At 37.1% G+C, this 144179-nt stretch overlaps 2 protein-coding genes and 2 long non-coding RNA genes across 4 annotated transcripts; 2 read left to right on the forward strand and 2 right to left on the reverse strand.

Annotated features, from left to right (window-relative positions):
* Window positions 1–48898: 48898 nt before the first annotated feature.
* LOC148131459 (uncharacterized) lies at window positions 48899–91689 on the reverse strand. Its single transcript, XR_015748887.1, has 3 exons — window positions 91468–91689; window positions 54124–54254; window positions 48899–51402 (listed from the first exon to the last, which is right to left on the reverse strand). It is a non-coding gene; the product is annotated as an uncharacterized LOC148131459 (long non-coding RNA).
* LOC113413826 (desmoglein-1-alpha-like) lies at window positions 71130–105923 on the forward strand. The gene is made up of 17 exons (XM_026670375.2): window positions 71130–71362; window positions 82650–82688; window positions 83323–83451; window positions 85134–85289; window positions 85844–85991; window positions 87969–88132; window positions 89633–89767; window positions 91578–91763; window positions 92642–92913; window positions 93648–93790; window positions 94503–94724; window positions 96878–97477; window positions 98729–98880; window positions 99973–100036; window positions 101395–101627; window positions 102016–105734; window positions 105767–105923. The coding sequence occupies exons 1-16, from the start codon at window positions 71315–71317 to the stop codon at window positions 102952–102954; spliced, it is 3630 nt and encodes a 1209-aa protein (XP_026526160.2). The 5' UTR covers window positions 71130–71314; the 3' UTR covers window positions 102955–105734; window positions 105767–105923.
* A 32-nt stretch (window positions 105924–105955) lies between these two features.
* On the reverse strand, window positions 105956–109022 carry LOC113413828 (uncharacterized). Its single transcript, XR_003371100.2, has 3 exons — window positions 108329–109022; window positions 108157–108187; window positions 105956–105978 (listed from the first exon to the last, which is right to left on the reverse strand). It is a non-coding gene; the product is annotated as an uncharacterized LOC113413828 (long non-coding RNA).
* Window positions 109023–115337: 6315 nt separating this feature from the next.
* DSG2 (desmoglein 2) lies at window positions 115338–139470 on the forward strand. Its single transcript, XM_026670376.2, has 15 exons — window positions 115338–115585; window positions 123381–123416; window positions 124210–124338; window positions 125323–125484; window positions 125679–125823; window positions 126976–127142; window positions 128655–128789; window positions 128878–129063; window positions 129824–130086; window positions 130854–130996; window positions 132437–132664; window positions 133369–133596; window positions 134769–134908; window positions 135832–136167; window positions 137509–139470. The coding sequence occupies exons 1-15, from the start codon at window positions 115553–115555 to the stop codon at window positions 138472–138474; spliced, it is 3297 nt and encodes a 1098-aa protein (XP_026526161.1). The 5' UTR covers window positions 115338–115552; the 3' UTR covers window positions 138475–139470.
* Window positions 139471–144179: the final 4709 nt, after the last annotated feature.

Raw genomic sequence — 144179 nt, forward strand, 5'->3', positions numbered from 1 at the left:
TCGATGGTGTCGTGGAAAACGCTCCAACAGCTTATTCCAACGATTCACCGCCAAGACCTTAACCCTCAAAGGGTTATACTCAAAGACTATCAGGGCAACCGAATCCCCGTCGTCGGGTCCCGCAGATTCCAGGTCTCATTCAAGGACCGCACTACCACTGACTGTCGTGGATCGAGATAGGCCTAGTCTTCTAGGCCTTCAATGGTTCAGGCCGCTCGGAATCACTGTAGCCGGAGTCCACAAGGCCGAAAGCGTCGATTGGGAAGAAGCACTCGTGCAAGAATTCCAAGACGTTTTCGTGAACGGACTAGGCAAGTATAAGGGGACCCCAATCTCGTTTAACTTGAACCCTGAAATAGCACCCATCCGCCTTAAGCCGCGTCGGGTGCCGTTCGCCTTAAAACCTAAAATTGACGAACAACTCGATAAGCTGATAGCGCAGGGCGTACTGGAACCCACCGACCACGCCCGTTGGGAAACCCCGATAGTGACGCCTATCAAGCCTGATGGGTCCCTAAGAATTTGTGGAGACTACCGGGCCACATTAAACCACGCACTGCAGCAAAGTGCTTATCCAGTACCGGTAGTGCAACATTTACTCCATTCCCTGGGCGGCGGGAAAGTTTTCGCCAAACTAGATCTAGCCCAGGCATATCAACAATTGCCTGTAGACCCAACCACAGCTGAGGCGCAAACGATCGTAACACATAGGGCGCATTTAAATGCAACCGGCTCCAATTGAGTAAGCGTCGCCCTGGAATCTTCCAGAGCTTAATGGAAAGGTTGTTACAAGGGATAAAAGGCGTTGTCCCATATTTCGACGATGTACTCATCGCCGCACCTAACAAAGACATCCTAGAAAAACGACTCAGAGAGGTTTTACGAAGATTCCAAAATGCAGGCCTCAGAGTAAAAAAAGATAAATGCCACTTATGTACCGAAAAAGTAGAATTTTTGGGATACCTCCTGGACAGCCAAGGAATTCATCCCACCGAAGACAAATTACGAGCAATTAAAAAGGCACCCACTCCGAGGAACAAGGCAGACCTTGGACTTATCAATTTCTATAATGTGTTTTTACCCCACAAAGCAACAGTAGCTGAACCATTGCATAGACTATTAGACAAAAAAGCAACGTGGGTTTGGGGACAATGGGAACAACATGCTTTCCAACAAGTAAAGAAATTGCTAACTTCTGATTCAGTACTTATGCAGTACAACGAGACTCTGCCGCTCACTATCACGTGTGATGCATCACCTTTTGGGGTTGGGGCAATTCTGGCCCATGTGTTACCAAACGGAGCGGAGGCCCCCATCGCGTTTTTTTCGCAAACCTTAGCTAAAGCTGAACGAAATTATAGTCAGCTGGATAAAGAAGCTTTAGCTATTGTTGCTGCAGTTAAAAGATTTCACGAATATGTTTATGGCCGTGCGTTTACAATAATCACTGATCATAAACCGCTACTGGGGATCATTGCGGGTAATAAACCAACCCCGTATATATTATCCCCCAGAATGACCCGTTGGTCTGAATTCCTGGCGGCCTACAACTACACCTTGCAACACCGCCGGGAAATCGATTCTCCACGCCGATGCACTGAGCAGAACACCGCTCCCAGACGCTGTTGTGGATCCAGCCCCAACCCTCTCAACACTACAGATTGAAGCTCTACAGGCACCACCCTTGACGGCTAGAGACATTGCTTTTGAAACGAAACGTGACCCAGTTCTGCAACACATACTATGCTGGGTTGAACGGGGGTGGCCGACGGACCAAATTACACTGGAATGGGCGCCCTTCAAAGCCCGCCAAACCGAACTGTTTTCCCAAAAAGGCTGTATCTTGTGGGGCGATCGAGTCGTAATCCCTGGCAAATTGCAACAGACTGTGTTGGCGGTATTGCATGAGGGACATCCGGGCATTGTGCGGATGAAATCACTCGCACGCAGCTAAGCTTGGTGGCCGGGAATCGACAAAGAATCGAGGCCTGGGTCGCTACGTGCCACGTTGCCAGGACGTCAGCAACGCCCCACCTAAAGCAAGCCCAACCGAATGGGAAACGCCGAGGGGACCGTGGTCCCGTATTCATATTGACTTTGCGGGGCCTACCAAAGGTCACACTTTCCTGATTACTGTCGATGCCTATTCTAACTGGCTCGAGATTCATCGAATGCACACAACTACAACTGTTATTAATAAATTAAACAGACTATTTGCCACACACGGGTTTCCGGACGTGTTGGTCTCGGACAATGGCCCACAGTTCACTGCATTGCCCTTTGAACAATATCTTGCTGATCGGGGCATCCGCCATGCGCTAACCTCGCCCGCGCACCCTGCGGCGAATGGACGTGCAGAACGCATGGTACAATTTGTGAAAAAGACCCTGCACAAAATGGAATTTGGCAACATCGACGAGAAAATCAATCGAATCCTCTTATTGCAGCACATCACGCCCCACAGCGTGACCAACAAAACACCCGCTGAACTTCTTATGGGCCGGAAAATACGATCGCACCTTGACCGGCTCCACCCCGCTTTCGCACCGGAAAAACCTTTCGGCTCCAGCAGCAAATGCCGGGAATTTAAGGTAGGCGATTTAATCTTTGCCAAAAACTTTTTGCGGCGACCCGTTATGGATACCCGCAACCGTTACCCACCTCACCGGGCCTAGATCTTACCGCCTGCTAACAGACGATGGGAGGGTGTGGAAACGCCACATAAAACAGCTCCGATCGAGATTACCACCCAGCGGCCATGACTTCCCTGGTTCACCAACTCAAGGGGGAGGGAGTATCGAGGGAATTGACTTTGATACAACTAATAGCAGGTCAACGGGAGCCCTACAGCCCAGCGAAGCACCGGAACGTGAAGCGGGGAGGGAGTTGATGTCTTCAGGGAACTTTAATACGGGGGAAACCGAACTGCAAAACCCCGAAGAAACACGCAGTAGCAGAGACAACCACAGTGAATGCAGCACGGAATCGCCGTGCAGCGAAATAGAATTTAACAAAGGTCATCCAAACGCTCCACTGGAACCGGACATTAGACAAAACCCGGTGGAGCCTCGGAAATCATCCAGGCAGACCAAACGGCCTGCCTATCTTGAGGATTTTATCACAGCTCCCCTCAAACGGAACCCAAGGGGGAGGGGTGTTGTGAATCAATAAAAGTGAATAACCTAAATGCAAATCAAGGGTTGAAAACCTGCACACTTGATTGGTCCTTATACAACAACTTGGGATTGGGCCAGAACCAGTCCCTGATTGGCCACTTTTGGGACTGTCCTTATTGGTCAGTAGTTTGAACCTGTTGCACATTTTCATTGGTTAATAAGGCAGCAGCTAACCCTATAAAAGGGTTACTGCTGCCCATAGCATTGCTCTGTTATGTTCTATGACTTTATTAAAGAGTTGAAGTCACTGGTCAGATGTCTGGTCTCCGTTATTCTCCATACTTAACACTTGTGAAGTTCATGCAACCCATCGTGCAGAGTACACAGATGATGGTCTGAAAAGTCCAAATTGTCCTGCCAACATCATTTGTGTAGACATTGATTCTATGCATTGGAAAAGAGAAGCCCCTTTCCAGGCCTCTTCCATGAACTGAAAGGACACTGAAACAGTGAAAGATATGATCTGAAGAAAGAGCAACATTGCACAACTCCATTGTTGTGTCTCCTCAGGTATCTGAGTACAATATGTCCAAGCCTTTTACTGTGATCCTCATGCTAACACTTATGTAAAGGATGTACCATTATCCTCACTACCATAGTGACCCCCTGGTCACATGCAAAGAGGTAAAAAAGATCATTAACCAGTTTAAGTGGTTAAGAGCTGTGGTGGCGCAGTGGTTAGAATGCAGTACTGCAGGCTACTTCTGCTGACTGCTGACTGCCAGCAGTTTGGCAGTTCCAGTCTCACCGGCTCAAGGTTGACTCATCCTGCCATCCTTCTAGGTCAGTAAAATGAGGAATCAGATTGTTGGGGACAATATGCTGACTCTGTGAGATCTGTAAAGCAGTGTGAAGCGGTATATAAGTCTAATAGCTATTGCTATTACTATTACTAGGTGTGGTAAAGCCCCCAGTAGCGACAATATTCCCCCTGAGCTAATGAAATCCAATTCAATTGGAGGATCTCTGTATTCTCATACAAATTCCACACACCAAGATTTCACAGGACTGGAGGTGGGGGGAATCCGCAATAGTTTCCTTATATAAAAAACATGACTGGAAAGATCCAGTTAATTATAGGCCAATTAATCTTTTGAACATAATTGAATTGTGGCCCTGTCGAGGTCTACCTGTACACAATTATCAAACTTCAAACCTTGGGAATAGAGGAGGGAATAATTGACCCAGAGCAGTCTAAGTTCCAAGGAGCGTTTCAACTTTTGACATATAAATATACAAACCACTCTGATTTGAATTTATATGAAGTCTTTATTGATTTCAAGGCAGTTTTTAATAATATATTAAGGGTAAAATGTGGGGATAATCTGAGCTGATCCTTTATTTCAACTCTCTAATTAAAACTCTCCAGAGAGCTGGTATCCATGCTCCTAATTATAGTGAAGATATCTCCCAATTTTACTCTATTCAGATGATACCGTTTTTCTCTCCTTGTCTTCTGTAGGGATGAAGCGGACACTGAGAATCCTGCCATTCTACTATAATGAGAACAATTAATAATCTATTATGACAAACCTAAAGTTGTAGTTTTTTTCTAACAAAAGACAAAAGCACAAGTGGATAATTGATTCCCATGAACTGGAACAGATTAAACATTTTTTTAAAAATACATGGTCATAGTACTTCAGGCCTTCAGGAAATTAACAGTTCAGGTAAATTATGTCCAAAAGATCACATGAGCAATAATTAAATTTCATGAGCAACAGGTGACAAATTACATCCCAGTAACAGTTAAATCATTAATGGCTAAAACACTGCCAAACTATTATATGGGATACAAGTTGCTCCAGACACAAATCTATAGTTTATGAAGCCATTCAATCAAATTCTCATAGAACTTTGGTACCCCAAAATGCACCTCCAATGTAGTCTTGAAATTTGAAGCTACTGTACCAGATATAAGGGCTTAGGCCTGAATTAGAATTCTAATTTGAGGATTTAGAATCAAATTTGACCCTGAAGACCTGATGCCTTGGCTACTGTCAAATAATTATCAGACTCATTAACACTGCATCTGTACAGCAGAAATTGCAGTCTTGGCCTCTCTCCTGAATAATTAGGCCAATTAACCAAGAGAAAGCAAAATTAACCTTAGAGAAGGTAAAAGAGAGAATCAGGGACATTGATTGCCACAGTGTCCCTGAATTCTACTGCTAAATGCTAGAAAGTTGCAAGCCCTCTACTGTGGGGTATCTATACAATTTGACCCTAAACAAATATAGAGCCCATTTTGATGTGCTTCCATCAGCTCTGCTGACAGGAAGATTTCATGGGATTCTTTATCAGCAGAGGTTTTGCCCTTATGGATCCAGGGAGGTAGAAATTCTTTCTATGATGTCCCCACATGCTAGCATTCTGAAAGGCTCAGAACACTGGCATTTGCTAACACTGGCATTTGCTTAGCATTAGAGAATGCTAATGTTTCTACCGCTCTGGAGGAGAAAAAACTAGCAAGCTCTAGCATTCTGAGCAGTGGTGGGATTCATTTTTTTTTTACTACTGGTTCTGTGGGCATGGCTTGGGGGGCTTGGCAGGGGAAGGATACTGTAAAATCTCCAGTCAGAGGTGGTATTTGCCGGTTCTTCAAACTACTCAAAATTTCCTCTACCAATTCTCCAGAACTGGTCAGAACCTGCTGAATACCACCTCTGATTCTGAGCCTTCTGGTGTGATGGCATTCACTTACTTTGTGCCAAATTTGAGATCCATTCCTCCAGCACTCCAAGGGATTTCCCAAAAATTACATGGTGCATTGGAAGAACAGACCTCAATTTTGGCAAAAATGCAGTGGACCAGAGAGAAGGCACAGGCCTTTCTCTATGCTTGGGAGACCTAGACTCTTTCCACAGGACTCCATTTAACAATGTGCACGGTTGAGTAACAATCAACTGGAAGAGTTAGCATTGAGGTTATGCTTCCCAAGTATTTGAAGCTATTTACATTTGTCACTAGGGTGTTATCAAAAATGAGTTTGGGTTCTATAGGCTTGGTATTTGGCACAGTCTGGTAAATATTATTTCACTGCAGTTTAGGCTGATACATTGAAGAGCATAGCAGCGCCTGAGACTCTGTTCAGCATCATTTTATGCCAGAAGTACAAAATCATCAGCAAAGGGTGTTTCTTGAAGGCACTTCATCTAGTTGTTCAAGCAACAAAAGTCAAAGAGAGAACCATCCAATCAATATCTGATGTGTATACTCTCTCCTTCAGTCCTTGGACATATCACCATTGTAAAGGATCTGTCCTGCCTTTCTGTCATGGAGCAGCTGAATCAATTTCACAAATTTCCTCAGGTATCAATAACATCCTAGAATTCATGCATATATACAGAATATTTGAATATGTAATTTACAGAGAAGAAAATTATTATGCACAGTGAGTTAGTGTTAAGTACAATGTACCTCCTGAGTCTCCTGGCTCTGATAGTTATTTTGATATACTCTCAACTTTTCCTTATTGCAAATATTTTATGTGTTCACATATAATATGCTTTATTAAACTGGCATTCTTGATTTTTATAATTGCCAGTTAAATAGCAAAATGATTTATGAATCTGATTAAATCATAGTAAAAATGATTTTTTTTTCTTATTTTATGTAATTATTCCTTTGTATAACTTGGCATGCCATTCCCCCTATGTGATTCTGAACAGCTTACATCATCTTTTATGATTAATTCAGAATCATCCTTTATAGTTTAATGTTTTATGCAAACCAAGCCACCTAGCCTTGTTAAATAAAATGTACACTAATTTTATACAGAGTATTTGGTCATTTTGAAGAAACTCTTAGAATTGCAGTATTGAAAGGAGGCAGTTCATTGGATCCAACCTTCTGCTTAAACCAGGAATGCAAATCCAAATTAAAACATCCCACAGATGTTCTCTCTTGCCCCTAGTTCCATACGTACATGATAAGAAACCCATAACTACTATTGGTACTGGGTTCCATTATTGAACTGCTCTTATTTTTGAAAGGTTGTTCTAACATTTGAGTAAAATCTGTCTTCCTGTAACTTGAATTCATTATTCTAGATCTTATACTCTGGGATGAGGAAGAGTATGTGGAAAGTTAAGTCCCCAAAACCACAACAATGTTCTTTAAACATAATGGTTATTTTAGCCCAACAGTGTGTATTAGCAATAAGATTTTGTTTGGATTGTGATTTAGTGTTTTTTAAAATTATACAATTCATCCTGGATTGATTTGGAGGTTACTCTGTTTGACTCAGTGGTGAAAATCCAAAACACAGTATGTAAATCTAGACTTTCATGGTCATGCCCCTGTCGGAGTCTGAATCCGAGGAGGAAGACAAACAGTTAACTAGGGAGTGGGAGTGTGGCTCCATTGGCTGTGGAGGAAACAGGGAAGGGCAAAGTCCGGCTGGGCAGAACAGGGAAGAGGTAGAACAAGGGAGAGGGGGTTCAAAGGAAGACCCAGGCCTACCCCCTCTTCATCCTAGGGCATGCAGGAAGGAACGGAGAAGAGAGCAATGTGGGTTGCATGGCTTAAGGGAGAGGAAAGGGCCCTGATTTCCTTCATTAGCCGCACCTGGGAATGAGAGTTTAAAAGAGATGCAAGCTGAGTGCAGCGTCTGCTGGGAACAAATGTGAGTTTATCTTGTATTGACTTTGGTTATCTGTGTTCCTGGCATCCTTCCAACTGTGTTGAATTACTGCCGTTCCTTCATGTCTGAAATTCCTGCTCTTGCCCTGCTGGACTAATTACCTCATCTTACCTTGATTGGACTTATAGTTACAGTTTTTATTGACCACATTTTGGACTTGAGTCTCTGCAGCCAAAGGCTGTTCCTGGGAGTTTTTTTCTCCAGCCCAGAAGGTAACCAGGACATTGGGGGCAAAATTGGAGCTAATAAAGGGACTCCTACTGATTATCTGACTGTGTTGCCTTTGTGCCATGCCCCAGGTCATCACATTCATACTAATCATCATCATTAGTAACTATCAAATGGCTAAAGGTCTGGTTTTCATTCCACTAATTTGATTAAATTTATAGGCTTATTATAAAGTACGATTCCAAACCAATAGATGGAGACTAGACAATTTTGAATTTCAATATGTATTTGTTTCTTCTATTTTCAGTTGAATTTCCCAAACTTTCTGAATCAACATCATTCAATTCTGAATTCAGAAGTTGGTTTGTTCATTGCTAGTGTTTTCTTCCACTTCTTTCTTCCTAATGTCTCTGCAAAGCCACTCAAAGTGAACAGATATCAAGGATTGAATATAATATAGCCTAAGCACACGGTGATGATGTGATACAGTTTGGCAGGAACCAAGAAAACAGATATATCTCTTTAGTTTTCATTTATGAAAGGAGAGCCAGTTTGGTCTAGCAGTTAAGGCTTCAGGCTAGAAAGTGGGAGACCATGAGTTCAAGTCCTGCCTTGGCCATGAAAGCCATCTGGGTGACTTTCAACTAGTAATTCCCTCTCAGCCCAACCCACCTCATAGGGTTGTTGTGGAAAAATAAGAGGAAGGTATGTTGACTATGTTCACTGCCTTGAGTTATTTGTGTAATACAGACGGGCTAAAAAAATAAAGAGTTCTAGATTAAAATTAGGACTTATTAAACAGTAGGCTAATATGCTATAAAATGATAGTATTTATATTATCTTTCTCTTGCAAGTAGCAGTTAGCTCATAGGCTGCTTAAGAAAGGATCACTATTATAAAGCAAGCCAGAGTTCTTTGGAAGTGTAATTTAGTGAGAGCAAAATTCTTCTTCCAGAAAGATTTCTTCCAGGTTTTGAAGCTGTGCTTGGGCTTGTTCTAGTTCATGAATATGGTGTCATGTCATCCCTAAGAAGAGGAAGAGGAATATCAGATTAGTAAGAAACCCAACCAAAAAAGGAATATATTGCACCTTTAGCAAAGACTAGAAGGGCAGGTTAGGCCTGCTCAACATTATTGCTTTTTCTCCTAATCATGAGTTGTTTCTTATGTTGGGCATGTTTGGTATCTGAATGCTCAGCCCTTGAGTGTGGCTCATTTCATCCTGTAGAAACACCTCTAAGCTGAGCATCATCATTAGTAAGATCCAAAGGGGTTGCTGTTCATTTTCAGTTTCTTGCGACAAAGCTTAGAGGAAGAAAGCTTCATGAGTCAGTGTCTAACAAAAAGGACATTCACAATATTTTGGCTAGGTAACAAGGGAAAAATAAAGATTTCTTTGAGACTTGAATAACTTTTAACACACCCTGTGCTCTCTGGAGTCAAGTGGCGGCGGCTTCAGCTTAATATGATTATGGCTTTAATTGGATAGAAAATTGCTCATCAAGTGATTTGTGAAATAATATGTGTTTATGCATTTGGAACATATGTAGTCATGCAAAGTGCAGAAACCCTACATTAGATATCTATGAAGATTCTCAGTCATGGTTGTTCCAAAGATGCTTTTTCAAGAGGCAACTGGACTTTCTGGTTTTTCTTTGAAGACATTTTGCTTCTCATCCAATAAGCTTCTTCAGCTCTGACTGAATGGTGGAACAAAACACAACCATTGCAAGCAATTCACAACAACAATAGGCGAAGACAACTTAACTTAGTTTTGTTTTAATTTTTATCTTCATATTTAATCATTTTAATGTATGTACAAGATAAATGATCCCTCCTTTACATGAGGTCATATGGATCAGCTCCTTAAACTTGGATCATTGAGGCATTCAGACTTTTCAAAACCACACAAAGAAACAATCTATATACTTCATATCCCAAGATTCATCTCCTACAAATCTCAATTCCATAAGCATTTCCTTTCCCTGCCTTTCAACCAGTAGCATAAACAAAGGATGGATGATGGGAACATAAATAGATTATGAAGATAAAACACATCTATTGGATTTGGAATGGGAAGAGTGGAATAAACTGAAGAAGGACAAAGACTAGAACACAGAATTGGAACCCTCCTTTCTGCAACATTTTGTTACAAGTACCACCTGTTTAATATGAATCAATGCACCATGAAATATATCCTTATTGGTGAAAAAGGATCCCTTCCTGGGTGGGGGGGAGTAGTGATTTGTACAGAAACATTCCAAACTGTGAACCAAATCAGCTCCTTTCAAAGATCATACCAAAGAAACAACTTTCCTACCACTAGCTAAAAAAACATTGTTCTCTAATGAGCAATTGTAAAACATTTGTTTTAATTGTTAGGAAATCCAAATGAACTAACATACTAGTAAATGTGTCTGTCTGAAAGAAAGAGTTTTTTTTTAAACAAATTTTATTTTCAAGACAAACAATACATAAATACACATAAACACAAAAACATAATAACATAAAAAATCTCTTTTCTGAAAGTTGCTTAGTCCCGGGTTAAAACTCTTGGTACAGACACAAATTCAAATTCATATTCATTTTACATACCATTTCATATCTTATTAACATTTTCAATTTTCTATATGACTTCTCCTCTCTTTTAAATTTTCTCAATTTTATTTTATTTTATTTATCTCCTCTCAATTCATATCATAATATTTATTATTCTTTGTCTGTTCTATTCCAGCCAACCATTTATTTTTCTTCTTTAAAAAAAGAAGACTTCTCCTGTACACTATATGGAGTATGATGCCTTTATCTCTTTCCCCACTTAATATAAAACACATGACATACATTGGGATTCTGTCTGGTACATTCTAAAATTATATTATATTATCAAAAGTAATACAAATCTATTCATTAATATTGATATTCATTCATATCTTAAACGTTTAACTCATTGCTTTTCAATTAAATCACATACTTTTGTGGGAGCCCTATTTTCCATAATTATTCCCCCCCCCCATCACATATTATAGCTCGATATTTCATTAAAATGTTCCTCCCTTCTACTTCAAATCTCATTTCACAAAGAATTTCACTAATATACCATATTCTAATTATTAATATTAACAATCATTTATATCTTAAACATTTTATCCATTTCAATTAAATATCATGCCTTTGTGGGAACACTTATGCTTTCCAAAAATTATTACCTCCCCCCACATCACAATCTTGAATCATATTTCATTACAGTACTCCCTTTTTCTTAACCAAAAATTTCACTAATTTATATTAAATATTTTATCACATTTTAAGGTCTGAAAGAAAGAGTTTTGTGGGTGTCATGTAAAAGGGCATTACTTGTGATGGGTTCCATAAAGTTGAATTGTGACAACCGAATGTAAAACTAAATCTCAACCCAGTATTTTTTAATGTAAATGTTAAAATTTGCAGAACAAAATTTGTATACAAACATGCTCTAGCAATTTGTTCTTACCACCATCCCCAAAAGGATACCAGAATCAGCATAACTACATCTAACAGTATTTCTTTTACAGGTGTGGCCCAGAACTCTTATTTTCTCCTGTCCTAATTCTCCATAACAAGATTTAAAGGGATTCTACAGATACCTAACTTTTCCAACCTTTCTAAAAGTTCTGAATCTAATCTTCTGAAGATAATCTGAGAGAGCATAGGGACTGGAGAAAGAGAGAGACATTCTGAATTTGAGAGCAGTATGGAGGAAGACAGGGATGGCCAAAGACATACCTATGGATACTCAGCTTTGCAATAAAGATAAAATGCTTCCCTTTCTTTCCTGAAAACAGGAAGCTAGTCCCAGAGCTTCCTTAAGTTTCTTTGTTGTCTAAAATAATAAAAATACAAAAGTACAATTTTAGGTGTGTTTTGTATTTGAACAGGCTGTGTTAAAATATTTCTCTGATTAGTAGTGTGAATGTTGGCCTGAATACTTGAAGGAAATGTTTGCCAAACAAAAAGTAAATGGGGAAACTTATTTATTAATTACTACAGTTTTATTCTTGATATTTTTTTTAAAAAATGTGTTTCTGCATATAATCTATTCTTTGTCATTGTTGCATTTGGCTGTAGAACTGAAGAGTCTAAGAATCAAACACCACTGGAAATCTGTTGTTTTTGCAATGAAATAATGTTGATATTTTTTCACATAGATTGGCAGTATGGTGACCAGTCCTTGGTTAAACAATCACCAAGCTCAAAGCTAAAACCTATAAACAGAAGATGGGGAAAAGTCAATTTACAATTAAGCACATATAAAGTTTTAATATTGTTTATATTTTTATTGATTGATCTCCAACAAGACTGTTTCAGATGATAGCATATTAAAATTTTGGTTATTTCCATTTATCTGAATGCAGAGTACTTAAATTGAAAGAAGACAAAACAACACTTGATTTATTTTTCCAGGGCAAAATAGGACTGATCTACAGAAATGAGAAATTGTGAACATGGGTTACATCTTCTCATCTTTCAACAGGATGCACTTTATTAGCCAGATTTCTATTAGCACTTCTATTTCACCTGAGTGCTAAGTACTTAGGGAATATTTTGTTCTTCCTTCAAAACAGTTTTACCACTTACTAGTATTCTACAGGAAAAAAAACACACACTGGTATTGTTCACAGAAAATGTGAAATTGCAATGTCCTGAACCAAAATCTTTATGTGCATTTCCAGGGGGATGTCTTATTCAAGCAGTCAATATCAGACAAGAATCCTTTGTTTTATGTAAAAGTGTGTGTTTTCAGGAGAAGGAACAGTATCAGCAGCCAAGACACTTGTGGCTGAGGTGCCTTTTCCTAATCTCCTGCCTCTGTCTTTTCCTCACATCATGGCAAAAGTCCTGCTACCACCCAGCTGTGTCTAACAGTAGCAGCTATATTTTTGGCTAGCAGCATACTGGGAGACCATCTGCACTTTTTATTTTTTATGGCCTGGAACACAGCAAGACTCAAAATACATGCACAGACCAGCAATCGATGAAAAGATGTTCAAGAAATTATTCCAGTGGAACAGATGGTAAACCATTTTAATGTGGCTGAAAATACTATCTGATTTACCATAAACATAGATATAAAATGCCCTTTTTTCCTTAAAAAAAAGAGAGATGAAAGTCCAGTTCCCAGTAAGAGTACTGGAATGACAATGGAAGCAAGATTCCCCACCACCCTTTTAAGTTTTCTCTTTCACCATTTAAATATATGCCTTCAGCACAATAGCTGACTATTATCACAATAGCCTAACAATCTGTTCATGGACAAAACTGATTCACAAAATAGTTGTCATGGATGAAATTACTCCCTCCTCATACAAGTTCCTACGTGTGTTGTCTATCATGTCATGTCGCCCTTTTGTGGCAGATGGCACATCCAAACAAAGCACTAACTTTTTATTTCCTAAGGATGCTTGCAAAACCTATGCATGCTTAGATCATTCTTGATAATGAAGAAATTGTTAGAAGCTAGTGTTTTACTTTGCAACATGCCATACTCCCATTTATTTATTTTTAATTAATGTAACATTTTTAATAAAGTCATGGGTGCCAAGGGAGATATCTCTAGGATCATTGATGCCTACAGGTATCCTACTGCCTATACTTGTCTTACAAAGCATCCAAAGTATATCTAAAGCTCTGGCACCGGTCCATTTCCCTTTGAATATACCTTGTTAAAGTGCTAAATGCCAACAAACCCAATGCTTTTTTGTTCAGTGTTCACTACCAACATTTTCACTTTTCCAGTTTCGGTTTTAATGTAATTTTAATATTTAATTTAGATGTGTTTTCTATTGCTTCAAATGAAAGGCTTATAAAATATAGGTTATATTTTTAATAGCTTATCTTGAAAATTGGAATACCAATATTTAAATATATGACTCAAAAAATCTTCAACTTGTGAAGCAAGTATTCAATATGGGAATAAGTGAGTACAAGGGGTCCTTAACTTACAACTGGTCGCTTAGCAGTCGTTCAAAGTTACAATGGATGTTCATGGCAACTAGCCTGCATTTATGACCCTTTACAATGTCCCATGATTGTGTGACCATGATTTATGTTTTTTGCTGGAAACTGGCTTTTATTTCTGGTTTCCAGCAAAAAATACGCATTGTGGAAAATAGATTTGCTGAATTACCACTACGTTTACTTTATGACTACTCTGTTTGTTGAATGACCGGTACAAAAAGGATCATAAAATCAGGTGTGGTTATTTGGTACTCCACTTAATGACTGACATGACCTATGACCCTAATTCTTAGCTCAATTACAGTTGGAAGGCAAGGACTACCTGTAAGACAGACAAAGCTGAAGCCACCTTAAATCTGAAAGGAGTTTCCTGTCTCAGATCTAGTCCTAGCTCTCCTTAAAGATACTCAGCTTCATGTCTCCCTAAAGACTCCCACATTTTGCTGTTATTTATCAACATAGATACTTCTGAGAAATCTTTCATATAGTGAGATTTGTAAGAAGGAGCCCTGAAGTGCTGAGTCATTTGAGTCTGACTTGCTAAGGGAAAACTTTTATTTAGTTACTTTCAGTGAAGCTTTTCCAAGATTTATTATTCACTTTCTCAAAGCTTACACCAAACAGCTATATAAATAAAATAAGCATCAAAGAATTTTTCATTTCTTCCCCTTTCTCCATATGCCCCACCCACAAATATTTCTTTGTGACAGCCAGTATTTATGCAGGGAGCTCAGTCAGCATTTTCACACAGTCGCCCTGCCAATTAAAAAAGGGCTTGGTACTGAGTCTGCAAGTTAATATAAATACTCCTCCTTCAGGTAAAGAAATGCTTCTAGGGCGGGTGGGGCAGGTACTTATTTTGTACCAGGTGTCACACCTGTTTGGCTAAGATGCTGTGACTCATCCATTAGTTGGCCCTGGGACTGAAGTTTGGTTTCCATCTGTTCTATCCCAGGCTCATAATTAAACAATAAAGATACCAGATTTATGTTGGTTGAAAAGATGTCCTTGAAACAACATTGTCTATTAGTTTCTTCAATACCATTCATTCATTCATTCATTCATTCATTCATTCATTCATTCATTCATTCTATATTTGTTTTAAAAGCCTCATGTTTTCTGGATCTTTCTAAACCTATTCCTTTATTAAAAAAAATTGAATGAATGAGCAGGGCAAAGGATTGTGAGAATGCAGCCAAGAGATTTGGTACCTTAATTTTTAGCAATCATCTATGAGTTACCTCTATTGCAATATGAAAAGCAATAGAGTAGAGAAGTCATCTGAGAAACAGCTTATCTAGTTTTGTTATGTGAATTGTTGCTACTCCTTCTGATTATAGTGCACTAACAATAAGATTTAGTTCCAACAATTTAACAGTTGGGCTAATTCAACAAGTGAGTCAATTATTGGATTAATTAGAAGCTACTCAGTTCAACTTAGGGTGGAGTCAGAAGCAACTCACAAGATTCAGAAATCCAAAATGTTGTGCCTCTTTTTCACCAGTATTGAAAACCACAGATTACTGTAATTTTCAGAATTTTCTTTAACAATTTAATCACATGGAAAAATATTTGTACCTTAATTAAAAAGGTACATCCACGTGTTTGTGTTTGTTTGTGTTGTCTCCTTGACATGTCTATTTTTCTGGAAGAAATTATTATGGCTTAGTTACTCTCACACTATTAATCAGCCATATAATCTCCTTTATATATTTTTAAAAGGTAATTAACATATAAAGTATATTTGGCATTAACTTCCAGCTTTACTTTTTCCTATAATAGCACAAATAAAATCTTTTTGACAGAGTAGCATTGCTGTTATTTCAAATAATTACACTAGTTACGCTTGCTTGTTACTTATAATCTGATAGGGTTTAGAAAAGTATCTGTTCCACCCAAATGACACAAAGAAACAGCAAAGAAAAGCCACTGTATGTCAACACTTCCACTAACTTTTCAAAAGTCTCTGAATCTCTACATAGAAAGGAACATGGCTTCTTTGCTCTGCTGCTCTTTGTAATATCTATGATGTCGCACTGTTCCTCACAAAAATCCTCTAGAAGAAATTCTATCAAAATCTAATACATTTGGTTTATTTGGCTTGAATTTTCAGTTGCAAAATAAATAGTGTTATTTGACCACTTTTGGGGGAAAAATAATTTTCTCTACTTTTTGGAGACTTCTTTTGGCTGGTTTGCATTGTTTGCTATATTACAATAACAATTTGAGATGTGTCTGTGCCTTGGAAGAAATTCCAAATATTGTTCATTAAGATTTAATCAGAAATAATGATGTTAACTTAAATGAATGTTCTTACTCTTTTATCGTACTGCAGAATTTCTCCTTTGTTCTCTTCATAACTGTTATGTCAATAGTTCTGAACTACACCAGAATGACCTGGGATACATACAGAAAAATAAAAAACCAATAAAATTATTTGATATATATTTTACTACAGACTAAATCTCAGGGACAAATATGACAGGCCTGCCATATTTTTCCATGAATCAGCAGGAAGACAACATTTTACAGGACAAACATTATTTCTGCAGGTACTGTAGGTCTATCTTGTACACCTAGAACAGTTCTCTAAACATGTGAATATAGATCACATGGTTCATGCAGCCACAGCATGCCAGCAAGTAGGTCTGGACTTCCTTTCCATAGACAGCTCCACCAAGCCAGCAATCTGACCCAAGGATTCAGCAGATCTGATGGAAATAGCCACCTGCCATCTACCAAATGCTGTCTCCTTCAAGTGTTGCCAAGGGATAGAGAATAAATCAAATTCCTTCCATATGTCACCATTCTATGGTGCATCTGAAATACATGAAGGTGGCCATAGAAGTATCTAAAGTTCTGACTTGAATGAAAGGTAAATACAGAAAAGGAACACAATAAAATATCTGCACCCTCTTCAGCTATCCACTGGAAAAGATGCAAAAACTATTAATCACTGCCACACCCTGTAAATTACAGTAATCCCTTCAGTAAGAAATGGAAAAGTAACACATGCTTACATGCAGTTTATTTGGTTGATCATTTCCTCAAATTTACAAACCAATGATGCAGGGTGAAATCTGACTAGCCGTTAAAAACATTATTCTTCTTGCCACATATACATTCCAATTAAAAAACACGATGTTGGCATCAGTATTTTTTATGTTAAGCATGTTTCCTAACAATTGGAACAATATTTGCAGAACCTCAGGTAGGAAGAGCCTGCAAGATGAGGTAAAGCAAAAGATAAGTGTAAATTGCTTATGTAAGCAGAGAAATACAAAGCAACATTTTTAGAGGGATAGTGAGACTGACTTGAATGACTTAAGATGGAATCTCATATAAAGAGAGATTTACTACTGTGCATCACATGATAATTAGTGTGTGTACATCCCTTAAAAGTAGCACTAGGTATAAGCTTGCTCTATGTTTTAGGAAAGGGCTGAGATAGTACCGCTCTGGAATTTTTACAAGGGTAAAACACAATTTAGTAATCATTCTTCACCAAATTCATTCTCCTTCTGGATCTCTCGAACCCTGTTAGATAAATTGAGTTTCATGGTCAAATCATAAATATGTTTATAAATAGAATTCTGAAGAAAATAGATTGTCAGCGCTTCTGTACCTTTGGCAGCAATTATAGCCTTGAATCTTTTGGGTTATAATACAACAAGCTGTGGTGGCTCAGTGGTTAGGATGCAGTACTGCAGGCTACTTCTGCTGATTGCTAGCTACCAGCAGTTTGGCAGTTTGATTCTCTCTGGCTGAAGGTTGACTCAGCCTTCCATCCTTCTGAGGTGGGTAAAATGAGGATCCAGATTGCTGGGGGCAATATGCTGACTCCTTAAACTGCTTAGAGAGGGCTGTAAAACTCTGTGAAGCAGTATATAAGTCCAAGTGCTATTGCTATTGCACATCTGGATTGGGGGATTTTCTGCCATTCTTCTTTGCAAATCCTCTTAAGCTCAGTCAGGTTGGATGGCAATTGTCGCCAAATGAAAGCCTGTTCCACAGTGCTCAGGACCTCAGACTGGGCTGAAGGTTCACTTTCCAACATGACAACGATTCTAAGCACACAGCCAAGATAACATGAGAGTGGCTTAGGGGTAACTCTGTGAATGTCCTAGAGTGGCCCAGCCAGAGCCCTGATTTGAACCCTATTGAATGTCTCTGGAGGAAACTGAAAATGACAGTCCATCAATAGTCATCATCCAATCTGACTGAACTTGAAAGGGTTCTCAAGGAAGAATGACATAAAATCCCACAATCCAGGTGTGCAAGAGTTTGGGGTGTTATGCCCAAAAAGACTCAAGGCTGTAATTGCTGCCATGGGAAAAAAAAAAAAGATAAATTTTATAAAAAAATGGGGTAGTGAGTATAGATTTATAAAAAAATGAATTTCAACAACTGGCTGCAGCATAACAAAATTGACAAAAGTGAAGGGGTCAGAATACTTTCTGAATTCACTGTAGTTTTGCTGATGTCCTTTTCATTCTTTCATTCTTTATCTTGAATAAACACATTATTCACAAGACCCTCCCACACACTAAAGTATTTACATTATATTCAAAAGATGAATGAATGGTTAAAGGCAGGCTGATATCAGAGGCGTATCACATTCTGTTCCCTTTTTCTTTTATTTCTGCCTTGCACAAGTTCTCAAAAATAAATCAGGCCAATTAAGAAGTCTGGTTTCTACAGAGCCAGTCCCCTCCAACATGGTTCACTGCTGACTTGAATTTACCTTGCTACAAATTCATGGACAAGAAATGACCATCCCTGCCAATCTATGATTCAATAAAACAATGTTATATGTTCTGAAAATGCAAAACCAGGTTGCTTGCTTGCTTATTTATAAATAATTCAATGTGGTGAATATACCTAATACTCCTTCATTGCCCTATTTTCCCAACAACAACCCTATGATGTGGATTAGACTGAGAGAGTGCATTCAATGGGATTCTGGATTAGTTCTCCTTGAGTTTTATGTATATTGTCCTTAATCAGATCAACTACCCTCCACATTGGTCTTAAATGTGATATGTAGAAAGCATTTTGGTATAGTGGTAAAAATGTTGGCCTAGAAACCAAGAGACTATGATATCTAGGCTTCCCTTGGACATGAAAGCCAACTGGGTGACTTTGGGCCAGTCATACTCTGTCAGCCCAATCCACCATAAACTGCTCTAATTTGTAAATAGGAGCCAGGAGTATTAAATATGTTTTCTTCCTTGAATTATATATTAAAAGGGGATAAATTTCATTATCATCATCATTACTGCTACAATCCCATTTTAGTGATTTAAAAACAACAACTTGGCTATCAAACAGCAAAAATGCTAATAAAAATCTCACATTTGTTTTATTATCTAAAGCCTTATGGAAAATCAGAAATCAAAATCCAGTCATTGACAAACACTGAAAGACTGTTTAGCACATATATAGCAATGGAATTTTGTGTAGAGAAAAGTGATGTCTTAGCACAGTGGAGTGAAATCACAAACAGTGATGGAATTGAAATGCTGAATGATGCACCATCAGGTTGAAGCCTACAAGTATCTAGGAATTTTACAGTTGAATAACATCAAGCATGGAGAAATAAAAATGTGATTAGTAAAGAGTATATCAAAAAGTGAGAAAATCACTGAAGAAAAATTGAAAAAGAAACACCATCAAACTATCAATACCTGGATCATACTTAGGATATGTCATACTGTTGGAACTATTAACTGACACAAGCTGAACTGGACAGTTTGGACTGAAAAACAAGAAAATTAATTATTATTCAATCTACATTACATCCTCATAGTGATTTTGATAGATTATATCTGCCCCACACAAATGGGAGGCAGAAATTTACTTCAAGTCAAACAAAGAAGAAAAGCATTCATTGACTGATTATTTAACAGACAGCCAAGAACAAGCATTGATACAAGTTAAAAATTGGAACTTACTAAAAGTGCAGGAAACACGTGACTGTCAAAATAATGTAATAAAAATACAAAGAGAAATGCTGGCAAGGAAAAGCGTTAATGGTCAATTTCTACAAATTGAGGGGGAAATGAGGGGGAAACTATAAAGAGTTTATAACTGGCTTATAACTGGAACATTAAAAAAAAGTAAAAGTTGGTTTTGGTTCTGTGAGAACAGGTTATTTGAATGAATACAATCAAGGCAAATCACATGATTCAGAATGCAAAGAAAGCAGAAAAAACACTAGATCATATACTCAGCTCATGCATGAAGTTTGCATAAACTGATTATAAACAATGACATCACAATTGTCAAAATGATTCACTGGAATATCTGTAAAAATCACCATGTACCAGTAATAAAAAAAATGATGGAACATAAAGTTGAAAAGATAGCTGAAAATGAGCAAGTTAAAATACTGTGAGATTTCTGAATAGCTACTGATAAAATCTTGACTCATAACATACCAAATTTAAATGTGGTTGAAAAGAAGTGTGGATAACTGATGTGGCAATACCAGGGGGTAATAGACTAGAAGGTAAAGAATTGAAGTTCACACAGTATCAAATCCAGTCTAAACATTTGGATGATTGTGCAACCAATAGGGCTAATTATCATGTGTGTTGACAAATATATTGACAAATACCTGTTGAACTCAAGGTTTTTACTCTCTATACAGAGCATTTATATACTGTTGCATCAGAGCCATGCCAATCTTTGTAAGTTGTTTAACAAAGATACTGCTTGTCACATCAGTAATAGGTCACTGATTGATGATAATCAATGAGCATCCCTATTTTTCAGAGTTGAATGCATCTGTCTGTTCATCTTATATTTTTGAGATGGGATGAAAGACGTCTATATGGTTCTTTAACATAGGTATTTGGTTCATGCTTTTTCAGTAGAGCAATTCCTAATATTCCATGACTATACAAATGAGTCCATCTATTCCAATTAATTTGCATAAGTCAATAACACTATCAAGGACTTATGACTTACCTTTTCCTTCTGAGCATACAGTATCTGGAAAAAAGACCCTGTGCCAGTAAAAACTGGGCATTTTGCAAAAAGTAGCAAACAATGAGTTCTTCAGTTCAGGTGAACAGAATTTTGCCTTCTATTTACAGAAGCATAAACGTGGTGGGAAGTAGCTTTCCTACTCCTTCTCAGTAACAGTAACAATATACTGAATACCAATCTTTATGTAATTTTACCTAACATGAAATAAATATATAAAAATCCTGCCCTGAGATCTTATAGTTATAAATAACAAGAGTTCAGCTCAGATCTCTGTGGAGGACTATCTGTCCCTTACTTGCAGTCTCGAGATGGGGAAAAATAAGATCACTGGTTGGTTCATGAATCTGAAACGTTCAAGGAATTCCAGTGTCTTTTCCTGAATTGTCAGGAAAAAATCCAAAAGAAACCACTGGTGGGCCCCAAGAAAACTGCAGGGATATATCAATGAAATCACCAGGAAATGAGCTTATTTATCAATCAAAGCAGATCTTATTTCAGCTTTTTGTTCTGCAGATCAAACACAGTTAGCAAAACAAATAGCTCTTCCTACTGAGACACACAGAGAGGGCAGGGGGCAATCTTCCCCTAATGCTCTTTGATATGTTCAGCTTCAACCATAACAACACAAGAGCACACAATAGATACAAACTCAAAGTTAACCGCACCAAACTTGATTGCAGGAAATACGACTTCAGCAATAGAGTGGTCAATGTCTGGAATACTCTACCCGACTCTGTAGTTTCTTCCCCAAACCCCAAAAACTTTAACCTTAGACTGTCTAGGAGGAAACTGAAAATGACAGTACATCAATAGTCATCATCCAATCTGACTGAACTTGAAAGGATTCTCAAGGAAGAATGACATAAAATCCCACAATCCAGGTGTGCAAGAGTTTGGGGTGTCATGCCCAAACAGACTCAAGGCTGTAATTGCTGCCAAGGGTCCTTCAACAAAGTACTGAGTGAAGGGTCTGAATGCTTATGCCAATGTGATCGTTCAGTTTTTTTTCTTTTTAATAAATTTACAGACATTTCTAAAATTCTGTTTTCATTTTCTCATGATGGGGTATTGAGTATAGATTTATAAAAAATGAATTTCAACAACTGGCTGCAGCATAACAAAATTGACAAAAGTGAAGGGGTCAGAATACTTTCTGAATTCACTGTAGTTTTGCTGATGTCCTTTTTCATTCTTTCATTCTTTATCTTGAATAAACACATTATTCACAAGACCCCTCCCACACACTAAAGTATTTACATTATATTCAAAAGATGAATGAATGGTTAAAGGCAGGCTGATATCAGAGGCGTATCACATTCTGTTCCCTTTTTCTTTTATTTCTGCCTTGCACAAGTTCTCAAAAATAAATCAGGCCAATTAAGAAGTCTGGTTTCTACAGAGCCAGTCCCCTCCAACATGGTTCACTGCTGACTTGAATTTACCTTGCTACAAATTCATGGACAAGAAATGACCATCCCTGCCAATCTATGATTCAATAAAACAATGTTATATGTTCTGAAAATGCAAAACCAGGTTGCTTGCTTGCTTATTTATAAATAATTCAATGTGGTGAATATACCTAATACTCCTTCATTGCCCTATTTTCCCAACAACAACCCTATGATGTGGATTAGACTGAGAGAGAGTGCATTCAATGGGATTCTGGATTAGTTCTCCTTGAGTTTTATGTATATTGTCCTTAATCAGATCAACTACCCTCCACATTGGTCTTAAATGTGATATGTAGAAAGCATTTTGGTATAGTGGTAAAAATGTTGGCCTAGAAACCAAGAGACTATGATATCTAGGCTTCCCTTGGACATGAAAGCCAACTGGGTGACTTTGGGCCAGTCATACTCTGTCAGCCCAATCCACCATAAACTGCTCTAATTTGTAAATAGGAGCCAGGAGTATTAAATATGTTTTCTTCCTTGAATTATATATTAAAAGGGGATAAATTTCATTATCATCATCATTACTGCTACAATCCCATTTTAGTGATTTAAAAAACAACAACTTGGCTATCAAACAGCAAAAATGCTAATAAAAATCTCACATTTGTTTTATTATCTAAAGCCTTATGGAAAATCAGAAATCAAAATCCAGTCATTGACAAACACTGAAAGACTGTTTAGCACATATATAGCAATGGAATTTTGTGTAGAGAAAAGTGATGTCTTAGCACAGTGGAGTGAAATCACAAACAGTGATGGAATTGAAATGCTGAATGATGCACCATCAGGTTGAAGCCTACAAGTATCTAGGAATTTTACAGTTGAATAACATCAAGCATGGAGAAATAAAAAATGTGATTAGTAAAGAGTATATCAAAAAAGTGAGAAAATCACTGAAGAAAAAATTGAAAAAAGAAACACCATCAAACTATCAATACCTGGATCATACTTAGGATATGTCATACTGTTGGAACTATTAACTGACACAAGCTGAACTGGACAGTTTGGACTGAAAAACAAGAAAATTAATTATTATTCAATCTACATTACATCCTCATAGTGATTTTGATAGATTATATCTGCCCCACACAAATGGGAGGCAGAAATTTACTTCAAGTCAAACAAAGAAGAAAAGCATTCATTGACTGATTATTTAACAGACAGCCAAGAACAAGCATTGATACAAGTTAAAAATTGGAACTTACTAAAAGTGCAGGAAACACGTGACTGTCAAAATAATGTAATAAAAATACAAAGAGAAATGCTGGCAAGGAAAAGCGTTAATGGTCAATTTCTACAAATTGAGGGGGAAATGAGGGGGAAACTATAAAGAGTTTATAACTGGCTTATAACTGGAACATTAAAAAAAGTAAAAGTTGGTTTTGGTTCTGTGAGAACAGGTTATTTGAATGAATACAATCAAGGCAAATCACATGATTCAGAATGCAAAGAAAGCAGAAAAAACACTAGATCATATACTCAGCTCATGCATGAAGTTTGCATAAACTGATTATAAACAATGACATCACAATTGTCAAAATGATTCACTGGAATATCTGTAAAAATCACCATGTACCAGTAATAAAAAAAATGATGGAACATAAAGTTGAAAAGATAGCTGAAAATGAGCAAGTTAAAATACTGTGAGATTTCTGAATAGCTACTGATAAAATCTTGACTCATAACATACCAAATTTAAATGTGGTTGAAAAGAAGTGTGGATAACTGATGTGGCAATACCAGGGGGTAATAGACTAGAAGGTAAAGAATTGAAGTTCACACAGTATCAAATCCAGTCTAAACATTTGGATGATTGTGCAACCAATAGGGCTAATTATCATGTGTGTTGACAAATATATTGACAAATACCTGTTGAACTCAAGGTTTTTTACTCTCTATACAGAGCATTTATATACTGTTGCATCAGAGCCATGCCAATCTTTGTAAGTTGTTTAACAAAGATACTGCTTGTCACATCAGTAATAGGTCACTGATTGATGATAATCAATGAGCATCCCTATTTTTCAGAGTTGAATGCATCTGTCTGTTCATCTTATATTTTTTGAGATGGGATGAAAGACGTCTATATGGTTCTTTAACATAGGTATTTGGTTCATGCTTTTTCAGTAGAGCAATTCCTAATATTCCATGACTATACAAATGAGTCCATCTATTCCAATTAATTTGCATAAGTCAATAACACTATCAAGGACTTATGACTTACCTTTTCCTTCTGAGCATACAGTATCTGGAAAAAAGACCCTGTGCCAGTAAAAACTGGGCATTTTGCAAAAAGTAGCAAACAATGAGTTCTTCAGTTCAGGTGAACAGAATTTTGCCTTCTATTTACAGAAGCATAAACGTGGTGGGAAGTAGCTTTCCTACTCCTTCTCAGTAACAGTAACAATATACTGAATACCAATCTTTATGTAATTTTACCTAACATGAAATAAATATATAAAAATCCTGCCCTGAGATCTTATAGTTATAAATAACAAGAGTTCAGCTCAGATCTCTGTGGAGGACTATCTGTCCCTTACTTGCAGTCTCGAGATGGGGAAAAATAAGATCACTGGTTAGTTCATGAATCTGAAACGTTCAAGGAATTCCAGTGTCTTTTCCTGAATTGTCAGGAAAAAAATCCAAAAGAAACCACTGGTGGGCCCCAAGAAAACTGCAGGGATATATCAATGAAATCACCAGGAAATGAGCTTATTTATCAATCAAAGCAGATCTTATTTCAGCTTTTTGTTCTGCAGATCAAACACAGTTAGCAAAACAAATAGCTCTTCCTACTGAGACACACAGAGAGGGCAGGGGCAATCTTCCCCTAATGCTCTTTGATATGTTCAGCTTCAACCATAACAACACAAGAGCACACAATAGATACAAACTCAAAGTTAACCGCACCAAACTTGATTGCAGGAAATACGACTTCAGCAATAGAGTGGTCAATGTCTGGAATACTCTACCCGACTCTGTAGTTTCTTCCCCAAACCCCAAAAACTTTAACCTTAGACTGTCTACTATTGACCTCACCCCTTTCCTAAGAGGTCTGTAGGGGGCTTGCATAAGCGCACCAACGTGCCTACCGTCCCTGTCCTATTGTTTCTCTTATTCTTCTTTTATTTTTCTTATATGTACCCATTTCATGTATTTACAACTATGTATACACTTATACTTATTATCTTGTAAACAATTGGCAAATCAAATCAAATCAAATAAATAAATAAATAAATAAATAAATAAATATAATTACCAACTTATTTCTAGAAAACAGAGGAGCAAACTACTTATAGAGAAACCCAACATGTAAAACACCAGGTGAATCTGAAACCTAAACAAAGAGATCTGAAAAGAACAAAGACCTAGGAGGAAAAAGAAGCAGTGACATTCACTGAGGTTATTCTGGGGCATTTATTCGGGGAAGTAGCTCTTAGCCAAGATGAAAGGTCATACTTAAGTAGAATAGACAAACTAGTCTAATAATACCTCATTAGGCTTATTTAGGTTCAAGAGGAGTAAAACTGATAAGATTTGTATTTTCATTTGCTCTGTTCCTAAAGGAAGTCCAGAAGCCATACTTGTGTACACCCACACATTTGTTCACTGAAGAGATAAGCATCGTAAAAGAACCTGATGGTGATTTAGTTTTCCTAACCTAGTATTATAACCAGACTGAAAGAATAAACAGGGACTATTATAGCACTACACATATAAAAGCCAAGAGCCAAAGAACTATATCACCAGTTTCAGTCATCTCCAGGAGACTTTGAACTTGAATTTCCCACATAGCACACATGTCTGCTTTTAAAACTGCTTCGTTTTTGTACTGTTTTACCTCTAAGGCTTTAGAGCAAGTTGGAAGGCTGTGGTTTACTTTATTTTAGTTTATTTGTTTAGTACTTATTTTTCATGTGTTCCCCATCTCAAAGCAATAGAAAATCATACCCTGATTTTCAGTCATTGTTGGAACTGGAGGACAATGCAAAAGTCACACAAAGAAGCTCAGTTTGCTCACCCTTAATTGGAACAATCTAATCAAATTGCCAAAACTCTACAAAGAAACACACCACAGTTTTTCTTTTGCTGGCAAATTGAAGAGGCCCCTTTACAAAATTCATGCATCCTCTCAAGAAGTCATATGAACACCAATGTATTACTTCTCAACATATCACCAATTAAGTTCAATGGGGCTTAAAACTAGTAAACCAGCAGTGAAATTGCTCTATGAGAAAACAAATGGATTGAGAGTGAAATGGTAAGGTCTGCTACACCTCAGGCCTACTGGCTTACATTGGTCAGGGAAGAAGCTGAGAGGGAATTATTTACCGTGGGGCCCAGTCAGGAAATACTGGGGGCTTTACATCCCTATTATTATGCTTCTCAATTACGCCATTATAGAAAACTTCCAGGCTAACATAGAAAGGAGCTTCTCCCCCACTCCTATCCTCGCTTTGTCTATCAAGTTACTTCTGGATTTGCAATCTCGGAACTCAATGGGCAGCATTTATCTCAAAAAGTGCAGTGCTTCAAATGGCTTCACTCCAATGTGTATTTATCTCTGAATATCTTTGACATGCAGAAGGGGAAATCAGATGAAGAAAATAAAGCAATGAGCTATCTACACTGGATTTTTGTACCAAGAACACTCCCTCTTTTAGCCAACCCAAAGTAGATTTTAAGATTATTAATCAGAAGGTAGCTATTAAATACAAGTATCAGTTTTAACATGTTCAGTGCCTCAGGGATTCAACTGTTTGTATTTTGGAAATAAGAATGCCAATGTCATTTAGCCAAGGAAGTAATTATTTCTGTAGCTACTGATTTGTGTAATGACTACTTTAAAAGGGATGTACCTGCTACAGAAGCTCATGAATTCATTGAAGTGCTTGGCTTTCATTTTGTGCTCTTTGCCATAGTGACTTTTTGGTAGGTTGAATCCATATTCCAGTATGGATGTTACAACGAATGTTACCTTAAAAATGTTTACCATGTGAGGTATTTTTATTTATAAACTAGACACCATCAATGACATTTAACTTGTTGGGAGAACATGAACATGCAGACAGTAAGAACAATCTCCCATGAAGCAAATATTACAAAATATTTTCTCAGCCCTCCTGTCAACTCTGAAGCTGACCTAGGTGAAGCCAGGAACCCTGACACCTCCTTTTCTTATTTTATGTGATATTGCATGTTTTATAGTAGTATACCCTTTGTAATTTAGGAATGAAGTGCCTATTCATCTGAAAGGATGGAAGATTGCAGCTAATTTCCTGGATATGTTCCCAAACATTCCAAGCATAACCATATTATTATCCACATCAATGGCATTCCTAAGCCTCAAAGGGAGTAGTGTGTTGGGAATCTATATCAACATTTTGTGTTGTAGTTCAGTAGCGAAAGAACTACAATAGGAATATGGAAATAGCTTTGCACAACTCTTAAGAAGTGGGACATCAAAGAGTTCTTGTGACCTCTCCATGTGTAAGAATATGAAGCAAGATTCTTACTTGACATTGCTTCAATTCATTCTTTTGTACTGGATACAACAATCCAAAATTCTCTAAGTGGGATGTCATCAAATGCCACAATCATATTCCTTTGCATTACCTTAACAAAATTAGATATTTTGGAATAAATAATTAAAAATATTTCCAGAAAGAAAAACAGAGAGTTACCCTTCAGTCTACAAGATTCCTGCAAGATTTTGAGGGGAAAATTATGATAAAATGCTAAAATCAAATGCATTTTAAGTGTTGTGAAAATAAATTTACTGTATATTTAGTGAAAGAGATCCAGTTGGTTTAGTTGTTAAGGCTAGTAATTGGGAAACCATGAGTTTTAGGGCAATAGAATGTGGGAAGGACCTTGGGAGACTGGCAAAGAGATGCTGCCAAGGCAATAATCTGATAAAAGACAGCATAGCTCAGAGGGATAGTGGGTGGGACAGTAGCTCATTCAAGAGAAACCCTCCCTAGTTTCTCAGGTGATAAAGGAATATGGAAATATGGGGGAAGAGAATTGTACTTCCAGACTTGAAAGATTGATGTCAACCTTACACAGTAAACCAGATAGTATCTCAACCAGATGAGCTCATTCTACTTTTTCTAATGCTATATTCACAGAATCTGAAAGTACATTTCTCTATCTTCTTTACCACCTGAGAAACTAGGGAGTATCTCTCCTGGTCCTCTTGCCCTTTCCACTATCTCTCTGCAGGCTATGCTGTCTCTTATCTGACAGCTTCCTTGACAACATGTCTTTGCCCAGCTCTCCCCACCCCCAAGATTTCCCCCACATTCCATTACATTTAGTCCTGCCTCAGGCACAAAGCCAATTGGATGGCCTTGGGCCACTCACTCAGTCCAGGAAGCGAACAATAGCAAACCACTATCAATCTCTTGCCAAAAAAACTGCATGTGCTTGACCAGGCAGTCACTGACCCGAAGGGACACATACACAAACATATTTAGTGAGGAAGAGTGAAGCCTGAACTATATAAAAGTAAGTATCATGAAGTTGCCTTGTAGGGCAATGCAAAATACTAATCCTCTAACACAGGGGTGTCAAACTCACATCATCATGGCAATGTCACATGATGTATCAGGATCTTTTCCCCCTTCGCTACACCAGGCATGGGTGTGGCCAGCATATGACACATCCAGCCCAGGGGCTGGGAGTTTGACAACCCTGCTCTAAAGTCTCTCTAAAGCCCCTTTTTAAAGAAAAAGTAGATCCCCTTATAGGCACCTGCACAGAGATCCCCTTATAGGCACCTGCACAGAGCTATGATTTTTTTAAAAAAACCCAGAAAGGATTATATTCATGCAATAGCTTCAAAACAGATCGGAGGTGGAGAATGTAGAAAGAAAAGCTACATAATACATACATTGTGCTAAAAACTTTAGCTAAGTTTTTTCCTAATAAAAGGCATCTTGTTTTTATTTATTTTTATTTAGTTAATTTAGTTTGTCAAGCCCGTATGAGAAAACAAGTATAAGTATGAACATAACATATAAACATATAACTATAAACTTTTATCCCTGACATGAGAACTGTCCATCCTTCAAAAGGGTGAAGATGTTTTCCAGAGAGCAATCTGCTCTCAAAAACCATTTGGCTTGGTTAGCATGCTTTCAAAGCTGTTGGCAAAGTTAAACCAGCCATACAACTTTTCTCGGGTGGAGAATTTTGTTAATAATTAGCCTTCGGCTGTGAAACTATAGAGCCACACCCGATTTGAATCTGACTTCTCTTCTTGTATCTGGAATCAAGTGAAGACTAGGACAGCCCAGTTCTGATGATTCTCATGATAAAATCTTTGCCATTATTCATGTGCAATTTATTGCCCTACATTTCAGCTGCAAATTTTAAACATTCTTTGGTAGAAGTACTATATGCCTATGGTAGTAACAGTACTACCTTATGTTGAAAATGACACTTATCTTTGGCATGCTTTTTTCTTTCTTTCAAATACCTCTTCATTGTTTCCAGACCCATCTGAACAATTTAAACTTCTGTGGCACATACTTCTGTGATAATCAAGAATACTGATGTAGAAAATGTATTTATTTGAGAAGCACCCTTGTTCTAAAATGTTATAAATAATATAGAAATCTTGTAATGAGACATTATACAACTCATAGTACTACCATTGTATGTCTTTAAGGCATTAATCTGCTTGAAGAGGGAAACTGAAGGAACATTTATCTTTACCTATTCTAATTATGTTGCTAAATGTTCCCTGAGAAAAATGAGCAATATCGTGGTATCTATGTGGCATTCTTATTTTGTGACAATCTCTGAGCTCATCCAAGCTGCCCCACTCATGTGGGTAAAAGGTATGTCTCTGGTCCGGAGTCCATCTACAACACTATTTGATTGTTTGGATATTCCAAAAGTGCTTTGTAAAAGGCAATTGGACTTTCTTGCTTTTTTGCTTAAAAATATTTTCTTTCTCATCCAAGAACCTTCTTCAATTCTGAATTGAGAGAAGGGAAAAGTTTTCAAGGGAAAAATCCCAAGAAAATCCAGTTGCCCTTTGAAAAGTACCTTTGGGACAACCATGACTTGGATGACTGAGAATCTCTATTGACAGACTGTTAGGATAGAGCTTGGAAAGGCATCTGAAAGGGAAAGTTTCTTCTATTCATCTCCTAGGACATATTGTTTACCGGCTGCCATCATGTGGCTTTTAACCCCTCTCATACCACATTCCATCTTCATTTTTTCATCACTGTATGGAAGTTAATTGCCAATTAGTAAACCAATGTTCTCTTAGTGCATGACATTTACAGTAATAGAACTTTCCTGAATATTGTTTCCTGAATTGTATTGCAAGCTACATCTTCATAGTTGAAGGATAGGAAGTATTGAACCAAACCTATAAGGGACAGGAGCTTTAAGCCTTTTGCAGTCTAATTGCAGGCAACCTTACATGTCACACCCCCATGTTGCAAATGCTCATATTTTTTTGTAAGGTCAAAATTCCTGTCACTCCCAAACCTAAATCAACACACAAGCTAACTCACCAACAATTGGCCTATCCGGTGACCTGATCTGTACTTTGTGCCGAAGCAAAATCAGAAGTCAATTCTACATAAACATGATGTTCCAATCTAATTTTAAACTATGGTTCTGATTTTATTATAACTGAAAGAAAGTGGTTTGGTTCTCACCATATCCCTATCTATATAATCAGGAAAGTAGGAATAAAGACTTAGCACAAACATATTTCATCCCAAGACCTCATGGATGTTACAGTTTACCACAATCTTAGTTGGCTAATTTGGAGACCAATTTCTGAATTTCCTAACATTGCACTGTCACTAATCAAATATCCTGAATTCAGTTCAGCTAAATCCAGGGGTGGGATTCTACCGGTTCTGTCCGGCTCTACTGAACTGGTAGCTCTGAAGAGCAGCAGACACAGAACCGTTTCTATATCTGCTGCTGTTTTGGCCCGCCCGCCCCCCGCCCGCCCAGGCTCTTGCTTGACATTTATTTCCTGCGTTTTCAACCGCAGCTGCTTTGCACGGCACAGCTGCAGTTGAAAAAGCAGGGAAAAAAGGGCTTTTCCAACCACTGTGCACCCACATGCAGTGCTGCTCAGCTGTCCAGGCAGCTCAGCAGGTCGTAAATTGCACTTGTGTGACTCACGTGACTCGCGCATGCATGCGCAATGCAGAGCAACAGAAACGGTAGTTATACCGGTCAGATCCCATCCCTGGCTAAATCGTACAATAATGTGAAAAACATTAGCAGCAGCATGGCAATTTTGGATTAGTCAGTCCAGTGTATGTATGTATGTATGTATGTATGTATGTATGTATGTATGGTATTCAGTTTTGTTCGGGTATTTTCCCACATCATTATAGTTGTGCTTTTAAAGTTGTAGCAATGTTTCGGCAGAATCTCATCTGCCATCATCAGGCTTCTGTATTGTGTTCGTCTGTGGGTCAAACTTTCACAGACGTTTCAGTTTTAAATTTGGGGCTAGCCTGCTGCTGTGCCAGAATGGTTTTTTTTCTTCATCTTGATTGGTTGGGAGTCTTGGTCTATATTTATTGGTCTTGGAGTTTGCTGTGTTCTGCTTGATTGGTGTTTCTAATATTTTCTGTCTGTTTTGTGGCTTTTTTTGTCTTGATTGGCTGGCAACATTGTGTTCCTGTATTGGAGGCTTTTAGTGCGGCTTGGCTCTGAGTAAATGGATGGCTATCATTTATTAGGAAGCTAGGTTTCATCTGGGTGCCTGGTTGGGGTGTGTTTGAGCTGGAGGTATCAGGGGGGATCTGTTTGTGCCCAGGTGTTTGCCTGGCTTGTGGTGTGGAGATTTTTTTGTTTGTGAGTGCAGGCTTCCAAATAATTGAGTCTGGTGGAGTCATCTCTTCTATTCATGCTTTCAGGTCTTTTTTCAATCTCTATGGCTTCTCTGATAATTCTGTAGCTGGGGTTTTCTATAGTGGCTAGGGTTTTGGTGCCATTGAAGTCGATGCTATGACCTGTGGCTTTCATGTGTTGGACTAGTGAGGAAGTGTGTTCCAGCTTTTTTTACTGCATTTTTGTGTTCATCCAGGTGGGTACTTATTCTTCTATTGGTCTGTCTGATGTATGTGGCAGGGCATAATGCGCAGGGGACTTCATATATGCCTTGGTTTTCCAGGTCAATTTTATCTTTGGGGTTTCTTAGGATGGCTGCTATTTTTCTGTCTGTTTTGAAGGCAGTCTTGATGTGATGCCTGTGTAGTATTTTACTGATTTTGTCTGTAGTACCTCTTATGTAGGGCAGGACAGTTGTTCCATAGGTCTGTTCATGTTCTAGGTCTCCATTATGTCTCAGTGTGTTTTTGTGGATCAGGCCTGTGATTTTGCTTTTGTGGAAGCCATTGGCTTCACAAATACTTTTCAAATGAAAAATCGTAATGGAAACTTCCAGTAAACAAACAGTAGCTTCTTTTGATTTTATCCCATTTCCTCCTGTTTAAACTGGTGAGTGCTCTTTCTTCTTTTTCTTTCATTCCATTCTGTAGGCATAACATCATCAAAATAACTTAGAGAATAATACACTTTTTAAAAATCTTACTTTTGGGCAGATCATAAATAGCATCTCTCTTAGGGGTTATAAGCAGTTGTTGCTGTAGCTTCATCTTTAAATTCCAGATTTTTTTTGGGGGGGATTATTTTAAATGCACAGATTTGATTTGAAAGGGTAAAATGTGCACCTATATGGGGATGTAAGGATTTGTTTTCTTTGCACAGGAATATTTTATTGTTCAATGCTTTATTATTTATTTACATTTATCACATTTATACCTCAATGTTATTTACTATTTTGATATTTTCATTTTATTTACTTATGGTATAATTGTAAGATATTCAGAATTGTTTGGCAATTGGAATACCACTTTTTTTCCTTTTGATGACCCTCTAATCTCTTTTATTGGGGGTGGAGTCAAGGCAATTGAATGGAGCTGAGCTGGCCGGATGCTCTTTCTGACGCCTACATGGAGTTCGCAGCAGATATTTTCTCTTTGCTCTCTGATAGAGAAACACCTGTCACGTCCTAGAACTGAACTCTTAACCTCAGTGTCTTCACCTCTAGGCCACCACACTGGTTGGCAATTGGAATAATACATAAGCCTATAAGTATTTATATCAAATAATAAATACCATTCCTTATTTCCAAGATTGCACAAAATCCTCAGTGAGAGTGATAAACAGATTACAGATCTGTTATTTCATATGCAATTTTTGTAACAAATATGTGTGCCATTAAACCAGATTATTTACAGAATTATTTCTGGAAAATATTAAAAGAAACTTGAAAAAGTCAAAGAACTTGACCTTGTTCCAATCCACAAAAATAAAAATTTTCATTTCATTTTTTCATCATCATTTACAGGGTGTGTCAGGTTCCATTCTTTCTTTGATCCTACTCAACATCATGAAGCTCCTAGATTAGGTAATCTATCAACATAGGCTGAGGTATCATCAAAGTACAGATCATACCTAATTGTACATTTCTGTCTTGGTGATACTTGGTGATACAAGATTGCTTCCCAGAGTCTGAAAGCTGGAAGGTGCAAATGAATATGTTCATCTCAATGCTGGCAAAACCAAACATGTGTTAGTTTCAGTGCTCCCAAATACAGAGATTTCCCACCTTAAACTCTGAATGGAATAAACAGAGTTGGTGTGCAATTTGGGGGTCCTCTTGAACTTGTGGCTCCTTCTCAAAGAACAAGTTGCAGTCTTGGCTAAGAGGACCTTTACACAAACTCATCTTGTGCATCAATCACACCCATGCCTAGACTGGGAAGACCTACTCATGGTCCTTCGTCAGTCAATTCTTATATTTTGAAATAAAAATATGAAACTGAATTAAATCCCTGACATCACCACTGGGGGAAAAAACTTTCTCTCATGCTGAATGCCTGAAGGACACGAATAAAACATAGAAAGCATGGATTCTGAAATAGATTCATGAAGTCTAGACAGGTCTATAAGGAATCAGATAAGATTATAGTTCTCAGGTTGCAAATTCCTTTCAATGAGAAATCAGTATTTATGTCTATCTTTAACTTTTGGTTCTAATCCAGATATAAACAGTTTGATGTAGTGGTTAAGGTTCTGGCCTAGAAGCCAGAAGACCATGAGTTCTAATTTGACCTCAGATATGAAAGTCAGCTGAGTGACTTTGAGCACTCACTCTCTACCTCAGTCCAACCCACCTCACAGGGTGGTTCTTGTGGGGAAAATAGGAGAAGGAAGGAATATTAGATATATTCACCACCTTGAGACATTTATAAATAAAGGCAGGATAAAAATCTAACAATCAAACAATCAAAAACTATGGTCACATAATCAGATTCTTGTGATATTAGTACACTGGAGAAGAACACAGCAGAATGTCATTATGTCCTATAATAATCACATCATTTAAAAGAGACAGATATCATCATTTACTATTTTTGAATTTATTAAAGTTACAAACCACTTTTCAATAGAAGAGAGTAACCTTAGTTCAGAGTTGAACTGCAGCATCCTTGATGGTCTCTGAGCTCAACTAAGGTCAAAGAGCATCAAGAGCTCACAAACAGATGCATCTAGATATACAAATAATTCTGTATTTTGCAAAGTCAAAAAAGTGTACAACGCATACAATATAAGTAGAAAATACCACTGGTGCAATTATCATTAATGAGGTTTAGCATTGAGAAATGGCAACTTGAAGTATGGGAGGGACAGGTAATTGATCCCAAAATTGTATTGGATGACTTACTCTTGCAACCACTCTACATGCAAAAAATAGAAGAAAAGCAGCTTATAAAATCATTATAAGGAGACATGATGGTTTATCTGTTACATATTTATATTACTCTTCAGGCAAAGTACTAAAGTAGGTATGGCTGTAGGGCAACTCCAAGATTCAGTAGAAAATTCAGTATAATGTTCATGAGTGTCAATCAAACCTGTAGTGTAACTTCAAGGATTTACCTTAAAACCTCTCCTTTCTTCAAAAACTGGGCAAAGAACTAAAAAATCCCATATCTATCTTACATCATGACTACCTTTTGTGATGTTTAGTTCCATGATGAAGTTAAGTGTGGACATCTGATCTCCAAAGGTTGCCAACCATGCTGCTAGAGCAACAGTCTGCAGGCTGCATGCTTGAGGGTAACTCTCAGGTTAGGTCTCTCACTCCTTGGGTGGTCCTTTCTGTTCAGCCACAGGAAGAGAAATCTAAAATGTTGTTGACTAACTGCAACCCACAGGAATACAACTGCAAATATTTCCTTCCATTATTCATTATCATCTCACTTGGAAGTTCAAGATTTCATTGACTTGGAGATTACTGAATTTAATTTGGAGATCAAATTGACATTACAAATGCATAGTTACCTAGTTTGAAGCCAATTAAATGAATCTAATGAGTTTCAATTACTAATGTGGAACATGTAAATGAAGAAACTTTTTAGTTTTATGAAAGTATCTCATAGTTGTGTTTTCTCAAGTATCTTTGTCCTCATTTCTCTATTTCCCTTTCTGGGGAGGAGATGAGGAATTCTGAATTGGGGGACAGGAATCACAGTTCTAGGGTGATTATGTAATGCAATTACTAAGCTTGAATTGATTTTTATTAGTTGGTATTTAGATCTATAAATCTATAGATTCTCATTCTGTTTTTAGAAATTCAATTTATCCTTCATTAAAATATGCAATATATTTAATATTTTGCCTGGTTAAAATATACATGGTTTTGACTTCCAGTTTGAGCTTCTTCGGTGACAGACCGAAATCCACAATTGTGCGCAGTTTCAATCTATGCTGCCGCTGGAGCACCCTGAGCCAGCTGGATTTGGGGCTAAGCCATCCCGTAGAGGTGGTGAAGAGGGGGAGACTGCCAACAGGGTCGAGGAGAGCCGCATCTCTCCTCCTCAGATGGCCATTAATCCCTTTCCTGAAGGCGGTTTCAGTGGTGGTCAGAAATGGCCACCTCAAAGAAGAACTCGACCAGAAAAGAATGTGCAGGAGGAAGATAAGAAGAGAAAGTTTTGGTTGATCGGGTTAAACTGAAAAAGCAACAACGTAAGGTACCCTGGAATTTGGACTATAAAAAATAACATTGTTCCCAAAGAAGACTTTGAAGCAGCGAAGGAGAGAGGAAAGGGAAAGGATTTGGCTTTTTTCCCCCTTCCCTTCCTTATACTGATAGCTAAGAGATTTAAGTAAGAAATTGACAAAAATCCACTTTGACATCAATAAGCATTTAAGCTGAAAATAAAATGTCAAAGGGATAATAAAGACTTTTGGATTCTCAAAAACCTTTAAAAGCAGGAAAAGAGAGAAAAGGAAAGAATAAAAGGGCGGGATCTGGAAAAATGAAGGAGACTGCCTGGAACTAAAAAGAACTTACAGTGAAACCTTAATAAGATTCCTAAAAGATACATTCTAACTGAAACTTTGTAACAAAATAATTGAATCCCTGGAAGAGAAAGTGGAAAAAAGAAGCAAGAAGAAACAGCTTTGGATTATGTGGATTACTTGGTGATTTTTGGATTTTTGGCTATTGGATTTAAAAGTGTTTAAAATGGCATCACTTTCAGAAGAACTGAAAATGGAACTTAAAAAACATAAAGAAGATGCACAAGAAGGAAGAGATTCTTTTAGCTTCATATTTCAATTTTTAGAAATGGAGATCTGGAACAATGAGAAACAACAAGAAATGCTTGTAGAACAAGAAGGTTGGGACAAGGAAGAAGCCATCTTTAATGATCAAGTAATTTTATGTGGAAAGGAAAGCGGGGAAAGAGAGTGAAAAGTTTAAGATTTGAAAAAACAACAACAACAAAAAGAATAGTTTGAAAAATAATTACAATATTAGGAAGCAACAGAAGAGAGGATCACAGAAGAAATAAGTAGAAGTAGACAGACAGGGGGGCAAAAAGGGGAAGGAGAAGAAGAGGGGGGAGAAGGCAAGGAAAAGAAGTTAGAAAGGACAGAAACAAGATATAGAGAAACAGGGAAAATGTATAAGGATTGAAAGTATAAGCCTATTTAGAGATAATGGGTGAAAATTTACTTGAAAAAGGGATTCTGCAAAGGTACATAAGATAGTATTGTTATATTAGAAATAGAATTTTTTTTTAGAAAATATGAAACAATGTATGATTAAAATGATGGATAAAATACTTATTGTAATGCAGTGGAATGTTTGTTAATAAATGAAATAAAGTGGGGGTTTCCGGTTTGTCAGCTTCGCGAGCGGTAGGGATTCGCGAAGCTGCGCGATCCCTGCCGCGCTAGCCGTTTTGGGGCTCCGACCCGGACGGGTGCGGAGCAAGGCTGCCCTGCAGGGTAGCTGAAGGTAAGGGGGATCCGGAGGAAGGGTCTGGGGGTGTTGCAGACCCCCTCCCTGGCTGGCAGAACCCCCTTTTACCAGGACGGTGCAGCGGCGGTCCGTAATGGCCGCCACAAAGAAGTCGGCAGCCGGACAAGTATGTGCAGGAGGAAGAAGAGAAAGTTATTGAAAGTGAAAGTTCTTCTTGGTTGACCCAGGGCTTTGAGATTTATCTAATTTAATTCCTGGAAAAGATGGTTTTTGATGATTTTTTCCACAAAGAAAAAAAGCGGCTATTTTGAGGTGCTGAAAGGAAAGTTTACTCTCCCTCCCGACGAATTAAGCCGGAAGGGAGAGGATAAAGAAAATATATAAATTTGGATCTTGTTGGAGGAGATGCCTTGAAGATTTGAGGACAGAAATATAATTTTAATAAGGCTTTAAAATATAGATTTGGACTCTTTTTTATTTGTTTGATACCACCCCTGGAAGAGGAAGGGGGAATTTTGGCTTGCTTGGATTTATTGAGGATTGTGGATTTTGGGATTGTTTTACCTTTCTCTCGGAATATTTGGTTGGTGTAAGAAGAAAGAGGAATAAAGAAAAGAAAAGATTTATTTATAATGGCTTTCCCTTTTGAAGACCTGAGGGATGAATATGAGCAAATAAAAGCAGCCTGCAAAGATGGTATGGAAAAAGCTTTTCTATTTCTAGAAATGGCGCTGGTCAATTACCAACAGACAATGGAACAGATGGAAACAGAAGTTGTTCCTGAAGAACAACAACAAGGAAAAGACGAAGACGCCATCTTTATTGAATCCCAAAACTTATCTAAGGAAGAAGGAAGGAAGAGAGCAAGGAAAATGAAGGACTTAAGATCTAAAAAAACATTTGAGAAAGAGAAAAATATGATGCAAAGTAAATATAATGATAGCAAACAAGAGAAAAAGGGAACACAACAGAGAAGGGATCCCAGCAAGGCAGAGGTTAGAAGAAGAAGGGGGTAGGAAGATTTGGTGGGGGAAGAAAGAAAGGGAAAGGCGGAGAAAAGCCTCAAAGTTTTAAAATTGGATGGGAGAAGAGGAATTTTTTTAGGGACAAAGGATGAAATATAAACTTCTGTAAGAAAGATTCTGCTAGGTACAGAAGATGGTATTGTAACATTTATATTTGAAATAGTAAATTAGAATGGTTTAAGATTTAATAAGAAATTAAAATGTTGAAGTTTTTAATAATGATTGATTTTTAAAATGTAATAAAATATTGAAGGAAAGGAGGATACAATGTATTTAAACATTTTTGGTGGATAGAATGTACCAAGCAGAACCGAATTGGGTATTTGTTATGTTGAATGTTAATTTTACTAACTTAGGGGGAGGATAGAAAGGCATCATACTCTGATTAGTGATTTCAGGAGAAATCCTTTTTATTATAAGAAGAGATAGAGGGATAATGAATGGGCAAAAGATATAAATTTAATGATTTAATTGAGATGGATTAAATAAGATAGAGTTGTGAAGAGTGATATGCGCTGCCCATGCAAAGAGAGGTAACTGGGGCCAAGGTACTTTACTAAAAGATTTTTTTATGTTTGTTTGTGTTTGTTTGTGTTTTATGAGAATATTGGGGTAATTTTTGTGGAAAGACAGGAAAAGATTTAAATGTGTAATGATTTGTTTGTTGTTGAAATTTTTAATAAAACTTGTTTTAAAAAAAATAAATGAAATAAAGTGAATGAGAGAATGAAATTAGGAAAGGATGGGGACATTTTAATTATTACTAATGATTTATAAAAATATAAGTAAAGAGAAATATGGAAAAAAAGAATTATGGAAAGTTTATAAGTATTCACAAGGAAGTATGATGTTCAATTGAAAAGAAATGTTAAAGATGTTAAGATTTTAACTAATATTAATGATAGAATTGAATTGGAATGGAATGAGTTTTTTATATATATATATATAGATCTTTGGTTATAGGCCTAGATACTTCCAATCTTACGCGGAGAAAACCGAATAACCAAAGATCCACATACAAATACCCTGAGAACCTCAGAATGAATATATATATATATATATATATATATATATATATATATATATATATATATATATATATATATATATATATATATATACACACACACACACACACACACACACACACACACACACATATATATATATATATATATATATATATATATATATATATATACACACACACACACACACACACACACACACACATATAGATAGATAGATAGATAGATAGATAGATAGATAGATAGATAGATAGATAGATAGATAGATAGATATGTGGATCTTTGGTTATTCGGGTTTTCTCCCGCGTAAGATTGGAAGTATCTAGGCAACGTTTCGATGAAGTCTCATTCATCATCTTCAGGCTTCTGTCTTCAGCTCTGTGCTTCTCAGAGTGATGTGAGTTTGCAGCTGCTTCTTCCTTTTAACTGCTAGTGGGGTGTGACTTGATTGGTTGGGGGCTTGGCTGTGTTCTGATTGGGTGGGGTGTGTTCTCATTGGTTGGGGTTTGGCTGTGTTCTGATTGGTAGGGGGTTGGCCATGTTCTGATTGGCTGGAGGTGTGTTCTGTTCAGGTGGGGGCTTGGTTGTGCTCAGGTTGGTCTTAGTTACTGGGGGATTTGAGCTGGTGAGCTGTGATCTTGCTGTTTGGCTTCGAGTTCGTGGTCGTGCTGCATCTTCATGGTGGGGGTCAGTTCGCTTCATGTATGGCTCAGAGGGGTTTGAAGTGGGTAGTGATGCAGCTACAGTGCGGCTTCTGGTCTGTGGTCGTGTCTCATCTTCTGTGTGGGTGTGAGTCTGCTTTTAACGTGGAAGTGTGGTGGTGGCATCTTGTGTGGCCCTCGTGGGTGTGGGTCTGGTGTCATTCATCATGTTAGGTACTCGTCTGTTCATGAGGGCGGGTTTCCAAATGGCTGGTAAGCGGAGGTGTCGTCTCTTTTATTCATGCTGTGTGGGCGTTTTTCTATCTCTATGGCTTCTCTGATTATTCTGTTGTTGAAGTGTTCGGTTTTGGCGATAGTTCTGGTATTTTTAAAGTCAATCTCATGTCCTGTGGCTTTGAGGTGTTGGACCAGGAAGAGGTCGGTTCTTCTTTTTTGATTGAGTTCTTATGTTCTTCAACGCGTGCACTTATTCTTCTGTTAGTTTGTCCAATGTATGTGGTGGGTCAGGCGGTGCAAGGGATTTCGTATACTCCTTGGTTTTCTAACTCGATTTTGTCTTTAGGGTTTCTTAGGATGGTGGATATTTTTCTGTTTGTGCAGAATGCTGTTTTAATGTTGTGTTTTGGAGGATCTTGCTGATTTTGTCTGTAGTGCCTTTTATATATGGGAGGAGGGCTTTGCCGTTCTCTTGTTCTCTGTCTTGGATTTTGGTTGGGGTTTCTTTTTGGATTAGGTGGGTAATCTTCTTTCTTTGGAATCCATTGGCTGTTAGTACGTTGGTGAGAGTGTTTAGTTCGTTTTTAGGTGTTGTTCATCAGCTAAGCATTTTGTTCTGGAGATGAGTGTCTCAGCTACGGAATTGATCTGTGCTGGGTGGTGGTGTGAGAGTGCGTGTAGATAGCGGTTTGTATGTTTTCTTCTGGTAGATGGTGTGTCCTAGGGAGCCATTGGGCTTTTTGTATACCAAGACATCTAGGAAGGGAAGTTGATTGTTAGCTTCTGTTTCCATGGTGAATTGTATTTTGGGGTGTAGGCTGTTGAGGTGTGTGAGGAAGTTGTTCAGTCTTTCTTTCCCGTGTGGCCAGATTATGAAGGTGTCATCTACGTATCTGAGCCAGAGTTTGGGTTTGTGATCATATTTTTCTAGAGCTTGTGTTTCAAAGTGTTCCATGTAGAGGTTTGCGATGACAGGTGAGAGGGGTGATCCCATGGGTGCTCCTTCTATTTGTTTGTATTTTTGTCCGTTGTAGGTGAAGTATGTATTGGATAGACAGTGGTTGGTCAGATCTAGGATGTGCTGGGGGGGGGGGTTGTATTTGTTTTGGATGCCTGTCAAGGCTTCTTTTATTGGCACTTGGGTGAAGAGGGATATGACATCGAAGCTCACTAGTAGATCGCTGGGTTGTAAGTTTTGTTTCTTTATGATCTCGATGAACTGGAATGAGTTTCTTACATGTGAGTTGATGGATTCTGTATAGGGCTGTAGTTGTTTGGCGAGAAATTTGGCTAGGTTTTGTAGAGGTGAGCCTATGGAGCTGACTATTGGTCTAAGTGGAGTTCCTTCTTTGTGTATCTTGGGGAGACCATAAAGCTTAGGGCATCTGGATGATTTCTCTCTGGGTATGATTCTTTGCTGGATTTCTTCACTGATGGGGGAGGCTTTTATTTTGGATCTGGTGGTTTTTTTCTAGGTAGGTGGTGGGGACAAACAAATAGAAGGAGCACCCATATATATATGGATCTTTGGTTATTTGGGTTTTCTCCCGCGTAAAATTGGAAGTATCTAGGTGACGTTTCAATGAAGTCTCATTCATCATCTTCAGGCTTGTGTCTTCGGCTTTGTGCTTCTCAGAGGTCCTGTTGTTTGGCTTCACGTTCGTGGACCACATCTCACCAGTTAAAATCCCCCGACAACTAAGACTAACCTGAACACAACCAAGCCCCCACCTGAACAGAACACACCCCCACCCAATCAGAACACAGCCAAGCCCCCACCCAATCAGAACACAGCCAACCCCTCAACCAATCAGAACACACCCCCACCCAATCAGAACACAGCCAAGCCCCCACCCAATCAAGTCACACCCCCACTAGCAGTTAAAAGGAAGAAGCAGCTGCAAGCTCACATTACTCTGAGAAGCACAAAGCCTAAGACACAAGCCTGAAGATGATGAATGAGACTTCATTGAAACGTCGCCTAGATACTTCCAACTTTATGCGGGAGAAAACCCGAATAACCCGATAAAACAATATATATATTGTTTTCGTAGATTTTCACGGGTACAGGTATGTAGGTCTAGGTGTGTTCGGGTCTTTTCCCATGTAAGATTAAGATTCCCGTGTAAGATTAAGAGTATCTTGGCGACGTTTCGGCAAGGTCCCACTCGTCATCCTCAGGCTGGTACTTTCTCCTTCATGCTAGTGCAAGCATGTGCTGTCTCTCTATAAATACTGATGGGGGTGGGGCTGGTGTGCTGGGCTGGTTGGCTGTGTTGGTATCCTTGGTCTTGTGCTGTGATTTCCTGGGTCGTTTGCTGTGTTGCAACTTCTTGAGTTCTTGTGGTGTAATTTCTTGAGTTTTCTGATGTGATATCCTGAGCGGGTGGCTGTGATGTAGCATTCTGGGTTTTGGTCTGGCTTCGAGTTTGGGGCCTGGGTCTTGGCGTGTGTCAGCTTGTTTGATTTTGGGGTTGGGGGGTGCGACAGCTGGCGAAGCAGCCATGGTTGGGTTTCTGGATGGTGGTTGTCCTTCGTTTATAGGATGGGCTTGGGCCTGGGTCTGATGAGGGGGATTGGCGGTGGTGTCCCTTGTTGTTTTGGGTCTGGTGTTGGTTTTCATGGCTGGGACTTGTTTGTTGGTGAGGGCTAGTTTCCAGATGTCTGGTAGGCAGGAGGTATCATCTATTTATTCATGTTATGGGGGTGTTTCTCTGTTTCGATGGTTTCCCTAATTATTCTCTTGCTGGAGTGTTCAGTGTTGGATATTAATTTGGTTCCCTCAAAATTAATTTTATTTATTTATTTATTTATTTATTTATTTATTTATTTATTTATTTATTTATTTATTTATTTATTTAAGAACATAGTGTGTATTTTAAGAATGTACCAAGCAGAATTCGATTGGAAGTTATGTACTATATTGAATGTTATAATTTTAAAGGCATAAATTGAAGTTTAAATAAAAATGGAATGGATAAAATTAAAAGATATAAAAGTGTCATACTCCAATTAGTAACTACAGGGGAAAATTTGTTAATATGAAATTGAAACAGGACAGACAAAAGTATAAATATAATAATTGGAAAGACATTGAAACTTAGAAAAAGATATATAAGAAAACCAAGGAAGGGGAAAAATTATGGAGAAAATGTTAAAATAGTAATAAGATATGGAATAGAACACAAAGATGAATATGAAATTGTGTTTGTGTCTGTATGAAGAAGTGATAACCCAGGATCATGCTATTCTCAAAAAAGATGTTTTATTTGTATTATGTTTTTGTGAAAACCCAAATAATTTATATATATATATATATATATATATATATATATATATATATATATATATATATATATATATATATATATATATATATATATATATATATATATATATATATATATATATATATATATATATATATATATGGATCTTTGGTTATTCGGGTTTTCTCCCGCGTAAGATTCAAAGTATCTAGGCAACGTTTCGGCGAGGTCCCACTCGCCATCTTCAGGCTGGTGCTTTCGGCTTAGTGCCAGTGCAAGCAGTGTGTGACCGGAGCTGCCATCTCTCTATATATACAAGTGGTGGGGGATGGTGTGCTGGGCTGGTTGGCTGTGCTGCAGCCTCTTGATTGGTTGATGGAGTTGATGTTGGTATAATGGGCTGTGTAATGGCCTTTTGTTGTAGAGATATCCTGGATCTTGTGCTGTCATCTCCTGGGTCGTTAGCCTCTTGTGTTTTAACGGCTTGGGTAATGGGTTGTGTGATGGGCTTGTGAGTTCTTTTGTTGTGGTATCCTGGGTCTTGCATTGTAATCTCCTGGGTCGTTTGTGTTTTGATCTCTTTTCCATTAGCCTCCTGTGTAGTAACAGCTTGGGTAATGGGTTGTGTGATGACCTTGTGAGATTTATTGCTGTGGTATCCTTGGTCTTGTGCTGTGATATCCTGGGTCATTTGCTGTGTTGTGACTTCTTGAGTTCTTGAGGTGTAATTTCTTGAGTTTTCTGATGTGATGTCCTGAGCAGGTGGCTGTGATGTAGCATTTTGGGTTTTTAATATGGCTTTGAGTTTGGGGTCTGGGTCTGTGTTCGTTTGGCTTCGAGTTCGTGGTCGTGCCACATCTTCATGGTGGGGGTCAGTTCGCTTCATGTATGGTTCAGAGGAGTTTGAAGTGGGTAGTGATGCAGCTGCAGTGCGGCTTCTGGTCTGTGGTCGTGTCTCATCTTCTGTGTGGGTGTGAGTCTGATTTTTACATGGAAGTGTGGTGGTGGCATCTTGTGTGGCCCTCATGGGTGTGGGTCTGGTGTCATTTATCATGTTGGGTACTCGTCTGTTCATGAGGGCGGGTTTCCAAATGGCTGGTAAGCGGGAGGTGTCATCTCTTTTATTCATGCTGTGTGGGCGTTTTTCTATCTCTATGGCTTCTCTATGGCTTCATAGAGATTGAAAAAAGACCAGAAAGCATGAATAGAAGAGATGATTCCACCAGGCTGTCAATCATTTGGAAGCCTGCACTCACAAACAAAAAAAAATCTCCACACCACAAGCCAGGCAAACACCTGGGCACAAACAGATCCCCCCTGATACCTCCAGCTCAAACACATCCCAACCAGGCACCCAGATGAAACCCAGCTTCCTAACTAATGATAGCCGTCCATTTACCCGAAGCCAAGCTGCACTAAAGGCCTCCATTAAAGCAACACAATGCTGCCAGCCAATCAAGATACAAAAGAGCCAAAAACAGACAGAAGATATTAGAGACACCAATCAAGCAGAACACAGCAAACTCCGAGACCAATAAACACAGACCAAGACTCCCAACCAATCAGGATGAAGAAAAACCATTCTGGCACAGCAATAGGCTGCCCCAAATTCAAATCTGAAACCACTGTAAAAGTCTGACTCACAGACGGACACAATACAGAAGCCTGATGATGGCAGATGAGATTCTGCTGAAACGTTGCTACAACTTTAAAAGAACAACTACAATGACGTGGGAAAATACCGAACCAAGCCGAACACCATACATGTAAGTACCCATGAAAACTTAAGAAAACATATATATATATATATATATATATATATATATATATATATATATATATATATATATATATATATATATATATATATATATATACACACACACACACACACACACACACATACATACATACATGGTTTTGTGTTTTTAATAGTTTAGAGAACTAAATATATATATACTTATATTTGTTTGAAAAGTAGCTGCATCACAAAAAATTATAAAACAAAACAGAAGAGCTATTTTTTTTAATCATGTGGTAGTTCTTCTTAATATTCAAACAGAGCATATATAATCATCTGTAAGAAATGCTGTAGTGGATCCTGCAATGAGCAGAAGGATTGACTGCATGACCTCTACTGTTATTTCCAATCTATGATTCCAGTACATTATAATTTAATATGAAAGATAATACTAAAATAATGATAATTAAATAATAAATAGATTTATTATTTAATAAAGTCAGAAGTCATTCATTTATTCACTGGATACCTCTGTGTGTTCTTTATCATGCAAATGCAAATAAGATTTGCCAATATGTTATGAATTTATTTTAGTTAATGTTCTCATGATTGCAAACAATTTATGAGCATATTAATATTGTCAAAAGAACAGTGGTTCATAAACAAGAACTGGATTAGGAATGCAAAAATGTAAATTATATCTTTATTTGCAAAACAGAGTCTTGTATATTACAGCCTGTGTTTAAATCTTACAACTTTTTCTTCTGCCTTTTTGAGTCACCAGACTTTTGACTGTTTTTTTCGCTTCCTTGGAAGGCACCTACTCACTATTTCCGCAACAATTCTGTCTGGACTGAGCTTCATTGGTTCCCGTCTTGCCAGCTTCTTATAAATCTAATTAATCTTATAAATCTAAAGGGTGTTTTAAAGTCTTTATAATCTCCATGCTATAAAAAGGCTATTGAGGCAAGCAACTCCTATTGCCATAGGAGTTCCCTATCATGAATTAGTGGATTCATTATAGATTTACTTTCATATTATTTATCTAGCTTTTTTGCTGTACAATCTGCCCAGGTACAGTTGGTTTTCAGCCTACCAATCCTTCATTCCTCATTCCTTGACCAATAAGGCTGTAGTTCCCCTGAAGATTAAGCTTCTTCAATTCCTGAAAGCAGATCCAGACTCTAAAGAGAAGGGTATCCATTCTTGATCATAAGTACTGGCATAAACATTGGCATATATGTTGCTTTGATTCTCACTGTGTATATTTATGTGACTAATTGCCACTTGATTCAAGCAATTGACAGAACAGTCAAGCCCTCTTGAAAGAGTTTCACCACCCAAAGGAACTGAATGAATCAAGCAATAATTGACATAATCCCATTTCTGAATGCAAATAGGCACTTGCCTAAAACTATTGACCAATGCTGGCAGTCCACATACTACACAGTGCTTTAGTAGGCTGAATCAAACCTGTTTAGTTGGTAAAAGCACTCTGCTAGCTATATGGAAAAAGACAAGTATATTTGGAACATCTTGAGTAGCAACCTAGGATGAACAGAGTAGTGACCTTTTCACTGTTGCTTATGTGAACAAAATAATGGAGCAGCATTATTTTGTGAACAAAAATTAGTATATTTGTCTCAGGGATACACTAAAACTTTGTCCCTGCTCTTCACAGGGAATACAATCCAATTCAGAGTCAAAGAGTTATACACTTTCCAGTGCTGTGAAGTGCCAATAGACAGTTCCTTTGTTTCAGTACATCATATCCATTACAATGTCTATCTAGTTGTCTATGTCCCAAAGGTGCTTTCTTTTGAAAGAAAGATCTTAGGGACATACCCAGCTAGTGATGAGAGTTTTTGTCTAGAGTTTTTGTCTCATGTTGTCCAGAGTTTTCATGTAGTTATTAAACAACAGAACGGATTCCCATGGGACCCTCTTAGCCTAGGAGCAAGAGGAAATGGGTAGAGGTTGTTAGGTCATCATTTGGAGTTTCCTTGGAAACAGGAATGGAATCATTAAAAACACAAACTCATATTCCATTGCTAGATATGATACTATTATCAATTATATAACAAATAATAAAGCTTCCAAATGGAGAACTACCATCTTTAGAACAGGTTCTACCATGCCTCTTTTAATACATGGAACTGAGATGTTGGAAAAGATACAAAATCAAGATTTAAGGATTTATCAGTCATTGCAATAAGGGTTGCATCAAATTCCACACAGAATTTGAGTGGCATTTATCTCAAAGGGCTTAGTAGATACATCAGTGGATGGTTGAAGACAGAACCATCATTTCTTGAGCTGGGTGGAAGGGGATTTCCTCACAGAGTCACAGCCACACTTTTGACACAATACTAAAATGAGCTTGTGGGTGAGAAGTTAGCTCTAATATAGCAAAATTTCATCTCTAGAGCTTTAATTTTTGGTCGGGAGTTCTGGAATTATTTTTTTAAAAAACTAACAAATTCCAGGGCCTAAAACATTTGAAAATCTCTGCTCTAGTCTTTCTACCACTCATTTTATCATTTGACATTGCTTCAAAAAAAAAAAAACCAAAAGTCATTCCATGTTCTAGCATTTAGGGATAACTGAGTACTTTCTATATCTTCTTCTTTAATATGACAAGAATTTCCACAATTCTTTATCCCTACAACAGGGAGGGACTGTCACTAGCAGGGTATATGAGAATTTCTTCCTGTGAACTGAGAGACAAAATCAGTCATTGTTGCAGCTTGTCCTGTAAAACAATCTGTGAATTAGGTAGAGGTGTGGCTAAAATGCTTGCAGGCCAGAAAGTTTAAAAGATGGGGCAGGAGGGGGGAAATTTCCAAATATTTACTTTTAAAAGAATTATGGAATAGCAAAATGTTTCATTTCTACATTCTATTTTTCAAAATAATGAATGTAACCATGGGCAAACAATCTATGTAACCTTAGTCCCTTCTTTCTGAAGCTCCCAGAGACCTTGTAGCATCCACAAGAGGGTGGTGGAGAGAGAAAGATAAAACAATAGAAGTTGTATTGTGATACAAGCCCGATTCCTTTTTTTGCATGTGTCCTTGACAAAAGGGCTGGAATTTGCCTCACAAGGCCAGTTCTGCTGTGTTGATTTTTTTTTATTTACACACATATCCCCCGTTCTGAACATTATATTAAAGAAATTCAGTAGCAGATTGCCTACTTGTTTATTATTTTTAATAGACAGTATAATAATCATATTAAGCTTCTAATAGGCATATCTTTATTAAACATCTAATAAACTTGGATTATTGTACTCTCTATTCTCAAAACAAGCAAAAAAAAAAAAAGACTGAAGATTCCATCTCACTTCTTCTAATGGCCATCCATCTGCTGTTCTAGGTGGTTAAAAAATGTAGCTTAAAATGTACTTTTGGACCACAAACGGTTCTTTGGGTATGGTTTAATCCAGTCCCATGTAACATTGGCAAATAAATGCTTGAAACAGATCTCACGTGTACAGCTCCAGCATAAAATTTAGTGTATGCTAATATTATTTGATGACAGGTACATTAATTAATGTAAACATTTAGGAACAAATGTTTTATGTTCTTCAGAATTAGAAAAACGTTGGGGAGGATGCCCACCTTTTTCCCAATGGATTTCCATCTAGGGAATCCATAGAATGACAAGAATCAAGTTTGGTGGTATCATCAGGATATACACATTCCCCTCTCGGTGTGAGCACAAAGTTCATCTGATAACGGAGTTACTGAATCCTGTTGCTTAGAAGTTGAATAAATTGAGGCAAAAGTGATTCATGGTTCTTCAATAAACAAAACGTTGTCAGATAAAGTAGTCTATCTCCCATGATTTTGGGCAAGGGTATAAAGTGTCTTCAGGGGATCTTCTTGTATTGGCTCTCTATTCTTATCTCATTGTCATCTTGACATTAGTGCCTTAGCATATGGCCACCAGCTAATCATCACCATCTATCTGGGTCCTCCAATTTGTGGAAACTGAATCCGTCTTCCAGATTCTACTCTTAATGACATCACAATCATGTGGTTGCCAAAAAAGAAAAGAGGGCATCCCTCAAACTCCAGGATAGAATAGTTAGAATAATTCCCACCTTTATAGTTGTATAACATAAAACAACAACAGTGCTGAGCTACTGTTAAAGTAGAAAAAATGGCTGCTTACTGTACTTTAATGTTCTTAAGACTTTACAACTATTTTCCCAAATTAGTGCACTCTAGTTGTACTGCAATTCCAAAAGATGTTCAGCAAGGGACAGTGGGATTTGTGACCCCATATTTCAAGAAAAAAGTTTATAAAGTTTGTTTAACAATGTAGACTCTATCTCAATGGTTCATAACTTGATACCCAAAGAGAGCTGGAGGTTAATGACACTAAAATAGCAGGCAAAACCTAGCTCCTGCAATCAAGGTCACAAGTATCACATGTCTGTTAAAAGGGAGAAAAGCTTTGATTGCTCATTTGCACTTAGTATTCCAATTGTCAACCCTGAAGCTGTGATGTCACCAGACCATCAGACAGAGCCTTGATTGGACCGTGTGACTCTGATGTCACATGGTCCAATCAAGAGAGGGTATCCTGGGCCCAGAGTCACATGCTGTCCTGAAGAACTTCCAAACCTTTTGCCAAATTGTAAAATGAATGTGATGTTTGGGAAAAAAAGTTATTGAATACATGACTGGAGAGGAATCATATTCATTATATTTAACTTTAGTTGAACTTAAATGTAAAGAAAATGAAAATGAATTTTTGTTGATGCTCCACTGACTAGTTTTTGGAGGACATAATTCTCAAAGGCCAGGTGGTGAACCCATGGCTTATGAGAAAGGTTAAAAAATGTTGTAGTTTTGTAGCTAGGAAGGCTATGTAATACTTCAGAGTCAGTTCTAAAAACAGTCTAAAAATGTTTCAGAGCATGTAGGAACACAAATTTAGGACTTATCTACAGCCCTTTAAAGCAGGCACATCTTTTCCTGGGTTCATCTGGTTGCTTTAACATTTGTCATATAATCTTGAAAAAAGTGGCTGTTTTAGAATGTTGCAAACAGTCCCATCTGCTCTATATCTTTTTGGAAACTGGATCTGAAGCACTATATAATCCACATGAAAACTACTCAATAATAAAATTTTAGAATTCCTGCCTCTCATTTATTTACAACTTACTTGATTCTTTCATTAATTGAAAAGTGAGGTACAAGTGCTAGACAGTCCCTTTTTTAAAAAATGTAGTAGCAGAATATTTCAACCAATTAATTGAAGCTTATATCTTTCTTTCCATTGAGGAAGTTCAAAGAGGGACACTGCAAAAACCATGATGGATCTGTCTAGCACACACATGACAGAATAATATCAAAGTTCACTCAACACCAACTCAAAATACACAAATGATTCTTCCTGTCTCATCCGGGGAAGATCCAATAAAGTTTTGACTCAGGTGGGTCACACCTCCATTTAAGCCTTAAGAAGTCCCATTGCACATTGATTCATAGGACATCTCAAGACTGCTTCTCATATGAGCTGTATGACAACATGGGGGAACTCCCCCAAATGACTCTCACCTCTAAAAATTCACATGCGAGAAGGTGACCAAGTATGCAATGTATTCTTCTTCAAGAAAGAGTCAATAATTCAAAGGAAGACAAAGAATTTGAGGCTGTCTTCTTCTGCATTTCAAGAGCATCTCTGTATTATGAATGATAAAAATACCATGCCAAGTAATCTTAAATTAAATCATGCATATCAATATTTCAGACTGGACTTAAAATAAATTGTTATCTATAAGTTCACAAAGAAACATCTTGTTCAAAACCATCCACAAATTTTAAGAAACAATATTGTAATTTCCACCCAACATCTCATTGCCAAATGTTGGTCATCATCCAACTGCAATCATATTAATTTGTGTTCATTTTTATTAATTAATTTATTTGTATTAAACATATTTTCACATCAATAAAATGTCATTATGATTTACATGATTAAAATAAAAACTAATACATTATTTATTATAACAACAAGCAGTATTATAAAAATAAAATCCAGTGGAAGTATAAATGTAATTAATTCTCAGAGGTTTCATTTGCCTGACTTCATAAAGCCAGAAAGGAATTTTCTTTCCTTTTCTGTGTCCCCTCCCCGTCCTTTCTTTTTTTTGAAGCATCTATGGAAAAGGTCCTATTCCTAATAAAGTTTTACTTAAGGTATATTACATTAGATTGGATGACTTTAAAAAATGTGTCCAATTATGTTAAAAAGAAGTTTAAAAGACAACAGTAGTTAGATAAGCATCTCCAAAATTAGTGCCCTCTGTTCCAGGAGCTGTTATGCAAAATAGCTAGAGGGACTGCACTAAATATGTAAATATGTAAATAGATGTAAACTCAGTACATAACTTATATTCCTAGTTTTATTTGAATATAACATAATACATTATGATATTTTCATTAAAAGTATGGATCCTATTCAAATCATTTGGTGACAATATGTATCACCTATGTTTCTGTGACTGTTATTACTATTTCTCTTTGTCCTCCTTCCTGCAGATTCCTAAATACTCTCTGAAAACTAGATGGACAGAAGGAAACTTACCAAAAGGATGCCAAATGTTTATCCAGGATAGGGAATATTTAGATTTCAAATAGCATTAATCAAATAACCTTTAATGACATTTTCATGCATAAGCCTTTTTGAGGGAAGATATACAGGCAATCCTCGGACAGCCCAGAGTTTCTGTTGTAGCCAGCTGTTGTTAAGTGAGTCATTAGCATGATTGTTAAATGAATCACTGTAGTTATTAAATGCATCACATGGTTACTAAGCATTTCTAGGTTCACCCATTGACTTTGCTAATCAGAAACTTGCTGGGAATATTGTAAAAAAAACCAAAAACCCTGGACACTGAAACTATCATAAATGCATGCCAGTTGCCAAATGACTGAATGTGACGTGGTGATGCTGTAATGGTTCTAAGCGTAAAGATTGGTCATAAGCCATTTTTTCAGTGTTATTTGTAACTTCAAATGGTCACTAAAGGAAAGGTTATACAATAAGACTACCTGTATGTTGTTTTTTGGTCGTTTATAATAGTTTCTAAATAATCAGTTGCTATGATGGTGTTATTTGATGTGTAAGGATATAATTTTCCAGTATAAAAAGACCAAATGGTTCCAAATAAAACCTTGTCTTAATAACCATCGATCAGGGATATCCAGCTCAATAAAAGTTCATTTCATATGCTTTAACAAGGCAGAGGGCCAATTTATTGGTCTGATTTGTGTTCATTGTTTTAATCCAGCAGAAAAAAATAGGGATCACTTTGGTGGGAAGGTAACAGCATTCCGTGCACCTTCAGCATTTAGTCATGCTGGCCACATGACCACGGAGATGTCTTCGGACAGTGCTGTCTCTTTGGCTTTGTAACAGAGATGAGCACCACCCCCTAGAGCCAAAAATGACTAGCACGTATCTGCGAGGGGAACCTTTACTTTATATTATATTAGTCAAGTCACATTTGGAATACTGTGTCCAGTTCTGGTCACCACAATACAAAAAGAAAGATTATTTGGGCCTAGTAAAAGTCCAGGAAAGAGCAACAAAGATTATAAGAGTTCTGGAGGCTAAATTGTATGATAAACGGCTAAATGAACTAGGTATGTTAGGAACTAGGTATGAAGAGAAGGCTTAGGGGAAACATGAGAGCAGTCTTCAATACTTGAAGGGTGTCACAGGGGAGAGGGTGTCAATTCACTCTCCCAGCACCTAAGGGCAGGATAAGAAGCAATGGGTGGAAGCATGTCAGAGGAAGATCCAACCTCAAAGTAAGGCGGAAGATCCAACCTCAAAGTAAGGCGGAATTTCCTGACACAGAATGATTAATATATGTGTATGATAGCCTGTCTAAAAGTAATTTGCACACAAAGGCTTGGAAGATTTGCAAATGCAAAGGATTTTAATTTCTACTTCCATTTTACATGCTTTCGAACTGCTAGGTTGGGAGAAACTGGGACAAGTAACAGGAGCTCACTCGGTTATGCGGCACTAGGGATTTGAACCGCCGAAATGTAGAGCAGTTCTATCATTTCCCATGTTGATGCTATACCTCTGTTGATGCAGTCTAGAACTACATTGATCTTTTTGGCTGCAGCATATAACTGACTCATGCTTAAGCAGTGGTCCACCAAGATACCTAAATCTGTCTCACAAGCACTACTGTTGAGCCCGTAGTGTCTATTCTGTACCTGTGCACCTGATTTTTCTGGTCTAAGAACAGGGCTTTTCTCACCACTAAACTACATCTTGTTGGATGTATTAAGAAAAAATTAGCTCTTACATGGTTATCTATGCACTTCAGCATCCATTCAAACAATTGCCTGCAAACGATAATTTTATACAGACAAGACTTACTGTGCATTTCACCAGCCACTCAAGAGCGTCAGTTCCATAGCTTCTCAAGAGTTTTACTGAAACATTCAGGTGAACATATACGGGGTTAAATTGGGAAAACTCACATGCAGAGAGTACTTGTCTTCAAGATTCTATAAAAGGAATATTATGCATATCACTTTCCAGGTAGGACTAAAACAATAATAATTGAAGCTTCAACATGTTTAATTAAAAAAAATATTTCCAATTAAAAACATTTTCCAATTAAAAACATTTATTAATTTATTAATCCAGAATGGAGCTATTTGACTACTTGACACCTTTTCTTTGGGGAACTTGTAGATTATTTCAAAATTTCTGTGCTCACATTAATTTTTGTGAAAGTTCAATGAACGAAGTCACTAACATTACTGTTATGAGGATACCATCTGTAAATATTGACCATTGTATCTGTTCATGCAATGGAGATATATTCCTTCAGAAAAGTTACTTCCAGAGAAATATGACATATCTATGAACTTGCTGATGATCCCATTACTATCCTGTGGCGATTCTATGTAGTCTTTGTGCATCTTTTGAACATCTTAATTCAGTTAAGCACAAATAAATCTGCTAGGATTAAATAGATTTAATATAGATCATTTTTCATTATTCCACCATTCAAGTAGCAATATTATGTATGGTTACTTTGACAGGAATTAAATTAATTACAAGTGAAAAAACAATATTTTTTAAAAATCAGATTGCTCTGTAAAGACATATTTATTTTTATATTAAACATGTATATTATTTCATAGCCTGTGAAAATAACCTAACCTTTTTGGGATTCAGATGATCAAAGCAGAAGAGATGAGTTGGCTTACTTCCAGAGAAAGGAGCTGCAGCTGAATTTTGCCCCACCCAGAACATTCCATTTCAAGACATAATATGGGCATGATCAGCATTCTTATTAAATTCACATCCACTCCTATCAATTGGCATAACAGTTACACATAATGTGTTTCCATTGCACTGAGCCTCTACTCTCTACTACAGGGACTGCAATGGAAAGTAACACCACTCCAAGAAGGCTTAGAATTCTTCAGTTTCATTAGTTTTCTATTTAAAGATTGCTTGGAAACTAAAGAAAAATTATATGTGATATAAATGATTTTCAAAGCAATAAAACATGTTAATAATTTGGGAATGATAACTATAACACTAGATCCTTTTGCATTTATTTAAATACTGGGAATAGTTAAATGAGTTACTTTTCTTTCTGGAGCAAATACAGGATTCCTTAGGTAGGATTTAGAAACTAAAATGGGAGGAAACCAACTCAGCAAATCTAACAAACTACCAAGTTGTAACAAACTTCAATCCTAGTTAATAGAGAATAAATTTAGCATTAAGCAAAATGCAGCCATTTCTTAATTGTAGTTAAGGCAGAAACTTAAAACTTAATTGTAGTTAAGGCAGAAACTTTGTAGAGTGAAATATATATATTTACACAACAAACTCCCATTGTAGTTAATGTGACAACTGGGTATAGTTGGTCATCACTGTGTTATTCAGTGGTCTCCCTCTCTCTGAGAGAGAGGAGGAGAGGGAGAGGGAGAGAGGGGCTTATTCTGTTTCTGCAAAATTGGCTTCAACTTCCTTTCTCTTGTTTTCACTAGACAGCCATCATTGTTCTGGATTCAAGCTTACAACAAACATAATGAATCTGTACGTTGACAGAAATCCAGGACAAAAAATTATTTCAAAAGAAATAAAATATTTCCTTGGCAACACATTCATTCTACAGCTTTTCAGTTTTGAAACTTCATTTCATAAAGTTTAAACATTAATTATTGTTTAGATTACTGAGCTTGCAGCAGGAACCCCACCCAGCATCAGAAAACAGCTAGGGATTGCTCCCAATACCTGTCCACCATATCATCACCAACTCCACCCATATAAATGAGCACAAAAAAGCCTTGCAGTTGCTGAAGTTACGCTGGCATATGAACTCAGCTACAACTCACAAGGTGCAACAAATTTAAGAGAAAGGACTGAGTAAGAGGAGGAAGTCGGTATTTAATCTAATTATCATTCTCAGCTGAGCACAGAAATGGTCCTGCCATTTTATAGTAGTTCTAGCTTGATTTAATATTTCAAATCAAATTCAAGGTATATCAGAACATTTTAAACCAATACAAAATAGATACCTCAGTGCACATTTCTTTAAAAAGTTATATTATAACTTAAATTATATAGTAATTTCACCAACATGACTACACCATCCAATATATAGGTAGTCCTCAACTTACAACTATTCATTTTGTGACCATTCAAAGTTACCACAGCACTGAAAAAGTCACTTTTCAGACTTATAACCATTGCAGCATTCCTATGGTCTTTTGATCAAACTTCAGATGCTTGGCAACTGGTTCACATTTATGATGGTTGCAGTGTCCTGGGGTCATGTGATCAGATTTTGCGACCTTCTGACAAGAAAAATCAATGGGGAAGCCAGATTCACTTAACAATCGTTTTAGTAACTTAACAACTGCAATGATTCACTTAACAACTGTGGCAAGAAAGGTCATAAAATAGGGCAAACTCACTTAACAAATGTTTCACTTAGCACCGTAAATGTTGGACTCAATTATGGGCATAACTAGAGGACTACCTGTATATTGTATTTTGGTTTTTTTTAAAGACTTAACTTACTTCCAAAATATTTAAAAATAAACACAAGGAAGCTTTAATTTTAAATATTATAATGGAGAGTGTAGTCAAATAGTATGACTAGAATGGCAGCTAAATAATCTTGCAAGTATTCCTTATAATAAGGTTTCGATTTCAGAGTACTCTGGGTCCATGACTATAAAAAGGCATTCACATGGAAGTATGGCAGCTGAAAATTAGATCACTGGGACAGAAAGTTTCAAGCAACAGAAGGAAAAGTTAAATTAGATATGAACATTAAAAGGAGAAAATACTAAATTTAAAAAAAAGGTTCACTTGATTCTGAAAGGCTTTCTGGGACAGCATTCCACAACTAGGGTGCCATGATTAAAGGGAGGGGGGAAATACACCTTTTCCTTAGATACCTGTTACCAGGGGTGTCAACAGGTGTGGTCAAAGAAGTCAAGATAGCGGCTAAGACACCGCAAACAAAGCCCCACCTATCTTTTATATGAATCATATTTGTGCCACACATGGAAAACAGTCATGAAAAAATCATGTCTTGATTTTTTTTTAACCTGCAGATATTCTTGCCTGTTACTAAACTTTTCAGGGACACAACTGGAGGATGGATTCTGATCAAACATTAAGGACATGTTTACATGAATATAAGTTGTTAATTATTATTGTTCTCTTCCTGCATTCTCTTTGCCTTCCTCCACAAAGACTGAAAGGGTGCCTTAGGTTCTATTTATTGGTACTTTCTACAATGCATAAACATTCAGAGAAAATATGCACCGTTGTCTTTTTACTTCTGTGAGAAAAATAAGCCCTTTGTCTACAATCATTCTAAGTTCCAAAATACTGCCAGAGGTTTCTATGGAAATATTCAATATACATACCACTCCCTTATTCTAAATCAAGTTAGGCAAGGTTTCCCTGAGTTGGGTTTATCGGCAAGCTTGCCCTGCAGTTGTTTATTTGGCTCACATTATCTGGCTAACATGATAGACCTGTAATTTGCAGAAGCCAAGGCAAAACATATTTTTTCCACGCTTTGCCGGTAGCCTCAGTCTGAATAAAAGTTGGAGCAGCTAGTTTTAAATGAGGATCAGCTAGTTTAAATCAGCTCATTTAAAGCAAATGAAAACAGTTGTAACCATCCATGCTGCTATAGAAGAACATGAAAAGTTCTAAAAAACATACAATGTTTCTGTTTGTAAAAGAGTAACAGAGAATGGGCAGCTTCCCGTTTTTGCTAGGGTCACACAAGTTTCCAAAGATGTGGTCTGCTTGGCCAGAAACAAAACTGGTTTTCAGCAACATCTACAGCAGGGCTGTCAAACTTGATTTTATTGAGGGCCAGATCAGGGTTTTGTTTGAACTTGGGGGACTGGGATGGGCATGGCCAGGGTGGGTGTGGCCAGCTCGACATCACTCATCTTGGGGGTGCCTGTGGTGGTCCAAGTGCTCTGCCAGTGAAAACGGTATCCCGAGCTCCATTTTCAGCTGCGACAGCTTCCTGCAACCCTCTACCAGCTAAAACAGAACTCTGGAGGGCTGTGGGCAGCCCTCCAGAGCTCCATTTTCACTGGCAGAGATACCACAAGCTGGTCCTTCACTGTTTTCAGGATAGTCCCACAGGCAAGATCTAAGCACCCCACTGGATCCAGCCCACGGGCCTTTGAGTTTGAAACCCTGATCTACAGGATCAGAGATTGCCCTGATCAGAAAGACCAAGATATTCTTATTAAACCTAATTTTATTGACAATTCAGAAGATGTCCTTGGAAAAGAAATAGGGAAGTGTAGACATGGTTAAATCAATTTAAATTGTGCATGTTAATACAGATATATCTGTAAGTATTTTTTAAAAGTGTATATTACAGAAAAGTGCACCACAATGCATTTATTAGTGAAATCATATACAAAAGCTACTCACATTCAGCATGATAATTAAATACAATATCGGGCACTCAATGATATAGATCAGGGTCAGTGGCCTATTTGCAACCAGGCTGCACAAGCAGCGGGCCGGCACCTGTGCAAACGGGCAAGCAGCTCAACTTCTGCAAGTTGAGATGCACGTGCATGTCCATGCACAGCAGCCCGCCAACTCACGCAAGTTGAGCTGCACACGTACAACTGGGCCGCACGCTGGCCTATCATTTGCCCAGTTCCCCTCTCACCCCTCTCCAGCAGGCTGCCAATCTGGTTGCATCTATATCAAACTGAATGGCAATGCTTCTTTATATCAATTTGTACAGTAGTTTTTGGATTACAACCACTCATTCAGTGACCATTGAAAGTTACAATGGCAATGAACAATGGTAACTTACAACCGATTCTCAAAGTAATGCCAGTTGCAAGGTATCCCCATGATCAGTGTGATCATAATTCAGATGCTTAACAACCAGCTTGCACTTGCAATGGGATCACAGGATCACCATTTGTGAACTTTCCTGCCAGATTACCTCAAGTAAAGTCAGTGGGAATTCAGCAGGATTTTGCAAGTCACTCCTGGAAGTCGCTCCCACTCCCATCATTTCTTCACTGCTCTGCCCTCTATCTATAGTGCCTCCCTGCAGCACTTGCCTGCCCACCTACGCTCCATAGAACCACCATAGAACATGTTCTGTAGCGCCCACCAGTACACCTACCCATACTCTGTAGCAACCAGTTGGAACCCTTGCCTAGTCATAGCTCTTGCCTGCTGGCCTGCTTGCTAGAATTCCCACCTATTACCATGTCAAGGTCACATGAGGTTCTCATTTAGTGGCCTGCATAGTCCTGAGATTATGGAGGTAAACTGGGACATCATGCTTTATGATTACATTGCTTAGCAATAGATATTCCAATTCCAATTGCCATTGTAATTAAAGAACTACCTGTATTATACTTAATGACTGGCTCACCTAATTCAAGTGTAACTGGGTTATCAATCAATAATAACTGTCAGCAGAAAAGCTTTAGCGCTCAGGACGTCTGGTCAAGCAATGGCAAACTAAGAAGGCTTTGCTTTTAGAAGGCCTGATGATCGCAATGGAAAGTGTAGCCAGTGAAGGAACTGTCTCCCAAATTCCTCTTGGGATTAAGAGGATTTGGGATGGCCCAGAATGCTTCTTATAGATGCTCCTCATGACAGGAGTGTAAAACAGAAGTCTCTGCAGATTTTAGGGCTCTGTGAGTTGGGAAAGATAGCTTTGCCAATTTGGAGCCTTTCAAAAGAATGGTGAGTTTGCCCAGTATTCCTCTTAATTGTTTTTATTAGAAATGGTCTATAATTTGCTTTTTGGAACCTCCAGAATGACAGGTTTCATTATACTGGATGATTTTTGTCCAGTCCACATCAAAAGAAGATTTATATAAGCATAAAATTTAAAGAAAGCTTACTTGAAAATTAGCAACAAAGAGTTGGTAAGAATGTTAGGTTTGGACAGTTTTCAAATGGACTAAGGAGCTTGAGTGACTGTAAACAGGACTTTGAAAAAGTTATAAGAATACTTCACATAACTTGTTTATAATTGCATTAAAATATATTAAGATTTGAGTTTAAATGTGAAAATCTCTTCCTGGGAAAGTGTTCTGGAGTAGAGAAAAATATGATAAAAGGAGACCTTGAAGGCTGGTTAGGAGAGGCAGCCGTAAGAATTAAAGATTATAATTAAATGAGATTTCCCCACTAATACAAAATAGAGAAAAATATTTTTCTAAGAATTTAAAGCTATTTGGCAACAATGTACCCAGAATGTATTCTTTAGACTGTCTGATAACAATAAAATTGGGCTTAAAAGAAAAGATACAAAAGGATATAACTGAAAATCGGACTATTTTGGATAAGGCTTTAAAATTGTCAGGAGACAAGAACGATATTAGCAAAGAGGTTATATAGAACCTACAAACTGAAACTGGCAGAGGTTTTAATAGTGAAAAAGGGGAACAAAATAATCAGAAAAGTGATTATTATAAGTCAGAAGAATGACTTGGACAATTCTCTCACAACAGATTTAGAAAACAGATAATGTTATGTCTATGAATGAATTCCTGATAAAAGGGAAAAACAAACAAAAATAGGTTTGGGACATTACTTAAAGGAATCGTCAAGACTTTTAAAATTAAAACAAAGGGTTACAAAGTTTACTTATTTGATCAAAATTAAAGTATAAAATTTATATATTCTAACAGCTTTTAATGGTATTTCTTGACTAGAACTGAACAATGAAACTAAAAATAATTTGCTAAAAATTGTTTCTAGATTAGATATTGAAAGAAAACAATTTTGTTGTACTATGGAGAAACTGATAAGTTATGGTATTAAAACTGAGGAGAGATAAAAATAAGATAAATTAATTTGTGGGATATTATTTTAAGAGATTAATAATTAATATTTTTATTTGTTGTTTCTAATAGCTCTTAATGGATTTTTCTGGACTAAGTTTGAATGATGAGAGTTTAAACGTTTGTAGATATGTGATAAGAAATAGGAAGATATTTTTTCTTTGTATTTTTTGAGACAATGACAAAGTATTGTATATTTTAAACTTGAATAAAAAGTATTATGAACATAAGCCTTGGTGCTCCTGGGTGGCCTCTTACATGCTTCTTACCATCTAGCACAGTTTAGTCCAGTGGCGGCTAACCTTTTTGGGCTCCCGTGCTGAAAATTGTGTGCACACTTGCACATGCGCATTCGCATGCCCGCACCCAGAAGGCAATGAGTGTGGGGCCCACACGCCCTCTGCGCATGCACACGTGACCCTGCGCCACATGTCTCTGTGCACCCTTGCCTATGAGCACCAGATACCCGCAATCAGCTGTCGGGCAGGCAGCGCGCACGCATGCGCAGTGGGACTCTTCTGGGTGACCTCTCGCATGCTGGCAGAAGTGGCTGTGCATGCCACTTCTGGCACGCATGCCATAGGTTCGCCATCACGGGTCTAGTCAATGCTTACAGTTACAGACTTGCAAAAATTCAGGAAAAGATGAAACTGAGAACATATTGTTCATATGTTCAATGCACCTGCAAATATATTGGCTGTGATTCTTGATTAGTCCTACAACCAATGCATTCATACAGGAGCCCTGGAAACAGGGATTAAGAGAGGGCAAATGATGACATCCATCTATTTTGTACCTGTATCATAAGGTTCAAACTACAAATAAGAGAGATAAATCTTGAATCCTAACTCTGCAACATTTCATTATTTTAATCAGTGTATCCCTTCCTGCAAACACCTCCGCATAGATAGATAATTGCATACATAGGTAACATGAACCAAAGAACAAGGACAAAGTTGGGGAAGTGTCATACTGCTGAAATTACACAGAAGCTTCCAGTCTGCTGTCAGGTAAATTCAAATGATTAGTTTTAATCGCCTGGTGTTATTTGCATCAGTTACCCAGAGTCTGTTCTCTTGTTCACCCAAACAGACTATAAACCTTAAATAAGAAAGAGATCAGAATCTGAGGTTTGTGGATTCCCAGTGTTTTTGTATTCAATTATTTCACTATAAATACACCAATACTATTTCACACAGATCAAATTTGAAATAAGGAGTTTCTTTTTCTTTTCTTTTTACCTTTTATTTTGAAATTCAATTGAAAAATGCAGGCAGAGCTGTATTGGTAATATAAGGATACTATAATCTCAGCTCTCATATATTTAGTTGTATCTCACCCAGAATCATGCATTTATGAGATAGGCAGATATATATGTGTGTGTGTGTGTGTGTGTGTGTGTGTGTGTGTGTGTGTGTGTGTGTGTCTGTGTGTTTTCTTAAGTTTTCACGGGTATTTATATATATGGTATTCAGCTTTGTTCGGGTATTTTCCCACGTCATTATAGTTGTGCTTTTAAAGTTGTAGCAAAGTTTCGGCAGAATCTCATCTTCCATCATCAGGCTTCTATATTGTGTTCATCTGTGAGTCAGACTTTCACAGCCATTTCTGTAAGCAAACCCCAGCTACAGAATTATCAGAGAAGTCATAGAGATTGAAAAAAGACCTGAAAGCATGAATAGAAGAGATGATTCCACCAGACTGTCAATTATCTGGAAGCCTGCACTCTCAAACAAAAAAATCTCCACACCACAAGCCAGGCAAACACCTGGGCACAAACAGATCCCCCCTGATACCTCCAGCTCAAACACACCCCAACCAGGCACCCAGATGAAACCTAGCTTCCTAATAAATGATAGCCGTCCATTTACTCGGAGCCAAGCCGCACTAAAAGCCTCCAATACAGGAAACACAATGTTGCCAGCCAATCAAGATTAAAAAAAAGCTACAAAATATACAGAAGATATTAGAAACACCAATCAAGCAGAACACAGCAAACTCCAAGACCAATAAACACAGACCAAGACTCCCAACCAATCAGGATGAAGAAAAAACCATTCTGGCACAGCAGGTGGCTAGCACCAAATTTAAAAAAGAAACGGCTGTGAAAGTCTGACTCACAGATGAACACAATACAGAAGCCTGATGATGGCAGATGAGCTTCTGCCGAAAGGTTGCTACAACTTTAAAAGCACAACTATAATGACGTGGGAAAATACCCGAACAAAGCTGAATACCATATATATATGCTAAATAAATAAATATGTATACTGTATGTTTCTGAAACCATTCAAACAAATAAAACTCAAAGAAATGCATCAGGATCCAATCTGGGTTGGTCACTGGGACCAGAGGCTTAGTGTTCCAAGCTTTAAGATTCATGCTGGAGCCGAAAGCTCAGAAGATTAAATCTCTGGCCCTGGTGACTGACCCAGATTGGATCCTGCAACATTATCCTGGGATACATATATTTGCCTTCATTCGTGAGAAGCAGCAGGTTCTAACCAGGTCTGGAGAACTGGTAGCAAAAAATTTTAGTAGTTTGGAGAACTTGCAAATGCCACCTCTGACTGGCCCCACCCCCACTTATTCTCTGCCTCCTAAGTCCCAGCTGATCGGCTGGGTCTTCTTTTGTTGCCCTGCATGGGAGAATGGAGCTGGAAAGCAGCTTAGTGGGGTTGGGAGGGAAAGGGATTTTGCAGTAACCTTCCCCCAGGAGTGGGGTGGGAATGGAGTTTTTACAGTATCCTTCCGCTGCCATGCCCACCAAGCCACACCCACCAAGCCATGCCCACAGAACCGGTAGTAAAAAAATTTCAATCCCACCACTGGTGAGAAGTGCAACAGCTAGTAAAAGATGATATTTTCCACTAATATTCTTGAATTTTCACAACAATGTAAAATTGAATACAAATTATATAGTAATTATTAAATTAATTAAAACCAGATGATCAATAGCACCAAGAAGTAAAATCCTACTTTGGCAAACAGTTCAGCTTCAAATCCAAAATACATATGGATAAAAATATTTTGGGCATTCAGCATTGATTTGCCTGATCTCCACTGGAGGAATTTTATTCCGGAAGCAGCCAACACCAATACTCTTTAACGTTCCTTTGTTCAATGTTCTCTGTTCTTTGTTTAATGATCTCTATTCTCTTTTCAATATTCTCTGATCTTGCTTGAATATTTTGAATTCCTTGCATAATCATCTGCAGAGTCACTTTTTCTTGTTCTTTTTCTTGCTTTAACATTGTCTGTATTGAACGTTGTCCTCCAAATGGTGGAGAGGAAGAAGTAGAAGTTGAAGAACCAGGAGCTTTAAATTTCCTACTTATTTTAAGCAATTCAAAATCTTCAGGTTTTTCTAAACCTTAATCCAATTGTGAAATAACCAGTTGTAGTTCAAAATAAAAATAGTAGAAAAAAGAAGCCAAATAGTAATGATTAAAAAAAGGGAGGACAAAATTTCTTCAGGTTCTTGTATACCTTAATCCAATCAGTAGTTAGATGAAGAAAAAGGCTTGAAAAAAAAAGAAAAGGAAAAATTCTTCAGGTTCTTCAACACCTTAATCCAATTGAGAGGTCTCAAATAGAAAAGAGTGCATAAAAATAAACCAGAAAGGTAGATGAAAAAACAAAAATACCAGGAAAGGAGAAAAAAAGGCTATTCCCTTAAAAAAAAGGAAACATTAATACTAAAGCTTTCCCTTTAAAATAAAAAGCAAGCATAGAGACAGGACTTCCAAAGAAAAAAAAGAAAAACAAAGACAAGCTCCAACAAAGCCAAAGATCCAAATAGCTATTGCAAAAAAAAAAAAAGATACAATGAAATAAAATAAAGCTGGTGAGGAGGGATAGCACAACTTAGAAAAAGTAAAAAGAGCACACTGTGCTTTGTTTTATTATCCAAGGCTCTTATTATAACTCTCTTCTCCAAAAACTTATCACCTTTTCCCCCCCTAAGTTTCAACACCAGACTCCAGCTGTTGATAGAAACCCAGAAGAGTACCTGCAATAATACTCTCCCATGCTCTTCCCTCTATCTTATCAAATAGCAATGTCCTTGAAAAAGAGTCTCAGTTCTTTCTTTCTCAGCTTTGTCTGGTCACAGGAGAAATAGAATATTTCCAAGCCTCTAGTTGGCAGTGTTACAAAGTTTCTTTGCTTTCACTTTCCCCCTCCTTTTCCAAGCAAAATATAATAAGAATTAATTTTTAAAAAAAGATATTTTAAAAAAAGAAATAACTAAAAGGGAGTCTTTAGCCTAAAATGTTACAAAATCAAAAAGGAGAAAAAAAAATAGATGGAAAAGAAAAAAACAGTCCAGTTTCAAAATATAAGATCATGTATAGAAAATCCAGCAATGAGAAAAAAACATTACTTTGACATTCCTCTTTAAAATTGCCGCTTAATCACTTCTGTCAAAACTTTTACAGATTCTTTTCCTTAGGGTGTCCTTTCAGATCTTAGAATAAAGAAAAAGTTCTCACCAAACCGGCACACTCTCTTCTGTTCTCTTTCGTTTCGGAGCTGTCCCAACTTCAGCAGCTTTAATGGCTGCCTCTTTGCCGCTGGCAAGAAGAGCTTCTCCTGGATCTACCAGGGACTTTGCGGTATTCCTGGGATCGACAGGATGCACTCTTCACTTTCACCCATCTCTTCAGGACGGTTTAGATCCGATGGGACCGTCCAGGAGCAAAGATATCAGCAGCGATCTCAGACCTCCAAGATCGCATGCCGTATTGTCGCGACACCAGCTCCGCCCTCCCTTTAAAGTTCCATTCAGAGGGTCCATGACAAATCTAAAGAAGGCTTCTCCTAGGAATTAAAGAAAGGTGTTTTTTTACAGGAGAATGTGATCTCTGAAGCAGCTTGATTCTACCTGATACATAGTGACACATAGTCATACCTATAGGGCTTTCCCTTTCAAGACAAGCTATGTTATATAAAGAAGAGAAAATGAATAAAAATAATAAGCAAAAGAAATTAAAAGTATGAACTAAGGAAAAGAAAAGACATTCTAGTTAACTTTACATATTGTTACAATTCATTATATTGCTTCATACAAACTATCCTTGCTTCCATCATGTCTATACATTTCATGCATTTCTGTTTATTCTTTAAATAAAGAGAGCTGTGAAAATATCACAGGCCCCTCACATCCTGGACATAAATTGTTTCAACTTCTACTCTCAAATGGATGCTATAGGGCACTGCACACCAGAACAACTAGACACAAGGATAGTTTTTTCCCCGAATGCCATCACTGTGCTAAACAACTAATTCCCACAACATTGTCAACTCATTTAAGACTGTGTTACTATTACTCCTCTACTACTAAATTATAATAACACTTCCTAGTGCCTATCTCTTCCCACTTATGACTATAACCATGTTGCTTGTATCTTTACAATTTATATTGTTTTATTTGTTTCCTAGTATGATTTGATTGCTTATTAGTAACCTATGACTATCAATAAGTGTTGTATCTTATGATTATTGATGAATGTATATTTTTTTCCTTTATGTACACTGAGAGCATATGCACCAAAGACAAATTCCTTGTATGTCACGCTTGGCCAATGAAGAATTCTATTCTATTCTAAATTTCTCATCTCTCTTTTTAAAGATCTCATCAATTTCATCCAATCAATCCAATTTCCTCTATATTCTCCTCTTTTTGACCCATTTACTCTTTTTTTGACCCATTTACTCTTCCAACTTATGTAAGTTTTGTGATTTGATCCTTATTTATTCACTCTATGTGACCAAAAGATTTCAATATACTTATTTTATATCAGTTGTTGACTTTGATTTCAATTTACACTCATTCAACAGATAGTGACCTTTGCCACTTACCCTGGCTCTGGCTAATCGAGGCTTTCAACATAGTATTTTTATGGTAGTAAGCAAAAAAATAAAAAAAAGATATCAGCCTTACTCACATTCATGCCACATGCAACATTTCTTGGAAATGTGTTAACCAATTTTCCACAAATGCAATGAAAGCTCGGTTTTATATCATCTTATAGCCAATTACTGTTGCTTGCTACATTCTACTATCTCACAAAAATACATGCAATGTACTGACATATATTCATAACTTGTAAAGTTTAATAGATCATATATTATGCATCTTATTCTATACAGAAATCATATGTATTATATGACATAGTCCATAACCTTCATTAAAGAGGCCTTCATCCTGCAGTGAACTGAGATGACAGTGATGATGATGATGATGATGATGATGATGATGATCTGCACAGTACAATAGGAAATTTTTTTGCTAGATTTAAATTTAATTGGAAGATTAAAGTATTTGCATATAGAAAATTAACAAAATTAACAAACTCATGGTACTATTTTTAGCGCTCTTTCCCTTTTCTTCTGTTTAGTAAGCTTGCACATAATTACAGTCTTCAAAAGTTTATCAGTCAAGTCAAAAGTTTATCTAATGTTTAAATGGATGCTTTGAAGATTTACGACACTATAGACAAAACTTTGTTGCTATTTACAATTGCTGATAAAGTTTCTAGCTAAGTGCTGGGGATTTCTACCCAGAGGCATTTCAGTGTATACAGGAAGATAGGGGATCCTGTTTGCTCATCTGGTTCATCATCCTCATAAACTTTGCATTTATCTATGACATATTCCAGACCCACATCAAATCTTTTACTAACACTTAAGTCCAAGCACATTTTTAAAAAAAGTTAAGTGTGGTTAGGGGTTTCCTGTCAACCTATGTTTTAAAAGTATTTTCTTATCATAACAGATATCTTTGTAAATCTGAAGATTCATTTAATCCATTCCTAGTAGCCATACTGCAGCTATCCTGTCCTTTATGAACAATAGATTGGAGGAGGGAGAGGGTCCCGGAGAAATTAAACATGAATTTTCCCCATCAATATAAATGTATGAAATTTACTATTGGAGGATATAAGAATGGCAGTAACTAGAAGTTATTTTCTGAGTATCATTCCCATGATAATGCAATGAAGCTCCACTTATAAGCAGTTAGCTGCAGAATAGAGTGCTTGCTGGAAAACAAAAGCAGGAAAAGCAAACTGACTTCAAAGCTTCCTTGAGGATTTTCTAGAGCCAACTGATCCTATCTGGGTCATTCCCCGGGCACAAATTGTACAGCCATCTTTTCTCCCAGCATTCTGTCCTCACACACCCCACAGCTTTTACAGTTGTTTGTTTCAAGGACTGCCAACTCCTATGCATTACCGAGTGAAGTGTATTTCGGTCTGGAGAATCTATACTTTCACTAGTGGGAACAGTATTTATTTATCATCACAGAAGAGTCAAAGTGCCTTCTTTGAATAAACAGAGGGACAGTGATTGCTTGCAAATATGGAGATGAAGGTCAGCTGATTAAGAAAATACAGAAAAAAGATAATAAATTATTTCATCCAGTAAGCTCAGAACCAGAGAAACAGAGCATTACTATTTCTTAAAGAAGAACTGAAGAAAAGTCAAACATTAACTGTTGGGATTTTATCAGTTTTCTTACAGAAAATTCTTTTTTTAGGCTGTTTTCTATTGTTGATGTATTAGAGCAGAGGTCTCCAAACTTGGCAACTTTAAGACTTGTGGACTTCGACTCATTTAATCCATTCCTAGTAGCCATACTAGGAATGTTGAAGTTCACAAGTCTTAAAATTGCCAAGTTTGGGGACCCCTATATTAGAGTATGACAGAGTGAATTGAATTGAACTGAACAACCAGGCAGCTAATTCTTACAACTACATCTTTGGCACATCTGGAAGAGTGTAATAAATTGCTTTTAAAAAACAAGAGTTGGAACCATAGCAGTTCAAAATGCTCTGTTATGAATAGTGAAATATATACAGTATTATCTCTTATATTTTTCCAATTATTGGCCCTGTGCAAATAATTCACAATTGTCACTAAAATAGCAAGCATGAAACAAGTACCATGAAACAACAAGCATGTCCATAAAAAACATGTATACAAGTACAAATACTCCCCTAGGAGGATTCAACTGCCATATATGGAAATGGAATTCTATGGGCCTCTAATTTGCTCATGCAAGAGCTTTTATTTTATGACTCAATGTAGGACAATTGGAGATGAAACATCCCACCCAGAATCTGTGTCTTTTTTTAAAAAAAAACATGTATTTATTAAATAAAGCAGAACAAAGAGAAAAAATGAAAGGGAAAGGAAAGAGGAAAGGAAAAGGAAGTAATACAATATGTAAGGACTTCTTATGCATGTGTATGATATATCAGCCTGAACCAATCCACTGCAGGATAAATGAATTTTCCCTATGGTTATGATGGACATCATCCATCAACATAGTCCAGCGCAAGTTAGATAAGAGATTTTTTTCTAGCTTCCCAGTCTAGGTCTGAGCTTTGCCTATTGCTGCTTTTGCTTTCAACATGTTGTTTTTGGTTGATTATTACTTAGAACTATAGAGTCACAGAGTTGGGAAGATGCCCTAAAGGTCATCTCATTCAACCATCTGCCTATACAGGAAATCCTCTACTATTCATTTGTTAATTGTATGTGTATTTGAGTATCTCTCTGCATGTGTTAACTCACTTTTGCTTTGAAAATGGCTTTGAAAACAAATTTTGGGAAGGCAGAATAAGGAATAAGTTAACTCAGAGCTTTGCAGCAGAAGATTCAATGATGGATATATCTCCACCGGTGGAATAAAATCTCAGTTGACACAAGTGGGGGGATCTCAATTTATATACTCTGAGATCTCTCAAAGTACGCATAGTAATCTTGTCATAGGTTCTCAACAAAAACGTTTCCTATGGCTTCTGTATACCCAGATTCTGAGGTTCTGGCCCTCATCATTTTTCACTATTCTTTACTGATGTCTTGCAAGTCCCCTCCTTTCCTTTATCATTGTGTGGAAAAAAGGAAGGGCTTGCCTGATGCAAAAGTAGAAAAGTAACATTTTCTTATGTTACTTTTTTGGCCTGGACTCCAGCCCCTTTTATCTTAATTAGTAGCAGCTCTTCTGTTTGTCCTTCAAGGCTATTTTTCCTCCACCCAACCAGATAACTTTCAATTATCTATTAAGGATAGTACTAGTTGCATTACTCCTTATGGAAGACATATAGGTGTCCCTGATTTTTATTTTATTTTTATTTTCAGAACTTATATGGCTGGCTAACTCTAATCAGCTCACAAAAATCCATAAAAACATGGTTAAAAACAAAAGTATCCTTCCCCAAATGCCAAACCAAATATGCTTCCAGTTCACCTCCCATCCTAGCCCAATGCTTTGGAGAAGAGGCAGGTCTTCACAGACTTCCAAATAGTTTTTGGGGGACAAATCAATTACATATGCCTTTTAACAAAGTTTTAAAAGTCTTGTCTTTTAAAAATCCTGGGCATTTCTGATGTAAGAAACTTTGAACTCTGAAACAATTAAATAAAGATAGCTGAACTAATTTATTACATACTACAAGATTCAGAAGCTTCACAAGCAGCCCCATTCACTTTAATGAAGCATACGTTTGGCATTTCACCTTGCATGTATACTGAGCTCTCAACCATCCTAGTAAATGGAGTCCTCTCCATGCAGAGGCTCTTTTTTTGAGTGGGAGAAGTCAAGTTTTGAAACTCCTTTCAGAGGTATGGTCTTTTATTTTTTTAAAAAGCAGAGGGACAACCGGGCCACGTCCTTCACATGGAGACCATCCTCGAATTATCTGAAAGGAACAGATGCACCAAACCAGGCCAGGTTCAGTCTGTAAAGTTAATACATTGAAATAGAATCCCAAGAGTTATTCCAGTGTTTCAAGATTCCCACACACTCCTGTTCATTGAGCTATTGGTTTTGATGGATGCACACAAAGAAGAAGAAAAGATTTGATTAATCGGGTAGTTTGGGTAGTTTCTGATCTTTCTGTTCTCTTGGGTGCCAAGAAAATATTTTATTTCAACAACTATCAAGGTGTGTCAGAATCTCTTTTCCCTTGGAGCAATAATGATGTTGTCAAGCATTTCGAGTCAGACCTGCCCAGTAGTTTGGGTGGAGAGATATTTTGTGTAATACAGCATCTTCAGTGCTCCCATGTGAGGTAGCCAGAGGTTTGCTCCAAAGCTTGGGTGGAAGAACATCTGTGCTGTGTCTTTTTACAGGCATTGCCACTGGGGGGGAGGGAAAGGTACAGACACCTGGAGCATTATTTCCCCTTCCTTGGATTTAAGAAACTACAGATGAAATGGACTGGCTTCCTTACAGAACAGCTGCTGTGCTGTTTATTTTAATGGTAAGATGGATCTTCAAAACTTTTTTTTAATCCAAATATTCATTTTTTTTAATTTGGAGGTCATTTCTAAGGTTGCATTCTACTTAAAGTTGATGGTGCAGGCATTTCTTAAATTAATTATCGGGTATTCTTAAACTATGTATTGAAAATCTAGTTTTATTTTATTTAAGGTGAAGTTGGAGACAGAAAAGCTTTTGGGTGCAATCCTCTTTCTTACTAGACTAAATCCCTTTGCATTCGGGACATATTTCAAGGTAACACGGTGTCACAGTTAGTCTAAATGGAATCAAAATCTGGATTTTAGTTTTAATTAAAAGATTAAATGATATACAGTACAGTTGAATGTTGATTTCAAAAACATGTGCATATAGAATTAGCATGGTCCTCCATCATATTAATGCTTTTGGTTCTAATGCTTCCTTTTCCTAACGAAATGAAATAGAGTCGATGCTAAAACCTCACAGGTGTAGAATTCATCTTAATGCTCAAGAACCACAAAGGGGCTAATCATCACCCATATTCCCCCATTCATAATTTCATAGCTTTTCTGGTATCCACAATTTTAATTATAAGCTTTAAATATATAATACTTCTGTGTGTGTGTGTGTGTGTGTGTGTGTGTGTGTGTGTGAGTGAGTGAGAGAGAGAGAGAGAGAGAGAGAGAGAGAGAGAGAGAGAGAGAGAATTCTTTTGATGTGAAATTCTATAACAAATAAACCCAGCTCTGTTTGCTGTTTTTACTTCAGTAAAATCAAGCTCATCCAGAGAGATAGCTGTCAAAAACAGTTGTCAAAAACTAACAACAAACAGGTTTCTTTAAATCTGGAGTGTTGCTTAGTTTGGAAAAGAAATAGGATTAGGCTGTTCACCTAACAATCCACACTTCTATGATCAGCTTGCATACCAACTGCAGCCTCAGTCAGTTTTACTTGCAGCAACGTGTCTTTTAGCAGAACATCCATTTTTAAAACCTTCTTTAAAAGAGGTAAACCTACAGGTCTCAATCTAAACTGCTTGCAATTCGTAGCGCGACTCCCATTAGTTTGGGGTCAGATATTTGCCAGCAAGTTTTCTTTTGGGGCCTTCTTTGGAAGGACTTTCAGTATGCTTCTAGTATTGAGAAGGAAGCTGGTCCTTATTTTTTAAAGAGAAAATGAATAAATGTATCAGGCATATTGAATCCCTTTAACACATCTCACAGGTGGAATGACATGATTATCAAAAGCAGAAGCTACAAATATTTCAGAAGAACTTTGGAGGTTTCATATGAAGAAGTGGAATATAGATCTTTGTAATGTCATATATAATTACATAGGTCACCACATAAAATACACTGAAATCTATTTATGATTGTTTGCCCTTGGAAGGTATGAATAGACACTGCTGAACCTGTTAGATGCATAGAAGATGCAACTCTCAGTCTTATTCATAATGAATTATATTTAGGAGGGAGATGATACAATATCTCCCATCTCCAAATGGGATTTATATAGACCGAATTATATAGTTGGCTTGGGTTTAGAGTATATGTATGGACTTGTTTTAAGGAGGCACGATACTTTTTCCACCTGCCTAGTGAAAACCTGTTTATTACTACCATCTATACTTCACTCAAAATGATTTGTAGTTTGCAGCAGCAAAACACCCTCTTTTTCTTAATTAAAAAATGAGTTTGGATTGCTTTGATATATAAATTTATGTTTCAGCAAATTTTAGAGATCTAAATAATTTTCTCCAAGGTTTTTGTGTTTCTTACTGCAATCATAATTTGTACACAATTCATTTAAAAATTTGGAATATGAATGTTGGTTAGTCCAGTATCCTCCAACCTGTTGCCTTATACTGTTAGGTGGCATGATGGGAGTTGTAGACCAAGACATCTTGAGGGCATCAGATGAGAGGAAATTTATTTACTGCAAGTTATGGTCCACCTGCAAGAGCATGTGATCTGTGGGTGGATTATTTTTCCAGTAAAAATTAACAATCTTAAGAAAAATGAATTGTTTTCATGTAGACTTAAATACAAAACATGTAATAGCTTGTTATCAATACTATTATAGCAAGAACACTGGTTTGTCTCCTGGTTCTTAAGAGTTTGGGAATACTTACCATTTTTTCAACAACCCCCAAAATTAGTATCCATCAATAATTAGCTGTTGACCCAAAGGAAAAACACCCAAAAGTGAACATTGACTGTATCTATTCACTTGGAAAAAATATAGGGTTTAGATCAGACAAATATCAAACTTTACACGGGGACTCACGTGAAAGTTTGGCTAGGTTTAGGGTCCTGGGAAATATTCCAGAATCAAAGAATTCTGCTAAACTGCTTCTGGGTCTTTTCCCCAAATCCAACCTGAATAGCTGATAAATAGATTAAGATTAGCAATTTTGTTCTTATTTTGCAAGCAATGGAAGACAACTGTTTAGAGGGGGAAAGGGCCTGCTAAGAAGATATGCATTTCTCTACCTTCCTTTAATAAGTATTTTTGATGAGTTGCAACCTGCAAAGTATTAAAACAAGAAAGAGCTTGCCAATGTCTGAGTCTCTCACTAAATCACAGAATTATTTTATCTACCATGCTGCTAAAGGATTTGGGGAATTCATAGTCATCAGAAGAGACGTTTGAAAATTATTGATACTATGATTTTAATGCACAGGTCATACCTGATTCATGCATATTCATTATATAAAATAAAGAATATAATTCTCTCACCAGCAAAGAATACACAAGCAAATTTCTAAGTGAGACAGACTGAGATAAACTGTCTTTGTATACTTTATGGTCTCTAAAATAAAGAAAAGGCAAAGGTGCTCCCGAGTACTGTTGCTTGTATAAAACTCATAAATGCTCATAAGGATGAGCATCCCCACCCATTGTAAAATACATGTTTAACCAGTTCAATGGCTCTTAAGTGAATAATTACAAGGGAGATGAAAATCCATCTCCAGGTGTGCATCTAAATTAGGATACAGGTATGCACAAAGCCTGCATTCATTCAGAGGTCCTAACTTGGATCACATTCAATCAGTTTATGATCAAATTAGCAATATGGTGCAGTTAAACTATCAAAATGTAATTCTCTCTCTCCCTCTCTTCTCCCCCCCGCCTCTCACACACACATTGAAATCCTACTGAAAGATAAATTTAAAGATTAAAGATAAAGGAATTGAAGACAAACTTAATTCCTGGTGATTTTACAAAGACATCCACACTGGGGTTTGGTCACAGTATTAGAAATGTTTTGACACTACCATTTTTTTAATGTAGCCTACTGCCCTACTTTGCTTAGTTTTTGATACAATCCTATTTATCTGGGAATGCATTTTAAGGACCTTATTTCTAAGTAAATCAATCAAAGAGTTGATGCAAGCTGAGGTTCTTTTTGGTGGGAATTTGAATATTTAATACTATTTATATTTAAAGACATTACTGCCTGATAGATAATGGCAGATTTATAGAACTCTGGAGAAGATTTAATAAAAGAAAGAAAGATCTAATCTTGTATAGTGGGAGTGTTAGCTCAGGAATCAAATACCTAGCCCAAACTGCTGATACAACTGCATACTACAATAACACAATGATGACTAATAGCATAATGTGCTCAAATATCCAGCTTTGTTCACAGCAATATTCTGCTTATCTTCAAAGGGAGCAGACTCAGTTCCTAGAATGAACAGCACTGGGAAATGGAACAGATCAGGAATTAAGGGCATGTTCAGTCATTTGGATGCAATAGGTGGAGTAGGGAGTATTTCATAATTGCATATAATATTATTTTGGCAAGAACCATGGCAAATTAATTTCTGTTTGCAGTTGGCTTTGAAGCCGAAGTTGCAAAGCTAAAGTTCGGGAACTAATGATACTCTCATTTACAATATTTTCATTTTGAAAAAATGCTCATGATTTGGTCCTGATATTTATAAACAAATATACCCATACTTATAAGGCAAAGTGATCAAAGTTGAAGGCCAATGGAGCTTATTCTTATTCTGTTTTTAGACTTGTAGCCCAAATAAGAACAGATAAAGAATGGAATTAATCTTTGGTTTTGCTAATGTAAAATGGTTTACGTACATCTTTTCTGGTTACCCAAAATGAACATGTTCTGTCTAGTACTAGAACAAAAACTGAGTAACAGTCAGATTTTCTGTTTTTAAAAGGATCAGGGAGATTAACGATTCCTTCTCAATTCCAGGAGATGGCTCTCAAAAAAGGCAAGGCAGGAATCAAGGCCCTTCCCTTTCTCTCATGTGTTGCCACATGTAAAAAAGTGATGGGGCTTTGATGGCATAGTCACCCTGCCAGCTTGACTTTTTTGGTGCTCCTGCAGCAACTGCATCGAATTCTACAATTAAAGATATTATCTGATAGTTGTGACATTCCTTTCTAAGACTGGATTCATTTGTCCCAAATTATCTGCTGCAATTGGCAAAAATAATATATTAACATCTGCTACTAACAAGGCTACTAACTGAGATTCCAACTTTAATTTCATATACTGAATTACATCAATCATTTAATTACTCTTGAGAATTATTGACTGACTTATCATTTTGATTGTATCTTCTTCTCAACTCTGTGCCATAGAAATCTTAAGAAATCACTAATTATACTCAGAAGAGGTGAGCAGCCCAGAGAACTATTTGTGTGGATTGGCTTTCCCTTTTTTGAACTATAATAAACTAAAGTTTGCATGCTTAAACTTCGGAAGAGGACCTTGGACCTCTCACTGCAAACAGCAGCTGGCTCCTTTCCCAGTTATTACATGCTGGATTCCCGACTATCTTTTACAGTATTTGCTTGAATAATTTATACTGTTCTTGACAAAAGCATGAGCAATTATTGTGCCACATCAAAACTATGATAAAGCTATACATAGCTCTTAGTTTTGTCGGACATAAAATGCATACTTTAAATCAGTACTGGTACAAATGAAAATATCAAATATAAAGTTCAGAGTATAATTTATCAATCACTTCTCCCAAGCAATTATTAAAAAATCAATCACAATTGCATCATATATGTTTTCAGTCAATTGTCAGAAATTATGCTTTTTGGTTTCAGGCTACTTAATTAAGAATCAACTCTCCAATAAAAAAAAACTTATCCAATAAAACAAAGGGTGAATTACACATGCTTCCTTATAGCATGTGGAATGTATAGATATATATTACATACAGAAAAACAGAAATACTCATAGATTCACCTCTCATGCTAACAGTTTTCTAATGTCAAGAAGTAATAATATCATCCTTTAATTCAGGAATGATACATCTTCTTTTTTCTTTAACAATAAATTATAGCTAAGAAGAACCAGTGTATCTTCTTGTCTCTTCTTAAAGAATGAAGGGGCGGGTTTCATATATTTTTTTCCCTTCAGGTAAATAGTTTCTTATCAGGTATCACATAACAAATACAAAACATAATCCATTGTACTTAGTGCTTCTCTTCTAATGAAGAGCGCAAGGCATCATTATGTTATTTTGTGCAAGCCTTATTTAAACATATCTGATGAGGCTTCATGAACACTCTTGTGTTTTGATGCAGTTGCTATTCTCGTAAATAATACCAAAATTATTCAGAATTATTATTACAAAATTATTCAAAATTATTATTACAATTATTTGTACAATTACTGTGTCCTAAAATATTTCAATTCAAAGTTATGCTCAATAGGATTACTAGGAATGTTTCATTTCCAATGATAAATGTATACTATACTTATTAATACTTAATGCCAAAGAATGTTTTGTCACTCTAATATTATATGAAAGGACATGATTAGATTTTGTGAGCAAGTATTAAGAGAATAAGAGAAATTTGACAAGATCCTTAGCCAATTCTCCTATTCGCTTAAGAAAAACCATCAATGAATAACCTATAAACTATTTATGATTGCAGAGATTAAGAATATAGTTTGATGTATACCTAACATAAAACATGTGCCCATGTGGCATCACTGCATTTGAAGCCCTATTCGCGTGTCTCTTAATGAAATATAACAAGGTCTTGATTCCATAGCAATTGCAAGAAGAAAACTTGGACATATATTACTGTGTGTCATATAATAGGGTATATAGGACTGATTTCCAAACCCCACCCCCCACAGCTGATATGGAATGAAAGTCAGGACGTATATCTATCATTAGGAGATATGTTAGTAGGTCCTAAGTAAACATTCACCACCCACCACGCCCTGAATTAAGCTCTGACGAATTCCCAGAGGAGCAGGCTTTGGGGAATCCACCGTAGCTTAGCAATTGAAGCCAGACTGGTATGTAATGGTCAATAATAATATCCTTGCTGATCAAATGAGAAGTCAGCATAATGGAAATGGGGTGGGAGCAGATGGTTTTCTCTCCCCCCCTCCCCCATGTTTTTGCAGAGAAATTGGATAGGTATTCTCTGAAAAACTTTTGAAAAAGGAGAAAATCATCAGTGATTTCTCAAAATCAGGATTTCCCTGTAAGAATGGAATAAGCCCTTGTATTTATCCTATGGTGAGATGGCAGCCAATAAATTTGATAAATGAATAAATTATGTTTAAAAAGTTCAAGGGAAGAAGTAGTCTTGTGAATTCTTCTTTTGGATTTCACTGAAATATAGGAAACCAGAAAGACTGCAGAGTAGACCGAGGGAGAACAGTCCAGGGAAAGACACAATATAGACATATACATGCCCTTGGCTATCATGGAACTAAACAAGCATATCAAAACTTCCTATTTGGATTGGTCCCAAATTGTCTTCTGCTTTGAAATAATTTATAAAGCAAACTGACTTTCACTGAATTGGAAATTGCTATTGGGAAGTGAGGGATTGTCCTGCCTGCAATTGAAAGCAGTAAGCAGACTGGAATTTGCTGTTTGTCCTATCCAGGGGCAATATCATGTATCCACTATTTCATCTCTCCAAACCTTCAGCAGCAATATAAAAGCCACCCATCTTTGCTTTTCCTGTTGCCCATTTGATATGCTGACAACAAGGAGACCATAACTACTCTACCCTGAGTTCCTACACCAACAAAAATCCCATCATCCCTACAGAATTCCAAAAGAAAGAAAAGATCAGAAAACAGCCTAAAATGTTGCATTCTGGCTCCTAAATTCTGCAGGGGTGGAAAACCAGCAATCTTGACTTTGGGGGGAAGAGACAAAGCCATCAAAGGAAGAGTTTCTGTACAGGAGTTGAAGCTCAAAAGGTGGGAAAGGGAGTAAGGCAACAGTTCCTTCCACAACACAAAGGAAGGCAGAGCATTAAAAAAAATTCTTAGCTCAGCAGTAATTTTAATTACACAGCAGTCGAACCAGAAAAAAGTAATCTCAGCTCTCCAATACTGCTGATCTCATGGGAACTCAGTTGCCAAAAGTGGTTTCAAACTGGTTCGGAACTCTTGAGTAGCACGATCCTTTTCTATCTGTAAAGAAATTTAAAAAAAAACTACTCAGTATGCACATATCTAAGTAAGTTTGCATTTCTAGGACCCATCCATATCATTGGACCTAAAAAAAGTGTTGTGAATTACAATCAATAGCTTTATCATGGGAAGGGAAGGCAAAGCCATAATAAGCACATTGAAAAAAAAATGCTTTGTTAGCATTAGCTACACCCTTCTGAAAAAGAACACTCTTCCTTTGTTCTTTCTTGTCTCATAAAACATGCCTGACTATGAAAAACTTTCTGCAGTGCTGCTGTATTTCAAAACTATTATCTTTAGCCCTTGCAAACTGCCAGGCCTTTCCATCACTTCATATAGTATGGGAGGGGCTTTGTAATCTTTTCTTTGCTATTAGCTGAAAAAAGACTAAATAATTAACAGTATGATTTTTGTAAAAGAACCCAAAAGGTTTAAATATCAAGGACTGATTAATCCTGTTTCATTGAACAAATTAATTTGTTCAGGCTATCACTTCATGTAAAATATACTGAAAATATATATAGTCAAATGTGTTTCAGAAAGTTTAGTGTCCTGTTTTAAAATATTTTTGGACAATTGATAGCCAATACCACCTTGTACTTTTCTAAGTTTGTGAGGACAACATTGTTATACAATTAAAGATTTGTATCCTTAAGGAATGTGATGTATTCAATGCTGTTTGGTCAAAAAGTCTTGTCAGTCCTGCATTCCTAGTTATAGCTACGTTCCATATGTGAGGTCTTCGGTGCTCTCTGAGTTTGCCTGTTTTCCTGAAGACATTTTATCACCAAACGGCATCAAGGGGCTTTTAGCATGGATTTCTCCTTTTGGCACTGATGATGTTATCTAGTTTGGTAATGAAGTGTCTACAATAAAACCATGAAGCTCAGAAAGCACCAAGGACCCACAGTTCAACCCTGAGCTACATATATTCTTTTCCATTGGTGGTACCTATGGTTACAACTGGGTTTACTGTCAACTCCAGGACACCAGGGACATACGTCTTTCTTTACTTTCTAGCTAAAAATGTTATTTTCTCTGGCAGGGTTTCTTCCCCAGTAGGAAGAACTGATTCTATTACATTACATCTGGATCAATTTTCTATAATTCCACTCAAAGTGACCAAATTATGTAGCCACTCTTTCTACATGACCATTGTCCATAAATCTTTCCATAAAGCAAGTAAAATTATAAGTATTTGAACTTACTATTTTTTCCATTTTAATATATATATTTGACAAAATGGTAATTGAGAGAGTTTGGGAGATTCTTTTGGGTATTGTCTATTCTGGGGTGCCCAAACTTGGCAACTTTAAGACTTGTGGATTTCAACTCCCGGGAGAATTCTGGGAGTTTAAGTACACAGGTCTTAAAGTTGCCAAGTTTGGAGACCTCTGGTCTATTCATTTTATGGCCATCACATTCACAAAAGAGTTAAACTGTTCTGGGGCTATCAAGTGCATGGCTTTTGATATAACAGATTCAAGATGCAAGACAGGCTCCTGTTCTGGAAAACATACAATCTAAAATTTATTATAGGAGAAACTACAGCATGACATCAGAATAAATTATAACACACCATTTTTTTGTTCCTGCTATTTAAATAGTATTACTTCACAGCTGCCAATTTAATTGAATTAGACAAAATATTCTAATTCTTTTATAATACAAAATCATAAGCATACCAGATGCATGAATACAAGTTTTGTTTGCTATTTCAATTCAAGCTCATTTTGAATAGTGTACAAATTTAAGATTTAAAAGAGTTAAAATCATTCCATATGCTGTAGCCTCTTGGTTCACATCAATGCTGAAATAACTATGGTGTCATTACACCAAAATAAATATTATGTAACTGATAGAAAATAATTTGCTTTATTCTCATGTGCAATTCCTCTTTTTCTTTTGTAAGTCCCATATGGCCCCTTGGAGAGCCTAGTTTAGTGGTTAAAGTGCTAGATTAAGAATAGAGAGATCCAGGTTCTAATGTTCCCCAGCACAGAGACAGGTTCCCCAACCATTCTCTTAGCATCAGGCTCTGTGATAAGACAGCCAGCAAGTTTCACTGTATGAACTTGATGAGCCCAAACAACAATATTATTGTTGTGTTGTAAATTGTTAAATATTGTATTATATTTAATATAATTTTATATATATGTGTGTGTGTGTGTGTGTGTTTTCTTAAGTTTTCGCGGGTACTTACATGTATGGCCTTCAGCTTTGTTCGGAGTTTTTCCACGTCATAGTAGTGGTGCTTTTAAAGTTGTAGCAGCGCTTCAGCAAATCTCATCTGCCATCATCAGGCTTCTGTATTGTGTACAATACAGAAGCCTGATGATGGCAGATGAGATTCTGCTGAAACGTTGCTACAACTTTAAAAGCACCACTACTATGACGTGGGAAAATACCCGAACAAAGCTGAAGGCCATATATATATATATATATATATATATATATATATATATATATATATATATATATATATATATATATATAGTAAATTGTGTGTGTGTGTGTGTGTGTGTCTAGTAGTTCTAGAGAAGTCTCTATATAACCCATCTGTAGACAATGTTCTATCTATAAGAATATTTTCTATAATTTAAAATAAAACAAATAAGTAATACAAATATTAAAATATATTTAAAAAGCCAGCAGCCAGAAATATTGGAATAGTGCATCACAAATCAGAATGAGTTCAGTCTTCACCTAAACTGAAATGAAGTTCACACATATCTTATGCTTCTACAGGCACACCCAGATTTTTGGTGCTATGGGAAGAATCATCTTGAAAATCCTCATATTTTGGGAGTGGCTTGTCATTCCAGAAGCCTTAAGACACAGAAAGTGCCAATGTTCTCCTTTACATATGGAGCAAAATTACAATTGAATATTTATTGCAAAGGCATGATCGCAATATTTGTTGAAAGTAGAGTAGTATAGACCATGTAATATCCCAAGAATCATGGATTTCAATTTTTAAAGCAAATGTCTAAACCTTGTGTCAACAATCAATTGGTGAAGGAGCAACATTCCTACCAAAATTTACAGAACTTGTACACTGACTTTTTTTTCTTTGTCTTGAAATTGCTAGACTTTATCCTACTGTACAAGGTACAATTTTTATCAGACATTTGAATTATACATGTAAAGAAAGCTATCTATTTATAAGAGGCTTAACTCTTTTGTGTTCTATCTAAAATTATTGAGGTATGATACCATTTCTACTTGAAATTTTCTTATCTGGTGAGAACATCTGCCGTACTGAAACTTTAAAAACTCCTAAACTAAAAGCTTTAATTAAAACCAAAAATGGCAGCATTCCAGATTTTGCAATGGTTTTGTGTGTGTGTGTGTGTGTGTGTGAGAGAGAGAGAGAGAGAGAGAGAGAGAGAGAGAGAGAGAGAGAGAGAGACTAGCCTGCTATTGACACTTTTGAGTTTTAGGATGTTTAAAATATTACATTTTAAAATAAAATCAAACTTCATTTTATCAATTTGGAGTTTTTTAATCATATTTGTTGAAACCAAAAGTGGGATACTCATGATGCTCTGAATGTTATGAAACCTGCCTCAACCAACATTGCCAGTTGTCAGGGGCAAGTGGAGGTAAACTTAAATGTAGGTCATTTGGCAAAAAATAAAATAAAATTGAGAGATGTGCTAATTTAAACTGAAGTAACCACTAATTCAAAGAAAAAGCAGAGCTGTGTTGTGAGGAAAGAGATATACATGAAACCAGTTTCTGCATTATGATCTTGTGCAATAGGATTCTTTTTTTTCCTTCTCCATGTATTTCAACTATCTAACAATATAGTCAGAGTTAACGAAACCATTACGCATATTTTATCCTTATTTTGTTTCTTTTTCAGGTGTCCTTAGATTTCAGCATCAGCACTTTTCATGTTGAGGTAACAATCACTTCAATTCATTTGCTAGTCATGTGTACAATACAAATCTAATTGAGCCTTGCTAGAAAAATATTTATTGTAAGTCAATATGCAAGACTCAGCCTTCCTTATTGCTTGAGCCTTTGATAGCTACAGGGAAAACATTCTAAGTATATGATCTTATTTTCACACATTACTTCTCTGCCTCCCTCAGGATCTTGGCCTGGAGTCACCAGTTTTCCCAATGACCCACTGCTCTCTGTCTTGAGATAGTATGGCCCTCTGATTCAAATTCTCACATTAACAGAGAAGCCATTTTAATGATAACTTTTTCTTATATGTATCCAAGTATTCATAATTATGTTTTTACTTATACCTATTATCTTGTAAGCAATAGACAAAAATAAATAAATAAATAAATAAAATACTTCTTTCCCAGTGTACAGCTTCCTAGGATTAGATCATTCCACTTAAAACATCTGGGTATCTGGAAATATTCTGTGAAGTTAAAAAGAGTAGTGAAAAGCTTCTTGTTAAGCAAAAAGAAACAGATAATGTGCAGCTAGCCTATTCTATTTTGGATTTTAAATGTACTATTGTATACCTGCGACGTCATTTAGTTAGTCCAATAATATTGGTGTGTTCTTTATTCAAGCTAAAAGAATGGAATGAAAAAGGAATGGAGAGATGGAAATCCCATCGGAGGCAGAAACGAGAATGGATTAAATTTGCTGCTGCCTGTAGGGAAGGAGAAGATAATTCAAAAAGAAACCCAATTGCAAGAGTAAGTTCCAAGCATTTTATATAGATAAAATTCAAACAGTTGCAAAAAGGTAAGCAAACAAAAGCAACATATTGGCTAAGGGAATTTTCAGACCAGGTTTTTATTATGCAATTATTCTGTCTCATCAATGGAGTTTTATGTAGAGCTCAAATATTTTCCATAGGTAAGCTTGCTGTTTTCCCTACCAATTTTACTATAATGTCTTCTCTTTCTGTGCTTTTCCCCACAGAAATGGGGGAAGAGATTAAATACACAATTATTTTTGTTTTGGAGTACTAGGAACATGTGTATAAAAAGACTTTGCATATTGCCCTAGCTAAAAATTGAGCTACATTTTTCACTTGCATTCTTTCAAACTAAAATTAAAGATTTCTCATATATTTGGTCTAATTTTATATGCTATATTAAGCAGGGGCGAACCATACCTGCTTTATGCCAGATAAATATATTAATGTATGGGAGGAATATTAAGGAATTATTAGTATCTGGTTTTATGAATTGTTTTTCTTGTCTCCCTTTCCAATCCTTACATATATAAATTGAATTTTATTGCACTGTTTATATACTGTAATTTTATTAGAAATAAAAATATTATGCAAAAAAAGATTCTGCCATAGATCCTGCTGGGCACATAACTTCTTTATTAGATTTTACAGTCAATACCAAATTGGTAATGTTATCTGGACTCAGCACTGGAATATGTATCATTATAATAATTAAGTGGTGCTAAATCATACCTTTCCCCTGATTTTCATTTACTAAGTTTTCACATTAAAAACTGAAATCTCAAAAATCTCTAAATCAGTGAGGAACTACCATTTAAAATTACCTTAACAAACATTTTTATCATGAGAGTTCTACAATAAGAGACAATTACAAGAGGTTGCTACTAAACACATACATTCCACCTCAATCTATCAGATGAGAAGTTCTTAGTCCTTATACTTAGGGCTTCTCCCAAGTCTAAAAACCGGAAAAGATGTTTTGAATTTTCCTGCCAAAGACCAGGGATATAGAACAAAATTTGTTACAATCCTAAGCACAAGGAGCTAAATATGGAACAATGTAGTTTTGAATATTGGGAAGTCTTTCATTTCTATATAGAACTAAGGAAGCCAAATGCATAATTATAAACAAGAATTGAGAAAAGGGACATATTGCAAAAATAAGTCAAACCACACAAGAATTCCAGATAAAATCAATACACTCAGCCTAATTTTTCTAATTACTTTGTGACTTAATCAAGAAGGACTTCAGCACATGTTCATCACCAAGAAGAAAGTGGGAGATAAATTAACTGGATTTTCAGCTTGAAGTTTCATAGACAGGGTCTTATTCTCCTTTCTTTTATGCTCCTTTCTTTCTTCTGTGAGCTTTCCTTTGCTCTACAGTACTGAAGGCTGAGTAAAATCCAGTCTTCTTGGGAAAACTGTTTCTTTGCTCTATCAAGGACAATGCTCATTTTTTGATGACCTGGGTCAACCAAGCAAATCAGAATTATTTAAATTAAAGCCACCTCCTAATGAACTGCACCTATTCAGGCCTGTCAAAATGGTGTCAGTTATAAGATGCCTTAAGGATTCTGAGCCATACCAGAACTAGAAGTTTATCACATTATTTAAAGTTAATGAATAACCTTAAATAAAAGACTGCAATATTTTTGGTTTGGTTTTCTAAAACAGATCCGATCAGATTGTGCAGATACCCAGCCAATTATATATAAAATAAGTGGAGTAGGAATTGATCAACATCCCGTGGGAGTATTTGTCATCAACCAGAAGACTGGTGAAATTAATATAACAAAAATAGTAGATCGAGAGGAGACTCCAATATTTGTGGTAAGTAATATTGGCAAAACAGGTCTTTACCTGTTATGGGTTATGATTACAGTATCTAAATAATGGTTACTCACCACTGTATAAAAGGTGATTTCCTGAGACCACTTGATATTTTAAGCATATTTATTAAAACTCCCAAAATATGGCTTTGCAGCAGCTGGTAATAACTTCTACATTTTCCTTTTCATGGAAACGTTAGTCGCTTTAATGAGACTTTAGTTTTCAGTTTTAGAATAAGAATTTGAGCTATGCATCTTTCTAGAATGTTGATGGTTTTTAATATAAAATTGGGGTGCTTTTGTTGGGTAGTTGGTATAAATCTTTTTTATTTTTGATTATCTTGCTTTTACTCTTATATGAGTTACTATGGTTATATTTATCACTGTTAGCCATCTGGAATATGAGAAAAGTCAGAGATCATTTTGTAATTAGGTCGATGACCTAACTCTTGCAATATGATATGAAGCTTCTTTAGCTCACTGTTGAAAGTGTTTTGACTACTTTATAGACCTTTTGAATAAAGCTTTTAATCTTTTTTTAATGTCTTAATTCAGATTCACTGTCACGCTATAAATGTTATGACTGGAAAATCAATAGAAACACCTCTTGAACTTCGTGTTCGGGTTCTGGATATAAATGACAATCCACCAATATTTACACAACACATGTTCTCAGGGTCAATAATAGAAAGCAGCATGGAGAGTAAGTACTTTCTAAATCAATGCACCCCGCCCAGAATAGTAGCCAATATGTATGGTTTCATGTATCATTTTGTCAACTGTATAATTTCTAATTTCTGGAAAATGTGCATATGAATGCAGTGGTATCTTTCTTGGAAGTAAAGACTTCATTAATTTAACTTAGGAAGAAGCACAGGATTGGCCCATGGGTCCCATTTTTGTCACTAGAAAAATTAAGCTTGGGGTTTAATTCTCCCATATTAAACACATTGGCATTTGTGTTACTACTGATAAAGGTCTCACTTTGAAAACTGAAAAATTGAGTTTTTCTTTTTTCAGCTAAGGATATTTCTTGATCATAAATAAATAATAAAGCACAATATATGCTACCCTGGTCAGTGAATAAAGTTGATTTTTGTAACAGTAAGTCACATTTTTCCACTATGATGAGTACATGAGTTGTGTGATCTTTTATGATTCCCTGGCTTATTCTTGATTGCATTTGATATATTTTTCAATTCTTTGATTAATCCACAGTGGTGTATACAGGTCATCCTTGATTTACGACCAGTAGTGGGCTGCTGCCTGGTCGCACCGTTTCGGATGAACCAGCAGTTGTTATCATTGGCTGGACCCACCCACCTGCCCTTGCGCTATCCTTTCCATATATGACTAACTTTCTGGCTCGTTCCCCCCACCCACTCTGCCCAGCTGAGTTCCATGCCACTCCTCCTGTAATCACCAGAGCTGCCTGAGTTAATTAGCTGCATGTTTGAAGACCCAAAGGGGCACGTGAAAGCAAAGCCAGTGCTGCCTGAGTTGTTAACAAACTGGTTGTTAACATAAGTGCAGCCCACATCTGCTTATGACCATAATTGAGCACAAAATTTATGCTGCTAAGTGAGACATATATAATATGATATAGGCACACTGAAACTGTCATAAATATGAATCAGTTACCAAGCATCCAAATTTTGGTCATGTAACCATAAGGTTACTGTAATAATCATAAGGGTGAAAAACGGTCATATGTCATTTTTTTCAGTGACATTGTAACTTTGAACGGTCACTAAATGAACTGTTGTAAGTCAAGGACTAGCTGTATAATCAGAGCTCCACCTGTCCACCAGAAACATTTAGGACCTAAGAGGGTCTAATTACTATGGCATCTGTCACCAGCAAATTGAGATTATGTCAAAATAATCATATGTAAGGAGATGTTGCACCCAGTGTCTAACATTGGCATGTAATAAACAGGTTTTGTATAATAATATTTGTACAATTTATTATAGTTTGGGTAATTAAATGTCTGCAAGAAAACAACCAAACTCAAAGAGCACCAAGGACCCCTCATTTCAACCCTGAGCCAGAGTTGGTATTCAACAGGTTCTGACCAGTTCTGGAGAACTGGTAGCGAAAATTTTGAGTAGTTTGGAGAACCGGCAAATCCCACCTCTGACTGGAGATTTTACAGTATCCTTCCCCTGCCACGCCCACCAAGCCACACCCACAGAACTGGTAGAAAAAAAAATTGAATCCCACGACTGTCCTGAGCTATAAATATTCTCCTTTATTGCTATCATTTACCTAATCACTTCCCACTTATGATCACTATCACTTAATATTACTCTATAGACAAACACTTGGCAAACCAAAAATACAGTATTTGTTCTGAGATAATTGAAATAATCTCAAAGTAATACAAATATATAACCTAAGAATAGAATTAAAGCAAACCACTACATTACAATTAACTCAAGCTGTTTGTTTAAATAGATTAGAAAAATCTTTCCTTTTTCATGGGGTACATCCTTGGTAGCAGATGAGTAGAAAATGATCTATGAACTCCCATGAATTTGCCTTCCTAGTATGGAAAAATGCATTCCTTTTTCTTCTTTATAAGCATGTTAAATTAGCTATTTCACAATGATGGCACTTATGATTTTAATATATTAATATCTGAAGCTTTTCCCCCCTTTTGCCTTTTCACCCCTTCCAGATACATTTGTAATGAAAATAACTGCTACAGATGCTGATGAGCCAAATAATTTAAATTCCAAAATTGCCTACAAGATTGAAAGCCAGACTCCTTCAGGCCCATTACTGTTTATCTTGAACACAGAAAATGGAGAACTTCACATTGCGAAAGCTCTTGATAGAGAGGTAAAAGCAAAACAGAAAAGCCTTTTACAGAAAAAATACTGTTGAGAAAACAGAATATTCTGTGGCCAGGATGTTGATGGAACTGGCATGGGGTGGAGGATGGATGAATATGAGTTTTATCAGGCCTCCATATTATTTATTGTTTTTTTCAATGTTCTGCATATTTTGTTCTATTCACTACCCAGAGTTTCCTCCAATGGCTAGGCAGCTATGTAAGTTTGTTAAATAAATGAATACTTTCAAAAAAATACTTAAACAAATACTTTCAAAATATGTTAAAAATAAAATTCATAAAATCAATATTCATTCAAAATATTCATTCAAAATAAACAAATACTTATGTTAAAAATAAGTGAGATTTCTGGAAACTCAATAACAGCCGCAAGTTAAATGTATGTCATGAAAATGACTAAGAAAAAGACAGAAGTTTCTCTATGATCTTCAGGATCACTGACCTGGGTATCTTACTGGACCAACTCAAGGGATTGGGAATGGGTGGCACTGTATTGTGTTGATCCAGCTAGTTTTAGTTAGTGTTGAAAGAGGTCTGGCCCTTGGACTCCTCTCTGTGGATTCCCATGTGACTTGGTACTCTTTCCGTTCCAGTTTAAAATGTACACACTGAACAAAGTCACCCATAGCTATCTGGTGAGGTGTCATCAATAGGAATGTTCAGCTCCAGCAAATTAAGTAATACTGTTGATTTCCTGTGCTGGTATCTGGAGACAGTGGGCATTTGGATAGGAAACTGATGTAAAATACAGCAGTGTGGATAATTGTGTGTGCTCCTCGATCAGTATTTGTTACACTTTTGCTCCACTAGCTGTATTGATTGCCGATTTGTTTCTGGATTCATTTCAAAATTTTAAATTTTAAACTCTATATCTACAGGAGGTGGCCCTTTTCAGCCACAGCATCCATCCTTTAGAAAAACATTCCCTTGGTATTAAAACCAGCCCCAGTCCTGCTGGCCCCTCAGAAGGCCTTTAAGACAGATTTTATCATTATGCCTGGGGAATTTGATGTAGGCATGGGGCGTTTATTATTCTACTAGTAATTGTATGCATTGCACTCTCCCAGATATTATGGTTTATGGTTTTAATTTGTTTTAATATTTTTATTTTATTTTTTTTACTTAATTCTGTGAGCCATCCAGCATCATGTATGTGAGATGGCCAACCATATAAATTGAGTAAACAAGCAAAGTAGGCGAGGCTCTGATTATTTCTAACATTGTAATCCAGTGCTTGCTAATTTAGTAGTAAATCTTATTAGTACACTGCATTTAATCCAAACAAGTATTTCAATTAAAGTCCAAAGAAAAAGATAAATGTGTATAGTATAAAGGCAATATACATATTACAAAATATAAAATAAAATCCATATTTTATAAAATTAAAAAGCTCTGGATCAGAGCAATGTTCTTTATTAGTTATGTGATTTTACAGCATTTGTCACATTATTCCCTCTTCTGTTTCTTCTCTTCCGTATTTTCTTTAGGAACAAAGTCAATATACTCTGGTTGTCAAAGCCTCCGACAGAAATGGAGGGCCAGATGGAATATCATCAGAATGTTTGTGTCAGGTTAAAGTTCAGGATGTGAATGATAATTTTCCTACTCTTTCTCAGAGTTCGGTAAGCTTACTAATAGCTGATATGATCCATTATTATTGTTTTTTCAGTCTGGAAATTCTTGATTTTACAATTGTTCTTCCATACTCACTCACTGCAGTGGATGATTAGTGGAAATCAATAGATCAATTTCCAGAAAAGTAGTAGTTTTAGATTCATTAGATCCAAAAGCCAGCTCCCCCATATCCTTCTTATGAAATATTCTGTTTTCAGTCTTTCCTCCAGCTATCACTGGGGGGAAAGCTGGTGATATCACTTTTCTGTCTATTACTTCCTAATCACTTCAGGACCATCATGTCATCCTAGCTCCTTTCGTAAGCAATAGAAAGAGATGTTATGATTGAATTATAAGTAATCATCAAGATAGAAATTATTTCTACATTCTCTAACAACTTCTGTGGATCAGAAATAAGGGGTGGATGTCCAGGATGAAATGGATACATATTTGGTCCACATAGTTATACTTTTCTTTCCAAAGGAGAGAGAATAATTTAAGAGCTTGATTCAAATTTTCCTAAAGCCAAAAAATTTATCAATGCAATATGTGCTGTTTCAGAATCAAGCCAGGTAAGCCAATTTCTTAGTCCAAAGTCCAACAACTTCTTAGTCCAAAGAACCTTTTCATGCATTAAAGATGATAGGGTTTTTTTAAAAAAAACATAAGTCAGGAATAATGAAAATAATTTTTAAAAGAATCATAAATTATATAAAATAGATCTGACCTCTAAAACAGATGGGATTGACTACATCCATTGGTGAATCAACACTCAGGGAAAATCTATGTTCATTGCTGTGTAACCATGTGTAAAATGATCTTCAGATGAAAAAATACATAGGACAAGTAACACAGTCATGTGTATACCTAGGCCAGAAGTGCTATTTCCATATGACCATGTAATGAATGAACTTTTTCACTAAAATAAATTACCCAAATAACAGAAAACAATTGAAGGCTTGATTCCTCTTCCTGACATTGCAGTTGCTTATTCATAATGACATATTACTCTTAAAAGCTGAAGAGCATACAAAAACACAGTTTATTTCTCCAAATATTGAAGTGGTATAGTCCATAGAGAGTTTTAGCAATTCATTTATTTCTTGTATGAACCAGTTAGGAATTACAATGTAGCTTGGGAAGTCGTGTTGTCATCTTGAGTGCTAATACACTGCTACCCAATAAAAGCAGAGAGAAAAATGAAGAGAGGAAATTACTGTGCTCTACCAGATAGTCTCATAGTATGATGGAAATAGAAAAGTGAGCAAGTAGAAGCATTATAGCAAACTAAGGATGATTTTTGCGTTCAATGCATTTATTCACTCTATTCTCTGGAATACATATGTCACGAATGAGGTCATGCTGCTAACTCTGTTTTGAGTCTACAGTATATATTTCTACAGTGAGTAACCTTTCATGTATGAAGTTGTATTCTCTTGGGGACTCATTCTATCCAATGCAGGTAGCATTATAAGTAAACTTTGCAGTGGCAAGGTGACGCTCTGTAGCCTGACCCAGCATTAAGCTCATATGTTTAAGTGTATGATCAAGCTGTCCTCAAGATTAAAAAAACATTTTAAAAGTCTTAACTTCTCCAGACTAAAAACACTTTCCCCATGTTTATCCACAATGTTTTTGTCTTACCCAATAAGTAAGCATGAAGTACAACTATTTTTAATATCATAATTTATAATATGTGGATACTTACTATTTGTAGCATTTGAAACCACAGTGACAGTATTATGCCAAATTTCTTTCAAAGTGATAGGAATCTAGTACGTGTCTTTGCTGCCAGCTATGATTTTCTTTCTCTTCTAGTTTTCAGTATCAATTCTAGAAAATTCACTGAGTCAGGAGCTGCTGAGGATACAGGTATTTGATGCAGATCAAGAATTTACAGATAACTGGTTTGCAGAATTTTTCTTTATCTCTGGAAATGAAAACCACAATTTTGAGATCACAGTAGATAGAACGACTAATGAAGGTATCTTGAGTGTTGTAAAGGTATGGATTTCAAATTTTTCTTTTTTATTATTTTCAAAACCTACATTTTGATTCTGAGTATGTGATAATCAAACATCTCCCCTGGCATTTTGTTTATAATAGTAGCGCCCAGAAGAATATCTGGATAAAGATTATTTTGTTTTTAAAAGGAAAATTATTAGTTTAACTTCTGCAGTCTTTTCCAAACTATGTCATTGTATGCCTTTGGCTATGAATCAAAACCAGCTAAATTGTTTGTTAAATCTTTATGTGATAGAAGTAGTAACTTACCAAAGGCAGGGTGAGACAGGATAGAGGAGGCCTGCCTTGGATGCAGTCAATTTGGAGGGCGGGGGACTATTGAAGATGAGGAGAAGGGTAGCAACAGGTATGGAATTGGGTCACTGCAGGCAGCACAACAATCAGCTGTTTGGGAGTTGGCAGCTAAGCACCACAATATAAGAGGGAGATGTTAAAATGATTGAGATCTCTGCTGTAATCAGTATCTGACTTTATTTACATATTAAATTCTGTAATTATACACACTCATCATTTAAGCTGATTATTACTAATTTAACTTGTCCATCTGAGAATAATAGAAGCTTCATATTCCTAATGGAGTTCATTTTTTATGGTATTTGATTTCATTAGCATCAATCTTTTTAACATTCAGCAGAACCTCCAATCTAACTTTATTTGTAGTTAGAAGTTTTTGAATGGCTGGCTTTTCAGAAATGATTTCTTCCTATTCTTGGATGATCTGTCACTCTACAAAATGTTCTATATGTCTGGATATACTATTAAGAGACAAGTGAATTTCTTGATGCATTCACATATATATACACACAAGCACAAATAATTCAAATGTAAAATTCATGCATGCCATTTCTTTATTTTAGGAAATAGATTATGAACAATTTTCAACCATAAACATTAATATTGGTGTGCGAAACGTTGCCCCTTTCCACTCTTCTGTGGCTTCTCTTTATCGATCTGTTGGAACCCCAGTTGTGGTACAGATAACTAATGTAATTGAAGGACCAGCATTTAGTCCATCTACACTGACCATCACTGCATCTGAGAGCTTAACAATTGAAACTATACGCACTTACACTGTTGCGACATTCCAAGCCATTGATCAGGATACTGGAAAAGTTGCCACAAATATTCGGTAAGATAGCCTTTGGCATGAAATTTATGTATTCAGCTAGATAAAATTGGAAGGGATAACCAACTGCTTACCAATTACCAATTCTCTACTTCAATTTTGTCTTCCCTCAATAAATTAAGATTTTATAGGGTTTTGGTTTAACTATATTGTATATATTTAGAACTTTTATTTCTCAAATCCCCAAAATGGGATATTCAACATAAATCAACCTCAAGAAATTATTAGGACTGCAACTGTCAGAATTCTTTTTTTTCATGTAATGAGTCAATCAAATTTCACAGTCTGCATTAGCAATTTGACTCAAGATTTAAGCTAACTTGTGCCTAACTAGTGTGGTGCTCAATGTCTCATGGCAAAATTCAGCCAGTAAATCCAGAATTGATATTCAGCCTTTATAAGGGTTGCAGACAACTTGAGACCTTCTGACACAAAAAATACATTAAAATATTCTGCATTTTTGAAAATTGCTTACAATAGTGCAGTGTGAAATGCTTCAGTGTGATTATTAGCTGGTACTTTGACCGGGGGAGGGGGGATACATTTTATTCCTGTGCTATTATTTTTTTAAAAATTGACTAGCACCCTCAGAAATTATTACGACTGCAACTGTCAGAATTTTTTTTTCATGTAGTGAGTCAATCAAATTTAACAGTCTGCATTAGCAAAAGTTTAGTGTCTGCCATTATTTTAACATTTATAATTCATTCTAAGCATTTCCATTGTTGAAAACATAGGTATGAGATAGGCCGTGATCCTGCTGCCTGGTTTCAAATCAATCCTCAAACTGCTGTCATCACTTTTAAGAAAATTATTGATCGAGAATCAATTTATGTAGTCAATGGGGTATACACAGCAGAAGTCCTTGCTATTACCAGAGGTAAGAACATGAATTTTGTTTTAATATTCATTATTGCTCATTAGAAATATGAAATTATTGTTCTAAATAGTTATAACCCTAGCTGTTTTGACTAAATGGGAAAGTGCCCTATGTAATTTTTAAATAAAGAAAGTAAATACTTTCCTAAACATCTGCAACAAAGATTTTGCTGACTGTTTTAAATCACTATAGCAATGTTTATCAACCTTGGCAACTTTAGGATGTGTGGATTTCAACTCCCAGAATTCCCTAGCCAGCCATGAAAATGCATTGCTAACAATTTGCTGTTCAGCTGCCCAGCAATGCAAAATTTTTACAGTGCTGAGAACCACTACTTCTGCCCAGACTTTTTAATTTTATCTTTGCTAATCTTTGCTATATACAATATTTAGAGATCTGACAAACTCTGGATACTGCTCTTATATACTTTCAGTGTTATCCTTAATTGTTATAATTGAGAATTTTTTTCAATTAGCCTTCATTTTGGAAGATGCATTTAAAATTATACATGCTATTGAGCTATTAAAAACTGCCCCTTTTTTCCTATTTCCTTATCTGCTCAAATTAACTTTTCCAGATTATCCTTGGGATCCTATTTATGCATTGAGTTTATTGTACTTTGCAACATTATGCACAACTTGTGTACTTGTGCAATGTTATGTGATGACGTTTATTTGATCCGATTTTCCTTCTTGGGTACTATTTATTGCAGACAGCCCTTACACAACAGCCACTGGCACTATTATGCTTACTATTCAAGATGTCAATGATAACTGTCCCATTGTGACTGAGGAGATCAGGAGAGTGTGTATGAACAATCCAACTGTGGTGATCACAGCTAAAGATCCAGATGATTCTCCATATGGGCCACCCTTTACATTTAGCATTATCGCTCAGCCTCAAGGCAGCTGGTGGGATATCAAAGTAGTAAATGGTGAGTGAAATTACATGTTCAGAGTTTTTCCATCTTAATAATTATGCTCTTCTTCCTCACTCAACCCTCCCTTTATATCTGTTCTTGCTGGGGACTGCCTAACATTCTTCTCACATGTGGAATACTGTATGTGCAACCCATGGTTGCACACAAGAATCTATTGGTGGTGGCTTGGGCTTTTTAAAGAAGTCTTAAGGTCAAATGTTCATTTCAGACAACTGTACTACACTCTCCCCCCCCCAACCTTTCTTCTTTCTGAATTTTTTGTCAAATGATATTTTTTCCACTCATTATAGGCAATAAGCTAATGAATAGGATCATACAAGGAAACCAAAGTAATGAAATAGCTCTGGGGATATTTTAACTGGTATATTTTATTGCTCTGAATTATTGAACTATCTGAATTTCAAGGTTAATCCATCAGTGGTATACGAATCCCAGCACTACTGGGAAGGGACATCAATTTCTCTTAGTCTTGGTTATTTTTAGAGAAGGAGGAAACATGGCCAGCGGTAGGACGACAAACAAAATATTTTTTTTATCAAATAGCAATAGCATTTAAACTTATATACTGCTTTATAGTGCTAAAACAGTGTAGGAAATGAAAGTAATGCAATCCATTACTACTTTTATTATAGGGCTATGATAACCGAATTTTACAAGTCAGAATGTGCTTCCCCTTGCCCTCCCTTTATTTTCACGAAAGATGGTCTTGTTTAAGATGCTTTCTTAGATTACAGTTCTGACCTGGACTTCTTTTATCTGACCATTGTCTTCTTAGCCTCCTGAAGATTATTCCTTCTGGCCCATTGCAAATAAAAAACTGAGGCCTTGCTTTGGCAAAGGCTACATGCAATGGTTTCACATAATGTAATTCATAAATCTAAATGCCTCTTTCTAACTCAAAATAATTAAACAATTCATGAAATGCTAGGAAGTCTCCATTTCGCCCACTATCTCTCTCACAGTTATCTTTGAACAATTCAATGAGTGCAGTACTGAGTATTTACTTTTCTTCCCCATCCAAAATCACTTCTTCAAATTGAAAAGTATTTCTAATATAGCAACATAGCTGCAGGAGATGTGTGCGCCTGTGTATGTGCATGTATGCCTGTGCAGCTGTGTGCTGAATTGTATTTTCTGAAGACTTCTCAGCCCAAGCTGTAGGGTTCCAAAATGTGTATTTTTAGGAAATTATTTCAGAATTTTAGGAAAATTCACTTTTTTCACTTTCATCCCAGCAGCTCTGAGAGATCCTTCAAACTTAGTAGGATATGAGTAGAGGGCTGTGTGACAATACGTTGGGTTCAATTCAGAAAATATAGCTTAATCTCAGTAAAATGGAAAGCATGAGAAAGAAATTCAAGTCAACTGTGCCTTGATTTTATTATATATAAGTTTAAGTAGAGTGGGGCTTTGATGGAGTTTTAAGTTTCTGTTACAATACTTTAACCACATTAAGGTGCATTCCAAGACTTCTGGAAATTCCTGCTTCCTGACTTTACCCACCTTGCAAGGCTGACAAGGGGAGAAGGGGAAGAAAAAAACCATATGAAGTTGAAGGCTATCACTGTGATCAGTCCATATACAAACTGATACACAGAGAGTCCTCGATATATGGCTCTTGGTTTAATAATGGTTCAAAGTTACAACAGCCTTGGGAAAAGTGCTTTATGATCCCTACTCACATTTATAATTCTTGCATCATCTTTGCAGTCACATGATTGAAATTCAGGCACTTAACAACCAGCTTGTATTTGCAACCAGTTGCAGTTTCCTGCAGTTACGCAATTATGATTTGTGACCTTTTGTGCTAATTTCCAGCAAAAAAATCCCATTGGAGAAGTTGGATTCACTTAATGATCATGTAAATTGTTATAAAACTAAGTATGACTCAAGTTACCACCATAATGATTTACAACAGAAATTCTGGTCTCAGTTTTGGTTGTATATCAAGTATTACCTGTATACATACACACACAAACACATGCACGTACACATCCATATATATTATGCTTATCCTGCTCAAGACTTTTTGTTCATTGAATTTTCATAGTCAAAGTCACAATAATTATTTAGCAGAATGAACTTTAATTATAGAGATTTCAAAGCAGAGTTCTTAATATAGTCCTTTCCCTTATTTCTCCCTCCAGGTACTTCTGCAGCTCTGTTCACTAACAACATAGAGTTCATAATTTATGAGGTCCAAGTCAAAGTGACCGACAACAGTGGCAAAAGCTGTCAAAGGCCACTGGTAATTCCTCTGCAAGCCTGTGAATGTAGTGAAAATGGAATGTGTACCCGACTAGCTAGCAAGAGAGTCAAAGTTATAATTATTGGTGGTGGTGGAGCTGGTGGAGGAGCAGGTGGTGGAGGAGCAGGTGGTGGAGGTGCAGGTGGTGGAGGAGCAGGTGGTGGAGGTATGGCTGGTGGAGGAGCGGGTGGTGGAGGAGCAGGTGGAGCGGGTGGTGGCGGAGCTGGTGGTGGAGGAGCTGGTGGTGGAGGAGCGGGTGGTGGAGGAACAGATGGCTGGGGAACAGGTGGTTGGGGAACAGGTGGAGGTGATACTGATGGTGGTGGAGGTGGTGGTGGTGGAGATGACGGTAGTACAGGTGGGGCCGGTGGTGGACATTCACATAGTGGCACTAGTGGACATGCGATTGGAGTAGGAGGAGCAAGGGAAAATGGTGGAGATACGTCTCTTAGCGCTGCTGCCATTGGCCTGATGATTCTTGGAGGATTAATATTTGTATGTAAGTATTCTATAAGGATAGAATTATTATTTTTTAAAAAAATGTCTTTTCTATATAATATGATTTTGACTTCTATAAAACTTTTTGCTGCAATATATAATGTTTCTATAAAAATACATCATTTGATTCCCATTAATTGGGAAGGAATGATCGAAAACAATTCTGTTTGCATTCTCAAACTTTGCCTTAGAGGTTGCCTGGTACAGTATACTGACAACACTAAAATGTTTCTGTGAATCTGGTCTCAATTTGTCCATGCAAGAAGGAAAAAAAACACATTTAAAAAGTGTTCTGCTCATGATGTGCGTCTTGAGATGCATCATCTGCTGAATGGAAATGCACATGCTGATAATATTAATTTTCAAAAATCTTCAGTATTATCCTGAAAAATGTTTGCTCATTTAAGAATGTGATTGTGATTTTCAAAGAAAAAAAAATCCCAAGAATGTCTCTTAAACTACAAAAAAACCCACATTAAATAATGAAAATTATCAGTAAAAAGGACTTTAAAAGCTCTAGATAACAGATATAAAATGATTAATACATGGTACTGAAGGAATTAAAATTTAAGAGGTATTTGTCTAGCACCAAAAATCAATAATGTAGATGCCAGGTGTGCATGTACAGAAAAAGATTTCCAAAATGGTGGGGGGTGCTGAGATAACTGTGCCAAAACACCCACTCAACACACTTCAACCTGTAAAGCAGGGGTGTCAAACTCAATTTTATTGAGGGCCACATCAAGGTTGTGTTTAACCTTGGGGGTCCAGGGGCACTGTGGCAGGGGTGGGCATGGCCAGCTCGATGTCACTCATGTTGGGGACACCTGTGGGGGCCCAAGCCTATGCCAGCGAAAACAGGCTGCCAAGCTCTGTTTTCGGCTGGGGCAACTTCCTGCAACCCTCTGGCAGCAAAAGTGGAGCTCGGGGGAGGCTGCACACAGACCTCCCGAGTTCTCTTTTCATTGGCAGAGGCACTGTGAGTGGTCCTTTGCTGTTTTCAGGGTGGCTCCGTCGGCCAGATCTAAGTATCCCACAGGCCAGATCTGGCCCCCGAGCCTTGAGTTTGACACCCCTGCTGTAATGGTACCTGGAGCAAGAGCTTCCAGAAATGATTATATGGCTTTGGTAGACATTGTAGACTAGAAATAGACTTGCCCCGTGTTATTGTGTGCCTCTATTTATATGCAGGTCAAATATTTAGTCAACTGATGAAAAATGCATAACTTTTTGTTTCATTTTGGTTTATCAGTGGTACCCATTCTGATGTCACAGAGTGATTGTTTTGGTTATTTGGGATCCAGATCTGCTGGTGGAGTTGGAGCTGGATTTGAGCCTGTGCCTGAATGCACAGAAGGAGCTATCCATTCCTGGGGAATTGAAGGAGCACAGCCTGAAGACCGGGTTAGTTCTTCACTGAAATACACACAGACATGTGCATACTCCTATGTCTACTACATATTATTTCAGCATCAACCAACTGGTTCCCTCAAGATGCATTAAGCCAAGTTCCCACCAGATCCCCAATCACCAAGACTAAGGGCTAGTAGTCTTCTACAGAAAAACTTTACCCCTTCTTAGACTAGGGAACCTCTTTGCCACTATCCATCACTATTCATGACCTAAGAGACCAATCTGTACCTTGTTAGGAAAAAACAGTGCAGGCTGCCTTTGCTTCCCATTGCTTAATCACTGACATACTCGCAGAAAGGACAGAGGAATAGGTAGAATCTAGGCAAAAAAGCCTAGAAGAGATTATTAGTGATGGACCTCAGCAGGTACCCTACTATTCCAGCCAAAAGTAAAGTTGCCCTCAAGTTCAACTGCGCTAGGAAGACAAGAGCAGGAAATCAACCCCACAAGAAGGCTGATACTACTTTTATTGAGATTAGTATAAATAACATAATCTTGCAAGTCTGATTCTGCTTCCTTCTTATAGTCCAGTAAATTAGGGAAGCATCTGACTAAGCCTCTTCTGAATGTTATCTCATTCTGGACCTGAAAAATATTTAGCCCCTTTTGCCTTAGGTAACAGATTCTTCATAACTCTGTCAATGTCATCTTTCTTACTTTTTACATCCTGAGCATGATCCTGTGAACACAACCATGCAGGGGAGAGGGGGGGATGTTGGCAACTCTACAGCAGTAGTTTGCTGCCACCCAATTCCAGGATGTTTTACTCCAATGGCCTCTCATCCCAGTACTAATCAGGTCCAAATGCTGATTGCTTCCAAACCAAGCCAATATCATTTATGTGCTGATACCAAACCAGATGGATCCATTGGCAGTACTGTCACAAGGAACTACAGTACTATAGGTTCTATAACCAAACTTAAGGCATACTTGCACACAGATCTAAGGTCTTGTTTCTACCAATTGCACTATTGCTTTCCATTATATTAAAAGTTCCTCTAATCACAGAAATATGTCTATATTAAATTTATGTTACTTATTAAAAAGTATATCTAATAACTTATCATGGGTTTTTTTTTCCAGGATGTGTCAAATATCTGTGCACCAGTAACTGGTGCAAGTAAAGGAGAGTTTGCAGACTCTTCAGGTAAACAAACTAACATTTTAACTGGCAAATTATGATAGTTGATGGGAATAGAAAGAGCAGGAAAGTGGAGGAGTGAAATTGTTGTTGTTGTTGTTGTTGTTATTATTATTATTATTATTATTATTATTATTATTATTATTATTATTATTATTATTATTATTATTATTATTATTATTATTATTATTCCACACGTACTTCTTATCATTTGTGGAAATAGAATTTCTGTGGGCCCATGAAAATAGTTACAAAAATTGTTATACAAAGAGAATCTGCATAGGAGCATAGGAATGACTGTAATATTCACAGCATATCAATAGAAATTGGGCAATTGCTTTGCATCGATTAATTGATCAGCAAATTGATCAATACTGTTATTTGAATCTATTATGTGTCATCAATATTATAATTATCATAGCCACTGTTTTATGATAGTTCTCTTCTATTTTCTGTGATTGATTTAAATTGGTATCGAGAGGTAGAAAGAAAACTTGCTTTCAGGTCCCTTGCATGTTGGGTGCCACAGAGCTTGACACTTCCACTTCTGTTCACATGAAAATGCTGGATGAGATCATCTTCCAGTTTGATGTCACATGTCATCAATATGTACTGCATGCAGATGATGCCCAGTTGCATGTCTTGACCCCGGTTCGTTGAGTTAGTGAGCCATTGTTTGGAATGTTTGGAGGCTTTAGGCCTGGATGGGGAAGAACAGCCTCCGGCTCAATCCTACCGAGTTTCTATATTTGTGCCATCATTGCTGACTCTCCACTTCTGATGCTCCATGTAGTTGTAATTACCCATTTGAGATATGTGCAATTTAGCAGTCCTCTTGAACTCTCAATTCTCAAACAGCAGGTGGAAGCTGTGGTTAACAAGACTTTGGGGTTGTTATTGAAGAACATCCAGAAGCTACAGCCACTCTAGAATGTGACAGCACAGGCAATGAAGGAGTATTATATTTGCAAGTTGCACTGGTTGCTACTAGGCTTCAGAGTACAATCCAAGCTGGTGGTATACGAACCCTAACCTTTACAGTCTTTCAAGGCATGAAGCTAGGCTACCTAAGAGACTACCTATGTCTATCATCTTTTCCCATATGATTGAGCCCAGCAGGATGGGCGTACTGCAAGTCCCCTCAATTAAACACTACAACCTTGTAAAATCCAGGAATTGTGCCTAATCTGTTTCATTTCCTGCTCTTTAGAATGATCCTCCCTCTCCAAGTGAGTTGTTAGTTACCACCCATATATTGTTCAATAAATTACTGAAGAACTACTTAGTTTCCAAGCCCTTGAAGACAGGTGATTGTATTGCCCTTTTGTTTTGTTTTGAATAAAATAAATTATCATCATTATCAGATATCTACACAGCTAAATATGGTGATGGAGGAATGGTGAGTTCAGGAATTGAAGAAACAACAGGACTTGGAGTAACAAAAGGCTACGGAACTACACTGGGTTATGGGACAACCGGAGGCTATGGGACAACCGCAGGCTATGGGACAATGGGACGGAAAGATACATACGGAGGAATAAAAGAATACCGAGAAAGTGGTGTGAATATGGCTTTCTTAGACAGCTACTTCTCTGAGGTAAAGCATTTTATACTGTACCTAGCAAACTATAGAGAATGGCAGTAAGTTATTATTAGAAATATTTGCTTAGGTTATGTTCAGATTTATGAACACAAGCCTAAACTATATTATGCCAAGTAATGGTAGTGATGCAAAGTGCTCATAACTTGTAGTATTTGAAATTCCTTGGTGCAAAATTTGGACTGCCTTTCCACAATAGAAAGTAAAATGCAAATTATCCATGTTATGAAATGTACAGCACTTTGAATTCAGTTTGAAACAACCGATATAACTGAAATCCAGCTTAATCACCCTGCTTTTAGATAACTTTTTTAGAGAACATTTTATAGTCTTTCTCCTGTTAGTGATAAACAATGCTAATTCTGTCTTGTTTATTTATTTTTAGAAAGCATTTGCCTATGCTGATGAAGATGAAGGCAGACCTGCAAATGACTGTCTCTTAATATATGATCATGAGGGCATAGGCACTCCTGTTGGTTCCATTGGCTGTTGCAGTTTTATTGGGGATGATCTGGACGAGTCCTATTTGGATACACTGGGTCCTAAATTTAAGACCTTGGCAGAGATCTGCTTGGGAAGAGAGATTGAGTCCTTCCCAGATTTCAATATGCCTCTGCCCAATCCTGATATTGAGATAAATCTTCCACCACCTGGAACCACGATTGTTGTTAACACATCTTCATCTATGCCTCAACCTTCTGCTGTTGGTGGTACCACGGTCGTTACAGAAAATACTTACACCACCACTTCCAATGTACAACCTCCAAGGCCAATGCCTGATCCTATGCTCCATGGTAACGTAGTTGTAACAGAAACATATACTTCAGGCTCAACAATGAAACCCCCTACACTTAATGTTGATCCTCTGACTGGATCAAATGTTGTGGTCAGGGAAAGAGTGCTGGCTCCTGCCCCAGTCACTGATTTGCATGGCATGATAGAGATTCCCGACCTACCAGGTGGGTCAAATGTTGTGGTCACAGAAAGAGTAATTGCTCCTAATACAAGGTTACCATCTTCTTTGAGCATTCCTAATCTGACAGAAGGGTCAAATGTAGTTGTGACCGAAAGAGTGATTCGACCTGCTGCTAGTGTACATGGCAACATGACCCTCCCTTCTGACATATCAAGTGCCCGTAATGTGGTTGTAACCGAAAGAGTTCTGTCTGGAACAGGAGCAAGTGGTGTCTCTGGGAGTCTAAGTAGTGGCGCTAATTCATTGTTGGCTTCTGATAATCTTCTTAGTCAGGCAATTGGAACAGCTTCTCCTGGTTCAACTCGAAGAAGGGTAACAAAATACAGCACTATACAGTATTCTAATTAGTAAAGATCACTTGTGACATCTTTCCCTTCCCCCTTTTTATGTTTTAGATTTGCTGCTAAATAATGTTTTTATTATTTATAGGTAGCAAATTAAAAATCAGAGAAATGATTCTTGTCTGAAACAGAATCTCCAAACATTTAGTTATAAACCAAAATATAGGGGCACTGCCAACATAAGAAAATTCTGATATATTGCCTTTGGAAACATGATAGTGTACATAATGGAGCAATCACTAACAGAGCCTTTTGTATATGTTTGCTGATGAGCAATATTTGGACCAACATACCACTTCCTCTTTGTACTTATTAACACCATGGTAAGGAAATGCAGCTGTGCACAAAGTGATTTATAGGAACTATTAAAATTCTGGAATTCCTTACTGTATTTTAAAACAGTTGCATAGAGACTGTTCCAAATAATGATCCGATAAATTCAGCATAGTTTAGTTTCATCTTAAAGCAGTTAGTCAACATAAGCTAAAAGACAAAAAGGTGTCAACAGAAAAAATAACGGCATATATTAAATCTGTATCTCTGAACAAGACTATGTGAATTACAATCAGTACAGCAGTCCTTAAGAATGACAATATTCTGCTGTAACAATAGAAATGTACAGGATATTAACAGATTTAGGCAGCATATCATGTATTGTGAAAGTATTTGTGAGTGGACAAATACTCATTTGTGCTTCATTTAAATTTCCATTTCAATCATATAGCCAAAAAAAAAAAAAAAAACCAACAGCAGTAACAACCACTTTTCTCTGATTATATAGAGATAAAAGTGCTATATGTGATTTAAATAGAAAATTGAATACCAAAATATTCTTCTCCCAAGAAAATAAAGACACAAGGTCCCTCTACATGTTTAAATCCCAAATGTTCAGCTATTGAAATAAAGTATAGGCTTCAAAATCCAAAAAGCTATTTTAGGCTTAGAATTGACAGGAAAGTGGTAGAAATTTAGATCTATTCATTTCTCAACAGCAAATCACAATTCAATATTGCTGGTTATTCTCTCTATTGATATAGGATTGTGAAATTTTTTTTAAAAAAATTGTTGTTTCCATTCTCAAATAAAAGACTTCAGATGACTTCCCATCAGTTTTTAACAATTTAATTGTAACAAAACCCTGCTGTTTCAGAGCAACAGCTCATAACCATGTTTGGTATGAAAAAGAAACACAGTTCTTTAGAACCTGACCTTCACAATTTAGTTATGTACCATATGTAAACTAAAACTAGCTCCAATATAGAGAATACACTCCAATGTACATATAGTTGTTAAACGCAGGGAATTTTGGCCACCAGATTATAGTAAGCTATCCCCTTTATCTTTTATGTACACCAGGGGTGTCAAACTGGCAGCCTGCAGGCCAAATGTGTCACACACAGGCCAAGCCTACCCCAGCTCCGTGAAGGGAAAAAAACGTCATGAGACATCAACATGACACCACAAGTTTGACACACATGATGTACAGTTTTTTTTAGTTTTGGTATAGAATTCTATAGAAAAGTAAGGATATGGGTTTTTATCTCTGCTCCTGGTATTTTCTTTCTTGTCTTTAATTTTCTTCCCAATTTAACATGCATGTTGACCATCCCAAAGATACTAAATAAGATGTAAATACAAGAGCAATTTCTAATACAACTAGCAACTTGATCTAGTATTCACAGTTGATTTTTCTTTTGCAGAAAGCTTCCCCTTCAGCTCTTTTTTCTACAGACAAAAATATGGCAATGTATTTTTGTCTTTATATCTTTTTTAAAATCTGCCCAAAGCAACTTGAAACCTTGCAAAATATTCGCATTGTGCATATGTATACTGTAATTTTTCCCAAATAATCCTGGAAATCATACTTTCAAATATAAGACATCTTTCACTTACTTCCCCTAATTACTAACCTAATTATGTCTTGTAATCATTTAATGAGACATTAACCATTATGTAATTATTTAATGCCACACCTATTTTGTTATATGCAGAAATCACCCCAGTTGCTACTGTATTTTTGCATAGTTCAAGTATGAGGAGTTTTATACCTGTAGAAAATGAACGCCCATTTTAATTAAAATCTCTATTTTATTCTTGAGCTCAGGCAGCATGCATGACACTTCCAGGTGTGTAGAAAAGGGACAGAGCTGGTATTGCCATGCTGTAACGCTGTTTGTGTTGTTTGATTCCTTGTTCTCCCTAGGAACATTGCTGCTTGAGTTTGATTTGGTTATTGTAATACAGGGTAAAAACAAGGCTATTAAGTAGTCATTTGAATTCCTCTGTTAAAGGGAACACTATTTAACTGTACCCATGACAATATGTTGAACAATCTGAAGAACTGCTGCAACCCTGGGGACTAAGAAAGGGAAAACTGTATTATTTGACTTTGTAAGCTAAAACCCATGGCAAATGTTTCTCCACAGCAGGAATCATAACATCTATTGATAAATAGTGTTCTACGAATATATTTCACATTCACATTTTATAAAAGGCTTGTCAACACATGCATTAATGAAGTTGTACTTCTTACAACATATCCAGTGAGCTAAAATATGACATCATAATATTACAAGGCTGTATTTGAAATCATTTTTTAATTATTTGTATTCTTTATTTCTGAATTTATGTCATAGGATACAAGCAACTCCAATTAAAGCGTTTTTTAATGGACATCCTTCTAGGAAATAATTGTTTTTAACTGCACTGACTCTCTTTATAAATTTAGTACTGGGGAAAAAATGTAGGCTTTTTTGTTTTCCAACCAGAAACAAGTCTGTCATTCAAGTCAAGATATCTAAATCCTTTCTAAGTATAAGCTCCCATTGCTGGTTTTGGGTATGCTTGCTTTTCAGAAAGAATGTTTCCTCTAGGAATGAAATGTCACAGCTGAGAGATTATAATAGATTGGCAAACGATCTGAAATTTGAAGATGTAATATAATATTAATAAAATGTCTGGGCAAATTTCTCTTTATTCTTTTAATGTTTATTTATTACTGAACATGATGTAGAACTCTTTAGGCTGAAATCTGAAGGACATAAGGGACAACACGGTATTCACTCTTCATACCAACCATTTGACAGTCCGGACTAGTAAATGGCATTTTTTAAAAACATACTGTTGAATCATACCAACCTTCTTGTTTTTCTATTAACAATTAAGCAAAAGATCTTAATTCCTTTGCTTTTTTTCAAAGTAGTGTTGCATAACTATTTCTTAAATGAAACTAACAATACAATCCGTTGGAAAATCTCCTAAACTAGATAACAATTGCAAGCATGTTCTCTCTGAAGGAACATAGGTCATCTAGAAGGAAGCATCTGCCATCAATCTTTAGCAGCAATGAATAAGGAAGACTGGTAAGAATTTCAGTGTGAAATATCAAGCTTTTATCTTATATGCCTGCTTAGAAAAAGCTAAGTGATTCAATCCTAAATGTCAGGTAATATAATAGTCTTTTTTCTTTAAATATAACTCTCAATCTTTGCTTCAATGATACCGTACCATAGCAGCTGGGTAGGGTGTTGCTATTTATGTGACTCAACTGAGCTAACCTGACAACTTTTCAGAATTGTTTTTATACTGTAAAAGCCAGGTTAAACCCTACATAAATATTCTGTGTATCCAGCATTGGTCCAATCACTCCGCAAAATAAAAGCAGATATCTCAGATGTTTAAAGAGATGCTATAGCATTTAATTGCCAATCTGTTCAGCTTCCTCAGATAGAATGGGATGGGTGTCCTTTTGCTTCCTCTAGCACAGCAGTCTTATTTATGTATTCTGCACGTGAAGAAAGTTGGGATCCCATCCCACTTTCTTTCACTACTTGACTGCGACAGTTGCAAATATGTATGGTCTACACAATCCAATATATATTGTCCCTAAAATGGAAGCCAAAATTTTCCAGAGTATTTTAAAATGCTATGTATACTATCTGGAGCATATTAGAGGAAGGGCAGGATATAAACATGACAATAATTTAATGGATTTGGAAAATATGCATTGTGACATTCATTTCTATGAAACTAAAGAGATGATCTTCAACACAGAAAACCAGGATCTTCTGGGGTAAGAGTAGCTGAGCTTTATTGTACTTCATTGTACATATTTTTAGTAGGTGTCCTCTGGGCATAAGAAGGTATTACCAAAAATGTGTTTTTTGCAGTTGTTGTTTTTCCCTAATCCAGGGAAGCTTCCTCAGAAATGAAGATTTATTTGCAGCATTTATAGATTGAGTGGAATTTGAATAGAGCTTCTGGGGAAAAAATTAAGTGACTAATGGATGAAAATGATGCCAACTCTGTTATACAACACCTAAAAACGTTGCTCTTCCTAAGATCTAATCCAAAACACAAATCAGTTGTGTTAATTACTAATTTTCATCCCAAAAAACCACCCCCCAAAAGAAAGTGTATTTCAGATATCCAATACCTGCTCAGGAATCATATTCACCATATATATGTAGAAAGGGAACACACATTCATTTCTAGACATGTTCATGTTAAATTAAATGATGGCAAGTTGCAAACTCAAGTTTATGGAAGTCCACCCACCTAGACTGAATCTTAAACTTCTATAGCAATTAATACACAAATACAAGAGATCAGCTATGTAAGATCCATCAGCAATAGAGCAAAAACACTTTGCAGATCAGCAGCTCTTATAAAAGACCTCAACTACCTTCACAGCATATCCAGTAAGAACAGGTCCATCTCCACCTCAGCAATTCATAAAAAAAAATAAACCACGAAACAAAACAGGATTTCTGAAGCCACCAGGTGTCACACCCCTGAAAAACTCTAGAAAGAATCTTGGGTAAGCCAAAGACTACAATCTCTGCCAACATCACACAGAACTTCAACTGTCTGGGTTGCAACCAATGCTACATAGAACAGGGCACTATTTATATCAAAGAATCACTGAATACATACCTGCAACAACGATCTAAAATCACAAGGACTAAAGTCACTCGCCTCCACAGAATGAACCACACATTTGACTGGGAAAATAAAGAAAGTGTTGACCAGAGAAGCATCAGAAGAGCCAGAGAATTTCTGGAATACTGGCATGCAAATAAAGGAATTCTCCAGAAATCAATGGAAATGATTCAATCTACCATCCAGTCAAGCATCCAATTCAAACCATACCCAAAAAATAACATGAACATTAGTCAAAATAAGAGCCATATCACCAAGCAACTGATACCTCCCAGGAAGTCTCCAAACACTGGCCAATCCTACAAAAAGAAAAGAAAAGAAGTTACTTCAAGATAGAACTTTTCAACTTCAATATTGATCTCTTTAACATGGGAGAACACCAACTAAAAAGTATGGATAAAGAAGGCACCTACCCTTTTTCTTTACTAAGAACTACTTACTTTTGGGATCTGCATAGGGCTCACACAGAAGTGTAGGCATTTTTCTTGAGTAAATTTCAGCTGTAATTTCCCGTAAGGAGAAGTAATGAGTTCACGGATTACACACAGAGGAATTAGGAAATAATATGATGAAATAAATTTGTATATTTAGTGATTTCAGCTGACCTAGGATTCTGATGGAATAGTATTTGCTAATCCTTATAAACCTATCCTTTCAAAATGGAATGACAGCCTTTCCCTGGGGCGTTCCAAATTTGCTGAACTCTCTTCCAACTTCAAATGGGACCTGAGGTCCAATCCAACTGGAGTAGTTTGGCTGGTAATTCATCCTAACAATAGTAATAGCACTTAGACTTATATTCCATTCCACAGCACTTTACAGCACTCTCTGGGTGGTTTAAAATGTCAGCATATTGCCCCAAACAATCTGGGTCCTTCTTTTATCACCTCAGAAGGGTAAAAGGCTGAGTCAACCTTGAGCCCCATCAGGATCCAACTCCAGGCTGTGGACAGAATTTACCTGCAATACTACATTCTTACCACTGTGCCAACAGAGCTCCTCATCATAAGTTATCATGCACATGTAGCATTCACAAATTATATATATCCAAAACATTTAGGGTGCTTTTCAAACTTTGTTTTGTTATTGATTAGATATTTTTGTTATGTACTATTTAAAAGGCAACATTATTCTATTTTTACCTTTGAAATTGCCTTTCAATGTTTGCTCCAGTGGCTCCAAATGGGTTAAAAACTTTAGACCAGGGGTGTCCAACCTTGGCAACTTTAAGCAAAGCTGGCTGGGGAATTCTGGGAGTTGAAGTCCTCCAGGCTTAAAGTTGCCAAGGTTGGACACCCCTGCTTTAGACCTTCCCTCTTTAGTAGCATTATTTATGTGGCCTTCAATGGCAAATATCTGTGGTCTCACTGCCTCCAAAGATGCTGTTTCTCCATGCTTTATTGTTCTATCACCAGTCAATCACTGTATCACTACTTTCATTGTTTTGCAGAGAAAATAAAGACATGTACATGTGGTTTCAGGACTCAAAGCAACCTTGAAAACAATGCAAGCAGAATTAAATGCAGTTAAGTGCAGTTAAAAGATAAAACAACCAACACTTAATCAGCTAGGAAGTCAGAACTTTCAAAATATACTAAGTTAGAACTTTATCCCAAAGTAATCCCTGATTTCAAACTGAGCAGAATCAAATACTAAATGACTCAGTCAAGGTAGATTCTTCCCAAACATGTAAAAGCTAATTGTATATACAGGCCTGTGCATGATTAATGTGTTTTCTTTGGCTTAGTCAGCTCAACTTGGGAGTGGAATTTGTGAATGGAGTCTGAGAAAGTTTCACAAGTAAGAATTACCTGTGTGACATCAACATTAAGCCTCTAGTTGAGAGGCAATAGATACTGGGAAATTAGGCTTGATCATTGTGCAAAAGATTTTTAGATTTTATCATTGACTCATTAAGGTGCAAGGACATAGATATGTTTGAAATTATTTTTAAAATACATTTTACAATTCATTTTTTAAAAAGCACCAACAAACATTTGGAGGGAAAAACAAGCAGACAAAATGAAATGCAGAAGCAATCTTGGTGTTACATGTCCTCATTTGACCCAATTTCAAGGATGAGATTCAGAGGAAAACTAAAATGAAATATATAGATCAAGGTAGGGGACACTTCCCTCTTTAGTGTTCTTTGAATCTACAGACAACTCCTGGAGTTGACAAAACCATAGTTTAGACTAAGTTCTGAGATGACTTGGATTGGTTTCAGAGGTGATATTCAGCAGAGGTGATATTCAGAGGTGATATTCTGGCCACTTCTGGAGAACCAGTAGCGGAAATTTTGAGTAGTTTGGAGAACCGGCTAATTACCACCTCTGACTGGTCCCATCTCTATCTGTTCTCTGCCTCTCGAATCCCAGCTGATCGGCTGGGTCTTTTGTTGCCCTGCACAGGAGAAGAGAGCTGGAAAGCAGATTAGTGGGGTGGGGGGAGGGAATTGAGATTCTATATTATCCTTCCCCTGCCACACCCAGCAAACCACACCCACAGAACTGGTAGTAAAAAAATTTGAATCCTACCACTGATTGGTTTTAAGGAATAAAACTAGCCATATTGGAACAATTTTTTTCACATAGAGAAATTTATTGGATCAGATGATGTTTCCTTAAAGTTCCCTTGAACTTCCACCAATCCAAGAAGTGGGCTGAAATATTGGCATCATTCGCAGCTAAACGTTGTTAAGATTTTGACTAAAATTGTGAAAATGAGGTTTGAGCCCACATTTAGCTATGAAAGCTCACGGGTTTTTTTTTTTCAGCCCAATATACCCCACAAAGGTGTTATAGAGGAAAAATAGAGGGCAGAGTTCCACATACACTGCCATGAACCCCTAGCCATTATCAAATAAATATTAGAGACTTTAAAGACATATGACCTTGATATACTGTAGGTAAGTATGTGTGTATATATAACATTACATCTGCAAAGAGCAGGTTGGAAGCTGTTTTGCATTTCCCTTGTCTGGTAATTCTGTCTAGACTACCAGGATGATATTGCAATTTGTCATCCGCATATAACAACTGGAGTCCCACCAAGGCCTATCAGTCAAATATGACTCCCCCTCCCTTATTAAAATAATGTTTCATTTCATCTCTCCAAGAACATTGGACAGCCTGATCTAGATGCCATTGTAATTTTGCCACGATGACTTTAACATAGGTTCATTCATGGTCATGTTACTAAGCAGTGTTCTCGGGTGGAAGACAGTGTTCCCAAAAGGGCGTTTGATCAGCTCTGCACTTCACATCACACTTAGAATCCCTGATACCAGTTCTAGCCTTTTCATTAAATTGCAGCAGCAGTTGAATCTTTCTCACCATTCATAGTCTGAGTCATGGTGAAGAAGACAACAGGGACAGAAGCTGGATACTAACCTGGGAACAGGAACTTAGAAGCACAGTATCCATAATAAAATGAAATAAATAAATATCCTTTCCATTCATAAGAACAAATTTATGTTTTTGTATGTTTCCAGTTTGAAGAATTAGCACCACTGCTCTCTCCTTTTCTCCCTCTCTCCTCCCCCTATCTCTCTCTTTTAAAATCACTTGTCCAAGAACCAAGATACTGCTACACCCTTAAAAAGAATCCATATTGGAAACATCATAACAAGTCTAAGCAAATGATGTTAACAGAAATAATTGCTTGACAGGTTACAGCTTGTTTCTGATTTTTCATCCAATATATACATTGTTTCTAAGCTTTAAGGATGGATGCTGCAAAGAAAAACTTTGTATAGTTGTTCAAAATATTTGTGTTTGTGGAGCACAATCTGTAACAAAATGTAACAATTTTAGCACTCTCTCTTCAGGCCTCTCTCTAACTAGCCAAATACAGTTTACACAATCATAGTTAATCACAAATGGCTAGGCTTGAACAAAATTCCCAGTTTAAAATCCACCCACAAAACCCCAAGTTTATAAAATAATTCTGTGATTTACAGATGGGTTCAAAAATCCCATTACATCATTGTGGTTTGCATGGCTTCGGCTTCGTGTAATGTATGTTCTAAACCTAGATAAACTAGGGTTCCTGTATCTTGGCTATATAATTCCAAATAACTTTTTGATGGCAACAGAGTTCAGATTATCCCTTTGCGCCGTGATCCATCAACTGGATTTTTGAACCTCTGATATTGTAGCCCTTTTATGACTTTGAATATAGAATATAAACTTTTTGGTTTTTTGTAGGGTTTTTTGTCCAACACTTTTTAATTTTATTCATCCAGCAGCTATTTAAGTCTCGATATATCTTATTTTTTTGGCCTGCAAAAATGTGTTTGCCCACCTGTCAGTTCCCCACACTAATTGTACCAACTTTGTATGTACCAGTACCATAATCATAACAAGGATATCTTCAAGTGTATTCTACAGAAATGCATTCATGTAACTGCATGTACAAATTTATTTGCCAACAGTATAATTGCCATCAATATATATATTTGAATGTACTCTTTGGTTTGTATGATGTGCAAACCCTTTTTGGACATGAGATTTTATCACCGGTGTCAGGTAAAAAAGGAACAAAAGCCCAAGTCTAGAATGCATTTTTTTAAAAAACTTATCTTTCTAAACCTCCCCCTTGTTTTCAGACCACTTTGATCATGATCACTTGATCATAATCAAGGAGAGAAGCAACCTAGAACTAAAGAGACCAGTAGAATAGCTTTGCCTTCAGAAATCGTGGGTGCTCCATCACTGGAGGCTTTTAAGAAGAAACTGGACAGTAACTTGTCTGGAATGGTATAGATCTTCTAGTCCAGGGGATTGGACAAGAAGACATCCAAGGTACCTTCCAACTCTATTATTCTGTTATAGTTTCACTTCTGTTTGTCCTTACAACAGGAGCAGGTATTAGTAACAAAACATGCCTTACTGGATGAACTTAAGATCTATTAGAACAGTGGTCCCCAACCTTTTTTGTGCCAGGGACCAGTTTCAAGCACAAACACCTTTTCAAGGACCGGGGGGCGGGAGAGAATCCGAGTTTGGTGGTTTGCTTGCAGACGTTTCATTACCTGACTAGGTAACATCTGATGTTGTTACCTAGTCGGGTAATAAAACGTCTGCCACCAAACCACCAAGTTCAGGGAGCGCCTCGGCCCTGCCTCCCTCAGCCCCATCCCTCAGGTGTCTCCCTCCCTCCCTCAGGTGTCTGCCTCGTTCTCTCTCAGTCGCTCTCTCGCTGCTCCACCAGCCCAGGAAGAAACTGATTCAAAGAAGCGGGGTGGCTTTTCCTGTCGCCGCAGCGCCTCCGAGCGCCCATTTACCCCACCCCACCCGCCACCCGCCCGCGCTTCAATCCACAGTGCTCCGTTCTGCCTGCCTGCCTGCCTTTGTTTCGGAGCAGCTTTGGCTGACAAAAAGAGGCGAATAGTTATTATTCTCAGCCGAAGCTGCTCCCAAACAACCAAACAGGCAGGCAGGCAGAACGGAGCACTGAATTGAAGTGCGCGCGGGCAGGCGGGGTGGGGTAAACGGGCGCTCGGAGGCGCTGCGGCGACAGGAAAAGCCACCCCCACCCCCGGCTTCTTTGAAGCAGTTTCTTCCTGGGCTGGTGGAGCGGCGAGAGAGCGACTGAGAGAGGAACGAGGCGGGAGGAAACCAAGCCGCTGAGCCAGAGAGCAGGACAGGCTTCGGTTGCTTCCTCCCTCCCCTTCTCTCATTTGTGTCCTTGATCCCCGATCCCAGCAGCATTCACCAAAGGCGAAGAAAGCCGCCATTTTTTTTCTTTGCGGCCCGGTACAGAGTGCTCCACGGACCGGGACCAGTCCGCGGCCCGGTGGTTGAGGACCCCTGTATTAGAATACATAATTGGGTTGAAATTAGGCAGGCATTCACCTTGGTCAATAGACTGAAACAGCTTTCCTACAGAAATTGGTCTGAATTATACTTTAGGGGAGGAAACCATTAACTGGGCAGAGAAAACACCATTCAGTAAAGAAAGTGTTACTATCAAGAGATAAAAAGGCAATTAAGGAAGGAAAACTTTAATATTCAACTGTGGCAGGCAGAGAGTGAAAAGAGAAATATTTTCCACTCACAACTCATTCAAGGGAATTTATTAGCAGCAAACCTAAAGCAGCTACGGGTACCTTACACTTTGCCATTAAGAACAAATTACTTTGACAAGCATCCACTGACCGAAAGTGCACCTCTTTTGACCTGCAAAGTACCTTAATCCAGGCCCTGAATTTATGACAACCACAAGCTTAAATGAAATACTTAAAAGATTCATTCCTGCTCTAATCATTCCTGCTCTGATGAAGTAGCAACCCACTAAGGGAAAGCAAAACAATTTTGCCATCGCCCACAAGTGTGAACCTTCGTAAGCCGCAGCCGGTACTACAAAACATAGCTCACCCAAACAACATCTATAATCTGACAAAGAAGCTACTGCGTGGTATCCACCAAACAAAGAGAGAGAGACAAGTAAGAGACTATGTTAAAGTCAAGCAGATAAATCTACATAAAGCAGTAAGACTACTCCAAACTCCCTATAGAGCTGGAATTCAAGGCAATTGAGGACAGGGAAGGGAAGCGATTGGGAATTCCTCCAGGACAAGAGTATAGCAAGATAGCAATAGCACTTAGACTTATATACTACTTCACAGTGGTTTATAGCCAGAGGTGGTATTCAGCAGGTTCTGACCAGTTCTGGAGAACTGGTAGCAGAACTTTTGAGTAGTTCAGAGAACTGGCAAATACCGCCCCTGACTGGCCCCGGCCCCATCTATTCTCTGCCTCCTGAGTCCCAGATGATTGGCTGGGTCTTCTTTTGTTGCCTTGTATAGGAGAATGGAGCAGGAAAGCAGGTTAGTGGGGTGAGGAGAGAATAGGGATTTTGCAGTATCCTTCCCCCAGGAGTGGGGAGGGAATACCACGCCCACCAAGCCACACCCACAGAACCGGTAGTAAAAAATTTATGAGTCCCATCACTGTAAAATTTATGAGGCCCACTCTAAGCCAGGGGTCTCCAACTTTGTCAACTTTAAGCCTGGAGGACTTCAACTCCCAGAATTCTGGCTGGTGAATTCTGGGAATTGAAGTCCTCCAGATTTAAAGTTGCCAAGGTTGGGGACCCCTGGCCTAAGCAGTTTTACAGAGTCAGCATACTTGCCCCCAACAATCGAGGAAGAGGAAAAGGGAGAGTTGGCTGCCATGAGGCAGCAACAGGTCCTGCTGGAGCAAAAGTAACTCAGGTTGCAATGAAACCTCGCCTTGACATCCAAAAAAAGGGGCGCCTTCTGCAGCCCTTTCGTCCCAAAAGGCAAAAGTCAACAACAAACACCCCCCGCCCCCCGGCGCCCTTTCCAGTCCCGCAGAAACCTGACTCAAATGGCGGGCGGGGCTCCCGCACCCACCTGGTGTAGCCTTCCAAGACCGGTATTCTCCGCCCTTCGGCTGTTGCTCTTCCTCCTCTCCCCCTCCCTCCCCGCGGCCGCCGCCGCTGGTAACCAGCCCTGTTTTCATTACTCCCCACCCGCAGGGAAGGGGTTGGGTTAAGCCGTCGCCAAGAGTCCAGGCGCTCCAAGCGGAGTCCCTATTTCCCTTCCGGAGAGGTGAGCGGAAAGGATTGCTGCTGCTGCTGCTGCTGCCGCCGACCCGGAGTTCACGGCGCGAAAAGTTCAGGACGGGGACTGCACCATGGCTGGATACCTCGGCCTGTGGATACTCTCGGTGAGTTTGGAAGCCCACCTGTTGCTCCCGACGGTCAACTCGTTCCGGCTCTTGGGAAGGGGAAATTCCCGCTGAGGAAAGGAAAGGAGCGACAGAGAGACCCTGAGTTTGGGGGTCAGGAACCGGTGCGCTCTCCGCTGCGGGAGAATGGGGGGCGCCGGTCGGCACAGTGGCTCCTCTTTCACCCGAACAGCCGCGCCACGCCCTGCGAACCCAGCGCCGGAAACTCAGGAGGTTCACTCGAGATGCTAATCGCGCTTATCGCAGTGTGGAAAGAGGTTGGGTGTTGGGTTTTGGTTTTTTTTTAAGTGCCTCTCGGGGAAGAGAAAGTCGTGTGAAGATCTGGAGGTGTTTGGTATTGCGAGAAACTTGTTGAGGCTGCCATTTTATATGTAGTATATGTGCGCTTTTCTTGGAAGCAACTGGCCTTAAATCTCGACTGGCTTGTCCAGTGGTTGGTTTGGAGGAGGAATCTGGAAATTTCTGGCTTGTAGGTTCGAGTTCTGCTTACATTTTAATCGTTTTCCTTTAGAAGGACAATTTAGATTTGAATAAAGAAGGCAGGAATAGTTCAGGAAGTTCTGGAGCTCTGTTTCTTAACCTCAACAACTTTTAAGATATTTAAAGCCCAGAATTCCCCAGCTGGCATATTGGTTGTACACAACTTAACACAACTTAACTTTTTGGAGATTGAAAAACACTGCTCTAGAGAAAGATTGTTCCTTGCTCTGAGGATGAGGAGAGAAATTGCCCACCAAATTTCCAACCTTTGAATTGCCTGCTAAAATTCCCCCTTCTACAAAGGCTGTCAGGCTGCCCTGGGATCTGGTGCCCTCTGATGACTGGGGAAGAGGATTCCCGCAATCTTCTGTGGCATGGTTGTTGGAGTAGCAGTTCCAATACACCTGTATAGTCCTGGACTTAGACTGACCTGTGATAAGTAATCTCTTGCTTGGGTCCTGTGGGATGTGGTCATGTACAAGCAACTAATGGGGGGGGGGACATGCAAAATAGGCCAAAGAGTAATATTAGAAGGGGGGTAGGTGGAATGTGACATTTGGAATGAAATAATATTTATAAATAAGGTGAGATAATTCTGAGGAAGGGTAGAATATGTGTGTTATATGTTGATGTAACACCTGTGTATGTATGTATACACATATATTGGAAGCAGAATTAACCCTAGCCTTCCTCTTTATAGGAGGCCGCTGTTTTTGCTTCCTCTTGGCAGTTTTTGAAGGTTTCTATCCACCCGCTGAGGGGGGAAAGCAGGCTGCTGGTCTGACAGACCTGCTGTTGTGATTAAGAGAGTTCTGTATGGGATGGCAGCCAATAAAACCTGTTAAAATAATATTTTTGGCAGAATTACTAGACAGTTGTAAAGGTAATTGGTGACAAAACGTTCCATGATCATAAGGTGCAGACAGGTTCATTACCTGTTATCTGCTGTTGTGGTAACATCTCCATCCCCAGGGAAAGAGACATAATACTTCATTTATGTTGACAAGTAGAATTTCCCCATCTTTCAAACAGCAGGCATTTTCAAAGAAATATTATGCTTCCTTCAGCGTTGTTTTGATCAACCTTTGCCCACTGAGTGCCATTCAGATTTTGGACTTCAGCTTCTAAAATCTTGGCCTTCATGCCCAGTATATCTGGATGAGGCTGTCCCAGAAAGATTAGCTTAGATCAGTGTTTCTCAACCTTGGCAATTAAATTTTTTAAAGTGTCCAGGGCATTAAAAGTTAGGAAAGACAAAATTTGGTGACAAGTCACCAATTTTTGATTCCCCCCTCTTTTTCTTTTTATTCTGTGCTTGCCAGTCTTTTATATATTTAGGTAGAAAGACCAAAATTTTACCAAAGAAAATCGCCTTATTGTTTCAGACTCTGAAAGTAATCTAGATTTTTCAGTTAGCTGACTGAAAGCATCCAATCTTTTTAAAAAACTTATGAGGATTTCCTATTGAGATTTCATTATGAATACTTGCATATACCTTGACTGCTAGTTATGGGTTGTTGTTTTTCATTGTTGTGTTTTTAACTGTTGTAAGATGCCCAAAGTCGCAATCATGAATCGGGCAGTATAACTTAAATAAATAACACAGAATTTCATTGTTTGTAAGCAAAACAAGCAAATTTAATGCAGAAGTTACAAATAAAATTCAGAGAATTGTTTTCAGAGAATCCCAAAACAAGAGGAACAACAAAAGATTTAGAAAAAGGCAGTTGGATAACTCCTTTATGAGGAAACTCACTTTATTAAGAAAAAACAGTGCCTGCCTAATTTTGAACCTTCCAAGACATCTAAAATATTTTTAGTACGCTAGCAGAGCTTTACCAAAAAATAATGGGATATATTATAATCCAATACAGTGAATGGAACAGATCAAGGTAGCTAATAATTTAAGTTGCATGCCACCCAACTCTCAATAATTCTGGGAGGAGTATATAAAACCATGTACAATGTGGAGGAAAATGGCTTCTTATTACAGTTTCTCCTTCTCACATTACTAGAATTTTCACTCTTTCTGTGAAACTGACTGATAGTAAATTCAGGAGAGACAGAAAGGAATGCTTCTCTACACAAAATAGAATTTTTGGAATGCACTACAATAGGGTATGGTGTCAACTTTTTCCTTAAAAGGAATTTAAAGTGAATCTGTTGAATTAATGGAGAATCAGCTCTGTCAGGGATATTGGTCATGGCAGCTAAATAAAATGCAATAAAGAGTAATATTTCTGAAGGTTATTTGAGGGGCAACAAAAGTATTAGTGAACTAACTCAAAGCATCTGTCTAGCCACCTTCATAAAATAGATATTAGACCAGATGGATGCTAAATTTCAGAAGGCCTTTGAAAGTCTTGAAATGCAACTTCAGATATTTTCAGTCTAACTTCAGCATTAAGGAGTGTAGAGGTAGAGTGATCATCCTGTAGATGCTTTCCCATCTTGGTTTCCTTGTTCATTTTAATTTAGAGTAATATCTGAAATGGGGAACCAGTTGTGAAGGTATTTTGCATAATGTTGAAATCCAGATTCAGCATTACTCAGGGAGCCTTCTACATACAGACGAAGCTTTTTGCTTCATTTTGAAAAGCAAGAGCCATGGAAATGGAGATAGAGTGACAGAACCATCTTGCTAGTTCTTGTATTCCTTGCATGTTTTTATAAGCAAAATTAATATTATAAGTAAAATTAATTATAAAATTAATTTTATAAGCAAAATTAAAGTTTTTACTTAAAAGTTAAACTATGTATTACTCTGTTTTAACTTTTTGTTATTGAAAGCCTCTCCTCCTTATAAATGGCTTTTAATTTTGTTGGGGGGGAAAGATAGAGTTAACTATATTTGTTTCTAAAAGGGTAAAAAAATAGGAAAAAAGAGAGAATGGGTAGGATTTTAATGGAAAAATGACATATTTTTAGTCCATTGTGTCTTCAGTATAAAATTCAGTTGCCTTTAAGATGTACTGTCTCTTTATCAAAAATTTTCCTCATTACTTAATAGGTAAAGAAGCTAGTAGAAAACTTATTTTAGATTCAAGGTGGTTTTTTTTTGCCTTCAGAAGTTGTGGGAGCTTTATCACTGGAAGCTTTCAAAAAGAGAGTGGACTGCCATCTTTCAGAAATAGTGTAGGGTCTCCTGTTTGGGTGTGGGGTTTGGACTAGATGACCTTCCTTCCAATTATGGTAATCTGTTAATGTTACAAATTGGAAAACAAAATACAGAAGTCCAGATTTTTCTCTCCGAGTTCAAACTTGGCTAGTTTCATTATATTGTCTTTGCCAGCCTTGTTAGATTGGAGGATGATAAATTTTGTTTGGGATAAAGAATATTTTTCCATAATACTCCTGAAGGAACAGAACTCCACCTTAATCTAAATATACTTCCTCCTCTCATGCTTGAGCCCCAGATTTTTCTTGTATAATCCATACTAAAGCTTATCACTGGATATAAATAAGCAAGGCATGTTTTTTCTTGTATTGCAAACTTTGTCTTCAGAACCAACTGGAATAGAAAAACCAAATGATGAGTGGGGAATTTTAAACTGAAGGTGCAAATGTATTATTTCTTTTTAGTGTCAGTTTCCCTCTTCTAACTTGTTTTGTTTTGTATTCTGTTTTCCATTTGTGCCATCTTTTCACTGCTATTAAATAATGCATATATAGTTGCCACCTTACATAAAGGAAATTGGGCTAGATAAATATGTCCATATGCATGCTACTTCAAAGTAAGAACCATTGCATTCAAGGGCCTTGCCACAAAGTAATCATGCATAGGTTTATGGATCATTGGCCTGGATTTCTGGGTCATTTCTGGGTCTCTATGCAAGTATGTTTGGGACACACGTAAGTAAATCTTTTGTGAAAAGAAAATGGTTTGTGTCTATAAGTAGATGCGGCATCAATTTTCAGAATAGGCTAAATATCTCAGGAAATTAATTTTAATCATTAATTGAATCAAGTTAAATTTTCGTCCTTCTGTTTTTGAAGATAACTTCTAGCCAATTAATGTATTCACATAGATGCACCAATGCAATTTGACTTTGTTCTACTTACTTTTCCTTTGAAGGTGGCTATCTTTCATACATGATCATTTTCCTTATGTTTAATTATGGTAGTATATGTTTTTGTCTTGGTGAAGTATAGAAGTCTCCCTAAGCTCCAAAGAAATTATGAGTACTATATTTTTAACCATTTTGAGCATACTGTATTGGTTATATTTGTTCATCAGTGGAATTTATTGATTTTTTTTAGTCATATTATTATATTATATTTAGTCGTATTATTTTTTAATTGTACCTCCATAAACTATTTTGTTATTTTATTTGTAAGCCACTTAAAGCAATTTTTTTGGCAGAATTGTGAATGAGCTCTAGGTAATAGCAGATACAGAAACCTGAATCTTTCCCACTATTCTTTGGCAACCTGAACTTTTTCAGCTCTACGCTTTAGACAAACTTCCTCAAGGCTTCTAACCAATGAAAACTGAGTTTTCACACACTGTATTTGAAGAACACCACACTGAAGAAAGTTAGTTTAAGAGGTATTTGCGATGAATCAGTTGACTGAGTTCAGCAACATCTATGACTTCCATGCATTGCAGAAATAATGATATCACCTTTTCCAGCCTGGTGCCTTGTAGAAAAATTGAGTGTTCAGTCCCAGTAAAATAGTCTGAATGCCCAAAGGAATTTTAGTTGCAACATCAACTATAGGGAGTTCATTGGGTTCAGTGATGCATAGCTACATGATTCATTGCAAATACACTCTTAAGTTTCAGAATTGAATATAACTAGGATATATTAACAAGGGAAAAGTGCATTCTTATCTCTACTTTCCCTTAAGTGGGAGTATCACATCTGCACATAGAAGAATGCTATTTAGGGATTGGAACTATATTTGCAACACAGAGAAAGTTATTTCAGCTCTACTGATTCTATTATCAAAATCTGGACTAGGTGTAAATAAAAACACAGAGCTCAAAATACCTCTGTAATTTTATAATTGGCGTGCTAATAACCTCCAAAGCATGGCAGTGGTCAGAAAAATCTTCCATGTGCAAGCCCTAGAAATAGTGGATGAAACTAGAATTCTATAAATCCAAAAGGCACAAACTGGGTGAATGCTTAACTGAACTCATATCGAACTCTTAAGTAGAAGGACCTGGAGTACTAGGAGAAAGAATTCTTGTATACATTGTTGTTTCTTATTTGATTGGAAAGCCCAAATAATGTGCTCATTTTCGAGAACATCTTTCCTGCAGTATCTACCTCACCAATTTATTTGGCAGGATGTGCTCTGGGTACCTTCATGTAAGCACTGACCCCAGAGCTGTAACATAGCTGTACCCGGGAATGAAGTCTCTCCCAAGTTCAAAATGGCCCCCACCTTGCTGGTTGTTTTGAAGGGACCTGAGGTCATGCCTCTTGGTTGGCATGACTGAAGCTATATTGATCCCTATATCTTTCTAAGCAAATAATACCAGCTGAGGACATGCAGAATATTAATATATTTGGGTGGTACATGTGAGGAAGTTTACTTTTTTGTTCCCTGCAACAATCCTTGTATTGTTGCTTAGTGGTGGGGTCCATCTTCTGAAAGCCAGTAACAGTTTAAGACAGGGGTCCCCAATCTGTGGCCTGATACCATTCTGTGGTCTGTTGGGAACCAGGTGAAGCTCCATTTGCACAAGCAGCAGGTGCACACATGAAACCATCTTTTCCCCTCCCCCGCTTCCGCCCCTCCCCACTGACAGTCCATGGAGTCGGAAAGTTTGGGGACTGCTGGTTTAAGAGACAGGACAAAACAGCAGTTTCTTATTGGCCTGAAGTTGTTCAGTTTAATATTTACAAAGAAATGTGTTCATTGTATCTACTTAAATATTTTTCTCCTGTACAGAAACTTGACTGTAAAAACAAAGAGGATTTAGGTGTCAGTCTCAACTTTCTAGAATGAGGGATGCTGTGATGAAGGAGAATTGGAACAGTTGGCCTTGTTCCAAAATATTTTAAACAATGGGCATTATCAAAGAAAATTGATTCAGGTGATAAATATTGATTTTAATACAGAGTTCAATAGCCTGATATAAATTGCTTGTTCTAGAGTTTCTCAAACTTGGCAACATTAAGATGGGCAACTTCAGTTGCCAGAATTCCCCAGGTAGCAATTTGGGGAATTGAAGTCAATACATATTAAAGCCACTAAGATTGAGAGAAACAGAGCTATAGATTTAGATCCCAAGTCTAGTTAATGTGTTTCAATATCTGAGAGATTGTAAAGGAGTCCATAATGTTCTATTTATGTATAACAACTGTGTCATACACATAGAGCACTTCCTCAAGAAACTATGGTTTATACCTGCGTCCTTCTGACAGAGACATGAATCATATCAGGCCATGACAGGCTTTGACATGGGAAAAGAAAATGCATTTATCGCTAAAACTAAAGAAATCCACCCTAAAATAGAAACCTTCCCTAGACTAGAAATAATTTTGAGAATTTCCCAAGATTTGAAAGACAATAATTTATATTACAATAATTATATTCCGTATTAATGGCTGGCAATTTCCCAGATAAACATTGTGTATACTTTTAATTTCCTTAGCACAATGTTGTTCTTTGTTCACAATTTAATAAAAGCTTAGTTAAACTGAAGATCTTAACTAAAAAGCAAATTAAACCAAATAGCTTTTTTAAAGGTGTGCTGAATGAATACCAAACTGACATTTCTTGATCATCTTATTAATGATACCTTAATTGTGTTTGACACAATTATTAATTGTGTTTGACTACATGTGGTAAGCCACTATTTAAAGAATAGAGATGGCTACATAATCTTAGATACTAAAATGTTAATCTAATTAATCAATTTCAAGTTTTGTTTCAACAGGAAAGGGGCATTACTACATGCCTGGATCCTGTTTGAAAAGTTGTATTTGCTTTCTCTGTTCTATTAACACTTACCTAAAATGCAACTCTAACAACATTGACGCATTAATGTTGATTTAACTGTGTTCAGGTTTCATTTGTATCAACGTCTATGAAATTCCACAGTGTACTTCCATTTTTTGACCATATTAAATGTGAAAACCTGCTTATTTGGTTTTAAATATGCATCTGTTTTGTTATTTAAAAAATAGTTTAACTATGCTTAATATTGTCTGGGTGGAGTAATGTGTACTATTTTAACTGAATTTCACTGATTCCAAAATATTGCTGTGCTAATTTTCTTAGTGGTTTATATTGGGAGGCCAGTTATATTTTTAATTGCTGTGTCTGTTTATTGCAGAGTTATGTAATCTTTGGAAATGGACTTCATTTAGAGGTAAGAGACTATCAATATTAAGGGGTTTTCTGTGTATATTTCTGTATATTACTAAGAAGGTTTTTTAAGATTTAGGCAAAATGTTCTAAGTAATTTATTTCCAACAGTTGCCAAGTGTATATGTGATATTATAGAATGTCAATGGAGATTCTCAGTCATCCAGGAAATGTGCTTTTTGAAGAGGTACCTGGACATTCTAGTTTTTCTTTTAAGTTGTTTGACTTTTTATCCAAGAAGCTTCTTCAGCTCTGACTGGGTGGTGGGGAATTGAGGGATTTATACTCCTTACAAATGACTAGCTGTATGCAAGGAGTATAAATCCTTCCATTCCCCATCATCCAGTCAGAGCTGAAGAAGCTTCTTGGATAAAAAGCCAAACATCTTAAAAGAAAAACCAGAAAGTCCAGTTGCTTTTTGAAAAAGCACCTTTGTGATATATAGCAAATAACGTAAAATGTTGCAGAAACCATAGATTAAAACAATATTTTTTACAATTTCCTTGTTGAAAGATGAACAGTACCATAGGATCAACAAGAATTTTTCCTTCCTATAAGTGCTTATGGTTTTTCAGAGCATACATATTGTATCAGAAATAATGACAGCCCTTGTTATATAAATATTGTGTTGTTGCTTATATTGAAGCATGCCATGTATTTTCTGTTACAAATCCCACTAGGGTATTTATACTAAATAAGAACATGCATTTAAAATGGTTTGACAGTATGGCAATAAGAAAACTTACATTACATTAACTTACATTTATTGTTGCAAATAAAACTGAATTTCCTCACAGATTCTTGGTGGAAGGCATGAGCAAGTACTCCATCAGAAGAGCTTAATCAGGCAAAAGCGAGAATGGATTGTTCCACCTGCCGTGATCTGGGAAGAACGTGACAATTCCCGTAAGAACCCAATTGCTAAGGTAAGTCAGGCTTGGAAACAAATATGTCTTTCATTTTGTCCTTAATAGTTTTCCTCAACCTGGACTGGAGTTGCAATTCTATCCTTCTATGCTGGATAGAAACGACCATATAATATCAGTTGTACAATTTGGATTTATCATTGGAAAAAAATCAAAATAGCAATAATTATTATTTAGTATAGCTAAATTATAATACAGTAATCTTATGAAAGGGGTCCAATATATTTGCCTTTTTCTCCCCTACCTGACAAAATCAAGGATTAATTAAAAAGACTTTTGCCTACCCGTATGAGAATCAGAAATGCAATTATTTAGCTAGATTATATATTTTATTATTAGCTAGATCCTGGATAGTGGACTACAAGAGAACATCAGCACATAGACAAATTTATATACTATTTCTATTGAGACCATCTGTTCTACACATGCACAAAGGAGGTTCCATAAGATTCTTTCCATTCTCCATTTAGTTTAGTGGACATTTTTTCTACATACATATAATGATCCATCTGTTGGAGGATGAGCTGTGACTTTTGTTTGCTGGTTAGATCTATTTAATATGGTTTTAAATTTCTGCCTACCTCTGAAAGTATTGTCTATTTTAAGTTTATAAAGGCTAATTCATACAAACACGTGGCTTGGGTACGGAATTAAATCATTTTGATATTTGTATAATTCATTGATTCTGTAATTAAGTACGCCATATCCAGAGCAATGCAAACCACTTCTTCCGGAAGATTTACATTCCTGGAAATTGTTGGACCAACTTTGAAGTAGATAGATTGGAATGGTCCAGAAGAAAAACACCGTTTTTCTAGAGTTTCTCAGAATGTTACATTCACAGAATAAAAAGTTTTGCACACGCGCACACACACACACACATTAAAATAACATAAATCTTTATCTTTTTTAAAGATTAAAACATTTGTTTTAAGTTGCAGAGACAAACAATAAATATTACTTCTTTTCTCCTATTCCATATAGATTCGGTCTGACAAAGATGTTGAAAAAGGAGTAATTATTACTTACACCATTTCTGGCACAGGAGTCACAGAGCCACCATATGGTTTGTTTGTGATTAATGGGAAAACTGGAGAATTGAATATAACTGGAATAGTCGATCGGGAACAAACCCCAATGTTACATGTAAGCAGATGAAAGTGATCGATTCATATCTGTTTTCAGCTCTTGATTTTTGTGTTTATAGAAATTTATTTTTCTTAATGTGCCAATGGAAAAAAGTGAGCAGTATAATTCAGTGATAATTATTTCTATTTTTCTGTTAATTGAATGAATTGAATGAAATCAATCATGTGGACTTCTCATTAATATTCTTTCAGCTGAGGGGCTATGCAATTAATCAAAGAGGTGAAAATCTGGAAAGGCCACTGGATCTGCGGATTAAAGTTCTGGATGTAAATGACAATAGCCCAGTGTTTTCACAAACAAGCTTCAGTGGTTCTGTTGAAGAATTATGTGAAGTGGGTACGTTCTAGACTTTTATGTACATTTTCATTCTGACTCAGCATTCCTACTCTTTTCCCTATACAATTATTTTGAATCCATTCCTTCCCTCCTATTGCCTCTGTGCCCTTGTCACAGATAAATATTTTATTGATTACAGTATTGCAGTAGAGTAGAAATATCACAGATTGTTGTTTTATAGTATTGTTGAGGTAGGACATTAGAAAACATAATTAAATAGTTGAGAATCAGTGCTTTATTGACAGTCAAAATATAAGGTCTAGGAGCCAAAAAATCTTGGTTTTAGTTTTACGTTAGTTTCAAATTAGTATGGAGTAGAGACTACATGTACTTACCTTACCCTTAACCTTGTTCTCCTTACTATATAGTAATTAAAAAGGCAAAATCTTGTAGTGGATTTGGGGAGAACCATAACAATCTGAGGATAGGGGCTGAGGTAAATTGCTGCTTAGGATAAATTTCTATGGTGATGCTTTTAGCAGCACCTCCTCTATTATTGGGATGACATAAATATACCTTTCCTTTCCATGCATCTAGTGTGCCTATTCTGCCACTGAATACTTGTTTGGGTTTATATAACCTGCTTTTCATTTAGGAACTTGCAGTGGCATGCATCACACCAATACAGGTAGTCCTCAACTCACAATAGTTCATTCAAAGTAATAACAGCATTGAAAAAGTGACTTGTGACATTTTTTTTCATACTTGTGACTATTGCAGTAATCAAAATTTGGATGCTTGGCATCATATTTACGATGGTTGCAATATCCCGGGTTCAAATGATTCTCTTTGGTGGCCTTATGACAAGCAAAGTCAATGGGAAAGCCAGATTCACTTATCAACCATGTCACTAACTTAACAACTGCAGTTATTCACTTAACACCTATGGCAAAATAGGTTGTAAAATGGGGGGGGGGGAATTCACTTAGTAAATGTCTCACTTAGCATAGAAATTTTGGGCTCAGTTGTGGTCGTAAGTTGAGGGCTATTCAGAAGCTGAGATTACATTAGATGAATTTGCTTCTGTGTGCCTTCAAAAATGGTATGTGCCCATGGTGTTAAAAGCAGGACAGCTAGAGTGGTCAGGAAGAAAATGTGCACTCTTAGTTGTTGCCGTTTGATATATCCTTGTAAAATGCTTACTCTTCTTAGGTACTCTTGTACTGAAGATAAATGCAACTGACGCAGATGAGCCCAATACATTCAACTCCAAAATTGCTTTTAGGATTATTTCCCAAGAACCTAATGATCTTAATGCATTTGTCATTAACAAAGCAACAGGCGAAGTCCGGACAGCAACATTCCAGCTTGACAGAGAGGTATTTTCTGTCTCTCATAAGGGTTTCTTATTTATCTAGTTTCTTATTGAGTTGGTAGAAGGATGGAAGGTATTAAGGTTTCATGAAAATTCCTTTATGAAACGAGAGGAGCAACCATTCTCCATCAATCGCCTTCTTCTCTTCCTGGCCCGGATTATCTTCCAGTTCTGGAAATTGGGTATGCTGTGTGTAAAAGGAGAAGTTGCGGTTGCCTTCTTGGTCATTCCCAGTAAACTAAATGTCACTCACTATCTTACCTTCAGCTTACAAATAAATAATTAAAAGATACAGAAACTGTTAATAAGCCAATCCATCGTATTAATACTGGTAATCCTCGATTTACAGCCTTTTATTTGGTGACCGTTCCAAATTACAACAGTGCTTAAAAAAGACAGTTGCACTGTTCTGGGGTCATGTGATTACCATTTGTAATCTTCCCAGCCAACCCCTGACAAAGTCAATGGGTGAAGCCAGATTCGCTTAAGGACTGCATGATTCACTTAACAATTGCAGTGATTTGCTTAACAAACAAAGACCATAAAATGGGACACAAGTCACTTAATAACTGCCTTGCATAGCAACAAAAATGTTGGGCTCAACTATGGCTGTAAGTTGAGAACTACCTATTTGTATTTGAAGGTAATAATAGTTCACAAAAGATGGGCAACTGAGTAGAACATAATCATTAATATAAGCTAAACTGGATAGGATTCACTTAGTCAAATTTTCAGAGGATTCCTTTGATATTTATGTCCAGACCCAATTGATCTTTGAATCTCAACTTTGAAGCTCAGCATGAGTATCTGAAACAGGATTCTTCCTCGTGAGACCTGCAGTAGATTTTAACTGACTATCTGCGCTATAAGTTGGCTTAAAGTAATAATTTTTAGTCATTGGTTTGTAAACCTAATAAATAAAATACATATTTAAGGATATATATGCGTAAACACACATGCATAATCTAATATTTGTATATTTTTCCAAAACCTTGTTTCATTTTGGCTCGACCTAGGCTCTTATGAGTATATTGAATGTTTATGAAATACATAGTCTTTTGTGATATGCTTGTATTGTGACTCTCCTGCAAAGTCTCAATATGGTTGTGAGCCTTTTTAAAAAAAAAAAATCAGAGGGTTAGAAAAAGAAAATGTCCTTATCTTTTGATGAGAACCACAATGTGTACATGGCTTACACATTTGCGTCTTTGTTTCTCTGACCTTCTGCTTTTTAATCTTTTGCTTTTCACCACTATAGTTCAGAATATTTTGAATATTTTGATGAGCTTTCAAAAAAAAGAATGGGAAATATGTGGCCTCCAAATGTGGCCAGAAGTTACAGATACTGGTAGTTGTAATTCAGCAATCTCTGGGGTGATATTGGGTCCCACTCACTCTTTAAAGTTCTCCAGGTCAGTGGCACAATTCTTTTTCAGCCATAGGGGTGGCATTCCACTTTTTGCTTAGACATTGTTTTTATATATCCTAACTTCCATGCTATTTTAATTTTCTGCAGATACGTAATAGTTATTCCTTGGTTGTGGAAGCAAAAGATTGTGATGGAGAAGAACGTGGAAATGCTCAAGTGACTAGTCTACAGATCAAGATTCTGGATGTTAATGACAACATCCCTAAACTTAACAGGACTGTGGTGAGTAAAAAGTGTGCGGTTATTTGGGTGGGTTTCTTCAATTATGATCAGAAAGATGCATTATTATAAAAAAATTCTTTATTTACAGTATGAAGGAAGTGTAAAGGAAAATATAGCTAATGTGGAAATCATGCGCCTGGACGTCTTTGATGTCGATGAACAATTTACTGATAACTGGCTGGCAAACTTTACGATTGTGTCTGGCAATGAAGGAGGCTACTTCCGTATAGAAACAGATTCACAAACCAACCAAGGAATTCTTACTCTGATTAAGGTTAGTGGAGGGGAAGAGGCAGTACGCTTGCCACATTGACCTCAATCCAGTAAGAGTACCTAGCAAAAGAGAACAATGACAGCATACAGCACAATGGCAAGCTGATGTGTTCTGTATGAGTATTCTTCACAGATTGGTATAATTTCATTGTAACCACATCTCTGCCCTGTTTCTATTATGATGAGATTTTATAGTATGGTAGAATTTTTTGCACATAAAACATGCCTACCTACAATACATACCCACAAACAGCACCCATTAATTCAGATTCTTATACTTCACAATAATTTAAACAGTTCATTTTCTGATCCACAAATTCTACTACAAATCTGTAAAGTAAATTTGTTTTACTTTAAAATTGTGAGATAATATAACATCAGTTTTTAATAACCATTATCAATATGAGTCAGTTAACAAGAGGTTGAGAGTCCTGTTTTCTTATGCCAAAGAATAAGGGTGAATAGAGGTTCCTAACTCAATTGCTTGATGTATCTGTTTTTTAACCTATGATCTAGATATGCTTTGCTCTCTTCTGTGCCTTGATCTCCATTTGATACAGTGACATGAAAACTCAAGAGTCTTTTCTGCTCTTTTTTATTGATAGGACTCTTGACTCTGAATGGATTTTCAATGATATTTCATAGCAAATAATATTGAAGTTGCAATAGTAAACTTCCACCAAGAGTCCAGAATGATATGCAAGTCGGTAAATTGAAATTACATTCTAAATTATGGTTTTCTTTTTTTCATTCTTCTTCAGGAAATAAATTACGAAGAATTGAGGACAATGGACCTGAAGATAGTAGTTTCTAACAAAGCAGCATATCACAAATCAATTATTAATCAAGTTTCCCAAGTAAAACCAATTTCTGTCAAAATTAATGTGGAAAATGTGAGGGAAGGCCCTGTATTTAAGCCCCAAACATTAGTGATTAAGACAACTGAAACAATGAAAATAAACCAGATTATTGGAAGCTTTCAAGCTTATGATGAAGACACACAAAAAATAGCACAACGCATCACGTAAGTCTTTTTGTTTGTTTGTTTGCTTGTTTGTTTATTTATTAGTAAACTTACAGGCCTCTCAACTTCCAGTGACTCTGGCAGCTCACAATAGTCAAGAGTTACTGTAGAAAGAGAACATTCTGTTCCTATATGTTTTCAATATGCCAGTCACATAGTTTCACTACTATCATGTTTACTACTATCACTACTAACATTTCTCATCCTTTATGCTGAAAAGAGAGGTGCAATTTATGCCTTATGCTTCCCAGTGCTTTTTGTTTTAAATGTCTTTGCAGTGACTGCTTTGGATAATAAACATACAGTATCAATATGATGTAGGTATATCCATATTTATATGGTCTTCCAGAGTTGCTTCTTGTGAAATGGGCAGCATATAAATATGATTGATAAATAAATAGTGGAAACATTAATATTTACATGTCATCCTAAAGTATGGTTTTGCACATTGTTGAACAAATTAGAATTAGCGCAAAAGAACAACTCAGAAATGATTTATTGGGCCAACTTCTGGTTTTCCATGTGGATTGGCTAGAGATTTGAACAGGGCACACCTAGAAATACACCAAGAATAAATGTATTAAAATGTGACTGTTAATATTGATGTATTTAACAATTATTTGACTGTTATTTATTAACTATGAATAGAAATATAGTATGTAGATGTTTTAAAAGTTTGTATGTCTCCTAAGAAGTATATATTTCCATATGTATGCTTAATCTTAGGTTTGTATGCTTACTTTCACATATGTTTAAAATTTATACAGGTATGCTAAAGGAAGTGATATTGCAAACTGGTTGATAATAAATGCTAAAACAGCTGAAATCAGACTACGTAAAATCCTAGACTATGAATCAACCTATGTCATCAATGGTACTTACACTGCAACAATTTTGGCCATAAGTACTGGTACGTAGTGAATATTTTTGTTGTACTTTATAATGGTTCTTAATTACCAAGACTTGTAAGATCTTTGGGGGTCAAAAAGCTTTGGCAAAATGCCAGCAAGTGGAATAGAGAAAGCATGAAAAAAACCCAATATTCCTACTCTGAAGAAATTGGTGTTGGTCTCAATTTCATCAAACCACAGCCAAACTAATGATCTAGGATCCTGTTTAGATGAACAAATAGGATTAAGATTATACAACATCCAAACATGCTAAACCAGAAATGTGGTCATTTCTGCATCAAGATTAGGTTCTGGTAACCCAGAAAAACTACAAATTAGTTTTGAGTAATTTACTTCAACCTGGTTACCTTAGACTCAAAATCAGAAGAGAGATTTAATGTAGGGCAATTTTCTTTTCCAGCTGCCTGCAGAGAAATCGTACTGAGTGATTTTCAATATGAGATTTCTTCAAGCTCTCCATTTCTTTTAAGAGCTTTCTTTCTTTCCATTCTTGGTGAATATGCAGATTTCTAAATAGGTGCAGAAAATGATTGAGAAAAATATAGATCCCACTCTCCATCTATGCTGCTGTCCACAAAAGAGGAAAGGATGCTGGCAGAATAACTGCTGTCTTATAACCAAGGCAGATTTGGAATTTATTGGTCCTCTGCCACTGCATGGTGAACCCCTTCCCTGGTGAACCCCTTCCCTGCCGCCACAGCAGATTGGTTTTACGTATCATGCACAATCAGAATCACAATATTCTGCTTATTAGAATGCCTAGGTACTTTTCTCTTTGAATAAATCCATAATGCAATCATACACCTTTTATGTTATCTGGAATATCTGGTGCGTTCTTAGTACTAAGTGGATGCAGGAGCAGAGGATGTAGTAAAGCTTGTGCATTACACTGTACAGTGAGAGCTACAAAACTAACATTGACCAGAATCCAATCTGAGGCTCTGGGTTTTTGAATAATTGTCTGATTCTGAGACTGCAAGAGGGAAGTAACACTGCAGGTAATCCTTGAGATATGATCAGCCACTTAACAGTCATTTGAGGTTACAACAACCCCCCCCCAAAAAAAAAAAAAAAAAAAAACTACATACAACCCTGTTTCAAACCTACAGTGGCTGAAGCACCCTGTGGTCATTCACCCTTATAAATGTTAAGCAAAGTCTATTGAGGAACACTGTCTCACTTAACGGGTATCACCATTAGCAGGCTCCATTACAGTCATAGGTTCGAAGACTACCTGTATAACAGTAACCTCCAAAATTTTCATGAGTATGAATTGTATTTTACATTCAATTCAACTATGCAATCTAGTGAATTGTAAACTTCTCATAAATCAACCACTGGGTTCATATTTAAAATCTTGTACATGTTTAAAGAAGCAAACAAATTTCTAATTAAACAGTAGTTTGTATAAAAATGGATATGTTTTCTGTGCTTTGCAGACTATCCTCCAAAAACAGCTACGGGTACCATCGTTATTCAGATTGAAGACAAGAATGATCACTGCCCAATTCTTGTGACTCAAAAAACAACTGTTTGTACTGATACAAAGTATATTAATATCACTGTTGAGGATCGAGATAGACATCCAAATGGTGGTCCTTTCACTTTCATGATCATTGATGAACCTGAAAGAATGTCAGACAAATGGAGAATTGGCCATATAGATGGTAAGTATGAGTCATGCCACATTTTATAGAGATTGGAATAGCCCTGAAGCTACAGATTTTAGGAGAGTAGAGCTTATGGCTTGGTTCCTGCTTCAATTCTTGGTTTCAAGCATTGGCAGTCAAAGTCAGGGGAGAAATATTAATAGTGCTGCTTCATTGTAAATTAGACCAGATTCAATTGCAAACAAGTTGAGCAATTGTTTGTGGTATATATGAATGAAATGGGGCAACATGTTTAGTACCAGTTGCAAAATAAAACAGAAGTAGGCTTATGAGGGCAGCCCAAAACCTTCAAGCTCCACAGCTAGGAAATCTTTTCTTCTCGTGATTACCTGAGTTCCCTTCAATAGATTGAACTATGATAAATATATTGTGGTGGTTGGATTATCAAGTAATATGTCAATGTCCCAGATAATTGTTGCTTTGTTCAGAATGTTCATTTTTCCAAAACATTGTGCAGTAATTACAGACTATGGAAATATATAGTTTTCTCCTAATAAGAATACTTCTTTTAAAGTAGCATCTCCTAATTTGGCTGTGCTTTAAATCAGCTCCCAGAATTCCTATCAATGACCAGGAATCCTGGGAGTTGTAAGATTGGGCGAGGCTGCTTTGACTATCAGAACCAAAGATAGCAAGACTTCTGATTTAAGTCCTTTCCTTACTGAACATTGTTGCTATTGTTTTTCTTCTTTCCTGCAAAGGGTCCAGAGCTCAGCTTATACTACAGGATGTGACACCTGACACATACAGAATTCCTATTTTAATAAAAGATAACCAAGGCTTGAGCTGTCCTGACCAACAAGTACTGGAGGTGGACGTTTGTGATTGCAAGGATGGCACTGGTTGCCAGAGTAGAATTATCAGCTCCTCTCTTTTTCTGGGACCCTCTGCAGTTGCACTGATGATCTTGGCATTTTTGCTGCTACTACGTAAGCATTTAATATTATTTCATAATGTCTAGAGCAGGGGTGTCCAACCTTGGCAACTTTAAGCCTGGAGGACTTCAACTTCCAGAATTCCCCAGCCAGCTTTGCTGGCTGGGGAATTCTGGGAGTTGAAGTCCTCCAGGCTTAAAGTTGCCAAGGTTGGACACCCTGCTCTAGAGCATGGTGTCCAACCTGCTCTACTGTTGAGAGCAAGGCTGTCCAACTTTGACAACTTTAAGACTCAGGGACTTCAACTCCCAGAATTCACTATGCTGGCTGGGGAATTATCGGAGTTAAAGCCCACAGGCCTTAAAGTTGCCAAGGTTGGACACCCCTGGTCTAGAAGCATGATTGGCACTAAGCAGAACTCTGAAACAAGGGCCTCTTCATATGAGAGCTTGCAAATCTTTTACTTCGTTTGAAAAAGAAAAACTGTAGACATTATCCAGCCATAATTAATTTCTCCCACAATAAATAGAAATCCAATTTTTATTTGTTGCATATAATGTGGAATGAAGCATTTAAAAGGACATAAAAATGTTAGGGTGGTGGAGTGGGTTTTTTTTTTCTTGTTCTTCCTCTCTGTTTAGGAGCTGGTGTTCCGCTCTCACTTTGATTGTTGCTCAAATTCTCCATTGCTTTCTTCTTAAGAAACCCATACTGGCAGCTAAGAAGCTTCCAAACTTCCATAGGTCAGGTTAGGGCAGAATGTGCTTAAGTATATACACACTCAGGCCTGACCCAATCTTGCTAGTAGTAAATATAGATATATTTATTTATTTTTTGAAAATGTTAATGCTTCAAAGTACTTGTTTTTACACCTAGCAACATATTCTATATCTTATCATTCTGGAATGTGCACAAACCTGAATATATAAAACTCACCTAAAAACAAGCAAGCTAAAAAAAATAGAACTTTCTTTCTGATAGTGCTTGATGCTGTGCTCTCATTGGAATGTTAAAAACTGTTGAGTTGGTAGAAAAGAAAGTTCACGGCTGAGCTGGAAAGTTGCCTGTTTATCATTGTGTAGGTGACTCATCTCTCCTGGAAAGTTTTAATAATTTTGTTCTGATTGTGAAATGTTTGAGATGGATCAGATTGCAGATGCGCTCAATATTTTTTATCCTAGCATTTGATCTTTGTTGCTCACTGTTGCATTGTGTTTCCTTTGCAGTCGTGCCTCTCTTACTGCTGGCCTGTGGCTTTGGATCGGGCTTTGGATCAGGAGGTGGAAAAGGATTTGTAGCTATACCTGACAACAGTGAAGAAATGTTGCGTAACTGGAACAGTGAAGGAGCAGCACCTGAAGATAAGGTATATTGTTTCCCATTCCTTGGGAATGGGAAGAGGACATTAAAAGGATTAATGCATCTAGGGCAGTGTTTCAAAGTCAGCATCTTTAAGATGTATGGACTTCAACTCCCAGAATTCCTCAGCTAGAATCTTAAGGTTGCCAAGATTGAAAAATGTACTCATCTAGAGCAATGTGAATTTCCCAGGCCTGGTAATCATAAATATGACCAAAGTCCCATTTAAATCACTGGATTTAGATTGCAGCCATAATCACACTCACTGGGAACTCAAGTCAAATCCATCTTACTACTGAATCATGATGTATAAGAATGCCCTATGGGTTTCATATCAACAGATAAGCAGCATGGGAGGAAATAATTCTCTCTTTTTTTTTCTGGACTACCTTCAAAAAGCTCTGCTTTTCCACATTTGTTTCCGTCTGCTATTCTCCAAACGTGCTTTTAGAAGGGTCTTGACAGGAACACACAATATAGACTATTCTTGATTGACCAGGTGTGATTGGACACACAAGGAATTTGTCTCCAGTGCATAAGCTCTCAGTATACATACAAGCAACAAAATGATAAATCATATGATACAATCATAAATCATAAAATGCAACCAGCAAAGTGATAGTGATAAGATACCAACAGGAGTAGGTAATACTGTAGGAAAGATGTCAAGGATCATGGCAATACAGTCCTACTACATATTAGTAATACAATCATAAAATAGTAATGCAGTCCTACATGGTAGCCACAGTTTAGAACCCTGGATTTTCTGCTGGTGTATTATAAGCTTTTCCCTTTTCTCTAAGTAAGTACCAAACCATGCCAATAGCAAATTCACCTAGCAATCTAGCAAAGCTATTCTTGTCATGATTTCAGTGCTACTCCTTCAAAAAAGCCCAACTTTGTTTTTTAATTTGTCACCTTTGATGTTAGGCAATGCTGAACCTCCTTACTTCCTCTGGATCAGAAAAATATGTGGGCTTTGGAACATCAGCCGTGGGAGCAGGAGTAGCAGCAGCAGCAGCAGGAGGAGGAGGGAACAGCTTCTCCTCTACAATCAAGGAGCAGAACATGAGCAACAACACGATCACGAGATGGCAGAGAGAAGACCGAGAAGCTCTTCTTTCTGGGGGAGAATTTGCAGGTGCCTCAGCCGCAGGGGCAGGCTTGACAGCAGGTGGGACAATGCTGTTAGGAGCTGGCAGAACTTTAGCTATGGATACTGGCATGATCATGAATGAAGAATTCTTACGGGGTTACTTCAATGAGGTAAAGAGTCTACTTTCTGAATTCACTCTATTGATCAACACTTTCTATCCTTTGATAATATATAGTCACATGGGTGTTATTAATCTTGTTGAATTTATAGATTTTGACTGTATTGTTGCAGGGAGGGGCGTCTTCTCATCTGGGGAACTGCAAGCCAATTCCTTGGGGAGTCCAGCTGGCTTCATTAAGAAATCTGTTTGGGAAGATAGAGAAAGGGTGGGCCAGGGTGGAGAATGGGATTGAAACAGCCTGGTTTTGCATGCTTTTGAGGAAGTTGGGAGCAGGAGGATAATTAGGGCTGGAAGGAGCATTTTCCCTTTATATTTTGCTGTATATGCTGGAAGACACTTTCATGGATTTTCAAGAGTGTTACAGTTCTTCATATTTCCAGAGAGCAATCAGCATAATTATATCAGACAAATCCTGATATACACAAATATACAAATCCTGCCTTCATTCCCTTTCATTCATTTCTTTTTTATAACAATACATTTAGTTGCGATTGCAACTATCAATATTTCTCTTAATGATATATCAGTTGTCTTTTTTTTCTCCCATATTGCCTTATTTCAAACAATCTTTAAAAGCCATTTAAAAAATAAATAAACTGAGAACAAGAAGGAAGAAGAATCTACATGATATATATTTACCAGTAGTCTCTGGGTTACTAATGAACTCAATACTATAATATAAACAATAAAAAATATTACTGTGGATTATCACAAAATCATACATATTGCTTCATCTTTTGATTAGTAGAAAACATTGCCTTTTCCAAAATAGATCACAAATTTCTGGACTTCAAGGAGAAAAAATGGCAAACTGAAAACATCTGCATTAAAAGTAGAGCCAATGATTTCAGGATAGTAAATAAAATTTACTATAATTCAGTCCTAAAGCTGCCACTATCACCAACTTAATATATGTTCTATCATTAATTCATCTAAAAAGATTGCTTGAGGGGGGAAAAGAGGGAAAGCTTATGAGGTAATAATGCAAGGGAGTAAAGCTGATCTTTTTAAATCTACTGTTCTGGATTTCTGCTGCCAAAATATGAATGTGGTGATCCTTGTTCTTTTCATCCACATAAAATAGCTCTGGATTGAAGTGTTCAATGTATGAATGTCAACTGTAATATGAAAATATTATGTAACTCTAATCTGATCTAAACACTTTAGGTCAGGGGTGTCCAACCTTGGCAATTTTAAGACTTGTGGACTTCAACTCCAGAGTTGAAGTCCACAAGTCTTAAAATTGCCAAGGTTGGACACCCCTGCTTTAGGTTAAAACAATGATAACTTCTGAAATGTGAGTGCTCTTTTTTTTTCTTCCACATTTTAGAAAGCTGACGCTTTTGCTGATGAGGATGAAGTGCAGCTTGCCAAAGATTGCCTACTCATTTACTCCCAGGAGGAAGAGCACGAGTCACCTCATGGTTCAGTTGGCTGCTGTAGCTTTATTGACGGTGACTTTGATGAACATTTTTTGGATGACTTGGGAGACAAATTTAAGACTCTGGCTGAGATCTGCATTGGCAAACACACAGACCTAAAAGCAGAACAGTTCAGTTCTCATACCCAGAAAGATACAACTAATCCTGCAATGAATGGATCTGGTTTGCAGTACTCACAGCAGCAGCATGCAGTGAATGCCGAACACACCTATTCGTCAGGGGCTGGCTACAACTTATCTGAACCTGTGAAAGGCTTTGGCTCAGAAACAATGACTGAGAAAACAATAACTGAGTCAACTGTTACAACTAAGTCTAACCTGCAGCCAGTGAAGCGAATCCCAGATCCTGTGGTTAGCAGCAGCAGCAGCAGCAATGTTGTAGTGACAGAAACAACATATGGGACGGTACCGTCAACAGTCATCCGTGACCCTCAGTTTAAGGAGAATGTGGTAGTGACAGAAAGGGTCCTTGCACCTGCTTCTAGCTTGCAGGATATGTTAGAAATACCTGCTGGTGTCTTCCCAGACCTCCCAGATTCAAAATATGTTGTTGTAAGAGAAAGGGAGCGAGTCCTTGTGCCTAGCTCTGATTTAAAGGCTTCTGTAAGCATCCCCAATCTTTCAGAAGGACAGAATGTAGTAATAACTGAGAGAGTAGTGACACCAACTCCTGTTAGACGGGCCACAGCTGAAGCAGGCACTTTTCCTAACAATGAGAGGCAGGAACAGATTTTAATTTCTGACTCATTCTTTAACCAAAGTAGCCCACAGGAAGTGTTTCCCACAGGTTCAACCTTAAGCAAGTCCTCAACAGTAAAACAAAAATACAGCACTGTCCAATATACACGCTCATAGGTGGATTTCCATCCATCACTTCATATGTATTATTTAGCATTGGTAGGATTGATTGATTGCCTTTTCAAGAGCTTGAATGTGTTGTTTCACTTTCCTAAACGATGCTTTTTACCAATCCACAAGGATGCAACCTTAAAACCATATACTAGGTGCAATTCCTCACTGTGAAATGCAGGATTTATTTTTGAAAAGTTACTCATAAGATAGCTCTATTAAAGAGTTCCTGAAAGAAACCCCCCAAGCTAACGCAGATAGAAAATCGAAAGAGCAACATAAATTACTGTATGACTCCAAAATCAAAATATTTTTACTCTGGTTAATAGTCCAGCTGAAGTTAGTTCAGTATTTATTATGTAGCAAATTCTACTGGCCTGCACCATGAACCTAAATATACTTAGTTTTTTTTTTTTCTAATGAATTCACTGGATTTATTGTTTCAACAATAGAGTTAATATTGAATTATATGTATCAAAAAATTTGAATATATTTTAGTTTGGTAAAATTGACTTCAGAAATGTATTTTTAAAGAGTTCAGTATTCACAATCATTTCCCAGTGAGTTTAGTGGGATTTATTCTTCAGTCAGTACAGTCAGGATGCAGCCTTAAAACCACAATTTTAACTGGTGTGTTATTCATTGTATATATAGGAAGCGTTCCTGTTCTTTAAAAGAATGGATCCCATTTCATTTTTTAAAAAATAAACTATAGGTTTTTATAAATTCTTTACCAATAGAAACTGAGTGAAACGGTTTTATTTCTTGTATTTATATATTCTTTTTGAAATGAATTAGTTTATCTGCATGGTTGGTTTAGATATTGTATTTGAACAAGGTAATACATTTCTGAAAGCAGAATTTCTGAAAGCAGAATTTCTGAAAGCAGTGTGTTTTTTTCCGCAGATGTCAGATATCACACAATCATCACATCAAAAAAATAACATTTTTCAATCTCAAGATTTCTGCCATTTAAAAATAAATAAATATTTTACTTTTTTTTTAAAAAAAAGGTTCTGCACTCTGAGTTGCCTTTTCTGCCCAACAGTCTATTGGGATTCCACACCCGATTGGACAGGCCCAGTCTGTTTTGTGAAAGGAGGATTTCCTAAAGATGATTCCCAAGGGTTTGTTTCCAGTCTGCTCTTGGGAAGTGTGGGTTTATTAGAAAACAATCAGCCTGTGGAATGCGCTTGTAAGATAGAAATCATCTTTTGCTTTCTTTGCATGTGAAATGGGCTTCTGTGTTCAGCAATAGGAGATATAGTGTTTCCCCGAAAATAAAACCAGGCTTTATATTAATTTTTGGTCCAAAAGTTGAATTAGGGCTTATTTTTAAGTTTGGTCTTATTTGGGGTACTAAATGTGTCCGTCTGGCTGACGATCTTAATGGGGGCTTATTTTGGGGGGTAGAGCTTACACTACTAACATCCTGGAAAATCCTGCTAGGACTTATTTTCCGGTTGGGTCTTATTTTCAGGAAACATGGTAAGCCACTGGAGACTGGTTAAATTAAAAATAAAATGTATCCAATGTAGGATGGTCTTATTGGTCTTAAGAGAAGGAGAGAATTCAAGCAGTCAGGTCTCTGATACTTTTGTACCATAAATAAATATAAATAAATAAATATATATATATATACTTTATGCGCTTTGTAAAGGCTTAATCTAACTAATGACCATAGCATATTTGATGTGGCTATTCTTGTACATATGTCTGATGAATAATATGAGAAGAAAGCATAAATACATATGTTTACATTTTGGGAGTGAATAATGCATACAAGTAAAGGGAATTAGATTTCTGCTGATTTTACATTTTCTCTTTCCTTTTTAAATCCATAGTTTTGTCCATGGCTGTGGTATATGATCCTGTGTTATACTGAATTTAAGCCACTTCACAGTAGACCTACGGTTATTACCGTATTTTTCTCATCTGGTATGAGAATGCAACCTGCTTGATTTCAAAATGTAATAATGATTTCAGGGTTCTTAGCTTTCATTTTATATAACAACTTTGCTGTTTAAATACTAGTTTTGTAGTCAAGGGATGGGCTGGATATGCTGACATTTTTAATGGAATTGGAAATAAAACAAAAAAAACCTATGTGCTTTGCAATTCTTTTAACTCAATTCTTTTAACATTAAATTCAACTTGCTGTCATAATTTCTGCCAATTATTAGTAAGCTTTGTAAACTGGTAAGCTTCCGTGGTATGCTGCCACTGAAAGTTTTGTAATGAGACATAACCTACATGCTAGATGGTGGTGATTCAGAAATCAATGGCATAAAGCTGGAGTTCCCAAACCCTAGTCCATGTCCCACTACCAGGCCATGGACTGTTCAGAATTGGGCCACATGAGTGGCTGTTGGGAGCATGTCATTCACATGCATGCAGCTCAACTTGCATGGGCAGTGGGCCGGCAGGTTGAGCTGCGTGCTTGTGGACTGACCTGCCACTCATGCAAGGGCTGTGTAGGCACGCATACACATGCATGCCAGTCTACCACTTCCATGGCCCAGTTCCCCTCTCCACCCACCCCACCGGGCCACCAAGCCTCATAGGTGTTTTGTCTTTGTCACATAGCTTTGCATTCTGTTATGGAGAGAAGACCTTTTTTCATGAGAAACAAAGTGTATTGGACACCTGGTTAATGAATAATGAAAGGATTGAGACATGGAGTTGAATTCACAGTGATAAACATAGGGTGAAAAAGTGGATGCTGAGACAGGAGAATTTCACATGAATTGTATGATGTGATGCATATTTACTTGAGCCTAAAACCTACTGTTATTAATGGAGGTACACAAAGAGGAGTAAATACAATGAACTTAGTTATAGTATGTTTATTTCTGAGGACGTGTGAAAAGGATTGCTTGTTTTAGAATTGTTCTTACGGGTTGTTTTTTTTCAGGCATGGTTTTTGTAACATTCCAAGAAACTAGATAAATAAAGGAAGAAATAAAGGTTTGGAGTTAACAATAGCCAGAAGATGAGCACATATCCATTCAATACATTAAGATAGACTCAAGATCCAGAAGGCATTGGGTCCTATGCAACAAGATATAGAATAGCATAGGAATAGAATAGAATAGAATAGAATAGAATAGAATAGAATAGAATAGAATAGAATAGAATAGAATAGAATAGAATAGAATTCTTTATTGGCCAAATGTGATTGGACGCACAAGGAATTTGTCTTTGGTGTATATGCTCTCAGTGTACTTAAAGGGGAAAAAAGATGCAGTTTATGTGATGAGAAAAGTAAAGTTCTTAGGCAGGAAAAAACAAAATACATAGATATAGAATAGGTGGTACTTGGCTCAGTAGCAACTGTGAGAGAGATCTAGGTATTTTAATGGAACACCACATCAGTATGACCATAAGCAGTGTTTTCATCTGCCAAAAAAGCCAATGTGTTCTAGGATGCAAACAGAGGAATAGTGTCAAGACAATGAGATGTGACAGTACCGCTTTATACAGTACTAGGAAGAATACACTTGGAATTCTATGTCCAGTTCTGAGCCAAGGATGTTGAGGGTCTGGAAACTAAATTATATGATGAACAGTTGAGGGACCTAGGTATGTCTCACGTATTGAAGAGAAGGGTCAGGGAAACATAACTGTTTTTCAGTATTAGAGAGAATTTTTCTGACAGTAAGAGCAATTAATTAATAGAATAGCTTGCCTCCTGGAATTGTGAGCACTTCTTCACTGGAGGTTTTCAAAAATAGATAGACAACTATTTGAGATTGGTATAAACACAGAGTGGGAATAGACTTACGAGGTTCCTTGCAGGCCTATGTTTCTCTGGTTCAAAAATACTCTGTTGTCTAGAAGTATAACAAAGGGAGAAGCTGTGTATCAGAAGATAAAAGAACTGTCAGTCTGAATTGGATTAGGGAAAGGTGTAATTTTTCATTTTTTCCCCTATCATGTAAATACAAATGCAGAGGGGAGCATAGTTATGAAGAGACCTAAATAGAAATGTTTACACACAACTCTGTGGTTAAAAATATACTGTATTATTTGCACAGTTACTTTGTAGGTAGCTACATTTAGGAAAACAAATCAGTGGTGGGATTCAAAAAATTTTTACTACTGGTTCTGTGGATGTGGCTTGGTGGGTGTGGCAGGGGAAGGATATTGTAAAATCTCTAGTCAGAGGCAGTATTTGCCAGTTCTCCCAACTACTCAAAATTTCCACTACCGGTTCTCCAGAACCAGTAAGAAGCTGCTGAATACCACCTCTGCTTTCAATTGGACCTCATCTTAGTCTTCTGAAATCAGTGGGTGTGCTGTAAGCATGACATTTGTATTGTGCTTACTGATTTACAATTGCTTTCAACTGAGGGGATCATAAATTGAAAGGTTCCTTGTATTAGTTAATCATCAAAATTAAGACTTGCTGGAATGAGCCTTTTATATCAGTCACTGTTGTTAATGCTCATATACCAAGAACCAACAAAATAGTAGTAAAATAAGATGAGGATGAAAGCACAAATTATTTTTATTTATTTGATTATTTCTATGCCACCTTTATTATTTTTACAAATACTCAAGATGATGAGCATATCCAACACATCTTCCTCCTCCTATTTTCCCCACAATAACAACCCTGTGAGGTGAGTTGGTTTAAGAGAAAATGACTGGCCCCAAAGTCACCCAACTGGCATCCATGGCTTAAGTAGGACTTGAACTCAAGGTTTCTTGCTTTCTAGCCTGGTGCCTTGTTAGGAATATAAGTCACCTAACAGGTATTTGGGTTAGAAATATATAAACCAGGATAGACATTTTAAAACTGTATCTTTAAGAAAATGCAAAACTGCAATTGGGTGTGGTTACTCAAATGGCCATAAGATGGAGCCAGAAACCTGGGTTGTTTAGTCTTAGTCTGAGTCTCAGAAGAGAGTGTGAGTGTATCTCTGTTTCCTTCTGTTGGAAAGTATTGCCGTTGCTCCATTTCTTCTAATTGACTGATATTCCTGGATTTAATGTAAGTCTGATACTGAACTGTTTTTGACACTGGACTTTGATATTTGGATTATCCCTGGATTGAAAACTGACTGATTTAACTTGTGAATGACTTTGGATTGCTTGTTTGGACTTTGCTTAATGTTTCTGGAAGTAAAAGCCTACATTTACTGTACAGTGTATCTGTGTACTGTGTGTGTGTATTATTCAAACACTATGCTCAATAAGTCTCCCTGTATACACTCATTCTCCTAACGGGGAATTACCTCAACATGCCTAAACCACCTAGATCTGTGATGGCGAACCTATGGCATGCGTGCCAGAGGTGGCACACACAGCCCTCTCAGTGAGCATGTGCGCTGTTGCCAGCTGCTCTTTGGGTTTCTAGTGTGCACGTGTGCACTGGCCAGCTGGTCTCCAAAAACAGGCCATTTTCAGGCCATTTCCTGGGCTGTTTTTAGCCTGAAAAACAGCATGTAAATGGACAAAAACGGCCCCCAAATGGCATGCGAGCACAGGCCAGCTGGTCTTCTGTTTTCCGGGCATGCACTCACATTTTGGTTTGGGCACTCGGTGCCAAAAAGGTTCACCATCACTGCCCTAGATCAATTATAAAACATAATTCTGTTTTATTGAAAACTGCCTATGTAGTCTCAATTCTAATCGTAATCTCTATACCAATCACATTGGTGTTTCTTATTTTACACCACCAGATGGAGCAATTGCCACACTTGTGA

The sequence above is a fragment of the Notechis scutatus genome, chromosome 3 (genome assembly GCF_049901735.1).
Source record: "Notechis scutatus isolate UNSWTSFEM ecotype Mainland chromosome 3, rNotScu1.2, whole genome shotgun sequence".
Taxonomy (NCBI): Eukaryota; Metazoa; Chordata; class Lepidosauria; order Squamata; family Elapidae; genus Notechis; species Notechis scutatus.

Excerpts from the sequence above, each read along its gene's own strand:
- DSG2 (XM_026670376.2), top strand. The coding sequence starts at position 115,553 with ATGGCTGGATACCTCGGCCTGTGGATACTCTCG. Across the intron at positions 132,665-133,368 it reads GAGAATTGGCCATATAGATG|GGTCCAGAGCTCAGCTTATA; the intron begins GTAAGTATGAGT and ends TTTCCTGCAAAG. Across the intron at positions 133,597-134,768 it reads GGCATTTTTGCTGCTACTAC|TCGTGCCTCTCTTACTGCTG; the intron begins GTAAGCATTTAA and ends TTTCCTTTGCAG.
- LOC113413826 (XM_026670375.2), top strand. The coding sequence starts at position 71,315 with ATGGACTGGCTTCCTTACAGAACAGCTGCTGTGCTGTTTATTTTAATG. Across the intron at positions 83,452-85,133 it reads AAAGAAACCCAATTGCAAGA|ATCCGATCAGATTGTGCAGA; the intron begins GTAAGTTCCAAG and ends TTTCTAAAACAG. Across the intron at positions 85,992-87,968 it reads AATAGAAAGCAGCATGGAGA|ATACATTTGTAATGAAAATA; the intron begins GTAAGTACTTTC and ends CACCCCTTCCAG.